A 144179-nucleotide genomic window follows, 5' to 3' on the forward strand; every position below is an offset into this window, starting at 1 on the left:
GGTGTCTGATAGGGCAAGGAGAAATCAATCAACGTATTGGATAGATTCGTTGAAGTGAAGGAGCTGGGAGAGGGAGCCAGGCTTAAGCTGCTTCATTAGATTAATTGGCCTTGGCATTTTAAATATGGAAAGATAGATGTGGGTATAATAGGGCAAGTGTGGATTATTCTTCATTCTCATTGGCTGCTCCCTCCTTTACCTGCATTTTTTGGGCAATGGGAATATATTCCAAGCAGGAGAACACCACTCTGGAATTACAGGTGCTGGTAGCTGTCATCCCAATAAACATCCTTCATGAGAAAGGTTTACCTCTGATGTTTTCTCCTTGTAGTTCCATACACTATACCTCTACTGGCAGAAACAATATGCCTCAGAACGCCAAGATGGTTCTGGCCTTTGTTCACCTTCTTCTTCCCAGCACACCCTGGTCCAAGCAAGTCCTCCCTTTCCATCTGCTATCCCAAGCCTCCTTTTAAAGAGGCATGTTTCTCCTCTGAGCACAGCCTGCCCCGTCCCTGTCACCTTGGCAACCCTCATCTGCCCAGGCCCATGGATTCCTCTTGGATGGGCCCTCATGTTAACACCTCTACCCCAGGTAAGGCCCTGGCTTGGAAAGGAAGTTTTCCACTGGACTGGAATCTTTCCTTCAACACTCTAAACATTAACTAGATTCCGACATTCATTAATTCCTTGGGTTTAGGGGGGTCTTCCCCACCAAAAAGCTTGTAACCAAAACTTCACTAGGCTATGTTTGAACAGAGGCAATTGCTGGTCCTTAGTGGTTAGAAACAATAATAAAACAGCAGAAATTTGAAACTTAGTCGTGTTCTCAGAATAACTGAGTAGATGGGTAAGGGATAATTTTGGCTACAACTATTTACCATGTAACAAGCAATCTCTCTGCCTTCTGTCTTTCTTGCCAATGATTGTTTTTACAGCCCAGATAACTAATGGCTTAATGAAACTAAGTCTCATATATGCTATCTCGCACGCCACTGCCAGTCTCAACACACTCACTAGTAATCATTTCCTCTTCCAGGGGCGGTGGGGGAGCTAAATGCAGAGGTAAATGCATTTAATTAGTAGTGATGCCATTCCACTCAAGGCAATTCAACTTCATTTGGCCATGAAGATGTTTGCAGCTGTTATTCCAAATTCGGTTCTCTAGCACAAAGGATGTCTCATAATTGTCAAGAGAGATGTTTCTGAAACTTTATCAAGCTGTGCAGTTACCTAGAGCATTTTTTAAAACCCTCTGTGGTTCAATTTGGGCGGGCCCTTTTGCATCACCAAATAAGAGGACAAAAGAAGACACAAGTCTCCATGGGTGAAGTGGAGTCCCCATGGTAGCTTCCCAGCAGGTGGGTCATATAGCTTACTGAGAGGAGGAGGAGGAGGGATGAGGGCAATAGGATAGTCAGACCACTGCCTCCTTTCTCTCCCTGTCCCTAGTAAGCAGCAGTGACCCACCTGCCAGGAATCTAGCATAGCAGCTCCACTCCATTCAGTGAGCTACTTGTAGATCTGTATATACTGGTAATTTGGATACATACATACATACATAATGTAAAGATGCACATTTAGGAAAAAAATACTACAATTTATATAGGCATGTAATGCATCTCAGCACACAGTGGAAGTTTGGGACCAGGCAACCTGTGTCTGCTGTCTGGGTGCTGTTAATTAGCAATTTGGAGGTTCTCACCCTTCTTAGCATTCTTTATATTTACAGCAGAAGTTGGCCTTCAAATAAAGAACACCTTCAAATAGAAACCATCTGTATTATATCAGCCATTCAAGTACTCTACAAAGAAGGACACACAGCCACCATAGATGAAATCTCAAGCAATCATGTGGGGCTTTTATGAAAATTCTGAAATACTTATTTGGACATCTCTGGATATTGAATCTAAGTAGCCTAAACATTGGAATGATTCCCCCAATGGTTTTGCAAAATAAATAAACATGCAAAAAAGAAAATGGAGACAATCTCAGTAACATATGTCAGAGCTTTCCAAACTTTTCATGTTGGTGACACACTTTTTAGACATGCATCATTTCATAACACAGTAATTCAATTTAATGAGCAAACCGAAGGTTTCCTCTTTCCAGCCCCTGGAAGAGCGTGGGGAGTGTTCACACGACACACCTACACACTGCAGACACACTAACATGTCACGACACACGGTTTGGAAAGCTCTGATATAAGTGGTTGAATCAAATGATTGGAATGGTATCGCTGTGACTTGTTTGCAAAGCATTTTGAGGATAAAATTGCTTGCATCCACCAAGACCTTGACTCTGCTGTTATAGCAAATGAATCTCATGGGGTGTTCAGAGCACAGTCTAGTCCTGTTGCGTTGGATGAGTTTCAGTTGGACAAGGTGCTTGGATCAGTCAGGGCAACCACTTGCACTCTAGACCCTTGTCCTTCTTGGCTGATAAAATCCAGCAGGGAGGGAACAGCTGGCTGGGCCAAGGAGGTGATCAATGCCTCTTTACAAGAGGGGGTGGTCCCTGGCTGTTTGAAAAGGGCAGTAGTAAAACCACTCCTTAAAAAAACCTTCCCTGGTAGCTCACCTCTATGGTTCTACTTCCTCAGTTTAATAAGATTTACTAAGAATTTCAATAGTAAAAGACCAGAAACATACCTTTTGGGAATACTGAACAGTGATATTCCAAAAGAAAAAACTAATTAACCAGTAACCAGGTACTGACCAAAGAGGAATGGTTATATAAATTATGTGAATATTTAGAACTGGCCAAATTGATGGATATAATAAGACTAAAGCCAATCAATACAGTCAAGAAGGAATGGAATTGCTTGAATGACTATTTAGAAAGACAATGTTCAAGTGTAAAAATTTGGCTGTGTCTAGAATGACCTCATGAATGGAAAAGGGCAAATATACATATATACACATCTATATATTAAGATGAAAATAATACTGAAATACAGATAAAATATGAAAGGTGAAAGGAAGTGTTGTGAGAGTGATGGAAGTTTATTATTATTATTATTATTATTATTATTATTATTATTATTATTATTTTGTAAAATAGTGTCTTTATTCTTTTACTGTCTACTTTTCTTTGCATTTTTTCTTCTTTTTCTTTCTTTCTGTTTTATTGGATATTATTCTTTATGTATGGTTTTGTTTTGATGTATTTACTTTGCAATATAATAAAGGTTTAATTTTTTTAAAAAAAAGATTTGTACACACCAATATATTCAAGGTATATTTGGGCCACAGAGAGTGGATAGTGAACCCCTTTGAGCAGAAGCCCCATCTGTGTTGCACACTAGGAGAGCATGACATTATCACAGTGTGGAAAGGCTACAACCAGGTCACCATTGGTTTAGCCCACCCCCCCCAGCAGGAATGGGACATAAATTCAATTTAGTCTGCATTTGAATGTGAACCCAGGTAATTCAACACTTTCTGAAACAATGCATGAGCTAAAATACAGTGGTACCTCGGGTTACATACGCTTCAGGTTACAAACTCCACTAACCCAAAACTAATGCTTCAGGTTAAGAACTTTGCTTCAGGATAAGAACTGAAATTGTGCTCTGGTGGCGCAGTGGCAGTGGGAGGTCCCATTAGCTAAAGTGGTGCTTCAGGTTAAGAACAGTTTCAGGTTAAGAACGGACCTCCGGAACGAATTAAGTACTTAACCAGAGGTACCACTATATAAGGTAGCTATTTTTCAAACTCTGTGCTTCTCCAAATCTTGCAGTAATAAGAATAAGAATAATATTTATTATTTGTACCCCACCCATCTGGCTGGATTTCCCCAGCCACTTTGGGCGACTTCCAACAAAAATCAGATACAAAAATATCACACATTAAAAACTTCCCTAAAAAGGGCTGCCTTCAGGTATTTTCTGAATGTCAGGTAGTTGTTTATCTCCTTGACCTGTGGTGGGAGGGCGTTCCACAGGGCGGGTGCCACTACCGAGGAGGCCCTCTGCCTGGTTCCCTGTAGCTTTGCTTCTTGCAGTGAGGGAACAGCCAGAAGGCCCTCGGCACTGGATCTCAGTGTCCGGGCTGAATGATGGGGGTGGAGACGCTCCTTCAGGTATACAGGACCGAGTAGTTTTCTTCAACAAGAAAATGTATACAAAAATGCATATATTAGAGGGAAGACGACATTATATAAGAAAGGAATGCTTGAAGGAAACGTGCACCCCAGGCAAGATTGCATTCAGAAATTTGTCTATTAGGTGAAGTGTGCACTAAAATGCTGGTGAACTTTCGTGGCGACTTAAAAAAAAAAAAATCACAGTATGATGCAGAAATGTGATGAACTGGAAAAAGGAAAAGCAGAGTGAACCTGAAATGCACAGATTCTCCCACTCCTACCACCCAGCAAGGGAGAACAAAGAATAAGGTTTGGAGGTTTTATTCAGCTTTGCCTAACTCCTCGGGAGACTCGTGAAAACTCCCAATGTAGATGTCTGCCTTCAGCCTCTACAGATCACCCATTATTTAGGCAGCACTTATTTCCCTGCCTACACACAGTTCTATTCTTAGGGCTTTTCGTTCCTGGGAAAGTTCACTGCCTCCCCCAGAACATACAGTGCTGTTTTAGGGGCTTTGTGAGGCTGACTGTAAAGGGAGGCAGCTTGCACACTCCTCCTGACCCACCTTTGACACCAGGCCATCAGAAAACAATCAGCTGCACAAAGCTGGGTGAGCACCTGCTGCTCCGTGACGCGGTCGCTCTGACCTCCAGAATGTCATGTTTGAGAATGGGCCTCCAGCTAAATAACATCCCTTTAGCACCGTCTCCTGTCTTCCTTTGTTCTCTGACCTGGAAATGGGTAAGAGGTGGGGAAGTTGCCGGGATACATACCACACTTTTCAGTCTTTTTTTTTTTTAAAACAGTTTTGGAAAATCCTGTTAACTCCTCATTAGTTTCTGCTCTTCAGGCAAGGCTCTTGCAGCCCAATCCTACACATGTGCCACTGAACCCACTGAACTATCAGGTAAAATCAACTGGGGAAATTCTACTCAAAGCACAGCACCCTGTTGCCCAGGTACTGTGGAATATCCTTCTCTTTCTTCAGCAGTTTGCCCTCACCCTTCCCTTCCTCAAAGAGGATTCAGGGGAGGGATGAAGGGTGGACGTGGTGGCCTGGTGAAGGTTGGAGCCTGACTTTATAAGCCTACTTGTCCCACAAGCTCTTCCTCTTCTCATTGTGCTGCAGGGTGGCTTTTGCTAGCTGCCTGGTAGAAGGGGTTGAGTAGGATTTTTTTTCACAGGGAATTCCTGTATTGACCCTTAGGAACCCTCCTTTGTCTTTGTCTATTAGTATTTGCCTGATAGAGCACAATGAAACTAAAAAAAAAAGTCCAGATGGGTGGTGTAGGAGGCTGGTGAAAGATAATGTACTGAACAGTACAGGGAGAATTTAAGTAGGAGACATGGAGGTGGAGCAGGAATGATAAACGTGAAGCAGCGGAGAGAAGTGATGGTGTCTAATGATTACAAGTAAACCAGGGACCTTGGACAGCTCCGTCTCTGATCCCAAACTGCTTATAACTCAAAGGCAATGTACTTAACATCTTCCTCTCTTCACCTTTCCCCAACAATAAAACAACAAAAATTAATCATATAGCTGCTACTCACTTCCCAGGGGTGCTGTAAAGATTAAAAATACCTCTAAATATTTTGACACATCAGGAAAACCTTCTGGTGTTAGGAGTACTGCTACGGTCAGCAGCTGCTTGCCATTTTGATGCACCATGTGGGCATCCTGGATTGGGGTACCAAAATCTACTTTAAGCATGTCTAGGAGGCACCACCCAATGGGGTTTTTAATTTCACCGCTCCACCCCACTTCCAAAAAGTAGGTCCTCATGTTCTGCTTCTAAGAAGTCCTCTCCGTTTCAAAAGCAGCTTTCTGTTTGGCCTGAGGTACTGCTACTGCTGCTGCTGCTGCTTGAGAAATACAACCCCCTTGTCCCTGTGGTTGTGGGGGCATTTGGGGCATGTCTCTTTGCCTACAGTGACAACAGCTAAATCAATGGTTGGCAATGTGGCACCTGTGGGCACAATGGCACCCATGATGTCTTCTCCACCACCCACGAAGCCTGTGAGTTCCCCATACTCACTACCCCCTTAGCCATAGGATAGTTAGATTATTTTTTTCCTTGGACAGTACATAGAGCTGGAGGAAGCTGGATGCTTTGTCCAACTTCCTCTTTCAGCTCTCTGTGCTTTTCAAGGCTCAGTTTCATTTGACTGCATCCAGCTTTTTTCAGATTCTTTGGGAAAGTGAGGTGTGTCCACATGTTCTTTCTCTCTTTCCGTATCGGGAGGCTCATCCAAGAGAGTGGAGGAGAGAAGTGACGAGCAAGGGTGGCCCACCACAGCACTCACTCAGAAATCCAAAATATGTCCATAGGTCTAAAAAGGTTAGCAACCCCTGAGTCAAATATAACTTTTTACATGGACCTAAATGGAAAACAGACAGTTCTGGCTAAGAGCCACACAAGAAATACGCACTACTCTTGCTTTCAAACTACCTATCATTTCCCCCTGAAGACCTTTTGTCCTTCCTGCTGCTCACACTGCAAAAACTGTTGCCAAGAGTGGCTGCTTTGTCATGAAAAGGAAGAAGCATGCTTTATAGGTACAATCAAGATGGCATCAGTAAACCAAAGTGACACTCAGCAAAGGCCAAGAGGGCTAAAGGGTGGATTCTTGAGGAAGATGTCCTAATATTTATAGTGCTAAACAAACCAGGTTTCAGAGCAAGCGGCAAATGTCACAAGGAGAAGATCAATATAATAGTTAATGGACACCGAAGGGCAATTAAATGGGTGTTGTTTGATAAATTATTAGCGGGGTTAAGCACACACTGAAAGCATCACGGGCCAGCCTGCTCTGCAGCTAAATGAGTTAGCCAACACAAATTGAGCCCCCAATGATTGATGTTTATGGGCTTCATTGTTTACTCAGTTGATGAGTTGTAGGGAGGAAAGACCCAAATTGGAACTTCTTCTTTTTTTAATTGGGTTATATATGTTTTGCCATCAAAGTTGGTTAGAAGAGGAGCTTCTATTGTATAGGACTCCCACTACAGGACAACTGCGGAAAGCCATTGCGACATGGAGGATCCTGCTTCTCCTGGCTAGTGCGGCACCAATGTGGAGCTGTCATAACCAGCAGAAATTGTCAAGGAGACTGCAAGAGGCTGGTCAGCAAGGAATGGGCAGAGGATAAAGCCAGAGCTGCCTGGGCAAATCAAAAGTCAACAGCACTGGAAGTACAACAGCAGAAAGGATTCCATTATGTTAGTGTTGAAGTCAACTAACCAAGAGGAGGATGTGTGGAGGTCTTGCTTACCAACCAGGGAGAATAGCATGATGTTTGCCAAGGTAGCACACCCTCTTATTGGTTGTGTAGTTTTGCAGGAACTCTGTATGTTTGGTTAAATATCTCCCTGCTACATTCAAGGAGTGAACTCTGTTCCTTTATCCTCAAATTATACACTTCTCTTCTGGGTTGCATATGGGTGCGTCCAGTGTGATTTCCCAAGGCTGGCATGCTCTGGACATCTTCCATTGTGGGGCTACGATGTCAACATCTCTCCCCAGGAGTGGCCCATGCCTCACTGAAATAACCAGTACTCTGAAGTCCTATTATATGTATAGAAAGCTCAGAGAATTTTCATGGGGTTTTCAGTTGTCTTTCAGCTGGTGAGATGTGAGGCAAGGGATAGAAAGGTACAATCCAAGCGTCACCAGAAATCTGGCTGAGAGGCCATCAGACATGGTGTAAGTGCCCCACCAGGAGGACAGCACATACACTGAGCAGATGTACTTGTGCACAGCAGGAAAAAGCTCCAGCAGGGTGGGAGGGAAACAGAGTGAGGTCAAGGCATATTTCTCAAGCATGCCCACAGAACTGGTGCAACCCACTGCCTGCTTGGGGGCTGCCACAGTTCATTCCCTTCTATGAAAGAAAAGCAGAAAAGGTTCCCTTGCTTGCCCCAATGACTTCAGTGGCAGGGCAATACATGTGGCAATTGTTCTGCAAGCACATTTGCCGCCGCCACCCTGCCGCAAATATATGCTGTGATTGCTCTGCCCATTAACTAGAAGCAATCTTATCCCTTTGGCCCTGCAAAGCAATTTACCATTAAACACCTACGTTGTGTTTTTCTAGAGCTTCTAGATATTGTCAAAGATGGATCAAAGTAACCCTAGTCCTCTTCCAGCATAAAATACTCACATTAATAGAACAAATGAGAAGCTGCAATAAAGACAAGAGCACTAGTTCTGCCCCCTTCCCCACCTTCCCTTCCACTAGCCCTCCTCCACAAGTTGGAGGGTGATTTTCTGAAGTGAAAAAGCTCCTGGCCTCATAGAGGTTCCCCAGGGCAGAAACCCAAAAATGTGCAGGTAGCCTCCAGAAATTCAGAAGAACCTCTGCATCGGACAACCACTCTCCAATTTGCAGGGGGTGGTGAGAACAGCAGCAAGCATGGTGACAGGGGACTGAGTTATCATGCTCATCCCCACTGCTCCCTCATATGTATACTTAAAACAATACATGAAGCTCCTGTCTTTACTACTGGGATAAACGACTCTTCGTGATGTGCGAAAGGCACATCGTTGCAATATGGTCCTATTGTAGGTGTGATGGAGGTGTTGGATGCCCTGGGGAATGAGATGTAACAGGGCAGGATGGTCCTGTCTTTGAGCATCTCTTGCATCCATTCATGTCCCTGCCAGCCAGCTTATACAATAAGTAATTCTGCAAATAATTTGTTTACCTGTTATTACATTTATCATACACTTGCAGTTTTATTATGCAGGCAATTAATTCATTACATTCAGTTTCCTTTTATTTACTACAGTAAATTATACAATCGGGAAAGTCACTGCATGTTGAGGGTGAGCACTCCACTGGTTGCAGTTCTATTAGTGCATAACTTATAAAAACATCGATTTACACTCCGAATTAGCTTTGAGAAAATACAACAGGCAATTGATTGCCTGGAAGAAAGTAGCAGCGCTTTGGTCTCACATTTAAGCCTGTAAAAATGTTGCAATATATTACTCAGCATACAGCCCCCATGGGAATTGAAGCCAAACGTAAGCCAATTAAATTTTTACACTCTCCCCTTTTCCTTCTAGTTTCCCCTATCATTAAAAATGACACCTCTTCTTTTCAACCCTTGACTGGCGTTGAGAATGTTGCTACAGAGGCAGAAGCTGGTTTATGGAACCAATTACGAAGGTCAGACTCACACTCTATGGTGGAGGGAAGGCTACGTAGCTTTTTTGGAGAGGGTTGCATTTGGCCTCTGGTCTCCTGTGCTGTTAAAATTCCCACTCTCTGTTTCTGAAGAATGAAGAGGCAGAAATGGATTCTCATATAGCATGTCATAGCAGAAGAGAGCTAGATATCAGGAGAGAGTAAAATCAGGGGTTTGGACTGAGGGCTGAGGGCACTTATTACAGGATAGAATCTGTGGGTAAGAGGGGATGCTCAACCTTTCTCCCATCTACCAAGTCTCCATGTCACCCATCTGTCTTTAAATTGATTAGAAGAGGAAGAAGAAGAGTTTGGATTTGATATCCCGCTTTATCACTACCTGAAGGAGTCTCAAAGTGGCTAACATTCTCCTTTCCCTTCCTCCCCCACAAAAAACACTCTGTGAGGTGAGTGGGGCTGAGAGACTTCAAAGAAGTGTGACTAGCCCAAGGTCACCCAGCAGCTGCATGTGGAGGAGCGGTGATGTGAACCCGGTTCACCAGATTATGAGTCTACCGCTCTTAACAACTACACCACACTGGCTCGAACTACTCAAACAGGCTCCAAACTGCAAGTGAGTCCAACTGGGCAGGAGGCAGTATATGGACAGGAAGGGACCTTGGTAGGACAGAAAATAGTGGTGCAATTGACTTCCGAAAAGCACACAGAGTATTGGGGGGGGGGGGTGCTCATTTAATTTCACTGCACACAGGTGGTGTAGTGACAATAAAGGTTTATAATATTATTAGAATCAGCAAATATGTGTCTCCTTGCTGCCTCTTGACCCACATCCACAAATGTAGCCATGAATTTGCAGGGGCAAAGTGCCACAGCTACTCTGTTCACAGCACTCGTTCTCACAACTCTGCTACCACTACCTACTGCAGTAGTGGCTGGTGCCCATTGGGACTGGTAGGGCAGAGAGCAGGAAAACCAGCAGCAGGTGGAGCTAGAGACAATGACAGGCAAAGTCACCTGCTGGCTTGTTGTAAATAAGGAGGCAAACAGATGGGTGGTGGCTGACAGCAGACAGAGGCTAGAGGGCCACTGCTCCATTTGCCCCAATGGACCACCATCTACTGAGGGATGGACACAAGAAACATGGGAGGAGGGACAGTGACCATAGAACACAGAGTGTTAAAGCAGTAGATATATATTTAAGATGGAAACATAACCATCAGAACAAGTACAGAACAGTAAATAAGAGTTATAATATAACCTAACCTCACTGCATCTTCTTTACAGCTATCCTAACTTTTTCACATGTGTTTTTGTTCTCTCTCATGTCATGGCCTTGTAGCCCCTTCTTCTGGCCTGCTGCTAGAATAGTTATCTGCATCCACTCCTTTATCTTCTAAATCTCAATGCAGTCAGAATGCATTCCTGCTTCTTTGCCAGCTCCCTTTGACTTGGGTGCTTTCTTGCAAGGCATGATCTAATCTACCACCTCTCTCTTCAAACCAAAATAAACAACACAACAAATATTTGACTGTACTTCTTCTGTGTCCTTTTCCTTTTGAGGTCTGTTCACCAAATTTCTGGGAGATTCAAGGCTTCACTAATTTTATTCCACTATTTCTAATTCCTACCAATTTGTATCTAGCAAGTTCAAATCCCATAAGTGAATTTCCCACAACTTTGTATTCCAACCATGCTACTAGCACATTCCAATGTTCTAGGGCCTATACAGGTAGGGATGCAGTAGGGCTACCAGCCAAAGCTGGTAGAAGACATTAAATGCAACGAAGGCCACTTGTGCCTCTGAGACCAGTGTTGGATCTATGAGTACCCCCAGACTACCAACTTGCTTCTTCTAGGGTAGCTGCTTGAACTTCAGTTTGTTGACTCTCATCCAGTCCTTTCCCATGGCCAGGCACTGTTTCAGCATATCTACAACCATCCCTGTTGGAGGTGTAAAGGAGAAGTAAAGATGCATGTCGTCAGCATACTGGTGACAATGTTCTCCAAAGCTCAGGATAACTCAGACGTTTCATGTAGATGTTGAACAGCTTGGGGATAAAGTCAAACTTTGCAGAACCCCACATTAGAGTCTGCAGAGGCCCATACAGCACCTCCCATGCACGACCTACTGGAGCCAACCATCCACGTAGGAGAGGAACCACAACAAAACAGTGTTCTTTACTCCCAACTTATAGTATCCTCCAAAGGATCACATGCTAGATGATATCAAAAGCTGCCAGGAGATCAAGGAGAATCAAAAGAGGCACACTCCCCCATCTCTCTTCGAATATTGGTTATCATACAAGGTGACCATAGAAGTGCCTAAGAACCCTGATTGAAATGGATCTAGAAAATCAGTCTCATCCAAAAAGTGCCATTCTGGCTGCTTCCCAGTTTTGGAAACCCTTTCCAAAAGTCCATTTCACACATGCAGAGAGCCATGTGATTTCCAGAGGTGACATTTTCATGTGTCTATGTTCATTATGAGGCACATATACAATGGGGAAAATATATACATGAGGCTCCCAAATGGTTATATTAATGTCAATCCTTTCTGCAGACTTCCCATGGAGCTCCAGTCATCTTTACTCATACACTCCAATAGTGTATTTTTCTGGTGTTTTTTTAATGCATTCCAATAGTATAATTGCTGTTTATTAAGATGATATTTTTCCTCCTGCAGACCAAACAGTATATCCCTTTCATTATGTGGCAAATGCTATTGAACTGCTACATAAAGAGGGCTGTAAATGCTTTTCAAGAATTCATACTGTAAAATTATTCCAAATGGTGTGCGAAATGTCATTCTAGCCAACAGACCCATCACATGCCATAAAGCAATATCCATCTGGAATATTAAGCAGTGCAACCGCCTAGGCCATTTTCACAAGTGAGGCTTAAGTCAGTTCTAATAGTTTGCAAATGTGAAGGCTACGTTGGCTAAAATGTACATTTGATTTAAAATTGGCCATCTTCCACTTTCTATCCCATATTCCCAATGTTTGCAAGTGTCACATTCCAGATACAGCAACAGTCCTAGAGACACATAGGAAAGTGACCTAAGGAAGCTGATGAAAAGTCACTTCCAGCGCAAAGAACCTTCATCTTCTGAGCTGTCTGAGTGCCATGCACAATACAGATATATGGTGTTGCAGGGTCCAGCCTTGCAGTTGGGGAAAGACAGCATAAGCTACCTATGACATTTTCTTCTATCAAGCATAATTGTAATGGAAGTCTTACCATTCCTGTTTTAATAGCGTACAGTATATACGGTATATATTTTTAAGCACTCTACAGTGTCCATGTGTGAAAGTGAAGTTGGAAGAAGATGAAGATGGAAGAGTCAGGTAGCTGCCCATCTCACCAGAAAATATCTAAATATTCACACCTCTACCACCTCACAGGGACTGCCAAGAATAAAATACAAATAGATGCCTTGATTGTAGCTTTTTGGTGTGCTGTGAGTGACCTTGGGGCAGGGAACAGGGATGTGCACTAAGTTTGTCACCATCCTCCTCTACAAGCTGGAGGGCAAACATCTAAGATGACATTGTGAAGACTCTCCACACATGCAGTCAGAAGGGCCCCTCACTGCAGAAGTTCACCAACTCATAGAGGGCAAGGGGTATGGGGACAGGGTTTCAGCCTATGCTAGGGGTCACTGAAGCCAGCACACGACATGCAATGTTGACAAACCTACTGAATGGGCTTGGAGAGAACAGTGTTGAGGGTGCCTAGAATGAGGATGTAGTAATAGAGGGATACAATCTATTTCAGAGAAATAGACCAAACAGGAAAGGAGGAGGAGTAGCATTATATGTCAGGGATGTGTATACCTGTGAAGAGATCCAGGATTTAAAACTTCAAAGCCAAACTGAGAGTATCTGGGTCAAAATTAAGGGAGAGAAAAATAACAGTGATCTCATTGTGGGAGTTTACTACAGATCCCCAAGCCAAACTGAGGACACAGATGATGCTTTCCTGGAACAGATGACCAAGTATTCAAAAGGAAGTGAGATAGTAGTAATGGGGGATTTCAACTATCCTGATATTTGTTGGATGTCAAACTCAGCCAAGAGCACAAGGTCGAACAGATTCCTCACTGGCCTTGCAGACAATTTCATTGTCCAGAAAGTGGGAGAAGCAACAAGAGGATCAGCCATTTTAGATCTGGTCTTAACCAATAGACTTGGTAAGTGGGGTAGAAGTGGCAGGATCATTAGGTGGGAGTGATCATGCTCTTCTGGAGTTTATTATACAGCGGAAAGGAGCAACCAAGCATACTAAGACTCAAATTCTAGACTTTAAGAAAGCCGACTTCAGAAAATTTAGGGAAATGCTGGGAGTGATCCCATGGTCAGTAATACTAAAAGGGAAGGGAGTTCATGAAGGATGGGAGTTTGTTAAAAGGGAGATATTAAAAGCACAACTTCAAGCAGTACCAATGAGACGAAAACATGGAAGGTGCCTAAAGAAGCCAGGGTGGCTATCTAAAGAACTTTTAACTGATTTAAGATTTAAAAGGGATATGTACAAAAAATGGAAAAAGGGGAAAGTCACCAGAGAGGAATTCAAACAAATAGCCAGCAAGTGTAGAGGCAAAGTCAGAAAAGCTAAAGCACAGAATGAACTCAGGCTTGCTAGAGAGGTTAAAAGCAATAAAAGGGGCTTTTATGGGTATGTCCATAGCAAAAGGAAGAACAATGAAACAGTGGGGTCACTTAGAGGAGAAGATGGTGAAATGCGAACAGGAGACAGAGAAAGGGCAGAACTCCTCAATGCCTTCTTTGCCTCAGTCTTCTCCAAAAAAGAAAACAATGCCCAACCTGAAGAATATGGAGCAGATGATTCAGCAGGGGAAACACAGCCCAGAATAAGTAAGGAGGTAATACAAGAATACTTGGCTAGTTTAGATGTATTCAAGTCTCCAGGGCCAGATGAACTACATCCAAGAGTATTAAAAGAACTGGCAGAGGTGATTTCAGAACCACTGACAGTAATCTTTGAGAATTCCTGGAGAACAGGCGAAGTGCCAGCAGACTGGAGTAGGGCAAATGTTGTCCCTATTTTCAAAAAGGGGAAAAGAGAAGACCCAAACAATTACCGCCCAGTCAGCCTGACATCAATACCAGGAAAGATTCTAGAGCAGATCATTAAGCAAACGGTCTGTGAGCACCTAGAAAGGAACGCTGTGATCACTAAAAGTCAGCATGGGTTTCTGAAAAATAAGTCATGTCAGACCAATCTGATCTCATTTTTTGACAGAATTACAAGCCTGGTAGATGAAAGGAACGCTGTGGATGTAGCCTATCTTGATTTCAGCAAGGCCTTTGACAAGGTGCCCCATGATATTCTCGTAAAGAAGCTGGTAAAATGCCGGCTAGACAATGCTACCATTCAGTGGATTTGTAACTGGCTGACTGACCGAACCCAAAGGGTACTCATTAATGGCTCCTCTTCATCCTGGAGAGAAGTGATTAGTGGGGTGCCGCAGGGTTCTGTCTTGGGCCCAGTCTTATTCAACATCTTCATCAATGACTTGGATGATGGGCTTGAGGGTATCCTGATCAAGTTTGCAGATGACACCAAATTAGGAGGGGTGGCTAATACCCCAGAGGACAGGATCACACTTCAAAAGGACCTTAACAGACTAGAGAAGTGGGCCAAAGCAAACAAGATGAATTTTAACAGGGAGAAATGTAAAGTACTACACTTGGGCAAAAAAAATGAAAGACACAAATACAGGATGGGTGACACCTGGCTTGAGAGCAGTACATGTGAAAAGGATCTAGGAGTCTTGGTAGACCATAAACTTGACATGAGTCAACAGTGTGATGCAGCAGCTAAAACATTCCTGTCACGAATGCTTTGATGGTGTTTCCTGCTTGGCAGGGGGTTGGACTGGATGGCCCTTGTGGTCTCTTCCAACTCTATGATTCTATGATTCTATTCTATGATTCTAGGATGCCTAGAACTTAAGTGGTCTGTGGCCAGACACCACAACAAATCTCACACAAGATTAAGGATCCAATTACCTCTCCTAGACAATGACAGTTCTCTTTTTCAAGCTCTGGGAGGAAGACCCTTCATCGCCTACAGACAGCCACCCAATCTAAAACAACTCCTCACCCACAATAATACAACAACAGGACTCAACATGGACACTGGTACCAGAGCCTGCAATAAACCCAGATGCCAACTTTGCTGCCACATAAACCCGGACAACACCATTACTGGCCCCAACAACATCAAACATACCATCTCAGGACTATTTAATTGCTCATCTTCCAACATTGTGTATGCAATCAAATGCCAACAGTTAGTAGCTGTCTTAATACAAAGGAATTTCAGAAATAGACTGGAAAGAGATGTGGCTGAATTGCAACTAATCACCAAACTTAAAACCATGGAGAAACCTGGTCTGAACAAAGACATTGGATTCTTATCTCATTATACATGACAAAGCTATCTTTAGCCATCTCACCCCTTGCCTTTCCCTGTAAGACCCTGTAAAAATTGCAGTCGTTAACAGTCGTCAACAGGTTTTCCACACCTATCAGCTGATCACCCATTCCCACCACCTTTCTGAGTAATACCCCTCCCCACTCCCTCACTATATTTAAGGGTCTGGTGACTTCTGTTTCAGTGTATCTGAAGAAGTGTGCATGCACACGAAAGCTCATACCAAGAACAAACTCAGTTGGTCTCTAAGGTGCTACTGGAAAGAATTTCCTATTTTGTTTCAACTATGGCAGACCGACACGGCTACCCACCTGTACCAAGAACAAACTTAGTTGGTCTCTAAGGTTCTACTGGAAGGAATTTTTTTTATTTTATTTTGTTAAGATTAAGGATGCAATCCTTCCATAATTGTTGAGCCTCAGAATCCAATGGGTGAGTATTGCATTTGAATGATTTCTGTCCAAAACTGGAAACCAGGAGCTGATGTGGAAACTCTGTCAGAATAATTTACTCTGGCATGCAGGGTTGTTGCCTAATTAGCAATTGGCTTTTGTGGCTGTGCCTTGAATTGCAGCTTGGTGCTGAGTCATGAGCAACATCTTGTAATCGCCTTTCTGATTATCAGACTGCTGTTAAAAGGCACAAGCACAGATTCAGCCACTTTTTTCCAATCAGTTGGCAAGACTACTGACATGTGACGGAGTTTTTGACAATCCAATACTGTATGTGATCTCTCACCTGTGTCCTCTTTTGCCCTCTTTTTTGGAAAAAGCATAAGAGACCATCACACAGGTGTCCTGGGGATCAGTTCAAGCCATCAGACTCAGCAAGGGAGAAAGAGCAGGCTCTTTTGATGGAACAGGAGACCTTCAAAAATGTTTTTCCAGTATATCTAAAAACCAGACCATGTTTAGAGGTGCCTGTGTACATCAGAAACCTCCTGCCTTTAGGCTTCCTACCTTTGAAAATATCATCTCCAGGACAATGGTGAGCTGGAACAGTGATTTGTGCTGCTGAACTCTCTGCCTGTTCATTGACATTTGAATTCATTTCATTCTGTTCAGCGCATCTCCGGCTCCTAATTCATTTACAAAATATTACTCTTGTGCCTGGACATTTTTTTAATCTGATTGACCTTTATGTGCTGATCACAAATATCCTTTTCATATTGGGTTGATATCTGAATGATGAAACATTTGCAAATGTTATTCCCTCCCCCTCCCTTCTCTGATGATTTTGGACAATAACAACGTTAGGGCTGGTTTCAGTCATAGATTTAAAAATTATAGCAGGTGCTTTCAGACAAAAGGACTAGATAATAGAATAAAGGTGATGGCCTCCTCTGTTGGAATTACTGAAGCCCCCAGGGCAGAACACAATATCAGAATCAGCTTGCAGACAACAAAGGTGTCAAAAGCTTTTGCAGAGTTCTTCTGGCTCCTAATTTATATTTTTAATTGGCAAATGTCAGTGGTACTGTATGTTCAAGGAGTACAAGCCATTTATATGTCTCTAATGAATGTAAACTGTATTAACCTAGCACTTGAGTATCCTGATTATGTTTTATGACTGCAAGAACATGCAGAGTAGCATTCTTGGTGGGTACCTTTCCACTGCAAAATACCTTTCCCCAGAGACTCACCAAAGCTAGAGCATCTTCCAGGAGTGATATCCTTGTGCAGATGAATTTTTGCTAAAATAGAATGGGAAGGAGAATTAGAATGACTAGACCCTACTCAGATTAGACCCATCAGCATTAATAGACTTGACTATAGAATGTTTATTTTAATGGGTCTACTCAGAGCAAAATTTTGTTGACAACAACCCCTTTAACATGCCAAGCCTTTGAGGCTGAATAAGCCACAAGCAAATACATTTTAAAACATTTAACATTTTTAGAACATAAAAAGAACTCTGCTGGATCAGGTCAAAGGCCATATAGCCCAGCATCCACATAGTGGTCAGATGCCTGTATGACAGCAGAATCTGCATGCAATAGCATTCTCCTCACTTGTGAATCCCCAGCAACTAGCTTCATCAACTTCATTAACATATGACACCTGTTTGGAGTCAATCTGACAAGTTTGGATTTTTTGGCATTAACTTGTGACCCTGATTTGCGTTGTCAATTACTCAATTGGGGGGAGGAGGCAAAAAACGTGGGGTTTGCAGGACAAAATGGCACAAAACTAGCACAAAACTTTGGCATCAGTTTGTGAGGGATCCAGAATTTTGGGGTCACACATTATTGAAGCTCCAGCAGCCGGTAAACAGAGGCATACTGCCTCTAACAGTGGAGGGGGAACATAGTCATCTTGTCTTATCCTCAATGTATTTGTATAAATCTATTTGAAAGCCATCCAAGTTGGTGGCCATTACTGCATCTTGTGGTAGCAAACCCTATAAATTAACAGTGTGTTGTGTAAAAAGTGCGGCTGCTAGCGCGGCACATCTTTGGTAAACGAGCGCACAAAGTTGCAAGTCCTTTAGTGAAACAGTAGGTATACATTTCGGTAATACCTAGGTATATATGTATTTAGTTTTTCTAGCTTGATCAAAATTATTTATTATTTCATAACAGGTAGATAGTTAAGAGCTTAGGCGGCTTCAGAGGCGGGCACCTGGCACCCCCCAGAATCCGGTGCCTGGGTGCCCCTCACCCCTTGCACCCCCGGGTAAAGATGGCCCTGCATTTAAGGATCTTGGGTTCTAGTATTATGAGAGAGGGAGAAAAACTTCTGGACTCATTTCATTAATTTACCAAATTTCCATAAATACATCAGCAAAAAGTCTGTTGCAACTACTATCTAGATCTTCTTGACAATGCACTTGTCATGGCCCCTATCTTCAGGTATTAAACTTCTTTTAAAAAGCTTGGACATCAGGTATTATTATTTTTTACCTTTGGTGCCACTTACACCAAGGAACTGCAGTCTCTCTTCCTGTTTCCTACTTGGAAATGTAAGATGAGAGTCAGCCCTAATCTTTTAAGAGCAGGGGCGGTGAAACTTTTTTTGCTCCACAGGCCAGATCCAACACTGAATGCAAAGTAAAATTCAGTAACAAAATTCAAAATGGAGGTAGAACAACATTAAAGGCAATTCCAAGCAACAGAAACTAGGAAATCCAATAAAAGCTTTCCAGTTGGGGGGCGGAGGGCCGGGACAGCTTAGATGAAATGATAAAAGACCTGGCCAGGGTTTCTTGGGGTTGAAAAGGTATAAAATTTAGCATCAAGCAAACATCTCTAGAGAGAGCATTCCACATGTGGGGTGCAACAACTGGAACTATCCTCTCTCTTTTCACCACCTTCCAAACTTGAGGAATTAATTGGTAAACCACTCTGGAATGACAGCTCTGTGGTGAGATTAAGTAAGGGTCTCCTAGCCACTCTGAGCACCCTTTAAAAACTACAATTTGAAGGATTCTTTGGGAGAAGCCATGACTGTTGTATAATTCTGCTTTAAATATATAGTATAGATGGGGACCTGGCTGCTGTAGGAGCTGCCCTGGGAGTTTTGCCAAAGTGAAGAGTGGCAGCATACAGATATTCTGAATATATAGATATTGTATAATGCCCTAGTTATATAATGATATCAGAGGAAGTGCAGACACAAGTGCATCAGGCACACACAACTCTGCTATGGAAGTGCTCTATCAGCATGGACAGAACAGCTGGTCCTCCTGATGTGAAGTGGGTTGTTTTTTTTTTTAACATCTTCCCAAGGCCAGGCTGAAACGCTAATCTCTTGCTCAAAAGCAGGTCACTGTTAACAGAACACCTGCAGAGAACACCACGGAAAGTATTAATTCTCACAGAGCACTTGAGTGAATGTGAACTACTTTCTCTGGTTGAAGCTTAACATAATCCCATGAGACACATTTATCTACCACCAGGCTTTTTGTCATTATCAGGACAGCACTTTTGTTTGTTTGCTTGCTTGCTTGCTCCCTTCCTTCAGTGTTCCTTTGCGATAGATGTTGCTGCTCCCATGTTCTGACATTGCTCTGCACCAACCTGCACTTTGTGGTGGAGGGTGTGAGCCAGGTTCGAGTGAGTGATATTTGTGTCAGGCTGGTGTCAACTCTTTGACTAATAGGACATTGACAGTTCACTGGTGCTGGGCTGAGCCAAACCTGGGGAGGGAGGGCCCATTCATTTCAAGAAATACTTATGGGGAATTCATAGCCAAGGACTGAGCTTTGACTCCTCTCCAGCCCACAGACATTTATATGGCCAGAGTTCTTATGCCATCATCAGAAAACTTCCCAGTCTGAAGATGCTTTCCCCCAGAAAAATAAGTTCTGGAACTATCCAGGTAACAGTGATAAATTATCCCCCCCCCCACTTATATGAGGCCAGAAATAATTCTCATGGGATCTGGGACTTATCAGCAAAATAAACCCAAATGTTGTCCTCCAAAACCCCTAATTCTGCTGTGGGGGTGTAAAAACGGGGCTTTTATTCCCAGCCAGAACTCAACAGAACTATTGTCATTGTAAGAGAACAAGCAAGGTGTTTGTGGTGAGTTCCAGTACCTCTTTTTTGAGGAAAAATAGCACTGTGTAAAAGTGTGTGTTTGAATAAACTGACTTAATTTATGTTAAGTATTTTTTTGCATTTTGATCCCTGTGTGAGGAACTAGGGATGGGAGAGAAATCCCCAGCCCCTCTTAACAAACTACAGTACCCAGAATTATTTGAGGGAAAGCATGTGTGTACACAGCCTGAAAGGTACATGGCCAAATTTTGCATCTATGCATATACATTAACATATTCAATTTTATGGCTTTGTGTCCTGAGACTTTTAAGGACCCAGCAATGCCCCTGGACTACCCATACTAGGCTGAGCAGATGAGAACAAGAGCCAAAATTTATAGCAGGCTATAGCTTTGAGCTACACACAGATATGGGAGTCCAGAAATGACTTCATTGCCTTGAAAAGCAATCTCATCATCTCTCCTCCTCTGTGCTGGACACACACACATACAATGCTATCTCTATTCATCTTCATAGAGCAGAAGTTTAATAGCAAGCTCTGATGCAGAAAAGCTCCTGTTTCCAAGATGGAAACAGATGATAAAAATGATAAATCATTTCCAAAGAGTTATGATAATGGATTATTGATTAATAGGAGAGGGCAAAGGAAACATGGAACATGATGGAGGTCATAAATCCTGTAAATTAGTTAACCCTTACAGCCTCTAAGAACTCTGTGACTGTTGTGTTCAGAGCAATGCAAGGGGGACGCAGGATTCCCAGGTATTAATCTTTGGGATCAAGAGGTGATAACGGACAGGGATCAAAATTTATGCCTGTCCTTCTTCACCTTAGCTCTTGAACTGCTTATCCTATGCACCTTTTGGAATAAACCCCATGAAAATATACTGCTTAGGCAAATTCATATTAGACACAGTATCATGTCAAAAGGTACTCCTGACAAGTTTACTGCATTTCTTTTCCCTTTAGTCCCACATTGTACTGGTACTAATCTTCATACTACATTTTCCATATTACATACTTACATCCTCTTTCTCCCAGAATTCCAGATTGGCAGCTTGCTTTTGTTTTGTTTTTACATAACAATAACTGTTGGCTTTGCATCATTGTCTTTGTGCACAAATCCTGATGAATTTGCATCGGCTTTGCCAAAAAATAAAGAATAACAGAATTATACAACAGAATACAAAGATACCTAGGCCCTGGGATTCTGGAACAGGTAGGCTTGTCTGCTGCTTAAAGAAATTCAGCTCACCCAATTAACAAAGTGTTGACGTAAAGGGTTGCAATGGCACTAATGCAGTGGAGTTTAAAGGTTTGGGAGAAACTGGTGCTTCTGGAATAAAAGGGAAAGACTGGCATACACAATGGCCAAGACATAGAGTTGGGTCCTAAGAAGTTAAGGAAGTTCATAGAAGGAAAGTTTCCCATCTCCTTTTTCCCCTGCAGTCCCCTGTAACCCCCAAAAAGGTTCTCTGGAGAGTCGGGGACCGTGCTGAACAATGGGGCACAGGGGTTTGGTAGGAGGAGAGGGGTTGGAAAACTTTCCTTCAGTGAACTTCCCTAATCTTAGGCTCTAAACTGAGGTTGGGGTGATTCCTGCTCCCCAATCTACACCCCATCTGACCTTGATCAGATGTGGGCCCAGATCCTCCAAAGAGACTGGAAGGGTGGCACAAGTTGCTGCAGTAGGGAAGAACGGATGAGAAACTTTTCTTCCAGGAACCCTCTTAACTTATTTTAGGGTCCAATCCACAGAGTATATATCTCTAAAGAGGCAAAAGCTTATTAAATATTATTTTTTATATTTAAAAAATGAGGAATACTGTTTATGGTATTGTCACGACTCATGACAGACTCTGAGATGCTGTGTAGACTCCTCATACAGATGTCAACAGCAGACTGGGCAATATATATATATATACCCTATGAAAAGCTGATTCAAAAAAACATGATTGATCCTCAGTTTTTCTCAGTCCTTCCTTGCCTTCTCACCTCCTCTGCTGTTAGAGACACACATATATATATATATATTTTTTGGCCCCTTCCTCCTCACTCCATTTCTGTTACTCCACTTTGTGACAAACCTTTGCAAAACATTTACCAAATGCAACGCTGTAGGCTGGAATTCAAAGCTACCTCCTGTTCCAATTAACTTGCGGGACGGCGTATATTAGAGTGTGTCATTGCACACACAACATTCCGTGTGGTGCCAGGCTAGCTAACAGTAGCCACTGATTCCTGCTTAGAAAAATTCTTCTGTCTTGCTGTAAACTACAGTGTATAATTTTTATAACCCTTCACCTCACATTTTATATGCTGTTGGGATTGTTTCTAGGTGTCTTAGCTTTACAAGCTTGTAACTGTTGCTCTTATTTTTGTTTTTATTCCACACATACTCATATGTCCTCAATTTGCATATTATTACAGGCACCCAAATTCTCCAAATACTGAGAAGTTCCAAAGATATGACACTTACCCAGGCTTCATTTCTTTTGGGAGGAAGTCACTGGAGGCTTATTGGCATTCTGTAACATTTATGTTCATTTACAAATCTATAGGTTGAACATAGGTGGAGGACAGCTTAAAATACCCCCAAAAGACAGACAGAGACTATGCTCTCACATCAGATATCCAGTGGGACAGTAATCACCCCAAAATGTGACATAGACAGCTGAATTTTTGGACTCTGTAAACTCTTCATCTCTGTTGTTACAGCATGGGCACTAGCCAATAAGTGCTCATGATACTTTCATAATCAGAGGCCAAACTGCCCAGCTACTTGAATAGGAGCTTCCTCTCCAGGGGAAAAAAAACTCATTTCCCCAGCAACAAAATAACATGCTTTGAAACTTTAAACCAGCATTTCCAAACCCAGTGCCATAGCTACTGGGGGGGGGGGAGGCGCTAACTGTTGGGATTACACTCCTCCCAAGCTGCAGATATGTGGGATTGTTGCATGTCACATATCTGTTTACATTCCAGCACAGATTGCAGGCGTGAGCAGAACTTCCGCTCTGTATTGCTTTTGTTTTCTGTCTCTCTCTGAGAAGACAGCAAGGAGATATGCCATGTTTTCTTTGTCCTGAAATTATGTAGAAGAAATGCGTAGTTTAGTATTGTGTCTATGCCTCAAGCCTCATCTGTTGTGCAGTTTACACTGCTGAGTAATGTGTGCTCAAGCCTGCTCAGCTTGAGTCACAGACGCATGTCGGAGGAGCAGAGGTCGATGGATCTCCGCAGCGGCAAGGCTGAGAGGGGAGATGATCCAGCTGGGGCCGAGGCAGCTGGCTTTTCATCCCTGATTCCGACACTAAACAGATTTTTGGCCCCAGGTGAAACCCCCAGAACGGTGCCATTGAGGCTCCCAGTGTGTGTGTGTGTGTGTGTGTGTGTGTGCGTATGTACACAAATGCATGTGGAGGTGCCAAACTGAGTCTTTGACCCGGGTGAAATAAAGCTTAGTTTCGCCCCTGCTCAACCTGATGCCCTCTAGAAGTTTTGGACTACAGTTACCAACAGCACCAGCAAGCATGGTCAGTGGTTAGGGATGATGGGAGTTGAAGTCCTAAATATATTGAGGGTACAAAATTGATAAGACTTCTTTAGAACAGGAGTTTCTACCAGTGGTCTGTGAGCTTCTTTCAGGTGATCTGCCGGCCTGTGAAGAACACTTTGTACAATAAAATGCAATGTAATAAATAAAAGGAGCAATAAAAACACAGTTTAAAACATGCAGCGTCTAGCACAGCATGTTATAATTGCTAGAACAAACAGAAAAATCTTTCAGTGGTTTGTCAAGACTCTCAGCAATTTTCAAGTGGTCCATGCGGAGGGGGGAAGGTTGGGAGCACTGCTTTATATAATGCGGTTTCCTCTCACCATAAGTGCTAAGGAACATGTTGCAGTTGTTTGAGTGTCACACCAGAATTGGGAAGACCAAGGTTCAATTCCCACTTAACCATGAAACTCACTGGGTGGCCTCAAGCCAACCACATACCCTCCAACATTTCTCTGATGAAAATAGGGACGTCCCATTCCATAATGATAATTTCACTATTTATACCCCACACATCTTACACACTTACACACACTGGGCAGCTTCCAACATATATAAAAACATAAATGAAAATTAAACGTTTTTTTAAAAAAAAACTTTTCCTATGCAGGATTGCCTTCAGACAGCTCGGGACTCAAATACGTAACTCCATACCCTCCCAACATTTCTCCAGTGGAAAATAGGGACATCCTAAGGAAAAGCATGACATTCCGGGATCAAATCAGAAACTGGGAGGGCTTCTCTAAATCAGGGATATCCCTGGAAAATAGGGGCACTTGGAGGGTCTGCAGTCACCATCTCTCAGTCTAACCTGCTTTACACCCTGAGTTTCTAGGAGTAAGGGTAGGATTGGTCTGCAGAAGAGAATGTGATTCAGGTAGATGTGTATTTCTTCTTTTTCCTTTAAGCTAAACTCAGCTGTCTACAAATCTCACATCTGGCAACAGTGCTTCTGAAATTACAGCTTCCCATCCTGATTCTCAGCAATGAATGTGAATGACATCTTTTGCCAGTGATTCTTATCAGTCCATTCCTACTGTAAATGTTCATCACTGGAAAGAGGGGAGGGGAAATCGCTGCTTCGTTTTTTTTGCTAGAATTAATCCCCCTGAGTGGAACCTTCCCGCTTTCTCCCCAGCACAGCTATTTTTTGCCAATATAATTTTCTAACCTGCTGACATTAGACAATGAAATCAATGCAACAATCAGTCTGGAGATGTTTGGGACTGTCTTAATCACACTTTAAAGGAGTATATTAGCATTGCAAATGCTAGATAGCGAGCATCCTCCGCCCGCCCACCCCCACCCTGCCTTCCCTTGGGTAGATAGTTCTGGCACTACACTGCCCTCTTGTGACTTCCTGGCAAAAAGATTGCAATAAAGGACCTGACAGTCAGCAAGGAGGGGTGTTAATGTTTCCTTGACCCTGTGACCTGCTGGATGTTGAGCCCAGCCCAGCTCAGAAAACAGAACAAGCTATGTAAGAACAAACAACAAAGAGAATTTTCAAGAAGAAAAGAAGCCTTCAACGAGATGTGAAGCAAGCATGAATCTGAAAAAAAGGATGGATTTGAAATTCAAAGCCTGGTCTATGGAGCCATTCTGTGTTTCTTCACCCCAGTATCCCTAGACATGGTAAGATGGTGTAGGGTAGGCTACCTCTTTGCATCTTAAAGACTGGTATCCATGCAGATTTTATTATGCTAACACCAAGCCTGCATTGTCCTCCTCCTCTGCCCCCCCGATTTGCTTATCATCCAGCCTGATTAAGAGTTCTGTAGAACCTGAAAGCTCGCTCACTATTTTGTAACATTTTGGAACACTGTGGATTTTGATATTATTTATTTATTTGTAATGGCTTCCAAAGGAGAAACAACCTTGCGTATGGGAGATCTATGATGTATTCTCCTGACATCCTTTTCTTTCGCAAAGAGCAGTCACACACACCCCATTCCCCCATGGCCAGTGGTAAGAGGGATACATAGGCATTCCCCTTCGCGCTAGGTCTGAGCTAAAGCACACATGCACACCCCATGGCTGCTTTTAGGAAAATAGATCATTTGCATGGCAAGGAGGAAAGAGTCAGCCATTGCAGTTAAGGGACAGGCAGTGACCTCTTTCACACATCACACTAACCATAAGCATAACTATTGTGTTCAGTCTGCTGTGCAGGTAGCTCAATGGTGGCGGTCAATTTTGAGACCTCTGCTCTCCCTTCTGATGGTTCTGTATCATTAAATGTTTGAAACCTGGCCATAGTAAAAGCTCTCCGAAGGGTGGGATCAGTGATGTCCGCCAGGTACCGGTAGTTGGCACAAATTTTGACTGCTTTTACTCGGGGAAACCAGTAGGAAAACCCAGAATTTTTTTTATCTTCGTGATATCTAAAGAGGCGTCTCTATCAAGGATCCATTCTCAAAATTTATCAGGGCTCCACAATTTAAGATTATTAAGCTCGGGTAGAGTATATCTGGATAGGATATCTAAGAGGTTTTGATGCCAAGTAGGGTTATATTGGAGAAATGCATAGGCTTGTTTAGCCAATAAGGTGTTCGAGGCATTTGCGAGATTGATGAAGAAATGCAAAAATCTTAAGTGGGCCCTGGCAGACACAGAAGGTAATCCTACTTCCACTCTTAGGAAAGCTGCTGGAATTCCTTGAGGAAGGCCTAGGATTCTTTTAAGATAAAAATTTTGTAAGATTTTGAGCCGTTCTAGCAGCTTCTGATTCTACCCCATATAACATCTGAGGAATCACTTTTCCAACAAAAGCTTTTAGTGCCAGGATCACCAGTTGTCCTACCCTCGTATAGAAAAAACTGAGCAAAGCACCGATGGTCCTATGTGTTAGAAGGGTTACAGCCTTGAAGTGGGCAAGCCAGCTAGATGTAGCCTGGAAAGTGACACCAAGATATTTAAAAGGACACTGTTCAATTGTATGTTCGTCTAAGGACCATCTGAAAGTGGGACGAGCTCTAGTAAAAACCACAATTTTTGTTTTGTCATAGTTTACCTTTAATGAATTGTGGGAGCAGTAAGCTGCGAGCCCCTCCAGCATGCTGTGTAGACCCCTTCGGGTGAATGCCATGATAGCCATGTCATTGGCATATAGCAATATATTGAGATGTTTGCCTTCAAGGGTCCGTTTTGAGTGTTACGCTTCTGATTTGAGTGCCGCACTTCCTTTTTGAGTGTTATGCTAAGGTCTGTCTGTTTTTGCTATTTATTTAGCGTTTTTGTTTTTGCTGCTCTTTCGTCTAGTTTTTGTGACTCTGTGGAACCCAGTTCAGCTACTGATTGATTGATTGATTGATTGATTGTGTGACTGCAGTACATCGTTTACTGCTTTCATTTTATGGATCAATGGTCTTGTTAGATAGTAAAATTCATGTTAAATTGCTGTTTTAGGGGTTGTTTTTAAAAGTCTAGAACAGATCAATCCATTTTGCATTACTTTCTATTGGAAAGTGTGCCTTGGTTTTGGAACGGACTTCCAGAATGGATTAAGTTTGAGAACCAAGGTACCACTGTATTCAGTTGCTATTCTTTTAAGTAGCCCCTGTGTGAATATAAGGAAAACAGAGTAGGTCGTATTTTATCCAATTGCTCACAAAGAAGTAAACTCCTCCTACTTTTCAGTGTTCTGCCAAATGAATGGGAAGGCACTGGGATGATTGATAAGCACCACTGATGGATGCTCTTTTGATTTTAAACATGCAAAATGTCTAAATGACTATTTGTTATTCACATAATCATACTTGTGTACTAACATCACCATTTGTGATTTCGTATCTCTTTTCTATTATTCCAAGTCCAGACCAAAGATTTGCAAATTGTTCCCGCCTCCCCTCCCTTAATCATACACATTTTGTAAATTTTGACATCATAGCAATATGCCATACTATATGAAATCACTCTCATTCTGTAGGCATTTTTAGTGTATGCCATTTAGCAGTTGATTGGGTTTTTTTAATGCAGTTAATACATTTCCCACTAAAATAGAGTGTTCTGGGGGTACATCATTTTTTCAAATAAGACAAAATAATTTGTAATAACTTTAATGGTGTAGGATAACCAATCATATCTACGATATTCTTTATAATTTTCTCCCAGTAATTTTCTGACCTCATCACAACCCCACAAAGCAGGCAATTTTTCCACACATAGATTCCAACATAGGTTTACTAAGATTAGGATGAAATAAATACCAATAGTAAAGCATTTTTGACATGCATGTGGATTTTTATGCTGCCTTTTGATGTATCTTAATATATTTTTTATATTTTGTGTCAGGTTTGTTTTTGTTGGTTGTTTTACTTATGTACACTGCATAGAGATCTTAATTATTTTACTTAAAATGTGATTAGCGACATAGGTCTGTGCTTGATTTTGAACATGCAATCTGTACTTTACAATATTTCTTATATATTTTTTTCCTTTTTGTTGGGATCTGTAAACTGCTTAGAGATTTCTGTTGACATATAAAGCTGTATATAAATTAAATAAATCTCATAAGGAGTTCTGTTATGCTTATGCATGGTGATAAAGTCACATTTGTGGGAAATACATTGCTCCACACCTCCTCCGCAATATTAATCTGTAATAATCCTTCATCTTATTTTGAGAGACTATGTTTTATCATTCGATACGAAGGTCTCATATATAAATGATATCTCTTTTTTGTATTTTTCTTCCTTGGCTACTTGGGTTGTTGTTGTTGTTTTTAAATGATACTTCCAACAGATCACTCCATTTTTGATGATTTCAACTACTTGTTCTTTTTAAACTCAGCTCCAGAAATTGAGGTCAGATAGACCTCCTCACCCTCGCTTCTGAATCCATGAAATGAGCTAGCCCAAGGGGAAGCCCCCTCAAGCACAATTTATAAGTATCCCTCTTGCCTTGGTATGCCATGGAAATCCACCCACCTGGAAATGCTCTCTGACTGCTGTTCTGCTAGGTTTTCCTCAAGGTTGGTCACACAGCCACAGCTGGGAGAAGACTGCAGACTGTCCACGGAGGTTGAGATTCACAGAAATTTCTTTGGAACCTATCTCCACTGCTCCCTGCATCTCCACCTACATTTTCATAAAACTAAATGTGAATTAATACACTTAAATAACTTTAAACATAGTGGGTGAGTTATATTTATGAATCTAAGTTCCCAGTGCTCTGCAAATATTGCCTACCTCCTTACACTGGCCTACGGGTACTGGGTGTACCCCTGACCATTAGGTCCAGTTGTGGATGACTCTGGGGTTGTGGCGCTCATCTCGCTTTACTGGCCATGGAGCCGGCGTTTGTCCACAGACAGGTTCCGGGTCATGTGGCCAGCATGACTAAGCCACTTCTGGCGAACCAGAGCAGTGCACGGAAATGCCGTTTACCTTACCACTGGAGTGGTACCTATTTATCTACTTGCACTTTGACATGCTTTCGGACTGCTAGGTTGGCAGGAGCTGGGACTGAACAATGGGAGCTCACCCCATTGCAGGGATTTGAACCACTGACCTTCTGATCGGCAAGCCCTAGGCTCAGTGGTTTAGACCACAGTGCCACCCACATCCCATACAGGTACTGGGTAGGGACCAATATATAAAAGAACCCTGCCTCCCTGGATAGAGGTGAGGAACCTGTGGCCTTCTGGATGTTACAAGGCTCCATCTCCCAACAACCTCAGCAACCATGGCCAGTGATCAGGGATGAGGGGAGTTGCAGTCCAATGACATATGGAGAGCCATGGGTTCTCCATCCATTTCCTAGGAGGTTGCAGACAATTCCCCAGCAGATGGGAACTGGAAGAGGCAACTGACTTCACTCTAGGGAGAAAGGATAAGCTGCAAATGACATCCCAACAAGCTGTAACCCACTGCTAAGTGCTTCTGATAGCTAATTATATGACACAAAGCAAGCGTAGTTGTCTACAAAACAATCTATGAGATGTACTTCCCTTTGTTCCTTTGGTGCCTGAATGGATACATTCAAGAAAATTAACAGGAACTTCAAAGAGACTTGTAAAAGCCACCAGGACAATGAAAAACAGAGCCTTGACAGCTTTCAGATGTAACCAGGAGGGAGCTGGGAGGACTTTCTTTCCACAGATGTCTGTGCCTACTTAAGCCAGGAAATGGCAAGTTGTTATTAATGATGGGGGTGATTTACCACCCTACTTGAAGGGCATCCTAGCAAATCAGCAAGATAATGGAGATTTTCCATTATCATTTTCAAGCTTTACATGCAATTCCAGGTAAGAATTTGATTCTGCTTGAATCAGATTTCTGATCCAAAATCCACGATGCTGCTGGCTAGGCAGATTTGGGTTGTTTCCTATGTTAACAAGCGTTTAGCAAGTATTATCATTTCACTGTCAATCTGAGTATCATGCTAACCCCTGCTGAGCCAAATGCTTGGGAGTTATAACTCTTTTGTGTGCTATGGACCACAAGTGGGGCTGGTGGCTCTCCAGATTTTGCTAGAATACAACTCTCATCATCTCTGACCGTTGGCCGTGCTGAGTGATGGAGCTGGAGTCCAATAGCATCTGCAGGACAACATGTTTCCCATCACTGGAAGCTATATACTATAAAAGTTTTCTCTGTTGAATACTGTTTTAACTCTCATGGCATCCCACAAAGAATTGTCACTCCCTGAAGATGCTGAGAATTCTCTGCTGCTTGCAGTGTGGCACACTCGGAGTCTTGAACCATTAAGGCTGATTAAGAACTGGCAGTGGGTGACAGGGAGGGAATGGACAGGAGGACTAGCCATGGGTGCTTCATCTGCTACCGTGCTGGGAAATCTAATGGCACACGTGTTGTTTGATTCTGGAAAGCGTAATTCACTGGGCACTTCCTGGCCTTCTCACCATTGTCAGGTACTGCTTCACCAGCGGATAGTTAAACCATGGAACTCTCTCACACAGGAGGCAGTGATGGCAACTAACTTGGAAGGCTTTAAAAGAAGATTAGACAAATCCATAGAATCATAGAGTTGGAAGGGACCCCAAGACTCATCTAGTCCAACCCCCTGCAATGCAGGAATCACAAGTAAAGCATCCCTGGCAGAGGACCATCCAACCTCTGCTTAAATGCCCCCAATGAAGGAGAGTCCACCATCTTCCACGGGAGTCCATTCTACTATTGAACAGCTCTCAATAGGCTATCAATAGTTACTAGCCACTGGAGGGAATGGCAGTTTTTCAGGATACCTGGTCCAGAGTTGTTTGGTGCCCTAAAGTAGCAGGATCTTAAAACTGGTTTGGTGGCAGCCAGTCTCGATCCCTTAGCACTGGTGTGATATGTGCCTGACAAGGAGCACCACTCAAAACCATAATCGTTATCATCATCACTGGAGCTGATTGCCCCTAAATCTGGCCCTGACTATAGCTTCATAAGAGAAGCAAGTGACGCCTGTGACCTCCCCTGCAAAGCAAAGTCTGCTTGATGAATTTGCTCAGAGGAAGCTCACCAGCCTAGTTCTTTCTCCCCCTCAAAAGGGAACTTCCACAATTGGCTTCAGCTGCCTGTGACAACGTTAACTACCTTGTCTCAGAGAGTGCAATGTGCACTCACAAATCATTACAAATAATTATTGAGGCTGATATTCCAGTCCGATATCCCATAATTAAGCATAATGATTTCATGGGGCTTTGGCTGACCAAGAACCAGGCATTTGTAGATAATGGCTTTCCTTGCCTTTTATTCAAAGTGTATTAACTTCCTTCACTGCCTGAAAGGCAGTTATTAACACAAGTGCATTTTATAATTGGGTTTGTTCTGACTTGCATGCTATTCATTAAATACTTACAGTCAAACCTGATAAGATTCCATTTCTTGGACAGAGAAGAACTATGTTCTTCGCTAATGGGCAATCTTATCCCTTTTGACATGACCTTTTATCACTGAACCACCCACCACCATTTTAACATCTAGATAACGTTTGTAATTGTTACAAAATAGATATGCCCACACCAAAAGAAGTCACCAATGAAGCAAGTGCATATAAAGGATAGGATAGGGAAAAAAGAGATAAAGATTTAAGGTAGTGCCCCGGGCCAACTTTGGCCCACTAAGAGTTCTAATTTGACTTGCCAGGCCATTCCTGGCAAACCACATCCATCTGTCCCACACCTGATGTCATACGTGGTGTCATATGTGACATTAGGTTTGGGAAAGGGGCAGGTGTGGCATGCTAGGGACCAGAGAGGGAAGGGAACAGATTGCATGAATTTTTCAGTTGCTTCCGATCTAGTAATTTATTTATTTTTTTAAGTCTATTGCAAGGGTAGCAATCGAGATGGTGCCCTGCAGGGGACATTAGCCTCAGCCAGCAGGATCTATGGTTAGGGAAAGTGCGAGTTGTACTCCAAAAATATCTAGAGGGCGCCACATTGGCCACTGGTAGTTTTATTGCCTTGTTTCTTTCTCAGAATATCTTCTCACACTCTGAGCATCTTTCCTCTGCCTTTTTTCAAATGAGCAGTCGCAGAAATATTGTCGACTTTTCAACTCAACTAAGCAGTGTGGGGAAGGAATAGTGCTGTGCCACCTTGTAGGTCATATCTAAGTAAAACGGAATTATTCGGGAAGGCCGTGTTCATTTCACAGTAATACCAGCTTTATTAGCTTTCTGAATTATTTAGCATAAGCCCCCCTTTTAAAATATTGAACCATTAAAAATGCTCATTGTTAAGTTCCTAGTGATATAAGAAACCAGCAATCCTGTGACCTCTTACACCCGTTATGTTCTTTCCAACCCTGTGTGACGTATCTTCCGAAACATAATCTTGGGCCAGGATGGTTCGGGGACTTTCTTCATCCATTTTTAAAGTTGATTTCAAAGGCCCATTTGCAGAGGGATGGCAACCAAGTTAAGTCTGTGCTGCAGCTTCTCATCACAGGATGTCTCTGAGAAATTGCACCACTTACTGACCTTTGTGCAGCGTGCCTTTGCTCTGAGCTGCAACAAGCTCAATAAAGAACTCCCTAAATATTTTATAAAGCCTTGCAATTGTTTCATTAGATCCTGTGTACAATTTGGCCGGGACATAATGTTCAAAAGGATATGCTGGTGCCTGCTGGGAAACTCCGTGGAGATTTTTATTTTATTTTTTAACTTCTTGTTTGATGCTTTGCAATTGTCTCTGGTGCATTAACGCTCAACAACAAAACAAAATCCTGTTTGCTTAAGCAGCCCATTCTAGTGCTGATCTACCCACGTTAATTGCCTGTCTTTGGAGCTGTGGGGCGGGCATGACTTGCCAATGCTTTTTCAAAGATGCTGTGCCTTCAACAGGTGCATGGCAAGCCGAAACAACTGCTGTAGATTTTCTTGAAATGGAAATGCAGTGTTGAAGAAGCTACTGAATTGATTTCTGACATCATTGAGTTGTTAAAGATGCATACCTTCTTGGGTGGGAGCAGAGGCGCTGACTTGAGCCTCAACCGATCAGTGCCAACAGTGCATGTGAAATGTGATGTCATGACCATATACACCACCTTGAGCTACTTGCCTCAGGCATCAAAATGCTCTTGGAGCAGCTTTGGGTATGAGTAAACACAGGTGACAGGCAGCGCAGTCTTGTACATGTGTACTCAGAAGGAAGTCCCAGTGCTTTCAACAGGGCTTACTCTCTGGTTAGTGCATACAGGATTGTAGCCCGAGTCTTAGATTCTTTAGGCAGACCACAGAACCAGGACAGAGTCTCATCAAGCACCTAGTGTGCTCCAACACATGGCTGTCATATTTCATACCGCCTGGGGCCACCCTTTGTACAGGCTTCCCTTTGAGAGAACGCAGGTCGATTTCGAAAGTGTGGTTTGTTATTTTGACATGAATTGAGCATTAATGAACTCTCAGATCAGCTGCACCCATAAATTTTCAGGAAATCTTTCACATCTTCCACCCAATCCATTTTTCTTTCTTAATCTCATAAATATCAGCACACAGGGCAGAGAGCATTCATAAATAAGCAAAAATCCCCCCCTGGGATCATTCTCATCATTCTCTCCTCCAACTTCTACACACCATACAATTAGCTGAGATCCAGAAGCTTGGCCTTTTACTCAAGGCTGGGAGGCAAATGAATGAATCTGTCCATTGGAACATTTTTTTTCCATAGTTGGGTATGAGGGAAAAAGCACTGCTGGTGAAGAAGGACCTCATGTACTCCATCTGCCCATGATTAAATCACTGTCCAAGTTTTTGTTTTTGTTTTGCCTTTGAGATATGCCTCTTCTAACATTGTCCTAGCATGAGGAGGAGGGACAAGCTAGAGGTGTTTTTAATTCCATTGCTATCAGGCATTTCCCCCCAGGGTTGGAGGAAGGGGAGTGTGGTGGGTGCGGACTGCCCTGGGCGACACCACTGGGGGGTGACAAAATGCCGGGCGGCACTCACCGCAGGACTTGCAGTGCACCCGAGCCACGCATCTCACCTGGGAGAGATGTGGTGGCATGGGCGCACACAGGCTCCATGCTACCCAAACGGTCCACCCGCTGCCTCCCCCCACCCAGCTGTAGGGCAGCTGAGTGGGAGGAGGCAGGCAGGCAGACTCCGGAGGCCCTGAAGTGTGCCACACCCCTATGGGTGGCTCGCCCCACCCCTGGGCGTGCTGCCCCAGGCTCCTGAGTGGCTTCTTCGGCCACTGCCCCCCCTTTACTTTCAAATGCTGGTATGTGCGTGTGTTATTTGGGAATGCAGAATGCAAGAAGAGGCTTATTCCTGCCTTCCCTAAATGCAGTGCTGATGAAGACCATTCATTTGCACTGCAATGAGTCTTAGGAAAATAAAACCCATTGGTGCCACTGTAGGGAGGCTGCCTAAGGTTAACTAGCTGGGTGGGGCACTTCATTGGGACTGTGACTAAGGACAGAAGCATTAAATTTCCCCTCTCTAGGTGCTGCAGTTCTGATGCAAATGGAAGGGGCTGTTCTCCACCAGTAATTAAAGAAGACAAAAGAAAAACCATGCTTCCCCGCTGTGCATTTAGCATAACAGTGTAGTTTGACCCTGAGATGCTACAGTTGCCCCTTGATATAGATCTGCCTCCTCCCTGTTCAAGCTGAGGATTAATCCATCCATAGCGGAGGCCTTCCATCTCCTCACAGTGTCTAATGGTGCCATTTCCAGCAGCATTACAGGGCAATTTCTGCAAATCCCAGCGAGAGAATTTGCAGGAATCGGCAAATAACATCTGTCACCACTCACTGCACAGCATCCAGCAGAATCGCAGGTATTTTTTAATATCTCTATCACTCAGGACCCCACGCTTTGCAAATAAAACAAATGAGAGCAAACCCCAGCAGCTGGAATCCCTCCTGCTGCCAGATACACTTTAAATAAAGAGATTTGGAGCCACTTGATCCTGGCTTATCTCCTCCTGAAAGAAGGGATTTAACAGCCGGCTTCCTGGCTGACATCTTCTTCTCCATTTTTCAATTGAAAGCTACTTCTCTTCACAAAAGTCTCATCACAGCAGCAGCCCCCTCCTTCCCTGCTAGGCAGTCAACAGCTGGCCCAGGGTCATCTCCAGCCCTTGTTTATTAAATGTCTACCTCCCGGGTACAAGAAAACTCAGGGCAGCTTATAACAGAGTCAGAAGGTCGGCAGTTCGAATCCCCACAACAGGGTGAGCTCCCGTTGCTTGGTCCCTGCTCCTGCCAACCTAGCAGTTTGAAAGCACGTCAAAGTGCAAGTAGATAAATAGGTACCACTCTGGTGGGAAGGTAAACGGCGTTTCCGTGCGCTGCTCTGGTTCATCAGAAGCAGCTTAGTCATGCTGGCCACATGACCTGGAAGCTGTCTGCGGACAAACGTTGGCTCCCTCAGCCAGTAAAGCGAGATGAGCGCCGCAACCCCAGAGTCGTTCATGATTAGACTTAACTGTCAGGGGACCCTTTACCTTTACCTTTTAAACTATTCCATAATATATAACATAATTCCAAGGTTGTCTGCTATGTAGTTTGGGTATGTGAAAAAGCATACAGAACTTCAGCTGAAATCACGATGTATTCATTCGTAAGATTTCTACTCCTTCCTAGGGGTTTAACCTCTGCTCAAGGTGGCTTACATAAGGTAAAAATCACAACCATAACAAAACATATTAATAAAGTACAATTAAATATAAAAAGACTAGCATGAGTGACAAATAAAAGAGAACAAACTTAGTTGGTCTCTAAGGTGCTACTGGAAGGATTTTTTTTAATTTTTTTAATTTTCTTTTGACTATGGCAGACCAACACGGCTACCTACCTGTAACTGTAGATAAAAGAGAGAGAGTTCTCAGCACAAACTTTTATCTAATGTGGCATAGCAAAAGCCTGCCAATATAGAAAAGTCTTCACTGACCAATGGAAAATGGCAAGAGAGAGAGAGTCATCTGAGCCTGAGAGGACAAGGTGTTCCATTATCTGCTTTGTGGATTTCTTCCTGCCCAGTATACAAGAAAAATGTACAGTCATAAAACTTATCTGGAAGAAATGGTGGACTTGGGTGTGAATCCCGAAGCTTGGAAAGATTCTGTGGGTCTGCAGGTCTGGGTCTGGGAAGTCAGTCAGTGTGTGGTTTCTAACGCACTATGATCCATTGTGGGTGTAGTCTCACCCACTTCTCTCGTGGGCATCCAATGAAGCTGGATTTATGACACTTGCTCCCACAGAAGGAGTGATGGCCACCAACTTGGGTGGCTTTAAAAGAGTATTAGACCAATCAGTGGAGGATAAGGTGACGAGTGGCTACTAGCCATGATGGCTTTCCTCTGCCTTTACAGCTTGATACTGGTACAATATGCTTCTGAATCCCAGTTGCTGGAAACCGCAGGAGGGGAGAGTGCTGTTGCATTCAGGTCCTGCTCTGGGGCTTCCCTTGGCATCTGATGGCCACTTTGAAAACAGGATGCTGGACTACACGCCTGATCCAGCAGGCTCTTATGTTCTTAGGTATAATATTTGCCTGTTGAGTTCAGAAAAAGGTTTGTCAATTATAGTTTCCAGCTCAGTTTCCCCCCCCCCCAAAAAAAGTAACTAACACTGGCAAGTCCATCAATAATTGAATACATGCAGCACACATGCGTGTGTGTGTGTGTGTGTGTGTGTAAGCTGCCTCCATATATCTCTAGAAACACAAGGCACTTCTAGACCATCCTTATTTTGCAGGTGAGATTTAATTGCATACCAGCAAATTTAGGTCACAGAATTAAAGTGGATTTTGCTCCCTTGAGGAGCATACCTGCTTTCAAAACAAATCACACTTTCAAAACAACTCAAAAGTCTTTGGAGTCAGAAAAGTGTCAGGGAAATGAGAAGTTGTGAGATAGCAATTGCTTGGCACAGCTTTGCTTAACCTCCCTCAGCCTGAGGGTTGGATTCAAACATGGCTGACCTTCCAACGGCCACATTCCAATGCAGGTGGGGCCAAAGGTGAAAGGCGACAGGGCTGAAGACTAATAAGAAATAAGAAATGATTTCCCCCCAGTAGAATAAATTAAAATAAAGAAAAACAATGTTCTCTAGTGAAACCATACCTTCTCCAATCCCTTCTGAACTTTTGCTTTCCCCCTCCATTTTGCCTCCCTCCATGCTGCTGTGATTAAAAGCCGGTCACTTTTTCCCACACGGCAAGCTCACCTGATTCATCGGTGATCCTCAGCACCTCCTGTGAACTTTGTGCAAACTAATCAGGATGGAAGCTCAATAAAAAGGGTTATTTGGAAGTGACCAGAATCATTAGCTGAATGATCAGCCACAGTCACTGATGCTCTGAAGGCTATGCTTCTCTGGGCGCCCCTACCAAGTGCCATGTGACAGGGAAAGGGAATTTCAGCGGTGACATCTGGTTACAGAATGCCCTTTCCTTCTCAGGCTCACCTAGGGCCCAACCTTAAACTCTTTTTGGTGCCAGGTGAAGATTTTTTTATTTTTATTTTTTGCCAGGCTTTTTAGATCTGGGCATTTTCAATTCTGAATTTTTAGTCACACTGTTTTGAACTGTTTGTACTCTTTTACTTGCGGCTCCTATTTTTATGTTGCTGTTTATTTACTGATTGTCAATTGATTTCTTTAAATTGTGTTTTGATGTTGTAAGCCACCAGAGAACATTGTTATTACCCAGATATGTAGAATGTGGATGTGTGTTTTAATCTGTTTTTAATGTTTGTCTTTAACTGGTTTTACTGATAGTATTGCTATGAGGCTTTTTTGTGTGTGGTGGGGGAGTAGGCTATATGCAGAAACCTTCCAGCAAATCAAAATGGTTAGCAAAAGGTATGCTGCCCATGCCCAGAGGCACTGGAGCATTTAGCCTTTTAATAATACTGTCACAAATTAAGGTCTACCTGAGCACTAAATGGAGAGGTGGAAAACCCTTTGCCCCCCATATGTTGCTGTCATTGCTGAGCATGAGCCATCTTGGCTACGGCTGGTGGCAGGTGAATTAACATCTGGAGGACCTCAAGTTCTGTATGCTTGTTTAAGATGCATTAAAACAAAGCAAAATATTCATATGTATTCCAGTCAAAAATCCACCATCAGTGGTTAAACACACACACACACAGAGAGAGAGAGAGAGAGAGAGAGAGAGAGAGAGAGAGAGAGAGACTTCTAAAAAGTCAGTTCCAAAAACCAGTGCCCTTTCTCTCCTGTCCACTTTTCCAGCATCTCTGGTATGTTGCTTATAGTTCTAAGATTCTCCATTCACCCTTCCCAGAATGCACTGTTGTTCTTGTTAAATAAACAGCATGCGAGTCGCTCATCCATATGCTGCCAGTGCTAATCCTAACTCTCCAAGGAATCACGCTGGATTACATTTGGGGAAGGTCAAGACCGGCATTATTCCTCTGCCTGCAGCAGGAAACACTGTCCAAGCTGCAGATCACATTTAGTGCTAGGAAACTGGAAGAGCGATAAACAGGTAAGTGTGGCAAACCTTGCCAAATATGTTTCTGCGGCATTGCTTTTGGTTTTTCAACCAACTGTAATCAACTCGGTTTCAAACCTGATTCAGCAAGAATTATCAGCAACAAAACAAAACATAATAACTAGGTGGCTAGATAATACCCTCTCCAAAGGAACGGAAACCAATATGCCCATTATTAAGGAAGAAGGAAATGTGCCTGGATTGTTTGCAGGGCATATTACATGATACATTTTAGCAGCAAGCTGGCAACAATGCTGTACTATCTCTCATTATATTCTCAGGTATCTCAATTACAACATGGTGCAAATGTAGCATTTGAAATCACATTAAGCCTGCCTGAGATTTTACACACACTTCGCCAAGAGTATACAGGCACCTTTTATACTAGTAGCAAAGTGGTCTTAGGTGGACCAAGGGGTTAGTTCTAGAGTCTCATTTTACTCTCATGGGTTCAACATTGGGGAAGGCCCACACCTGCTGGCCCTGGCCCTGCCATCACATTCCCACAAGCCCCTCTCATTGAGAGACACTGGGGTGGGTGGGAGGTCTGAAAGGAGTGGGCTACTCTATGTCCATTCTTCCTCCCAGGGGATTCAGATCATTCAGGGTTCTCCATCATAGGGAGAACCTGCCCTAGATGAATAGAGCAGAATCTCCTCTCCAAACCTTCTCCCAAAGCGTTGATGGGGCCAGCGCGGCACAGTAGTGTTATGGAGTCGGTAGGCATGGCCTCACTCTGCCCTTCATGTTGGTAATTGTGCGAGGGGATAACATTCCAATAAAAGGGCTGGCACCATTATGAAGCATGCTCAGGCAGATGCCAGGGCTCCAGTGCCCTGGGAGGACTCCCCCGCCCCTGGCTGTCCCCTTGCTTATTAAAGAAAAACAAATGAAATAATTTTGTATTTTTGAAAATAAATCAGCATTCTGGTATCAAGATTTGCCCCCAATGTCCTGGAAGTTGCATAGTTTGAAGCTACGGTTGGGTAAAAGATGTCTGCAAGCCCAAACACGACAGCCACCATACTTCTGCAAAGGCAACCTTCTCTCTGCCGCTCCTCCCTCTCCCCCCCCCCCAAAAAAACACCACAGAAATGCTCCAGAAAAGCGGTTTCTGTGGCATTGGGAGCAAGGCCAAGCTAGTGGCCAGAGGTCACTTGTTAATGGAGTGGGCAAACATGTTAATCGCACATCTTTCTTTTATCAAACATTACTTGGGAGATATGTGAGAAGCAAAGGGAAATGAACAGGGCCACCAGTCCCACATCCAGTGTGATGTATAGTAAAGTTGTTGGATCTGTAACTAACTCCTCTGTTGCCATTCTGCCTAACAGTAGGGCAGGCCCTGCTCCATCCCCATCACAGCAAACACTGGCTCAGGTGGGACTTACGTGGCACTTTCTGCCAGCCATCTTCACATGAGTGAGTTTAACATCCTTAAACCTCCTCCAAATTCCAGCACCAGCGTCAAAACCATTCATATTCCTGGGGGAAGGCATACACATCCCTTTTCTCTCCTCTGAAAGATTAGAGAAATTTCTCTCAGCTAGCAATTGAGGCAGCAGCGTTTTTCAGAGGATCTTGTGGGGTTTATTATTAGTGAATTCTGCTCAAATATTAACTAATAACTCTCTTCAGAGAGACAGTAACTTTCCCAAATGCTGCTTGAGGGCAATATTCATTTTCCCCGCAGACAAGGAGAAGATGAGCCACTATCACACCTAGGCAGACAGGCGGTAGGAAAAATCTGGCATTTCAAAGAAATGGACTCAGCATGCTATAGATATAAAAGAGATGAAAATGTCGGTTCTGTTTTGGTCCATTTGGGAGCCATGTGCATATTTTACAGGAATGGGGTTAATGACATTTAAGGTATGGCAATAATTTAGAAAATGAGCTAGAGAAGAGGCTGTATTATTTAGAAACTTCTTCTTTTTTTTACACTTGATCAGACTGTCTAATTACCCCAGGTTTCAATCTCCCCTATTTGAGACTGTGCATGATAAAGCAACAGATTCTGTACAGGTCTAGGAAATGCAGAGAATATTTACAGGAAGGATAGATATCAGGGACCCTCCAAATGCAGTTGGACTCTGGCTCCTATCAGCCCCAGCCACTATGGCCAGTGGTCTGGGCTCATGACATATGAAAGACTGCAGGTTGCCGCAGGATTTATTGATTTGCCTCTGACGGGCTATTCGTTGGAAAGTACCCAAAGGAAGGCTGCTCCTAAATAGTGCTTTAGAAACCTCACACCAGTCTACAGGCCGGAATGCATCTGCAGCCTAACCTAAGATATGATATCTAAGCTGACAAAAACTAAGGATGTGCCAATCCATTCCGGTGCTGCCCTGTGTTAGGAGGATGTAAATAGTACCTGGTGTTGTTGAGAATAACACATTCCGCCTCCAGTTTAGCAGTTTTAACATGAGGTGCTACAGGCTTTGATGCATTCATCCTCACAACCTCCCCGTCGCTTGGATGTGTTGAGGCAAATAAAGGGCTTAGCCTTTAGGACTCCTGTGGGAAGGGAATAATAAGCAGTCCATTTGCTGTGGCCTCAGCAGCTCCGCTACCTCCTCCTGCCATGCAGATGAAGACAATGAAGACATCAGAAAGGTGACACTCAGTGGTGTGAGACTTGACTCTTCATTACTGACTCATCAAGCTGTGGGATCGATTCCATTTTCCCACAGTTTATTGTAAGTTCAAAGCTTGGTTAGCTTTAGCATTTCATTTTCTAAAGGTTCCCTGCACTCCTAAGACAGACATCAAAGAGAGAGGGGTATTAGAGAGGTCAATGAAGCACTCGGAAATGGCAAGAGCACCTGTGGAAGTGGTTCGCTCTGTTCATTAAGATGTATCACCATAAGCCTTTGCTCAAAGAAGACTTGCAAAGAAAAACAGCTGAGGAAGAAAGCGCAAGGGGATAGTTTGTGAAATAACCTGAGAACTGCCGTAATCAGACATACCAGTACTTACATGGCTGTCTGCTGAGGCTTGGCCTGGAAACCAGGAGAATGCTATCAACTTCCCTGTATATCATGGGTGGGGGACTCCTTTGCAGACTGAGGACCACATTTCTATCTGGGCAACCCCCTGGTGCGCCAGAGTGAAAGCAGGCAAAGCAACAAATTAAAATTAACCTTTGCACAGGATACTAGTTTCTACAGACTGATGCACCCCTCTCTATCCTCCACCCCAGCAGCCAAGAGGCATTATTAGACAATAACACTTTCCAGCCTGTCAAAAATGCTCAAGGAGGGTATGAAGCAGGGCTGCTATGAGTGTGTGGCTGAGGAGGGGTTGTAGCCTTGGAGGAGCCCAGTGACCAGCTAGAGAGACCTAGGGGCCACATTTGGACCCCAAGCCTGAGGTTACCCACCTCTGCTTTAAACTGCAGTCCAGCAAATGATGGAACTGGAAGCTTCTCTATATTTTTATTAATTGTGTACTGCAGAAAGTGGCTTTGGCTATTAGCACAGCACTTTTCAAACTCAACATTTTTCAAACTGTAGAGCCAGTGCAATATAAATGGTTAGAGCGTGAGACTCGGACCTGGGTGACCAGGGCAGAGCCGTCTTAAGGGGATCTGCCGCCCTGGCGCGGCTATCCCTCCGGCGCCCCCGCCATGCCGCCTCTCCGCCGCCTCCCTCCCGCGCTTGCCGCCCCTTGGGAGGGGGGTGGGCGAGCGGGGGATGAGGGGCGTGGCGCTGGAGCGGCGCGGGGCTCTGTGCGCCCTTCCAGCACTTCCGGGACGGGAGGCGAGGGCGGCCGGCTCGCGCTCCCGCGCGCATCCGGATGGCGCGGCGCAGCCGGGCGGCGCAGCTGGGCAGCTTGTGCTCCATCGGGTGGGCGGCCGGCTGCGCGCAGGAGCGCGAGCCGGCCGCCCTCGCCTCCCGTCCCGGAAGCGCTGGAAGGGCGCGCAGAGCTGTGCTCCTGTGCTCTGCTGGGCAGCCAGAGGGCGTGGCGTGGCCGGCCAGCTCCCTTGCCGGGAGTCAGAGGGCGCTGCCGGCAGGCGCTGCCAGCGGGGCTGGAGGACGGAGGCGCCCTCCAGGCCATTGCGCCCTGGCGCGGCGCGCCACCAGCCCCAATGGATGAGACGGCTCTGGACCAGGGTTCAAATCTCCACTTGGCCAAGAAGTTTACTGGGTGACCACATCACAGCATAACCTATCTGACAGGGTTCCTTTGCATATAAAATTAGGGGTGCCGTACGTCCAGAATTTCCTGGACATGTCCAGGATTTAACTGGTGAAAATAGCATCTGGGGCTGGGATTTTGAGGTTGATTGCTTAAATAACTTTTGTGTTTTGAGGTGAAGGAGAACAATGTACAGCACTTTGAGCTCCTCAGAGAAACAGGTGGTGTATAAATTCAATAAATAAATGTAGCTGGGGATCATAGGCCAGAGAATGACCTGAAGAGTCCTGGAGTCATTGTGTTTCTGAAGCTAAACAGGCCTGGGCCTGACCAGAACTCACATGTTACTCTGAGCACCAACCACACATTATGTTAAATACATAGCATGAATACAGAGCCAGTGTGGTGTAGTGGTTAAGAGTGGTAGACTCGTAATCTGGGGAACCGGGTTCGCGTCTCCACTCCCCTACATGCAGCTGCTGGGTGACCTTGGGCTAGTCACACTTCTCTGAAGTCTCTCAGCCCCACTCACCTCACAGAGTGTTTGTTGTGGGGGAGGAAGGGAAAGGAGAATGTGAGCCGCTTTGAGACTCCTTCGGGTACTGAAAAGCGGGATATCAAATCCAAACTCTTCTTCTTCTTCTTCAACTTACATCTGTTTATTTTAAAACCAATACAAAATTTCTTACTCGCTTAGCCCAAAACAGCTACAACTTGCACCCCTTTCTGAAAGTGAGTAAGGAGGTGGAGCTTTCCACCACAGAGGCAATCACTGTAAAGGTCTAGATACCAGCAACTACAGTTCTAATTTCCACAGTACAGTGGTACCTCAGGTTACAGATGCTTCAGGTTACAGATGCTTCAGGTTACAGACTCTGCTAACCCAGAAATAGTACCTTGGGTTAAGAACTTTGCTTCAGGATGAGAACAGAAATTGCGTGGCGGCACCGGGAGGCCTCATTAGCTAAAGTGGTACCTCAGGTTAAGAACAATTAAGAACAGACCTCCAGAACGAATTAAGTTCTTAACCCAAGGTACCACTGTACTGGAATGTGAAGCAGCAGGTAGCAGTCTCTAGGTGTAAAAATATATGGGCGGCTTGTGGATCTCACTCTAAGTGACATTGAGAACAACCTACTATGAACTACAGTCCAATTGATGTTAAAGGAACATTGGCAAGGAGTGCTGTTGTGCTCATGTCCTGTTGGCCGGCTTTCCATGGGCATCTGGTTGGCTACTCTTAGGAGATAATCTTCTTGTGTTCTTCCAAGTCTCGCATATGTCCATTTTATACACACATAGGTGATACGTAAAAATCATATCTGCTCCTGCTGATCAATATTGCTGTGAGTGATCATGAATGGCTAAGAAGTTTCACTTTCCTTGTAATGTGTAGTTTCTGTATATCAATTTTGGTTGCTTGCTTCCTTTTTCTTTTTCATCCTGTTCCTTTAGCAGCTACATAGCTGGCAAGGAAAGGTGTTCCCCACATTTCTGTCTTCTGCCACTCTTAAAGGTAAAGAGCCCAGAGGGGAAGGGAGCAATCTTAGAGACCTTGCTGCATTTTAAATCGTTTTTCGTGTGCTGCCTGTCTGTTCAAAACCTATCACAACAGGATGCACTGAGAATGATATGGATCACTACTTCCTCATCATGCATATTATTTCAGCACCATGGGACATTGAGCCCATTCCTGCTATCAGTCACTGACTCTTGATTTCACATCTGGAACAAGCCTCATCACCGGCTAACATCTGCCTCTCTGCTCAACTTTTGTAGGTGCGTCTTCTCAGAACAAGGTCAGCTGTTCCTTGGCTGCAGAATCCCTGTCTAAATGTTCAGAGTCAGGGCACAGCTGGGGGAAATGGCACATTAGCATAGAACTCATTTTATTTCTCTGGCTCCCTGTTGTGCTCTTGTCTGCAGCCATTAAGGATGAAGCAATCTCCTTGTTGCAGAGGCCTGCCACAGGAAAAAAAAAGCTGCTGGTGGAAAGTTAGGCTCAGCATTTGACAGGTACAAGCTTCTGAAACCAGAGTTCTAGTGAAGGAAGCACTCTTTGAAATGGGAGCACTGCTTTGGATATTAGTAAGAGATGCAAAGCTGTTCACACTGCATTTCTTCATGTCCTAATTTGAGGTCCCAAAACTGCAAGGAAAAGTAGGTTTGGGGGTTCAGAAATCAGACAGGGTCGCTGGAGGAGTATATATGGCTAACCTGTCAGGAGTATATGGCTAATCTGACCTAACAACCCCAACCCGCGGGGCACCAGGGCACCAGATTTTGGAGGGCGCCACAGGCTGCTTCCCTGCTTTGGGGCAGCCCACTTCTCTCCTCTCAGCCACCCATCGGAGCACACTGCATTTGCGTCCCTTCATGTCCCCTCCCACCGGGGCAGCCTGGCTGCCTGACGAGCTCGATCAGGTGGGTGCAGGGTGCCCCTCTCTGGCCACGTCGCTGCCTGCGCACCTCCCTGCGGAGTCTGCGAGCAGAGCAGGGAAGCACCCTGTGTGATCCCGGCGCCGAGCAAGGATGGCACAGCCGGCAAGCCACCTGATCTGCTTGCTGGCCCTCCTGTGGTGCAGACTTCCCCGGATGAGGGAAGGTAAGGGGCACCGGGCGCTTAAAGGCAGGCTTTGCGGGAGGCCATCTGGGCTGCGCTCCAGGCACCTCTTACATGCAGCGCTGAGCGCGCGTCGGACCACGTGATGTAAATGAGCTGAACCAAAGGTCCCTCCCCCTTAAGAAAGGTTGACAACTCTGGGAAACGGTGTGGGGGGTGCGGAGAGATATTTGCACCACGGCACCGGATATGCTTAAAACGGCCCTGCCCAACCCCATCACACACACAAACAAAACTCACTGCAACCAACCAAATGCAACCAACCATTCCCTCCCCCCTCTCCCCTCCCAATATCACAATGCCTACGATAGCAGTATCTCACACCAAAAGTAACTGACCTGTAGAAAAGACTCTATGAACTGAGAACAGAGACACTATTTGTACCTTTGTTATCCATGAAAATCTTTCAATAAAAATAAATAATATAAATAAATAAATCAGACAGAGTGAGTGTGGGCAGGTTAGCGGGGAACCACATTATCTCACTTTCCTTTGTTCTCACAAACTCTGCTCTCAACTTTGAAACTTGCACCTGGCTTGCAGCAAGCTGATTGGGAGCTGTGATTGCCACCTTCTTCCTGACAAACCGCCTCTGCCATCAGCAGTCAGTAATTCAGCAGGTGCAGCTGCTTCTCCCTAAACATCTGTCACCTTCTTCCGGCATGGTTCCTGTGCCTTAAACAGCTCCATGCTAGGAGGAAGTCCAACTGATGAAGTTTTTCCTGTCACTGCACCCGAAGCTTCTGTTCTGTTCATCCATACATCATTTTATTTGTATGCCACCTTGCCAGCTTACAACATGAAAAATACACAAGCGCAAGCACAACAAAAGCAGACATAAACAATAAATAACACATCAATAAGTACACAATCAAATTGAAACAATTTCCACATCAATCACAATACAGTGGTACCCCGGGTTACATACGCAATCCGTTCCGGATCACAGTACGTAACGCGGGCGGGCGTATCACGAACACACGAAAAAAGCCCCGGAAGAAGTGCAATTTGAGCACTTCTGCGCATCCGCGAAGTGCGCAGAATGCTTCTGTGCATCCGGGGGTGGCGCGTGCTCCGGAAACACTTCCGGGTTGCGGGCGTTCGCAACTCGAACTTCTGCAACACGGGGTGTGCGTAACCCGGGGTACCACTGTAAGATCAAAAATAAAGATAGGGAAAAAAATTATATCAATACATGCAGCAAACCCACCCCCACAAACCCCCTAAACAATGCCCCAGTCTGTTCAGCAGCCTTAGCACCCTACCTTACAAGGGGTTGGACTGGATGGCCCTTGTGGTCTCTTCCAACTCGATGATTCTATGATTTCATGGTAGAATCTGAGGTATCTAAGGCTGATAAAAAGGAATCTCATTAACATGTGGATCATTTCTTGGATTTAACACATGGAACCGATTCCACTTTTTTCTGGCAAGGTTCGTGCCAAAATTCATCACATGCAACATTGAATAAGGATGGTGTGCTTTCCCAATTCAATTTTTAACTCTGATGCAGTAGCTAAGGGCTTGGGACTCTAGCCAGGAGGGGGTGGGAAATAGGACCACAGAATGCTTAGGCGGTATTACTAAGGGCGCTTCCACGTGGCAATTAATTGTGGACTCAGTCAAGTTGATGACTTTGACTCATCAAAATGCCATCTCATCTTATTTTCTTATTTAATCCAGATGTTTCCCCTTCAATCCAAATCTATGCTCAGTTTTGTTCGTGAAATATAGTTTTGTTTTTAATCTCATTTTTATCAAGCTTTTAGGAAATTTTATGGAATTGGTTTTATATGAACCACTTAGAGATTTTCCACATTATGTAAGCATTATAAACACTGGATAAATAAATGCACCGTTTCCATGGAAAAATCTGATAAGGAAAAAAATTAACTCTGGGGGAAATCCAGATTTAAATGTGAGGGGATGGCACAGGCCAGGGGGTTGGGGGTTAGAGTTGCATACCTGTGCAGCACAAAGTCTGTAATAAATTGCCTTCTGTCTTGGAATGGTACACACTCTCAGCACGTTACCAGGTGAGGAATATGTCGCATTCCAATCCAAAATGCGACGTGCAAAACTCTTAACATGGAAATAACCTGCACCTGCTGAACTTTGCTGATACCTTGCAGTTTTGGCATGTTTCTGTCCCGCTGCACTAAGCCTTTTTGTGCAATGACATTAAAATCCCAGTAACATTTGTTAAACAGGGCACCTGGGGAAGGTTGGCAGCTTTCCTCTTCACCTGGCTCAGTGGCACGATACCCGCCAAGCTGCACTGCTCGCCAGAAGGTGAATGGATGCGCTGAGCCAAGTGGTACTAGAGAAGGGAAATGGCTAATTGCCTGACAGGGACGAGATGAATATGAGATGCTGATCTTTAATTGCAAACAATTACATTTGCAAGAAACAAGCTCGCCCACATGCATGATGTGCAGCTTCTAATTAAACGTTAAACACATTCATTTCCCCCCTTCCCTTCTTCCGTTCCACCCCTCCCTTGATTTTCTGTAGAAAGTAATTAACTATCTTGTCTACAGGTAAACCATTAATTAATACTTTGCTCATTATGATCAAGATCAGATTGTTTTGATTTATTCGGTGCTACTTTTTTCCTTAATGCAATTACTCCCTGATTCTCGGGAAGGTACAGTGGCAGCTGATCTTTTATGCATGGGAAGCATCCACTTTGAAGTGTGCAATGTTGGAAGCAGTGTTTCAAAGGCTCATCTTTGGACTAAAAATGTGTCACTCTGCAGCACAACATTCGTATAGTAAACAGTGAGGTGATAAGGGAATAAAATGAAGTTCAGAAAATTACAAACATTCATAATTATGTAATTAACAGGGTAAATCACAAAACAGCTATTGATAACATAACTGGGTGGGTGGGTGGGTGTTTGCCAGTAGCTTTGCATGCAGAAGGTCCCAGGTTCAATCTCTGGCATCTCCAGGTAGGGCTGTCAGAGACCCCCTCCATGAAACGATGGAAAGCCTCTGCCAATGCTCTCTCTCAGTATAAAATAGTTTCCTATGCCTCCTATCTTAGAAAGTCTCCCACTCATGTACCTTTTAAGAACTGCCTGACACAGGGAGATTTGGGAAGTGAAATGGCTCAGGAGCCCAGTACCTCAGGAGCCCAATACCTCTCCAAGACCCAGCAATCATTATCCGAGGCTCTTCTTCATGAGTCTGCTCCACAAGAGGTCCAGTAGGTGGCAACACGAGAACAGGCCTTTTCTGCAGTGGCTCCCTAGGGAGACTCGCCTGGTGCCTTTGTTACATATCTTTAGGCTCCAGGCAAAAGCATTCATTTTTTATCAGGACTTTGGCTTTTAATTAGTTATAGCCTTGTTGTGTGGGTGCCATGTTTTAATCTAGTTTTTTTAAAAAATAGACTTATCTTTTGGTTTGTTTTTTTTAATGCTGGTTTTAATGTAAACATGTGTTTGTTTTTTGCTTACAATATTGTAAGGCACTTTGAGTTCCCAAGCAAAAAAAGGGACTAATACATTATTATTGTTGTTGTTGTTGTTGTTGTTGTTGTTGTTGTTGTTGTTATCACTATTACTACTACTACTATTACTACCACCACTACGAAACGATTTTGAAAAAGGCATAGGAGCTGGTCCAGTAAAAGATGACAACCATTTTTTGTCTTTCAAACTCCTAAGTGCCTATCTTAGAAATAAACTCTCTTCTGAGATTCCCACCATATTAAAGCACATTGTTTGCAACTCATTTGTGCTGCAGAGAATTGTTCAAGCACCAGCAATAATGTGGTAGTTTGCGGGAAGCACTGCAGTACGAGCTAAAGCAGAATAAACCGACTACTAAGGCGCTGTCATTGTGTCAAGAGTGTGCTGTGGAATACACCTGCAATAAAACATCAGTCTGGAGGGGCCCTGTGACCATCTGAACTTTTATTTGACCTTTAGGTTGCTGAGAGATGTAATCAGACAAATTGCCACTAGAGGCTGCCCTAAACTGCAAAATCAAGCCAGGCCTCAGGCGAAACAAAAAGAATATCCTCTGTGCAACAATTGTCAGAAATATGAGTCTTGCAGTTCCTTCCATCTCAGTTCCTAGAAGTGTGCAGTCCAGGGTCTTTGCTAATGCTGTCCAAACAATGCAAGGCATTCCAGAAATGCATTTCTAGCTATCTCTCTCTCTCTCTCTCTCTCTCTCTCTCTCTCTCTCTCTCTCTCTCTCTCTGTGTGTGTGTGTGTGTGTGTGTGTGTACATATTTCTAGTGGGAGCAAACATTTGTTCCAAGTTTTAAAAAATGTGAAATTTGCACGTCCTCTCTCACACGCAGACCTGGTCAGCACAACCTGCCTGTGTTCGTGATATGCAGATAAAGGGCCTCAAGCTTTTCTCACCTTCCACCCATCATTCCTAGGCAAAGAGGGAGGATATGGCAGCCAGATAACTGAAACCTGGATTCTTCACATATTTACTAAGAACTTTCCCTTAGTAGGTACTCTGCTTAGAGGCAGAGAAACTCCAGTTACTGATCATCCTGAAAGTTATAGTTGCCCTGCTAGTCTGAATCCATCGAAACTGGATTTTCAACTGTGGCTAATCTTAAAATGTGGGGCTGAGACACGCACTTCTAAATTAGAAGACTTCATAAACAACCATTTTCTCCCTGTTGCATGAAAGCACAAATAAGCGAAAAAGAAAAAGAAAAAACTTTTAAATTATTTGGACCACCTAACTTTGTCACTAAAAAACCCAAGGATTTTAGCATGTAATAAAATATCCTTTATAGGTAATAGGTTGCCATCCTGAGTGCCAGCCCTGTAGGGAAGGATATAAAATACTGGTTGTAGTGAGGGGGGAAAGGATCCCTCAGGCAAGATGCCCCCCATAGCCCCATCCCTTTCATGGTAATCACTCACATTCTTCAAGCCATTTAGTTTAGGATTGTTCTTCAAACATTATTCTATCATCATTTGGGGCACAGTGCACCTTGCTTCCTTGTGTTTCATTTGGCACATGCCATAGCCTATATATTATACACAAATTTGGTCAGACAACTGTTTCTCCATGTAGGTGACTGGATTATATATATATTGGATTATATATATATAGGTGACTGGATTATAGAGTTCTTCTCTAGCCATAAAGCAAAATCCTATGCATTTTCACATAGAAGTAAGTCCCTCTGAGTTCAGCAGGGTTTGCTCCCAGGTAAGTGTGCATAGGGTCGGCACCTTAAATATCTGTGATTGAAGTAAAGCCATTAAAACAGCTAAGCTAAAAACATATATTAGGAAATAAGCCCCACTGAACTCAGTGAGTGGAAGTCAACATTGTGTGATAAGCTTTGCCAGAGAGAACAACCCCCCTCTCCCCTTCCCCTGCACACTGTTCTTGGTGTTCTCCTGATTCTAGGAGACATGGGGGGGGGGAGTGAGGGGAAAGCCCCATTGCACAAGTGGAGGCCTCTGTACAGGACTTCTGCTGATGAGGCTCATTCGGTGAATCCCAACCAGTAAGACTTGCTTCTAAGTAAATATGTATCGGAGTGTGTAACACACTCCCTCAGTTAAGATGGGAGTGGTGCAACATGACTGAGTCTGAGGTGATTTAGTCTGAGGTCACTCCCTGTATATAGCAACCGAGAATTCAGGGGTTCCCTTTATGTGGTAGCATATCATATAAACCTACAGCAAAGACTCTTGATATTGGGGTTGCTGTGACAACTTATTCCCTCTTGGGCTTGCTGATCAGAAGGTTGGCAGTTCAAATCCCCGCGACAGGCTTGAGAGCAGTACATGTGAAAAGGATCTAGGAGTCTTGGTAGACCATAAACTTGACATGAGTCAACAGTGTGATGCAGCAGCTAAAAAAGCCAATGCAATTCTGGGCTGCATCAATAAGAGTATAGCATCTAGATCAAGGGAAGTAATAGTACCACTATATTCTGCTCTGGTCAGACCTCACCTGGAATACTGTGTCCAGTTCTGGGCACCACAGTTCAAGAAGGATACTGACAAGCTGGAACGTGTCCAGAGGAGGGCAACCAAAATGGTCAAAGGCCTGGAAACGATGCCTTATGAGGAACGGCTTAGGGAGCTGGGTATGTTTAGCCTGGAGAAGAGAAGGTTAAGGGGTGATCTGATAGCCATGTTCAAATATATAAAAGGATGTCATATAGAGGAGGGCGAAAGGTTGTTTTCTGCTGCTCCAGAGAAGCGGACACGGGGCAATGGATTCAAACTACAAGAAAGAAGATTCCACCTAAACATTAGGAAGAACTTCCTGACAGTGAGAGCTGTTCGGCAGTGGAATTTGCTGCCAAGGAGTGTGGTGGAGTCTCCTTCTTTGGAGGTCTTTAAGCAGAGGCTTGACAGCCATCTGTCAGGAATGCTTTGATGGTGTTTCCTGCTTGGCAGGGGGTTGGACTGGATGGCCCTTGTGGTCTCTTCCAACTCTATGATTCTATGATTCTAGGGTGAGTGCCGTTGCTCTGTCCCAGCTCCTGCCAACCTAGCTGTTCAAAAGCACACCAGTGCGAATAGATAAATAGGTACCGCTGCGGCGGGAAGGTAAACGGCGTTTTCGTGCACTCTGGTTTCCGTCACGGTGTTCTGTTGCGCCAGAAGCGGTTTAGTCATGCTGGCCACATGACCCGGAAAGCTGTCTGTGGACAAACGCCGGCTCCCTTGACCTGAAAGCGAAATGAGCACTGCAACCCCATAGTCGCCTTTGACTGGACTTAACCGTCCAGGGGTCCTTTACCTTTTTAAACTTTTTATTCCCTAAACTAGGTATCAATTAAAGCTGAGCCAAGATGGAAACAAATACTCAGAGGTATAAAGATTGACAGATTCACTATTAAAGGCACAGTACTTATTTTCTGTCAGAAATGCTGTTTCAGGTTTAACCAAGAACTTAAGAGCGGTAGACTCGTAATCTGGGGAACCGGGTTCGTGTCTCCGCTCCTCCACATGCAGCTGCTGGGTGACCTTGGGCTAGTCACACTTCTTTGAAGTCTCTCAGCCCCACTCACTTCACAGAGTGTTTGTTGTGGCGGAGGAAGGGAAAGGAGAATGTTAGCCGCTTTGAGACTCCTTCGGGTAGTGAAAAGCGGGATATGAAATCCAAACTCTTCTTCTTCTTCTTATAAGAAAATAGAACTGTTTACATTAAAACTGTTGGCTTGTAGGCTGGCTATCTGCTTTTCCTGTTCATGTAATAGCATCCCTAGCCCCTTTCTAGGTCCTTTTCCTCCATCTGAGGCAAGTTAACAGGTTCATCCTGCCTGACAAACCCATAAGCGCACTTATCTACTTCCATAGCCAGGCCCTATCTGTCGGTCTGTCACAGATTGTACTGCATGGTTCTTTTTCCAGGCCCTTGCAGGGATGAGTTATAATCCAGCGACATCTGGAAGGCCACAGCTTACCCAGCCCTGCCCTTCAGGTTTTGCTCATTCACCTCTTAACACCTCTTTCTTCCTAACTCCTTCAACTAACTAACCATTTTTGACACACAAATTTCAGGTCCAGATTTTTGTTGGAGTTTACAAAGCACCTAACAGTCTATGAGGGTGGGGGGGGGGAATGGTGATGTTTCTGCTATTGGGAATAGCAGATCCCAAATGAACTTAAGACATTTTTGCTGAGGGTGAAGAAACCCCTTTTGATATGTAGCTTGCTGAATCCACTCTCTCCTTGTTGTGTGTGTGGATGGGCAAGCAGATTTAACATTTTCTAGATTGTTATGTTTTGGGTACTTACCTGCAAGTCAGTAGCCCATTAATGAATGCGAGATGTTTTCCTCACGAAGATTTGCTCCTATTAGCAAAATGTTGTGTTGTGGGGGGGGGGGTGCGTGCACACACAGGACACCTCCACTGCAACAACACACAAAATCTGGTGCAAGATGTGGTGACAGCAGAAACAGGGGGAACCTCACCAGCTTGGCTGCTCCCTGCAATAACTGAGAAAACGCCTGAGCTTTCCAGTGCAAGGGGAATGAATGGTTTGCAATCTGCTGCTGCTACCACAAGCCTCAATGCCTGTCTGTGCCTTAAAAGTCTCAAGATGGAGACAGCCAATATTGCCAAAAGCTCATCCTTTAAGGAATCATAGAGGCCACATTCATGGGACAAAGCCTGCTGGCATTGGACCAGACCCAGAAACATCAATACACTGTGTGAAACAGCAATTGTTCTATAATGGGACTGCTCCCAGTGGCAGGGTGGAAAAATAAGAAAATCATGTATCCTTTCATATAACTCAACTATCCAGGCTGATTTAAGTAATTCCTTGCATCTCATATTCCTACTTCATTAGTAGAATATCTGCCCAACTACTCAGCTGTTCCAATGTGTGGCACAGTATACATACAGTCCAAGTGCCCCAGGAAAAAATGGGACAATTTTTTCACGAGATATCTTGGCAGCCATTTTGGGTGCTGCAATCTTGTGCCCCCCCAGTGGGTTTTTTTTCAGGGCCGCAATCTCACATGGCACCCCAAAACACACACACCCAAGGTGAGGAGACACGGGCCATGTGACCCATCCAGGAACACATCCCAGTTTGCATCGGATAAAGTTGGACGGTATGCAGCCTATGGTGTATAAAAAGTTTAAAAGATATTGACTACAATCATCAATCTACGTATGGCTCAGTTGGTGAGGTAATGGTTGTATTATTTCCCTCCACAAGCACTTGTTTTATGTAAGCAAGCCCCAGAGCCAGGGGTATAGTTTCTTCCCACCCACAAACACATCTGGGGCCAGGTGTGTTTCACTTTCAACATGTCACATCGAAGATGGATGGCACAATACTTGAGTAGGCAAAAATATAGGCATGGAAGATGTCAAGGCCTACCCTGAACCCAGTGGCAGAGAGCAGGCAGGGCTGGTGCATGTCCTGGGGGCGGGGCACGCCGCCTGCAGGGGCAGGGCACCCAGTGCGGGTGGGGGGCAGCCATGATGGCACCCCACTGGGATTGTGCTGCCAGGTGCGGTGCACTCCCCCCGCACTCCTCTTCCTCTGTCAGTGCCTGAACCTGGGGTGCAGGACCTAATCTACTGTAGTTTTCATGAGAGAAATATCCCACTTATCCAAACCAGTAATAGCATTTTAACATAGCAAGAGGGCTCTCATTAATATAGTGCAATCTGCAGGAAGAATAATGGATGATTAATTTGTTTTAGATTGATTATCTTCGCCCTTTTAGTGATGCTTGGTTGATGTATTAAGAGAGGGCTTGTTTGTTTTGTCCTTGCTCCGAACCAATTGGAGCAAGCACTCACTGCTTCTACAGCCCTCACCCACTATCCTGCTTCAGGAACAGAAAGTACAGAGTGTATGACTGCTGACTAAACTACGATCCTTGACAGGGACACTTACGGCCTAAGGGTTGCCTCTACGGGGTTCAGTAAACCTTCTGGAAAGCAGAGTACGGTAAGTTGTAAGCCCTGCAGCTCTGATGACACTTGAACTTTTCCCTTGAGCAGCAACCTTATGATTGTGTAAACTGACTACAGAAAGAGGCCGTGCTGCTCCCAGCTTTAGGAGATATATTTCCTGCTTGTGGAAATAATGGCAATTCAGTTATGTATATATAATGTAAATACAATTCAGCCATAATTATATAGTGTGTAAACAGAACACCGACAAAACAGCCCATGCTGTGTTTAAGGTTGAGAACACCATCATGACTTTTGTGCCATTGCTTTAAGACGGCACCACCAACCTGGCTGCCATGGGACCTTTGAGGGTTTCCAGGGGTGCCCTTGGGCAAGAGCCCCAGACTGATCTTTCATGTTTGTTTTCAAAGTAAGTCTCTTTGGGGTGTTGGGGGGGGTAGTACTTCTGGTAAGAGACATGTGCTCCTTCTGGAGTAGTGTGTCCACCTTTGGTCCTCGCCCTGCACTCAGCTCTCACATGTGGCTCCTAGAAGCTGTCAGTATGTGACAGCGGCCACACCCTGGAAAGCAGCTTCAACTGGCCGGCTAAAGCGGGTGAGGGTAGCCGATGGGTCGGGGAGTTTAGGGACTTCCCCTGCATGTGAAGACAGGTTCCAGTATATTGAGTTCATGAGACCAATAGTAGGTGCAATGGTCAATGAGGCAGTTTCTGCACGTGCTGTAGAGGGAAAGTGAGGGGCAGATGAGGCTCGTCAACTCGGGAAGGAAGGTAGCCCACTTGTTGTTGTTGTTCAGTCGTGTCGGACTCTTCATGACCCCATGGAGCAGAGCATGCCAGGCACGCCTACCTTTCACTGCCTCCTGCAGTTTGGCCAAACTCATGCTACAACTCAGCTGCCTTGCGGCTATACACATTTGTGAGAAAGGCTTTGGGAGTAAACCCCGAGGAAAAATCCATACCCACTGCCTTGCGGGACATTTTCTGGAGGAAAAAAAAAGGCTAAGGAATAAACCTTACACAAATCCAGAGTGTGGTCCCTAAGATGGCATTGGATGGTGTCTTGTATACCTCCCTCCATCAACTCCTTCAATCAAGCTGGTGCCTAATGTATTGCTCTGCTTTCCTTTGAATCACATCAGCAAGTCTGAGCGGTGGGTGGGTCTTGTCGTCTGGGCAGCCCAAGTCTTCCATACACACTGCCCAGGCTTGCACCCCAGAGAGGTCACTTTGGCTCTGCTAATGCACTAAAAACAATGCAGGATGCAACAGTCAAGTCACTGCTCTCTGCAGCCACAGAAGACGCTTGATTCTCCAGTGGTTTGACTTCACCCCCAGAGGCGCATGCCATTGTCTTTCCAAACAGATGGATGCATGCCAGCAAAAAAGTAAGTCATTAGCCTTCCTAGAAAGACAGTTATGGGGCAAAATGTGCAAGTACCCTCTAAGCAATTTATGTGAAATGAGAGTGGTATGCCTACCTTGTGTACTATGTTTTTTACTGACATTGAGACAGCAACAGCATTCATGTGTGTTATCTCCATAATGAGGACCAGCAAGACATAGCTGACTTCCCATGGTATACATAAGCTTGTCCGAGGTGATTGTCTCTCTAATCTTGTGTTATAGTATGGCAGACATTTTCCTGTTATTCCATTCCTGTCCAAGGCAGCCATTTTACAACCAGGACCCCCAGCACTTTCAAAGTTCAAAATTTGCCTAGTAATCCAAAAAGGTTGGTGACTTCTGTTTTAAGAGACAATCTCTGTGCCTCCCTCTATTGCATGCTCAAACTCTATTGCTGATGATATATACTTAACATTAAAAATGGATTATAGTGTTAACTAGTGCTGGATGCGGATGGCGCTGTGGTCTAAACCACAGACCCTAGGGCTTGCCGATCAGAAGGTTGGCGGTTCGAATCCCTACAATGGGGTGAGCTCCCGTTGTTTAGTCCTAGCTCCTGCGCATCTAGCAGTTCAAAAGCACATCAAAGTGCAAGTAGATAAATAGGTACCGCTCCGGCGGGAACGTAAACGGCATTTCTGTGTGCTGCTCTGGTTCTCCAGAAGTGGCTTAATCATGCTGGCCATATGACCCAGAAGCTGTCTGCGGACAAACACCGGCTCCCTCGGCCTATAGAGAGAGATGAGCGTGCAACCCCAGACTGGACTTAATGGTCAGGGGTACCTTTACATTTACCTTATTGCTGTGATATCATAGTGTCAGTTGTAGAGTTGGAAGGGACCCCAAGGGTCATCTAGTCCAACCCCCTGCAATGCAGAACATATTCTTGCATGTTCTGTTGTAGACGGGAAAAATGGGGCCTGAAAAGGTGGCATCTTGAAAGGTAATGCTTACAAAATGGATGAGAATCACTGGTCTATGGGAACTACAGGATACACACTTCAATTGACACATTTATGGATAGATACCTTTTAAGTTACTTGTCCTTCAGTGACTGTAACCTGAGTGGCCATAACTGCCAAGCCTGCTAGTCTGAACCCCTTTGTTGTACTTTTGTGGTACAAACACTGGTACACCTCCACTAGTTCCAAAGAACTGAAACCTTGAAGGCCTATTTGAGTGCTTGCTTGCACTAGTGCTAGCTTACAAGCTACAGTTAGAACAGCTATTTGCTCTATGGCTTCTTTCGGGTGTGCAAGATATGATCCTGCTCACAAGCTGTCCTTGCAACTGTGTTTTTTTAAAAAAATAAAAATAAAATGCATCATTTGGATTTCCAGAAAATCCTCCCCAAGCCAACATATAATATATTAATAATAATAATAAACACAGAACAAATTAACAATATACTGAAGGAACAGGTGCTCTAAGGCAGGAAAGCATATTAAGCTTGTTGACATGGCAGCTTAGTGACTATTTGTCCTGTGGCTTTCCTGCAGCTCCCTCTAGACCTAATTTTCCCAAGACATAGAGCTTTGGATAAGCAGCTTTCTCATCCTTCATTTTCTCTGGGGTCAGTTGGGTCTCATTCACCTAAAACCCTGCAGCGCCTTTGCAAAAAAGCAATTCGGATGCAGAAGGAGCCCCTGACTCAGCAGAGCTCAAATCTTCTGGCAAATCTAAATAAAGGGTCCCTGGACTCAAGGCGGACATGCAAGAATGCCAATCCCCTTCTCATGGCCATCACATGAATGTGCTCAGCAGAGTTCCTGTCTTGGAAGGGGATTGAAGTGCATTATGGTAATGATTAAGCTGCTTTAGCATTTCTTTTTCTTTTCTTTTCTTTTTTAAATGCCTGCCTGTATGTGTCAGGGGATTGGGGGAAGATCACAAGGACAGGCCTCTTCCATGCCAGAAAGAGGAGTGGGGGGGGGGGAAGCGATGCCATCTTCAAAGCAAATGTTTGCTGCATGAAAGAAGTACTTGCAGCAGCAGCAGCAGCAGCTGCTGCAGAACCAACAGGAAAGGCGAGCAAAAAGTTGGCGTCAAGAATCAGACGCCGGGATGGAGATAACAGGCAGTTGTGGTTACAGCCGCTCTAGTAATGGTGTGGCGTGCTACCGTGTTAAGTGAGAAGCAGTTCAAGCACATGTTACAGGGAGAGCTACAATTTCAATACACGGCAAGGCAGGCCGAGCGGTGTGTGCCTCAAGACCCAGCAAGAGGAGGAGGATGCTCCCATTGCTAAAGTGGTCAGGTTTTTAATAGAACTGTAGAGTTGGAAGGGACCAATCCCCTGCTTTGCTGCAAGAAAGCAAATTAAGACAAAAAGTGAAATTTAAAAAACACACCCCACCAAAGACAAAGATTTAGGGTGTTTCCAACACCACATTCAGCAACTGGACCCCATTAATTGGATTCTGAAGGAAAGAAGCTTCTAACAACATGAACTCACAGACTGCTCAGCCGCTTGCTTAGTCTCCATGCAAAAAAGGAAGGGGGGGAAGGGGCCCAAAATCTATTGTAAGCTACTTGCTGCAATGTGAAGATACTCCATGCATCTAAAGCTAAACCACAGGGCAAGCTGGTACAAGCCAATGGCTCGCTTCAGAGAGCAGGACAAGTTCAAATCACTGTTATGTAGGTTTATCATGAAAAGGTGCTCAAAGTCTAGGGATGCTAATAAGATTTAAAGGCAGTGTTGCTATGCCACAAGCAAGACACAGCATAAACTGCTCTACATCTTGCAGCAATTGAAAGTCAGGAGGGACCTTTGATCCCTAACAATGTTAAGAGGTCTGTGTGCATTCAGAAAATTTTATTACATAAGGAATTCAAAGTGCTGCTTTTGACTGATAAAAGTCTTAAATGGCTCAGGACAGCAATACTTCAAGGATCGCCCCTCCCTATATGAACCAATGTGGACTCTGTGAACACCATCTGAGGCCCCTCTTCAGGTGCCTCCCCTATGGTAAGTGCAGAAGGTGGCAACACAGGAACAGGCCTTTTCTGTGGTGGCTTCCCATTTGTGGAATGCTCTCCCCAGGGAGGCTCACCTGGCACCTTCATGACATATCTTTAGCCGCCAGGTGAAAAATGGTGTACAAATTCAATAATATTTTGTAAGCTTTTTATTTGCAACTAGTATGACAGTCTATGGCAGAAAATGGATCTCCGCCTGAGGTAACTTTAACCCAGGAGCAGATGTGTGGGAGAAGAGGGTTCTCTGCAGTCGCAAAAGGGTAATGCACATGAGAGTCAGTGGAAAAACATGCCCTTGCTTGTATTCAGATAAGGCTAAATAATGTGCCCAGGCTAAAGTGTGCCCTGGCCATCAGCTGAAGTTCCATGCCACTTTGTGTCGTAGCTCTATGTTTAGATAGGAAGCTATTTTAATGATGCAACATTTCTCAAATGCCTAGAAATAAAAGGCAATGGCAAGAAGATAAGTCTTTCTGCAGTAGACCAAAGTTTAGCACAGTGGAAATCATCAGACTTAACAATGTAGGCTGGTTTGAAAACTTAGCTACAAGTGTCAGAAAAAGGTCCTGTTCTGTTCTGTTCTGTAGTTATGTCAGAGATTGGGAGATATTAACTTTCTGTTCAGTCCCAGCAAAGATGTCTTTACCCGCTAGACTACACAGACCAGACCAGGATCAATCTAATTTGGAAGCAAAGATAGACAACTGGAGAAGCAGCATGCTCATTCTTAAGCCCCCAAACCAGTTTCATGCCAGCCAGGGATTTGTTTGCTTTTTCTAAGTTCCAGCCAAGCAGAGGTAATAGCTGATGTTATTTCCATCAGGGTGGAAGAAAAATAAATCATTGGTTGCCTACGGGGTCTTGACCTAGTGATGGCTGTACCAATCTTTCACTAAGATGCCATTCCCTATCCACACAAGACAGCATGCAAAACTAAGTATTGGAACAAGTCAATTTGCTTTCTTAATCTAGTTTGTTCCGATAAAAGATTGGGGGATTTGTAGATATAAAGGGAGCATGTGTGTACTTGGCTGTTTGAAAATGCTATTTAAAAATAGGTGGGCTTCTGCAACTTGGCAGCAAGACCCCATATTTTTTTCCTGACTCACCTCCCTCCCCAAAGAGCTACAGGATTCACAGGTCAGTATCTTTGTTCTCCAAATTATAAAAAGCTTGTTTGTGTTCTAATATCAGACCACTGTAAATTGTTTTATGACATCAACATGTTTGTGTTTTAATTTGTTGGAAGCCACCCAGATTGGTTTGGGTAACCCAGTCAGTTAGGCAGCATATAAATTTACTGATTCTTTCTTCCAAGTCGGTCTACAACCCCAATTCTACTGGTGCTCACTCACTCAGTATCCAGCCACCACTCCTCAGTGTGGTGCAAATTTTTATCCAAGCAGTGGTGGGAGAATAGGGAATATTTAACCCTCATACCTCTTTCCGCCTGCTGTCATTGCCTTAAACAATAAAAATAAAAATCCAGAGGGAGATCCAGTTACATATCTCCTGTGCAACATGCAGGTGTGTGTTGCTCCAAAAACACTAGGGAAAAAAGAAAATTGAAACCAGAAAATTCTCTATATTGCATAAGCCTTTCACCTAACCACCTTAAGATGGAGCATTCATGACCAACATTGAGCACTCACAGTGGATACAGACAGAACTGGCCGAAAAAACAATCCTGAAAGAAAGAAAAAAGGTATTAACTTTCTCTACAAGTAGAGCGTAAAGATCCTAGGTAACTGAGAAAGATGAGGGGGGAAAATGGACGAGGGATAGTGAAATGGCCTCAAGTTTGAGAATAGCCTAGAAATAAGTGGGCTAGGCTGGCGAAGAAAAATGTTTATGATAGCTGCCTTTGATGGAATTTGGTCGGGAGATGAACGAGAGTCATTTCACATTGCTATTAAAAGACATCCTTGACCTATGCAAGATTCACATTGGAATTCTTCCTTTTAGTAGAAACTTGCCCTAAAGGCATGAACACTTAATCCAGGATGCTCTGCTGTTCTCAGCTATCCAAGAGCAAGCTCAGCACTCTCCTCTGTCTCCCTCCCTCCCCTCGAATATTTCCTCCTTTTTGTTCTGGTGCTGCAGAATCGGGGAATGCCACAGAACAGTCCCTTGGCATCTCCACAGTGGCAACCTATATGGGAGAGGGGAATGAAAGAAAATTGCCAGAATCTGGTCCTCACAGTGATCAACCAGATGCGCAAGGAAAGCCTGCAAAAGCAGGACCTAAACACAATAGCACTCTCCCCATCTATGATAGCCAGTAACGGGTATATAGAGGCCTGCTGCCCCCAATGCTGGAGGGGCTTGCTCAGTTGGTAAAGCACGAGACTTCAAATCTCAGGGTTGTGGGTTCAAGCCATATGTTGGGCAGGTTCCTGTATTTGCAATGGTTTGGACTAGATGACCCTTGAGGTTCCTTCCAACTCTACAATTCTAGTACACAGCAATGATGACTAGTAGCCATTGATAGTCTTTGTTGTTTTGTTGTTCAGTCGTTCAGTCATGTCCGACTCTTCGTGACCCCATGGACCAGAGCACGCCAGGCACCCCTTATCCTCCACTGCCTCCCGCAGTTTGGCCAAACTCATGCCAGTCGCTTCAAGAACACTGTCCAACCATCTCATCCTCTATCGTCCCCTTCTCCTTGTGCCCTCCATCTTTCCCAACATCAGGGTCTTTTCCAGGGAGTCTTCTCTTCTCACGAGGTAGCCAAAGTATTGGAGCCTCAACTTCAGGATCTGCCCTTCCAGTGAGCACTCAGGGCTGATTTCTTTAAGGATGGATATGTTTGATCTTTTTGCAGTCCATGGGACTCTCAAGAGTCTCCTCCAGCACCATAGTCTTAGCCTTCATTAATTTGCCTAGCCTCCTTTTACATGTTTTTTGGGGGTGGGTGGGAAGATGTCACATTGTAAACGATTTAACGGAACAAGCTGCAAGTAAATCCTTTTCATTGGTTTCATTTTTGCAGTTGCAGCAGCTATAGAAGGAAGCTTGGCGATATCTCTTTCCCAACCTCCTTGCGTTGGTAAGCAGTAAAGCTATTAAACGAAATTACTGGGAGATTTCTGACCTCTGGATGCTCTGGTTTCCTTTTTAAGACAATTGCTTGAGCTATCTAGTTTACTCTGAGGCACTTATGTTTGGAGCTAAGGCAAGCTGAAAGAGCAGCAAACAAGTTGGGATTTTATTTTTTACATGACCTGGTAGAATGGAGTAGTTTCTTCTCTCGTGCATGCCTACAACCTAGAATTCTATTTTATAAAATCTATTTATCTGTCCAGTATTTGAATTTTTTAAAAACGTATTTTATTTCCCCACTTGCTTATTGCTGTTTGATTTTTGAGGTTGGATCTTCTCCCCACCTTTTTTTCTTTTGCTAAGGAGAGCAATTCTGCTTAACAATGGACTGTTATCAGCACTTCTTAGCTTTGTACCAGTTAGACTATCACTCAGTGGGAGGCTGTAACCACAGGAATGTGACAAGCAAACCTGTCGCTCAAGAATGGAGATACAAGCATTGCACATTGCTAAATACTAGCAGTACACAAAGGCCCCATATCTGTCTTACTTGTGTTACTTCTAAATCTAGAGGTTATAGAGAAGGCAAAATAAGGACTGGTCCTAATCAGAATAACTTTTCCAAATGCTATAAAGAAAACATTTCATATATCAATTTCTGTTAGTCAAACGATTTGCTTGTTTCAAAATTAGCCGTGCATACAATGTAATGGTTGATACACCAAGACAGAAAAGGTAGTTTGTTTGGCAATAGAGAGGCTGTTGGCTTTTGAATGTTACATTACTCCCTTTCTGTGTTTCAGGCTAGATCTGCAGAACTGGATTCCTGCCCAGCAACCTGGCCTACAGAAGCAAAAGAGGACAGGTGTACTCAGTTACTAACCTTCCCAGGCGCAACCTATCACAGACATCAAGATAAAGGTGTACTATTTCCACACCTTGAGCTTCTCCCTTCAGTACATTTGTTAGCTGAATCTTATCTGTTGGGATAGAGTCAATACAGAAGTGTTTGGGTTTGAAAACTCATCTGCCTATTACCAGTATATATATTTTGGGTATGTATTCATCTGCTACATATTCCCCAAGCAGGATCCCAGGTCCTAAAGGAAATCCACAAGAGGATTGCCAGTATTGAAGAACAATATTCAAAGGCTGTAGTTAACTCCACCTCTTTCCCCCTTTTTCTTCCTAATGTCTCAACAAATGAAACTGATTTGTAAAAATGTTACTTGGAAAAAATACGACATTGCACATACTTTTGTGAATCAAGAAAATCTTTAATAAAAAACGCTGTTGTTAACCTAAAGTGCCCAACCACAGAGGATGCTGCCCATTGCACATCTGCATGAGTAGCTGCTCCAGGAATGCCTCCTTCCAGTCAGGAAGCCTGCCCAGAACAGAAATTTGTGTTCATAGGGTGCAGATTCAACTGAAAGTGTAAGAATGTGTCTTTAAAAGGGGTGTGAGGAGTTATTAGGAGTTTGTGAAACTGATCCAATATGTGATTAACCAGGCAGAATTCAAGTCGGGGGGGGGGGGCGGTGCTCAAAGCTGGGAGTTTTTCAATCCCCAGTTAGGCAACATTATGGACTTCAGCTACCTCTAGCAAGTTTAAAACTGCACTGTGAAATTAAATGCATTTATTAACAAGCAGGTAGCCACAATGAAAGATTTCTATGCCGTTATATCCAAGACTCTCCCAGTGCCTTAAGTTGTGGCAGGGTGGATTTGATTTAAATCACGGTTTAAATCACGATTTAAATCACTAGTCAGTAAGGCTTGATTTAAATCACAGTTTTCTACATAAAGACTAATTCTTGCTGGTATAACTTTAATATGCAAGTAGATGAAGATTTTTAGAATAACAACTTTTCATATTAGTTTTTTTATCCCCAGTTCAATAGGTTAATCATTCATATTTGGACAACTTTTCTGTTGTACATAGGAAGGAGAAAAATAATCATTACCTTAATAATAACAATTTAAATAGATTTATTAGATCCATTTCACTCCAAACAATCAGGAAAATATTGTTTCTATTATATTCACTGAACTTCTTGAAACTTAACACTGAAGGAGTTGATTCTGTATTCATAGGTTTGTAGAACAATAGGATTAAGGTCTTTTTCTCAACTCTGTTCATGTTATAACATTTTTGCTGTGAAGAGGAGGCATGTGATCTCTGCTGAGTCAAATTCAGTTTTGAGAACTGCAAAAGTAAACCAAGCATCTGTGATAATATCTTGTAGGCAGAGAAACTGCCCAATAATCATACAAAAACCTCTGGAAGAGCATAAATGACACTGTGAATGGATTAATGGAATTTATTTACCAAAAAAATTAAACATATACAGCCTTATTCTACATAATTAAAAAACTAATATTTATTTCATGATTGAATAACCTTTGGATGGTAATATATTTTCCCCAAAAAGCATTTTATTTTAAAAATTCCAATTTAAATAAAAAAAAATCTGTTTTTTTATTTTTTTATTTTTAAAAATCCTTGATTTTTATCCACCCTGAGTTGTGGTATGATGAGTGAATCGTGTCATCAAGTGATCCAATCAGGATCCAAGCACAAGAGCACTCACCTCTCCGTGGCTTCCAGCAAGTGGTATTCACAGGCATTACTGCCTCCACCTGTGGCAGAAGGGGTGTTCCATGTCACTGAAGGTACTTGGGCTTCTAGTTTACAAAGATGGAGATAGGAGCATTGCCAAGCTACATATCTGATGCCTCTAGGGAGTACACCCCGCATTCAGAAAAGGTGACTGCCCTATCTTCAGCACCTGGAACCACTCATCTAGATGTCCTCTACATTGGCAGGATTCACCTGTTCTATATACCCTGAAGAACACAGGATCAGGCTCCGACATAGAACTTTATATGTACAATGTGCTTTACAATAATCTTTGCTGAGGCCTCTTAATAGCATGCATTGGAGAACAACAACAGGAAGTAGCTTCTGTTCTGCTCGAGGGCTTCCCATAGGCTGCTGTGCGAAAGAGGATGCCTATGGAGTGACCCAGCTGGATTCTTTATGTGCCCAAAGAGCTTCACTACAAAGTAGACATCCACCTCCACCCCTTGCTAAATTAAAATACAGTTTCATGAATGAAGAGTGGAAGCCATTCTAAATGCCAAAAGAAACAGTAGCAACACAAATTAGCTGGGGATGACAGCTTGTTCCTTACACTAAAATAGATACCGTATATACCGGCGTATAAGACGACTGGGCGTATAAGACGACCCCCAACTTTTCCAGTTAAAATATAGAGTTTGAGATATACTCGACCACAGATTTTCTACCCGGCGTATAAGACGACCCCCAACTTTTGAGATGATTTTCCTGGATTAAAAAGTAGTCTTATACGCCAGAATATACTGTAATTCATTTTATCTTTTCATTTTATTACAGGCATTTTTACCCCACTCTCCAATCATGTTCCCAGGATGGCTATAGTTGCAATGGTTTGTAGCCACTGGTGCATGCATGTGAATGCAGCAGATATCCACTCATGCACCAGGACTTCCACTTCATAATGCTACCCCCCTTCAGCTCAGTGCACGCTCCCACTAAGAATCTGTTGCAGTGTTGGAAGACACTCTGGAGCAGATTTGGGGGTATGTGCACGGCTACGGTAGAAGAAAAGGAGGAGGGAAAAACATATTGCATGAAAGTCCAGTAAACGTAATAATTGAGAACAAATACATCTCTACTGCTGTAGTCATGACTCCTTGTACTAAAAAAGAACACTGATCACACCTGAATTTTTTCATTGTTAGTTTATTGCAATGTGAACCAGTTATTATGAATTCTTGACACATGGAACTTCTGAACATATAACTTGGTTTTATGTCGCATCTCAATACAGTACAATAAAATCTGTTTATACAAAATACTCTATTGGCTTTATAAACAAACATATTCTAAAGTATGAAAATACCCTGACCTGTTCCTTTTTGTACAATTTTAGAGCAGAATGCAATTACAAAAAAAAACCCAAAACATTAAAAATCCGAAACCTAAGCGAACAAGACAACAGAAAAGAATTTCACAGTGCATTGTGTAATACTGGCAAGAGAGTTCCAGAACTTAAAAAAAAAACCCAAAAACACCAAGGTTACTTGTCAGAATCAACATATTTGGGGTGAGCAAATGAAAAATACAAAATCAATTTGTTCAGCTTTATTTGCATAAACCAAAAATGTGGGCCAGTTATTAGAAAGAAAGCAGAGTTGAGTTTCCACAAAATGGTAAGAATTCTCTCTTCAGTATGAGCTTTGACAAGGCAAGAGTATCGCAGAGAAGTAATTTACCTTCAATTAAAAAAAAAAGTAGGTTACACAGTGAAGGAGAATCAAAGGTTTAAAACTTGTTAATTAATTTCATACCCTTTAATGAAAAACACTGGCATTAGTAAGTGGAGGGAAACTAATAGAAGTGGGGTGCCTATTCTATGGCTCCCCCAGATGTTATTGGACAACAACTCCCATTATCCCTCACCATTCACCATGCTGGGAGATACTGAAGGGAGCTGGAGTCCATCAACATCTGGGGGGGGCCACTGATTAGCTACCCCCGCCAGAGCATTGTGTTATATTTAGCCTCTAAGGATGTGTATGCATGGACTTTTTGTGGGGACTGACAAATTATTGCTAAGTGTTACTAATCATAATTCATTTCACCACTCATATTAGCAAACGTTCTGGTGCTGAAAGCTTGTAGCTGCATATTTTTCTACAATCCGCCTACCTGTCAAAGGACAAACTCATGACATCACATATTACACATTACAGGGATAGTTGCTGTTATTAACTCTTCACAAAACAAGCCACACAAATGTGTGCTATTCATCCAAAAGGATCTGGAGGGTCCTCCTTGTTACAACTCGAGGTCAATCACAAGATAAAAGCTCTAAATACAAAGTCTGCAGCTGTAAGTGGAACTGTTGGAGGGAGAAACTGATGTGCCACACAGCAAACCTGCTTTTAGGTTGCACAAAGCAGTCCCTGCAGAGGAACCTTCTGTGCTTGTGGCTTATTACAAAACTGCTAAATCGAAGGCACAGGAAGTTCCTGTGCAGATGATCATCAAAATACACTACCCTAGAAGGAAAAAACCCAACAGAATTTCAATGTATCTGGCCAAAAAATTGAGAACACTAAGAACACCCATTAATACTTAAACACCAGCTGTTTGGAATGGAACACTAGTTTGCAGGAAAACAAGAAGCAACCACTGCACAAATTCACAGAATCATGGAATTGTAGAGCTGGAATTTGGTTCATATTAAGCTGGGTTCAGATTCCCAGAACATGCTGAAAAACGTATCTATTTCTTTTCCATGTCCTACAAAGACAAATGCAATACCACAATATTATGAACTTTATACATTGAGGCTAGAACAAGACATTAGAATATTTGCGTCTCCCACCAAAAACAAAGAGCATCTTCTCTTCCTCCCCAATTGTACAAAACATACAACAAGGTCATTATGCTAAGGGCTTCCTGGCCATTGCAAGCAGCAACCAATGAAACTGAGTAGTGTGGGACTAACAAGGAGCCCAATGGCACATGCAATGCATTTTGTATTACTAGACATTACCAGAAGAGACATTGCTGTTTTCAGTGTTCCCCACCTAGCTTTCTGGCCTAAGGGTGTCTAAATTTTAAACATCAAGCAAGGTGCTAATGTTCACTTCGGCGTTCACACACACAAGCATCGGGTACATTCCAAGAAAATTGTGCTTCTGTTACTTATACTCTTCTACAGGTTTTCACAAGATTGAGTGACTCACAACAGCATGTCTTAAGACTGAAATTCTATATATACACTAATCTGTGAGTGAGTCCCATTCAACTATGTGGGCTCAGTTATTGGAACTTAACTTTACAACCCACAGAGATCATTTGCCTCTATCTTCTAACTAGATGACTCACAAGATACATGCCAATATACTTGTTGTATTTTGGAATGTGGCTATGAAAAATTGTTGAAAGTAGCAGGAAAAACTACCAGCATTTGGTGGATGAATGAGATGGTGCAAGTTTATTTGAAAAAGTAAGTGTCTTGCAGGATTATTTATTAGGATTTATGACTAGCAAGAGGCTCTGCTGTCCTCCCAAGTGTGGTTTTCACTATCACTAATAAAAATGAATAAATATATACAAAGGATTCTCCCATCTTTTACCAAATAAAGCGTCTTGCAGTTGAGCAGCTACATCTCATTTCAAATTCTTTGCCCATTTGGAGTAAGTTGCCACATCAGAAAACACAAGGAACTAAGAAAAAGTAATGTCTCTGTTCAGTTTTCCACCAATCTATCCTTAGCACAGGTTAGAAAGAAGTATCTACTCAACGGTTTAGCTAGTGCTGAGAAACTGTTCTCTGAGCATTACTCTCCACAAAACGGGGTACCAGATTTCATCGCCACCCAGTCAGATCACTACTTAAAGAGGAACATGAGAATGAAAATGCATCCCTTTGGAAGTGGTGGGGTTAGTAAGCAAGCAGCTGTGCTTAGGGTGACACCCTTAATCTTTCCTATTCCAAAGCTAAGCTCAGACACTGAATGAGTCAAACGGGTATAGAAAAATGGTATAAATGAGGGTTCTCTCAATGCACAAGGCATGCACAAAGTAACCAACTCAACCACTTGCACAGATACCCGTTTCATTTTGAAATGTTTTCTCAAGGCAGACATTCTTAGTCTGATGACAACCAGTAAGTAAAGTAACGGTGATTAAAAAGTAGGCTTGACTCCATAATAAGTCAAGTGAAAGACAGTGGAAATGTCTCTTTGCATATTTTATTCAAATGGCGAGAACTCACATTTAACCAGGAAGGGACTTAAACAAAACAAAACAAAAACCAACAATAAGAAAAGTTCTCAAAAAACTGTTAGAAACACAATCAAGCTGGCATGCACCTGGAATCTAGAAACATCAGGACTGCAATAATATTGATTAAAACTCTACCAAACTTTTCATCACCTATGCTCCAAAGCTATTTGTACTTCTACCAAGTCTGGCCGTAACAAAATTTAGAAGCATGTGAAGTAGTGTTTATTTAACACCCAACCTTGAAACCTACTACATAAAAAGTAGTCAAGATATCCTTTACAGATATAGCCTAAGCAGACTACAAAATTCTAAGTGGAACAGTTTGTACAACTAAGGTAAGGCCTTTCCAGAACAGCCTAAATGTGGAAGCTCTAAGGCACATATTAGTACATTCACATTACTGTTAAAAAAAGCCAGAGTATAAAAATTTCCCTCCCTCCCCACCCAATAAAAAGATGGCACTGCCCATTGAGCTCTGCTACTGTCAAATGCTGATAAAAAGACAATTTGCAGATTTTTTAAAAAATCACCTGATTTATAAACTTCTCCCCACTGTTCACTACCAACAGTGCTCCCCGCACCCAAGCACAACATATCATATTGATAATCTTTCATCATGCCCTCCTGGATTTAAGATACCAGTCTCTCTCACATGTGGCTATCCTCCTCTTTCACACTATCTTCTGTGCTTTTCTGAGGCAAACTGGCCACATCATTGCTGGGTTCTTTTTGTTTTTCAGCCTCATCAATGTTGGTCTCTTCTTCTTTCGCTTCAGCCCTCTGCTTGTCCTCAGCCTTCTGCTCTTTTGCCAGCATCCGGTAATTGATGCCCATTCCAATAAACAGGAAGATCCCAGAGACAATCAAGATGATGCCACACGCCCAGTAGGTGTATTTGTAGTCACCATACATATCATTGAGTTTACCTAATAGGACAAGAAAAAAAAAGAGTACATTAAAAGATCATTAGCGTTTTACTTTATGGCTAGACGAGAAAGTCTCTGCCTTAATACCAAGGAGTGTGGGAACATCCTCCTCTCCCTTTTCCCCTACACAGGTAAAAAAATCCATATGTTGTAAGCTGGATCAGCTCCACCATAAGTATGTAATGCAGGGATATGGGAACTGTACCACAGGCTGATGAGATCACTTTTCTGGCATTTGCACAGTGCCAGAAGCAACATAATTCTGACTCTGGAGGAGAAGGAAATCTTTTTCGAAATATAAAGGCCCTATTCCCATCTGGACCACCTTCTGGGTACAACTTGCTTTTGGTAGGTGAGGCCAGATACAAAAATGGGGAAGGCAACAAATGCAAATGTTACCTTCGCAGCATAGGCTAGTTTCACCACACACCCCTCTATCGAGGCAACCATGAGGACACATTCCAGCCAGGCAAAAACACTCAAGGAGGGTATGGAGTAGGGCTGCAGAGGGGTACTGCCTGGGGAAGAGTTCAGCAGGCCAGATAGAGAGGTTTGGAGGGCAGCAATTGGCCCCCCAGAACTAAGCTTCCTCACCCCTGACTAACCTTCTTGCCCCCTTCTCTCTCACCAAAAGGCAAATGCATCCCCATACACAGCCCTCTGCAAGAGAAATACAGAAAAACACTCTTACCTAGGAGAGGGGGTCCCAAAAGAACAGGGCAGCATTCCACAATAGTCACCAAACCAACAGCACTGGAGAACCGTTGAGCTCCAACTAGATCCATCAGTGTTTCAAACAAGACAGAGCTGAGCCAGCCAAAGGCAAATCCGAAAAACCCAGCATAGATGCAAAAGCCAGCATAGGTGGTGGATATAGGGGCCAGAAGGTGGCACACTCCATTATAAACTACAGACACAGCAAAGAAGTACTGGATCCTGGGCCTCACCCACTTGGTGTTAGCTACCAAGCCCATGGATGGCCTGGCAACCATATCTACAAAGGCTAGAATGGAGAGCAAAAAGGCAGAAGATTCTTTAGAGAAATGCATACTCTTCCCATAATTACTGAGAAAGACTAATGGAGTAAAGAGTCCAAAAAACATGACCACGTTGCCAAACAGGTAGAGCAAGAAGCCACGATGCGTGAAGAGAGACAAATCCAAAAACTTGTTAACAGTCGCCAAAACTGTGCTTTTCTGCTTTTTAGACTTCCCAGCAATAAGGTCTGCGCTGACATCTCCTGCTCCATCTTCTTTTGCCCCTGCTTTGCCAGCCTCCTGCAACACTTCCTTAACTTCTTTCTTTGGCGGCTCCGGCTTGGGACCTATCGGTCTCATTAGAGACCCAGCAACACAACAGTTCAGCAAAAGGCCCCCGAGGATTAAGAAGCTTCCTCTCCATCCAAAAATGCTATAGAAATACTGGTTCAGGGGAGCCAGCGTAGACAAGAACACAGGACTGCCTGCCATAGCCAGTCCATTAGCCAACGGGCGCTTCTTGTAGAAGTACTTGCCAATCATGGTCAGGGCTGGGTTTAAATTAAATGCAAGTCCAAGGCCTGGGAACAGAACAAAAGTGGAATTAAGGGTATGAGAATGGCAGCTCTGCAAATCCACTGCTTTAGAGAACATATTTACTGTACTGAAGTAGGCTGAGTGAGAGAAACTGGGTCTATGTACTCTTATTTGCCGTTTTGAGCTACTAGAAAGGTGGGGTGTGATTTTCTGGCTCAGCTTCTACACTGTTGATGCATGTATGAAAAAGAGATTCAAAGGATTTAAGGTATAGGCCATTGAGGTTATTTAAAAAACAACAACAACCAAGCACACACTGGCAGTCAAGACACTAAACAGTGTAGGGATAGACTGTGAGTGAGGGGTTCTTACCTGACAAGTGCCCCATTTGTTTCCCAGGAGGGGCACCTGCAAGGTAAGAAGCAGTGCTGTGCTTTACAGTCACAATCCAAGGTTGGAAGAGGTGGTTGTTATATGCTGCCATCTTCCATGCGGAGCTTCAAAATGAGATGTCAACAAAGAAGTCTCTGTGGTGACACCTGAGGGGTAACTTCTGGGTTGAGGGCAATGCACCCTACTTCCCTTTTGGCCCAGTGCCTCTCTTCAAAACACAGTGGATTCTGGGCACCCTCTTGCTTCCTGCTGAGAGAGGTGCATACAAAGAAGAAGCCATGCAACTCTCTCCTGGACCGCTCTGTATCTTTCAGCAAGCTTATTTAATTTTGAACTATTTATATCACACCTTTCAGGGCACTTAGGGCAGGCAACAATTAAAAACGATAAATTTAAACAGTCTTAAATATTACATTATAAAAAGTGCAGAACATTAAAAATGAAAGTATTAGAACCACATAAAACCCAAAGGAGGATTGAAAAACACAACAGCTAAAAAGCCTGAGCAAATAGAAAGGTCTTCACTTGAAACAAAAGGGAAAACAAAAACTGACATAGGTTTAGCCTTTCTAAAAGCCTGTGCAATTACTTGTTATAATCCTTTCAGTTCTGTTTCATAGGCTACACTAGTTTCTTTGCATCCTTCTCAGATCCGTTCCATGGAGTAATGTTTTGCAGCTGTGCTACTCACCTCCTACAACCCCAACACAAAAGTAAAGCTCTTCCACTGTGTTACAGAAAGAGGCAGCAATCAAGCCACACCCTGAAAGGCAGCCGCCTGCCATCATGACTGGCCGGCTGCCATACTTGTTCACCAGGATACTGCTGATGGGACCTAGGAGAAAATCGAAAGGACAATAGTTATCTAGATGTGAAAAAGTTTTTTACATTTCTGTTCATTTTCTACACTGCAAAGCATGGACTTTTGAAGGCTATGGATATTATACATGAATCACCATGTTAAAGATTAGCTAGGCTGATCCATATTTGGATCGAAGAACTGCAACTGGAGCTCTGCTTGTGGAAAAGCGCATTCCCACTCCAACAGCATGAGAAGCTGTTCCTACAACTTGGGTGACTTTTGTAAATGGCTCTCTCTCTCTCTCTCTCTCTCTCTCTCTCTCTCTCTCTGTGTGTGTGTGTGTGTGTGGAAATCCCCCTTCCATTCTATGTACCTTTCAAGGAAGAAAAAGGTAATCATCATCGCCATGGCCTTACATTAAGGTGAATTAGGCAATTGCCTAGGGCGCCAAAATGGAGGGGACGCTGGCCAGGCTTGGGCGGGGGGGGGGGGGGGCAGGCTAGCAGCAGCTTCTCCACTGTAGCGGAGAGGTGCTGCTTGCCCCCTACACCACCCCCGGCTCCCGCTAAAGCAGGCTTTGGCGGAGGGCGGGGCGGGCGAGCAGCAGCTTCTCCGCTACAGCGGAGAAACTGCTGCTTGCCTCTCCACCACCTCCTGCTAAAGCAGGCTTTGGCGGGGGGCGGGCGGTGCCAGAAGGTGGTATCGCCTAGGGCGCAAGAAACCCTAGCACCAGTCCTGATCATCGCACCTCATGACCAAGGGGGCAGTGAAGGAGGTGGTTAGGTGATCCAAGGGCATCAGTAGACCACTGCACCCACAGGAGTCATGCTGATGACCCATGGGTTAGGGTTGTGTATTAAGGGCATGTCCACACAGCTGAACACTCTACTTTAGAACTGGCCACGTTAGCATTTCATAAACAACTTACAAAATGAAGAATGGGTAGCAGAATGGGCATACATAAGAACAATTTGCTACAGGCTAATACAGGTAACAGCAGGATTTTTCCTATGACAACCACACACTGCAGTGGTTGTGAGGGTAGGCAGTCTGCAGTAAACTCAGGTTTTTTTAACCAAATATGTAAATGTATGATTTAGCTCCAAGGCAACTCCTTGAGTGGTAATAAGTAGTTTGACTATTGGAATAACAGATAAATTGAACAGTTTCAACCAGATATAAAACAGTGATAACAAAAGAAAGGGTATTTTAGTATCAAATTCCAAGCTAGTCAGTAGCTGCAATCACAGCTGAAATCCTCTCTAGTCAATGTATTTTATGTATATACTATATTCTTTTAATTACTAATCAAAAGGTATGAGTCTGATAAAGCAACGTGGCAGTATTTAAAATATTTTATTATAGAAGTAACCTAAATCCAAAGCAAACAGTGATTAAGGACTGATAATAAAGCCCATTTAAATAAACCCAAATGTGCATGCCCTGAATATTAACTGATCTGGTTTCTCCATTAACAGATAACAAGGTACAGTCGTACCTCAGGTTACGTACACTCCGGGTTGTGTACTTTTCGGGTTACAAACTCCGCTAACCTGGAAGCGCAACCCGACGCGCAGAGCGTTTTTCAGTTTTTCGGGGGTTTTCAGTCTGCGCATGCGCAGAACGAATTGTTCCGGTTGTGTCCTTTTCGGGTTACGTGCTGTAACCCGGAACGGATTAAGTACATAACCCGGGGAACCACTTTACTCAGCCCCATGGTGACCCTGGATAACTAAACAGAATTTTGCTGGCCTTGCTAACAGCATCCTAGTTTTAAAAAAACAAACAAAAAAACCCCACCAACAACCCGAAGGCATTCAGAAATTCCAACAAGTTCCAGCTGGGTCACATCTTGTCCCACTTGTCCAACTGTTTAGAGAAGTACAGCAGTCTCCTTTCTGTGTGTCAGTTATTATTTTCCTAATAAATCTTTTTTTAAAAAATCACGGTAAAGTGATTAGTGCGTTTTACAGCTGTGTAGCCAAATGAGCGATTCATAAGAAATCTCAAGAATTAAATATGGGGCTCCCAAATTCCAGGCCTGAATACATATGAAGTTGCCCTGTCCAGCCAACCAAAATCCAAGGTCTCAGGCATAGGTCTATGCAGTGCTTCCCCCCCCCCCCAAGGGTGAAAGAAGCTTGTAGAGCTATAGTCTGATGTTCCTGGGGAGGGTCCCAGTGGGTTAGGATGAGCCCCATCTGCATGGAATGCAGGAAGAGAGGACGAGAGGAAGTCAACCCATAACGTTAAGAAAGGAAGATAGGTATATTTAACATTTATTGTTGTTAGTGTTTGTTCATTTTTGTGTTATTGTTTTTTGTGTCTGTATTTGTATAGTTTTGTTATAGTATGTTATAATATGTTAAAACCAATAATATTTTGGAAAAAATAAAGGATGAGCCCCATGTGGTCCCCAGGAAGTCTCAAGTCAGCTGGGATGGAGGTTGTAGGTAGTGTTGGATTCTGGGGAGGAACCAAGTAGATTGCCAAAAAAGAGCCTGTTTGCTTGCCCAATCCAAAGATTACTCTCACCTTCAGTGCTAAAGTTGTACCTGCTCTACTCTTCACAAGCTTGTTGGATCTGTTTGCTTAACCATGCATACAATCTACTGTGCCCTTTAACCAAAATCATACTGATTTTGGTAGAAAGACAATATGGGACTCTTCATATGCACAGCATATGTTCTGCCACTGCACCATGGCACTTTGCCCATCATTTTCTTTTTATATGGCAAATGCTACCTAAATAAATCACTGAAATTTTCTCCCTTGAAATTTTTCCTGTAGCAGGGGTGGGTAGATTTTGTTTCCCACAAGAAGTACATTCTATCAAGGACAATATATTGGGGGCCACATGCCAAGAATAACCAAGAATGGGTGGAGCTAGAAACAAAAGCATTATGGATTAACTAATCTGAAAGGAGACTTCTTCAATTTTCACTGTAGCTACCCTTGGATGAGAATGACCAATCCTATGGAGGTCTACTCAGAACTTAAGACCTGCTGGGTTTGACAGTATCACTCAATTAATTAGGTAAGAGGTACTAACCAAAATAACTATGTACTATTCTGGGAAACAAATAAAATTAATTCCTTCCAGACTTAAATGTGCCACACACACACACAGAGCAAATAAGTACAAAAGGTAATTTAAAACAAACCCATTTATTTTCATCAAATAAAATAGCATCCTTTCAACTTCTACTGAAACTACATAAAAGTAGCAGTTACAGGTAGGTAGCCGTGTTGGTCTGCCATAGTCAAAACAAAACAAAACAAAAATCCTTCCGGTAGCACCTTAGAGACCAACTAAGTTTTTTCTTGGTATGAGCTTTTGTGTGCATGCACACTTCTTCAGATACAGTGTATCTGAAGAAGTGTATCTGAAGAAGTGTGTATGCACACGAAAGCTCATACCAAGAACAAACTTAGTTGGTCTCTAAGGTGCTACTGGAAGGAATTTTTTATTTTATTTTGTTTTTACATAAAAGTGGGTCACTGTTAAAAGCCAGGAAAACTGAGAGGGCATACAGGAAGGAAGGAATTCTGATCAGATGGAGGAACAGGGCAGCTTTAGGATGTGTCAGAAGGAGCATAAAATTAGGTTGGAGCCACATGTGGCCCCCAGACCACAGTTCACCCACTTGTTTTATATAGGAATGACACTTTGCATGCAGCATTCTGCAGCTACTGCTTTTGTTCAGCGGTCTTTTCTTACATCATTGTAACATCCAGATGCTTCAGCAGCTGCAGAACACCTACACAAAGCACACAATAGCTTAGAGTGTCACATGGATATTAAACACTAAAAGTTCTGTGTTTGTTAAGAGGACACTACTGAATTGTACCATTTTATAAAAGGGAGAATTGGCAGAATTCAAGTCCAGTTGACAGAGTGAGCACACAGCCAAATTACATTTCACTTCATGGAGTAAAATCTCATCTATCAATGGAGCGGCTTATGTAAAGTTTTGCAGAACATGAACTTTGACATGTGGTTATATGAAACTCCTAAACAGCAGAGCTTCCACCAAGTTTTTAGTCACTACCTTGAAGAAGAGCATTGTCCTTTTCTGGGCAAATATGCAATTTTAATAAAAAAAGATTCAGTTTACTGGAAAATGGTTTAAAGGACAACAGTGCAAACAAGCATATAAACTAAGTAAGCCACACTCTTAGCAAGGTCAGCCACAAATAAGCCAACCCCCCCCCCCAAAAAAAAATAATTCACGACACTTATAGCCAAGTGAGACCAGAAAATATTGCTCTTTGGAGCCTGGATATTTTGGAAGTATACTGACAGCTAATGAAATAATTATGCCCCATCTTTAGAAACAAACATCTCATTTTCTCTTATTATCCCAAACAAAGGAAAAGCCAGTCTTCACCCGCCCACAACTTACATGCATTTAACTTGTGCGCATTCAGCTTTATGCACTTGGTAATAAATAATAATAATAATAATAATAATAATAATAATAATAATAAATAGCAGGAGGAAAGGGGACAGGCATCCAAGGGGGCAAAAGACTTAGGGAATCAGAGGCAAAACAAGAGGGATGGCAAAACTGACCCCTGCTGGGGGCGCAGATATCACCTCAGAAACCTGTGTGTGGTACTTCTCTGTGCCTTAGTTCCCTCATGTTTACACAGCCCACCTTCCCTCCCTTTACAGGGAAGTATTTGTTTAGCGCCTCTTGAGGGAAGGAGCTGCAAGGAATTCCCATTTCCTGCCCTCCTCCATTTGCTGTTTGGGCTCCACAGTTTGGCCCACCCACCCTCCTGCAGCCCTGTTTGCCCTCCCTCTAGCCAACTTATGTTCTGGCCGGGGAGCTCCAGGTTGAGCCCAGAAGACCTTGGGTGCCTCTTCCCTCTGTTTGGAAGCCCATGAAGAGAAAAGAGAAAGGGCTGGAGGAGAAATAGGGTGTTTAGAAAACGGATTATCTAAACCTTTAAAGCAACTCATCACAGACGTCTCTTTAAGTCAGTTTACGTGCTTGTAACACTGAAGCAGGGAAGTCTGCTGGTTGCCTCACCAACTGAATAAGGACAAAGCAGAGACTGTTCCCTTCCAAGGAAAAGTCTCATGCATCAGCGTCACTTGCTTTTTGAGGCAAAATGCAAAACAGAAGTCTGGCCCACCAACACTGTAGCAGCATTGAAGCCACAAATACTCAGCTCTGCTTCCAAAGGAGGAACTTATGCCATGTCATCCCAAAAGGGAAACATCAGGTTAGAAAGTGAAGAGAATTGGAATTCAGTACACATAGGGCTTTTTTGACTTGAGTAATATATGACGGATCTGTTCTGATCTGTTTACTTTAGTGGTAAACACTAAACCTATCCTCCTCGGCTTGAGTGCTCTGCCACTCCCTTACCTTCCTCCCATAAAGTTAAGGATGTAAGTTTAAGCCCTGATCCCCAATTAAGTTTCCACACTTCTCACAGCCATGCAGAAAAGGGGAAGGGGAGCCAATGGGGAAGACTAGGCTTGCTCAAATAGCACTCCCTTCATTTAGCACATGGGTAAGCAAACTAAGGTCTGGGGGCCGGATCCGGCCCAGTTGCAGACGGTCCGGGAATCAGCGTGTTTTTACATGAGTAGAATGTGTGCTTTTATTTAAAATGCATCTCTGGGTTATTTGTGGGGCATAGGAATTCGTTCATATATTTTTTTCAAAATATAGTCCGCCCCCCACCCAAGGTCTGAGGGACAGTAGACCGGCCCACTGCTGAAAAAGTTTGCTGACCCCTGATTTAGCATCTCATCCAAATGTAGCCAATAGGTTGGTTTTTATCAGTGGTTTTAGGGTTTTTTAAGTGATGTTTGCTTTAGTATCAGAAGCAAATGGAATATATATATATATATATATATATATATATATATAGAGAGAGAGAGAGAGAGAGAGAGAGAGAGAGAGAGAGATTTCTATCTGCCCTGGGAAAGTCTCTTGACTCAGCATAGCCTGTGCCCCTTTTTCCATGGCATGCATCAGTTTTGCTACAATTGCCATGGCTGAGATGCCTATTAGGCAGAAGCTTCTCCAACTACAGGACAATATCCAGGGTCTGGCAACATACTGCATCAAGGCAGCCAAAACTCAGTCTTGTAAGTTAGTAAAGGGTACAGTTTACATAACATTCTGTTTGCACTGTCTGGATTTTTGTTGGATACAGAGAAATGAGTTGGCATGGATGAGTGAGAGGAATACTGAGAATATGAGCGTTGAGAAAGAACATGAGAGTTGGGGGGGGGCAAGATACAGAGTACTATTCACTAACCAGGACTACTCCCCTGCACAAGGGGGGTGGGGTAGAAAACTTGCTTTAAAAAAGAAAACTGGACACTGCACTCCATAATAGCCTCAAGCCTTTCAGATCCTGGGTTTCAGATGCCTATGACAAAAGAATGGGATCTTTGTCCTGTAGCTTGAAAGCAGACTGGAAATAATTCAGTTCAAATAAAACTTAAATCAGATGTATCTTGTTAGCTTCTCTATTTCTATACATAGACCATTCTAAAGAAAGACCTCCAACCACAGCCACTGAAATGCTGATGAACAAAAAAAAAATTCTGGTTCAAATGCCATTTTCCCAATCAAATATGATTTGTTGAACCACCGGGGGGGCGGGAACCAGTCAGCTAATTTCAGCACTCCCTCCTCCTGCCTCCTCCCTTCATGGGCCCAGCATCATAGAATACACCTTGAGGGTTTTACACCAGTGGGTTTTTGTTTTGTTTTTGCAATCTTCATAGCAGGAAACTTGTGGTTTTAAGTGCACCTTACACATCAGGAAGTGGGGAAAATGCTTGACCTCACTGGTCACTCCCAATCAACAAATCCTACTTTGTTAGAACTAGGCATGTGAAGTTCAAACCAGGCCACCATTGCCTTAATGTTAGTATATAATTCATGTGCTTTCATGCAAGGTTTATACACCTTGCATGGTAGCACATAAATTATACACTAACATTAAGGCAATGGTGGTCTGGTTCAGATTTCTCTTGCATAAAAGTGTATCACATTCTTCATTTCTCAGATATATTTGTCAAGATCCTGCTTTATCAGGTCAAAACCTCTGAAAATAGTTAACCATGTATCACACATGTTGCACAGTGCAGATGCCAGTAAGAAACATCCATGGCTTCTAAGGAGAGATGAGCAAGCATGAACATTTATACTGAACTATTTGGAAAGTGTACTTTTTATCTTTTCCCCTGTACGTGGGCTCCCTCGGCCAGTAACGCAAGATGAGAGCCGCAACCCCAGAGTCAGACACGACTGGACCTAATGGTCAGGGGTCCCTTTACCTTCACCTAACTTAGAGCAGCCTCCTTACAAATGATGTCAGAGAGGCACACCAGAAAGACTGCCAGGTCAAAATTAAGCAAAGAAATAGTACCCCGGAAATATTTTATTTTCAACTTTGTAAAGGAGGGTGAAAAGTTAGCTTTGGAGTTGGGTTTTCTCCACCCCACCCTCAATCCCATTTTGGGTATCAGGAATTCATTCTACCACATGAGACACTAAGGGTCACATCCACACCTTTTATTTAAAGTGCTCGTATATCATTTTAACAGTCACTGCTTCCCCTCCCCCCCAAAAAAATTAATAATCCTGGGAACTGTAGTTTAAGGGACCTGAGAACTATAGTTCTGTTTGAGGGATATCCTAGCAATGCTAGACATCCTTAACCTACAGTTAATTACCGGTAGTTCCCAGGATTCTTTGAGGAAGCCATAACGGTTAAAAGTGGTATAAGACTGCTTTAAATGTACAGTGTGGGTGTAAACTAAATTAAGGTACCCACAACAAATTTATTAATGAATCTTTTGTATCTAATTAAAACAGATTAAATTAGGAGTCGCAATTCTAATTAAGCCTCCACATATGACACAGTAAAGGCATGCAGCTTTATTTTGCTTGCAAACTTACCTCCTGCATACATAACCGCCAGCATAATGGAGGAGATCCAGGACACTTTGCTGCTAGATGCTTCGAAGATTATTTCTATCTCTTTAAAGAATACCGTGATGGATTTTGGGAATGCATAGGAAAAGCCTATGGAGATAAAGGCACCAACAACTACTGCCCAGCCCCACCCTCCTTCCGGTGGCGTGTATCCCACGGGGCCTCCAATTGCTGGTGGCATCTTGATTGAAGTGGTAGCAAATTCAACTAGAAATCAAAGATCTGTGAAGAAAACAGAGTAAGATCCTTAGGGTTGCGGAAGCATTCCATATTTCCCCCCCTCTAAGTCTCTTGAAATGAGCCACATTCTACAAGCTGAAACTTCCCTCTACTCCTATACAGAAGCTTCTGAGAGGAACACTCCATCTACATGAAATCCAACATTTGAATTTAGACTCACAGGGCTGTTTTTAAACAGCTGAAGAGTATAAAAACCCACAGAAATTAACACTAGCTTTAGCTTGCATTCGGATGCAATGCTTACACATGGTTTAGTGCTGTAAGAAAAAGCCTTGCCTCCCACTGGACTCCCCTTGCCTCCTCCAGTGCAGTCCTAAAGAGTTGTTTGGAATGTCTTTATGGGAGGCTACGGCCTCCAAACCCGGGAAAACTGTGGTTATTTATGATTAATGAAAACAAAGAAAATCAGTTTCTTAACTGTGGTTTGAAGCTGGCTTCTTTTACACTGACCATTGTGATTAACCATAGCTTGTATGGGTTTGATGCTATGGCAAGCTGTGGTTAATTTAAGACAAAAAACAAAGCTGTCCAAACTCCTCTTTGTGGCCACACTGGAGGGAAAGTGTGAGATCCCAGGGGGAAACAAGTTCATTCTCATTATGTAAAACAATGTTACAGCATTAAGTTCAAATCAGCATTTATTCTTTCTGGCAATTAAGGTTTCTGAATTCCAGAACCAAATCGTATCAAAAGCTTCTTGTTTATGGGCATTTGCAATGCCAAGGCTGGATTTGAAGAGCTCAGGATTATGCCACCCTGAAACCCATGTCCATTTAAAGGCCACAGACCACTACTGGCATTTGTTTCTTCTGAAGTTATTTACCTATTATAGGAAAAACTAGTTTATAAAATTTGCAAGCTTAAGAATATAAGGTTCACTTTTTAGGATACATGGTCTAAGCGACCAGAAATAAAACAGAATAGATTAATTGTTAGTAATCTGGGATTTTCAAGTAAAATGAGTTAGTAGTAACTAGAAATCTCTGGTGAGTCTCTTTGTTCAGCATTTTCAGAAATACTCTACGATAAATTACGCTGTGAACCACCTTGAGAACTTTGCATGAAGGGCAGATACAAATTTAAACTAAAAAATATGAAAAATATAAATACAGTGGTACCTCGGGTTACATACGCTTCAGGTTACAGACTCCGCTAACCCAGAAATAATGCTTTAGGTTAAGAACTTTGCTTCAGGGTAAGAACAGAAATCGTGCTCTGGCGGCGCAGCAGCAGTGGGAGGCCCCATTAGCTAAAGTGGTGCTTCAGGTTAAGAACAGTTTCAGGTTAAGAACGGGCCTCCGGAACGAATTAAGTACGTAACCAGAGGTACCACTATACCGTTCATGCTAGATAGCTAGGTCCTGAAGTCAGAGATAGTTACACAAAACTTCGGCAATAATACAGATGAAGTACAAATTACAAGCAAGGACAAGGACCTAGAAGTTGAATAATGGTTGCAAAAGTTTCTCACACAAGACATATCAATTGCGAGTCGATGACCCACCCCTGCGTGGAGTAAATAAAACACACAGACACATGCTTTTTGGTTTATGGGAAGAATAAGGTCACAACTTTATTGGTTATGGCGTGTGAGTGGTATTGGCTTAGGCATTGGACAAGAGCGCAACACTTTTGGGTCACAGCCGCAACCAATCCCTAATGCTTTTTGTGATGTCTGCCAACCACACGTCATTTCCTTGATCGGAAAGGTGAACACCATAGTTGCTGGTGAAAGGGTTAGGAAATCATTGCATTTCAAGTCAACAGCATTAGTTCCAATGAGCATGAGGTTTATTTAGGCTACATCTTCTTAAAAGGGTCAACAATCAGCACATACTATCAGTCAGAATTATGGGAACCAAATCCCAAAGAACAGTTGAGTTCAAGAGTGTTGGAGTGCATCCTGGGGTCACTACAAACATAGTGACACACCGATTCAAATCATGCTGTCCTGCTTAACCACCATTACACTATCAAGTCAGCCTGGTTTATAAGAAACCACACCCACCTCAACAACAACAAAATTTCGCATGAATCTCACTTTTGGACTGGTGGCGTTCAGCAGAGAGAATATCCTCTGGGGCTATTCCAATATAAATAACATGTTTTGAATTTTAATATCTACATGTTCACTGTTCCTTAGTATCTCAGCAGAAAAAGCCATATTCCTAAAAGGAGTACAAGGAAGCAGTATGGGAAACTAACCCAGCACTTCATTATTTTTATCGCTTCTGTACGGCTATGACCACTTAGTAAATAAAATGGTTTTTTTTAAAAAAAAAGATAGAAGGAAATTGCACAAACCTTCTCTTCAACTCTGCCTAACACATTCTGCATCCTATTGTCACTGTGTACCTTCTCCTATAGAGCCAGTGTGGTGTAGTGGTTAAGAGCGGTAGACTCGTAATCTGGTGAACCGGGTTCGCGTCTCCGCTCCTCCACATGCAGCTGCTGGGTGACCTTGGGCTAGTCACACTTCTCTGAAGTCTCTCAGCCCCACTCACCTCACAGAGTGTTTGTTGTGGGGGAGGAAGGGAAAGGAGAATGTGAGCCGCTTTGAGACTCCTTCGGGTAGTGAAAAGCGGGATATCAAATCCAAACTACTACTATAATCCTTTTCCGATAATTTGGACTCCTATTGTTCTACATTAGTCCACTTAACATTAGTTCTAGAACCACACTTTTCCATTTGGTGCTTTGAGGGACCCTTCTTAGCTACTTTGCCAGAAGCATTCAGAATCCCTAATGGTCACTGCTCTCCATGGTAACATTGCCCAAGATTTTCTGAACCGACACCAGATACTCATCTATTGCCAAACGCTCTGCAATGTTGCTGTTGCTCACTATTTCCTGCTACGCCTTTTGGGGTCAGAGGAATCACATTACACTGGACTCCTGCTGCTCTGTATCTGTATAGAGCTGTATACAGAAAGATTTCTCCAGCTACATTTCAGAAGTGGCAGACTCTCTCAAGGTACTCCTATTCAACCGAGAACTGCTGTTGTGCTTAACATAGATCATTCCTCAAGTAACATAACTTAATACAATTTAAGTGTTTAAATCTAGGACTTTTAACATGTCCGGAGAGCACACCAATTAGCTAAAGCATTTTCGGAAAAGGGAAGAAGCCCTGCAGTATCAAATGAGTTCTCTTCATCCTTTATGTCAAAGGACTGCTTTCTAAACTAGATGGTAGATGGGTCTTAAAAGGTATCAAGACTCCAGGGGGGGGGAAGGGTCTGAAGGGGCATATCTGAAAGAAGGTGAGACCAGAAGCTGAGACTGGGAGTGGACAGGATCTTAAAGAACACATTTTCTGGTGAAGAAAGGTCCAAGAGCCCTAATACCAATCCCTTTACAGCCACTATTGAAAAGAGCCCTGAAGGTCAGTAGACAAGTCTAAATTTAGCAGTGGTAGATAACAACAGAAAGTTCTGATAGGTGCTTATGTGCTTTGTATAGGCTTCTTGAGTTCTACATTCCTGACTGTTTTGGAATGTACTGTAGCTCATGCTGCAGATTTCCCACCATCATAGTGCCATTCTTGCCACTTTGGGGTATGCTGAAGCCTTAATGAGTGCTGCAGCACACTATTTCTCAACATACAGTTACAGGTGGGTAGCCGTGTTGGTCTGCCATAGTCAAAACAAAATAAAATAAAAAATTCTTTCCAGTAGCACCTTAGAGACCAACTAAGTTTGTTCTTGGTATGAGCTTTTGTGTGCATGCACACTTCTTCAGATAACTTAGTTGGTCTCTAAGGTGCTACTGGAAAGAATTTTTTATTTTATTTTGTTTTTTCTCAACATACAGTAACCCCATAACAATATTTGGTATCATAACAGCATAAAAATTACTCCAAATATTATTAGCACTTAGGGATGAGATCCATCAGAAGCACAGCATTCTGACCCCCCCCCACCCAATTGGAGTCATTCCAGAGCAATTAATCAAAATGAGGAAGCAACAGTTATTTATTTTAACTGGGGGGGGGGGGTCGGACTAATTCTGTAGCAAACTTTGTACCTCTGGTTTTCTGGGTGGAAAGGGGGAGGCATGAGCCGAGAGAGAACCAGAAATTGGAAATATTTAACCCCAGGTTTCCAGATTTACTGAGCCTGCACAAATTAATGGGCTTGCACAAACTTCAGTCTCAAGAAAGTTGTTTGTTTGTTTGTTTTTCTATCTCCTTTCCGGGGAGATTTGGCTGAAATAGACCCCCCCCCCCACGAAGAGCTACTCTTTTTCTCCCTATACAGTACAGAGATAATTTGTGTATGGGAAAGAATGTCTTTCATGAAGTAACTCTCTTTAATAGCCACAATTCTGTCAGCCATGCCAATGCATCCATTCTCTGCTTCAGGGTGAGAGAGGAAGAGTGCAGACTCTTGGAAACTAACTAATTACTAAACAGTTTTAGCAATGTTGCAGCGAGGCAGAGATATCTTCAACAACAGAGGGAAAATGTTTGCTGACCAAAGGTAACAATTTAGGATACTTACTTCTATGTTTACAAAAGAAATAAAGAGCTACTGTCAGCTCAGCATTGCCCAACCACTTTTTGTACTTCCACTGAATCAGACACATTATTGCAAAATTGCAGTGAAGGAAAAAGCGCTTTATTAGGTGAGGTGTTGACCCACAGTTGTTAATACTTGCTTATGCCTTTATGTGCCAAAGCATTGTCTCAGTAGCACTAAAAGGCAGGGAGTACCTCTGGTTTTAAACCCTCTTTTGCTATGCAAATACTGACACACTGAATGCATTAGAAGTTTTCCTGAGCTGGTGAGAGTTTCAGTAAATTCAGCTCAAGTGACACTGTGCTAGTTTATTGCTTTTAGCCCCTAAGGCAAATCTGTTGTATACACTGTTTTGCAGGCTTATTTCCAGGAGTGTGGGGCTCATTTCCTTCCTCCATCCTAATATGAAAGAGAAAAGGCAACAGCCAGTTCAGACAGCAACTTCTACAAGCAAAAGTTTCCTCAAAGTTTAAAGCACAACTTGTAAAGTCTCCAGCTTCATTTGGAAAACACTGCTACGTGTCAGACGTGCTTGGAAGTGGAATTCAGAGATACTAGCCAAGGATAGTTATTTTAAAAGCTACATTTACAGTAAATAAGATGGTTGAGTCAAATTGATGCTGTAAATGAATAAAAAGCATTTTCCCAGACTCTATGAATAGAGACAAACCCAGACTAAACGTTGGTACAAAGAGAAGAAAATTGAATGAATTCTTATTTAGGCAAAGAGAGGTATGGGTCATTCACAAAGTTTCTACTTCATTAGGGTGTTGAAGCAAAGCAGAAATTCCCAGGATGTTGCGCAACAGGTTTTTAACTGTGCCACTTTATGAAGAAGCAAACTTTATAATTGTAGAATTACGCAGCACTTTCAAAGTACTGTAAACTCAGCAACATAATTATCTGACATAGGATAGGATTCTCTTTACAATTCTTTATGGAGGACACAGTAACAACTTTCTCATATCTAAGCCCAGGAAGGAACACTCAGCTCCACATCTTGGAAACACGCAGTTAGTTGTGTTTCCCACTCACTAACTTACAGGACAGTGCCACCACAGAATATGGTACTGTATGAAAGAAAGCTACTACCACCCATCCATTCGTTTATTTTACATTACATTAGATTTATATACCACCTTTCATCATAAGATCTCAGGGTGGTTCACAAGATAAAGTCCTACCTCACAAATGGGGAGGAGAACTATGCATGCTCCCTTGAGCTCCTTGGAGGACAGGGTGCATTATAAATGTCATCAATAGTAAGATTTCTACCATCCCAGTGAGAATCATGATCACCATATGAGCAGCTAAGTCTCATGTTCCTATGAGTTTTTCCATGAGATGGAATAATCTTGTTTATGGGAAGGAGTTAGTGTTGTCACCCAGTAATAGAAATAGTGTAGCACAAACAGATTTATTCAGAAATTGGCCCCCACTGTGCTTGGTGGGGCTTGCGGTTAGGAAAATATGCACAGGATTACAATGCTGAGTAAACACATGCAATTCTCAAGGCTGGGGATAACCAAATGCAGTCTTCTACCCTGCCAGCAGGAGCCCCTACCAGGTCATTAGACGAACAAACAATGCACTTCCTCTGTTCATTTGCAGGGTTCCAACACACACACACACACACACACACAGAGAGAGAGAGAGAGAGCAACAATTTCCCTCCCATGCACAACAATGAGAAGGAAACAAACACTACCAGATCCTGGACTAGGATAATGCTCCCCTGGTTTAGGGGGTTTATTGTGGAGGGGGGGCACTGGGAAGAAATTTGACCCAAGCCTCCCTGCTCCCCGAAGCATGCCTCCAGCACACCACCTTTTTGCCTCAGAAGGTCAGCGGTTCGAATCCCCGCGATGGGGTGAACTCCCACTGTTCGGTCCATGATCCTGCCAACCTAGCAGTTCAAAAGCACATCAAAGTGCAAGTAGATAAATAGGTAGGCTACCGCTCCGGCAAGAAGGTAAACAGTGTTTCCGTGCACTGCTCTGGTTCGCCAGAAGTGGCTTAATCATGCTGGCCACATGACCCGGAAGCTGTCTGCTGACAAACGCCGGCTCCCTCGGCCTATAGAGCGAGATGAGTGCCACAACCCCCGAGTCGTCCACGACTGGACCTAACAGTCAGCAGTACCCTAGTTACCTCTGAGTTCCATTGTCACTCTCCACCCTCAGAGAGATCCCACATGTCCTATCCCCCCCAACCCACCCTCCCAGGGACCTTGGAATTGCAGTGACCACTGATTAAAACTGCATGCATCTGCATACAAACAAAGCTGTTGGGAAATATATCCTTCGTTTCCTTATTATTCGCAGGCACCATATTAGACTAAACACCCCCTCCAATGTGAAAAAGAAAAGTGAATTCCTCATCCTAGCTGGTGCTTACTACCCACTTTCTTTAAATAGCTGTTTTCCCAGTTTTCAGCAGGAGGCTCAACGGTTTAGTGGTAGGAAGTGCTCAGATACCCACATACCACCTGTTCTTGTTTCAGGTTAGCCAGCTAACTAAAGCCAAATGATCTGAAAAACTTGCTGATGAGAGAGAGCAATGAGAAGAACAGAGTCAGAGCTTCTGCTCCCTTTTGGAAAGCAAAGGTTCATCAAAATACGAAAAAAAAAATCGATTTCCAACAAGTCCTCTTCAGGTTAGCCCACTTAATTTCAAATTATTCCAAGCTCTTCAGAACCAAAATATTAAAATAGTTGCATATTGTTTATAGATCTACTGTATATTTATCTGGTCAGAATTATTAAGTTAGGCCTAAGCACAATTTACTACTATTGTCGCTGGTTTCTGAGGACACTTGCCCATTTGAGTCCATCTACATTCTACAATCATGAATGCCAGAAACTGATCTAACAAACGTCACTACACAGATGCAAGGAAGCTAAGGAACGCCAAAACCTGGACCAGATGAACAAATGCTGACCAGCATGCATATGACACACCTGTTCGGGCAACTGTAACTTTTTTCAAGCTCCTCTGTGGTGCAGAGGGAAAGAGGTGCAAGTATTAAGTACCTCTCTGTCACCAAATGTTTTATCAAAATCCAGCCAGCATCACTTGCTCCTTCATTAAAAACTTTGCAAATTACTGCCATATTTATTAACAGCCAGTAACCACCTGATCAGCACAGGTACACAAACACACATGTAAGCAGCCTTCATCAGGGCCCAATACCATATTTAGTTGCATCATTTTCTCTAGAGAGATAGTGTTGTGTTTGCTCATGAAGCTTAGCTTTGTTTGGACGAAAGTTTCCCAAAGCTCCAGTAGGTGTTAGCTGTTCATAAGCCAGCTATTGAATATGGAGCATAACATGCCCATCTCCAGGGGCCCAGCTGTGCATGCCATTCACAGCCTTGACTTGCAGTAATGTTAGCTAGGCACTGCTCATAACATTGCTCCATAACTTGGCTGAACAAGTGGAACAGTTGAAAATTTTAAGTTTCTGACCAGGCCTATATTTTTTTTAAAAAAACAAACAAGCATATAAACTTGCAAGCATTAAACCTGGAGGAAGGTATTTCAGCAGTAATACCCAGGCCTCTGCTAAAAAAAAGGGAGAGGGTCTCCATGGATCCTCATAAACTGGGAAATTACAGAGGTCATTATAATAAGCTATGGCCAAGCAGCTTCAGGCACTCATGGATGGAATGGATTGGGCTGGACTTAAGGGCAGAAAGTGCCTTTGTCTTCCTGGTCAACAGTCTGTATCGGTAGATAGGGGAAGCCTGGACCAGTTACAAGCCAATTGTGCAGACGAAGTGCAGGTGTTCTGCAATGTTTCCGCTTCTATTTTTCCAGAAGGTTGATCCTGAATGTGGTGCTGAGAGACTACTGTTCCTTTTCATGGGAGAGCTCCAGCAAAGTTCCACAGGGATCTTTTATGAAACTAACTGTACCAGGGGACTGGGGTTATAAGTCTATTTGGTATGCTCCCTTCTTGTATTCTCATCAAAGACAGGTGAATCAGTGGCTTCCCTGAACATCTTTTTAAAGTCTAGTAGCGGACTAAATGAGGTACTCAATCCAGATTTATAACTGTTGGTGCACTGCCTAGAGTGGCAGTATATATGCTGATCCTGGTTGATGTCACAGTTGCTTAAAAAATCAGATTCACAAACCAGGAATTCCCCTAGATCCAGGTTTGCTTCTGGCATCCATAGCTGTAAGTGATTTCGTAGGTATGCTTCCTGGATACTACTTTGTTCCACTAGCTATAATTTTGTTTCCAAGCAAAATTAAAGGTGCGGGCCAACAAATTTTAGTCCAGCTATGCATCTTTATATCACACACTCAGAGAAAGAAATAGTTGGCATTGAGCAACAAGACCCTTCTGTAGGTGTCACCAGATTTTAAAGCAGTTAGTTGCTACCAGAAACAGGGCTTTTTTTCCAGTGCCTGCCCCCTCAAGAAAGGCCTCTTGAAAAAGCTTGGCCAGATTTGCTCTACTGGTCCATTCAGGAAGGTCATTAACATTTTCAGCTTTTTATATAAATGATTTGGCCACAATGTACATGATGCAAGTTGTTCCATTTGCTTTATTTCAAATTATGGCTATGAAGTCCAACCTAATTAGCTATTGTTGGGTTTGGGAGAGTCAATTTAATTGCAAGCATTAAACTAAAAGACATTGGAATCAATATTTACCAGACACTGGCAGTAGTATCAAAATAATTAAAACGCGAAAACATATCTAAAGTTTTACTGGAGCGGGTAAATAACAAACTCTGTTCTATATGACAAGCAAGGTCTTTCTCCTATCAGTTCATAAAGCAATTACCCTATACTGCCTCTGCTGCACAAAATTGGTTTACACAGTGCTTCAGAATAGGTTTAAATGCCTTTTATCTGGCTATGTGCACATTTCAAATGGAGCTGTGTCACCACCTTATCTACAGAGGAAAGCCTCTCCCCAGTTAACTAGATAGGTTTAAAAAAAAACTTTAAGACAGTTAAAGGTACAGGTAAAGGGACCCCTGACCATTAGGTCCAGTCGTGTCCGACTCTGGGGTTGCGGCGCTCATCTTGCGTTACTGGCCGAGGGAGCCGGCATACAGCTTCCGGGTCATGTGGCTAGCATGACAAAGCTGCTTCTGGCGAACCAGAGCAGCACACGGAAACGCCATTTACCTTCCCGCCGGAGCAGTACCTATTTATCTACTTGCACTTTTGATGTGCTTTCGAACTGCTAGGTGGGCAGGAGCTGGGACCCAGCAACGGGAGCTTACCCCATCACGGGGATTCAAACCGCCGACCTTCTGATCAGCAAGCCCTAGGCTCTGTGGTTTAACCCACAGCGCCACCCGCGTCCCAGTAAGGCAGTTAAAAGGGGACAAATTTCTTGCTCAACAGGAAGAAAATGTCTGAACAGAACAAAATCTCAATACGTAGTATTTATCTGAACAGGCACAAGTTGAAATAAAACTCATCACAGTCACTTTCCCCTCTTGTTTAATCTGACAAAAATAATTTGGTTCAAGTGGAGTTTTGCTCAGCCCCCTTGGCTAGAAGAAAATCTGGCTCTGCCTGGTATACGTGACTATCTGGGGCTTGTAAGGGCTCAGCACCACACAATAGACAATTGAGGGCCTCCTTGGTTATTGCAAAGCTCACAGGGTGAACTAAGGTCAGCAACAGGCAGACAGAGAACTACTGAGGGTTTTTCAACTTGTGGAAATGACACAACATTCCTTTTCACATCAGCCACAGCATATCCCATAAGCAACCTGAAAAAAGAGGTGTTCTTTGTGTGGTCAGTCTCTGAACTTGGATAAAGGAAAGGCGGAAGACTGTCACTTTTACAAAAGTTGCAGCAGTGCCTCACCTTCACAAGAACAATGCAATCTGCCAGCACTTTAGATTCACAGCAGGTAAATATGTTTTTTAGGCCATGCAATGTGACACATAATAGTGACCAAGCTTTCCGGTTTTCCTGCTGGACGTTAATCTAAGCAGGAGTGGGGAGGGGAAAGGTGGCTTGGTGTTAAAATTGGTCTATCTTAAGATGAAGTGTAGTAGCAAGAACAACCTTAATAGATTAGGCCAGTGGTTCTCAAACTTTTTAGTCCAGGCCACACTTTCAGAATAAAAATTTGCTTGTGCTACACTCAGGGTTTTTTATTGATGAGAAATACACTGGAAAAGGAAAAGAAACAACTCCTAGCAGTGCTTGATTTATAACACAGAACACAACTACTTTATAATATGACCATGGGACATCCAGAAAGTATAGAACAACACAGCTACCTAAAAACATGAATCATTCCCAAAATATAATTATACTCTTCTCCAGCACTCTGTTTGAACAGTGATTCTGCATCACAGCTAGGATTGTCCTCAGTATCACTTGACACTCTTGCTCTCATTTTGAAAAGATATTTATCTTAATAATAATAATAATAATAATAATATGATACTATACAATACTATACTAGGCTATACTACACTGAAAAGTTTAAATGTTTCTTTGATTGGCCTTGAATCTTCCCGCCACACTTGCCCATCCTCTCCTGCCACACCGTTTGAGAACCAATAAATTAGGCTTCCTGAGGTGCTATGCAAGGTTCAGGCTATAGCTAGAGAAACAAAATCCAGCAGAGACATCAAGTTCTAGAACAGAGATGGGGATCCTGTGACTTCCATATGTTTCTGGACTATACCACCCATCATGCCAGTGTACTAGCCAATAACAGCTGGAGCGCCACAAGTCCCCCATCCCTCTATGAGAGATTAATTTGCACATATTTGTGCAGTGCTGGTTGTTGTTAAAATGGCACTACTTTTAAGAGATTGCACATACTTCCTTCAAGCAGCATCTGGAACTATTTACTCCTCAGCCAATTGAAACCAAAGAATTAGATCACATTGTAAGCCAGATTCTGTTAAAATATCAAACGATTTCTTGAGAAGCAAATAAGGAGCTATTTATTTGTTAGTTGTTTTGGGCATCATCTGTACTGCCAGAACATATAAACTATAACTGGTCCCTCAAAAACTTCTACATGAAAAGAAAAACCAAACTCTTTGAATTCTCCACTTTTGTTGCTGGACAGGGTTGAGATACTTTATTTAAACAGTACTCTAAGAATTCAGAATATATTGATTCTAATTAATTAGTTTATTTTTAAAGATTACCTATATAGTATTTTATAAACTTCTTGAAATATTGTTTTAGGTTTTTTTTCCTGGGATAATAAAATTGGATGTTTATGAGGGTGACAAGGTGTTCCTCAATCTAGTACATGTAATGCACTATAAAATGTATATTTTAAGGAGGGTGAGGAACAGGTTCACAAATGCATATTTAAAATTCTCTCCCCTGGCTTAAAAACAAAAGAATGCAGAAATGGGGCGGAATGGGCTTACAGATAAACACAAAAGTGGCACAGACCAAAAGTTTCATTTAGTAGCCTTCCAAGTAAGGTAAAGGTAAAGGTACCCCTGACCGTTAGGTCCAGTCACAGACGTCTCTGGGGTTGCAGCGCTCATCTTGCTCTATAGGCCGAGGGAACCGGTGTTTGTCCGCAGACAGCTTCCGGGTCATGTGGCCAGCATGAGTAAGCCGCTTCTGGCGAAACCAGAGCAGCACACGGAAATGCTGTTTACCTTCCCGCAGCAGCGTTACCTATTTATCTACTTGCACTTTCTGATTGGCAAGCCCTAGGCTCTGTGGTTTAGGCCAGTGTTTTTCAACCACTGTTCCGCGGCACACTAGTGTGCCGCGAGATGTTGCCTGGTGTGCCGTGGGAAAAATTTGTTTATTTGATTCCTATTCAAGAGAATTACTTTATATATAGTCAATATAGGCACAGAGTTAAATTTTTTAACATTTTCTAATGGTGGTGTGCCTCGTGATTTTTTTCATGAAACAAGTGTGCCTTTGCCCAAAAAAGGTTGAAAAACACTGGTTTAGGCCACAGCGCCACTCGCGTCCCAGCCTTCCAAGCAGTTTCCTTCGAAAGTTATGCTTAAACATCCCTCTCAGGGACACCTCTAAATTCATACTTGTATGGTAAGTGTACCAATATTGAGTTGAGAACACTAACAGTTTGATGCTAGGCAGCATGAGAAACAGATGTGAAAGCTAGGAGTGGAATGGCATCTTAAACCTAGGTTATGGGCGCAAGAATGGAATGTCTAGGCACACTTTTTAATAACAAGAATACAAAGCTGAAAATTAATGAACTGCAGCTAAAATATTATGTTAATTTTTCACATGGTCTAGTCCTTCCCCTGCCCACCCCCTTAATACTCTTAAAAGGGTCTCTTCCCCAGTCTTTAGATAGTACAGTAGCTGGAAGTGGGGAGGCAGAAAAAGGTCCTCCTTGCCTTCCACTCTGCAGTTTTAATCTGAAATCTTAGGCACAATAATGCGCCCATTGCTCAGAAACTGCTTGTGCTGATGAAATTGCCTATCACAAAATGTGCCTAGAACAATGAGTTTTTCAAACACTGATGCTAGGTGATTATAGTACTAAAATGCACAGAGGTGAAAAACTCCACACAACTAAACTCACATCTAGGTGGCAAGATAAATTTGTTCTACAGCAGCATTTCAGATAGTGGGCCTTGGGCTACTTTCAGGAATGTTACTCACGGTGCCACAGCTTCCTCAGTGCCTCATTTGCCTGTTTCCCTGCTCTCCCAGGCATGCCTGCTTAGTCCTTTTTCAGAGGTACCTCTGGTTACGAACTTAATTCATTCCAGAAGTCCGTTCTTAAGCTGAAACCGTTCTTATCCTGAGGCACGCTTTCGCTAATGGGGTCTCCCGCTGCACGCGCCTCCAGTGCACAATTTCCATTTGCATCCTGGGGCAAAGTTTGCAGCCAGGAGCAGCTACTTCTGGGATAGTGGAGCTCATAACCTGAAGCGTTCGTAACCAGAGGTACCACTGTATTGGATCAGCACCTCCTTGCATGCTCTGAGAGGAAAGGGCCAGAGAAAGTGTTGAGCTTATAGATAAAAAAGTTAATATATAACAGCAAACAGTAACAACAGACAGGGAATGGTTAAGGGGATAAGAGGGGAAAGAAGTTATAAGAGAAAGAAGTGAATGTAAAATGACCAGGAAGGAAAGAAGCTGACACTTTGAGAGAGTGAGTGTTAAGGTACAAAATGAATGGGAAAGGAGAACAGAAGAAGCTTCATGCGGCGGGTGAAAATACTTTCAGAAGCATGTGAGGGTGGAAAGGGAAGAATAGAGCTTCTGGATTAGCAATTCTGCGTAAAACAGGGGTCGGCACGGCTTACGAGTCACGGGCCAGATCACTCCCGCGGACCGGTGCAGTGCAACGCCGGAAATCGCATCTGCGCATGCCCAGACGCCGGAAATCACGCCTGTGCAGAAGTGATTTCCGGCACCGCAGACATGCACGGACATGGTTTCTGGCATCTGGACCTGCCAAGAAGCGATTTCGGGAGCCGCGTGAGAGTCCCCGCGCCATGCTGTGCCGGTTTAACACAGTGCGTGGGGACTGACCAAGCAGTCCGGCCCATGGGCCTTAGGTTGCCGACCCCTGCAGTAAAATGAGGCTGCAGAACAAATGACTATGCTTTTTATGAGTTAAGTAACTCCTTGCCAGATAGAAGAGAAAAAACAGATTATCAGTAGGAAATGATGATTATGCCAAACACTTCTTCCATCTGCCACCATTGGCTGCCCCGCTGACGGTGGCTTGATGCACCCCATCCCTATCCCCCCCCCCACTCAGTCCATGCAGTGGGGGTGACTCTAATTCCCCCCCATCTGCACTCACCCCACCCACAGGATCTCTGCAGCTGCTTCTTTCCACATCCCCAAGCCTGATCTACACACACTTCACGCGTCTGATCTCTGTGTATGCTCTTCCCTCATCCCCGTGTCTGATCTCCAGTTTCAGAAATTGTGATATATTGCGATGCTTAGCTGCTGATATATCACAATGTTGGAAAACCAGATATCGCTCAGCCCTAGTCTGTTATTTTGTACTGTATACCTAAAATTGTTGCTCATTATCCTTTGCTTATTATCCATTGCTTTTTGTTCAAAAATTGCTCTGCAGAGGTAACTTACCAGAGAGTTATCAAAATTTTCAAAAGTAGAGGGTCTGTGGCTTGGCTTTTGAAAAATAGAGGGACCTCAGTAATTAGCTAATTAGGAACCACTGGCCTAGATAATAATGAGGCCAGAAGAGGAAGACTGTCACAGAGGCTAATCAAAGGAATGAGGGCAAGAGAAACCGAACTGGAAAAACGGAATAATCAGAGGAAAGATGCACACAGGTAGGAGCTGCAGGTGAGAGAGGCTGAGGTTCATGTGAAGTTTTAAAAGCATGTGATAGAGGCTACCATTGGCTACTACCCATGATGACTGTGCTCTTTCTTATTGGAGGCAATATGCTTCTGAATACCACTTGTTGGAAACTGCAGAGCAGGATAGTTCTCTCCTGTGCTCAGGCCCTGCTCGGGGGTTTCCCACAGGCATCTGGGTGACCAATGTGAGAACAGGATGCTGAACTACCAGTAGGTGGGTCTGATCCAGCAGGCTCTTCTTATATTCTGCTATATTACCAATCCAGCACCAATTTCCAATTACTGGAAATTACCAGTAAGTATGAAGTAACATTACTGTCTACCTCATTCAAGCTGAAATCAAGTTTTAAGAATTTTAGATTCTGAAAAAATATTCCAAATCAGAAAAATTAATCTCCATTGTATTAATGGGAAATCTCTCAGGCAGCAGTTTTAAAGCATACTACTTGGAAGTAAATCGAGTAAATCACTGAGATTCTGGCACACTACTCACAAATGTTCAGCCCCAACATGCCCTCCAGAGTTCACATGTTTTTATCAATACATGAATATTGTGCCCTCCCCAGTTCACCAAGCAGAAAGCCTATCTGTTAGTAGTTAAACCTCAGATCTGAAAAAGCCACTGTTTCATCAGTTTACAAAAGTGATTCCTTGCCCTGGAAGTTCACAACGATTCCCAGAACTGTCACCCTCTTTCACCTTTCTTCCCAACCGTTTTCTTCCTAATTGTTGCTCCAGTCTTTGAACTATGGACCATCTGTAGTCTGTCATGGAAATATGGACCAGCAAGGACAGTGTATTAAATCACTTATATGTGACAATGCTGAAGCTCAGCCCAAAATGAAGTATCATAGAGAAAAATAAAATTGCAACCTGTCAGCTTCAAAACTGTATTTTTCAGATACTAATCATACTAACAATTGTGACAAAAGCCCCCCCATTACTTACTTACCAACACTAAAACAACAAAGTCAGATTGAAATGTCTTGCATCTTACAATGGGACTCATTAGATTGCATGCATACCAAGTTAGAGGACATTAAAATGCACAGTCTTGCCATGTTAATTTTACCTGCTCTGAGAAGTCAGCACAAGATCAAAGTACAACAGAAAGTGTGCAAACAAATCTCATTCCTAGTGTTTTCATCTCAAACACTAGGAACTGGCTCCAGATCAAGTGCATAAGGCTATGAATGTTATAAAGATAATTTCAGATTTCCCCCCAGTATTATATTATTGTTTAGTTGGGGTCCTATCCATATGTTAATTCTCACAATGATTACTGTACATCTAGTGCACATCAGGCTGACAGTATCCAAAATGACCCAGAGAGAGACTCCTTCAATACAAGCATTAAGTCTAAATTACTCCTCATGATTGTGACTAGGAACTGATGCAGTTTTGCAAGCTATATGCTGTGGCACAGCACAGCATAGCTAGCCAAAAACAGAGACAGCCTGAATTGAACTCCCTTATCCTGCTGGTTTATAGCAGAAGCAAGCGTGTAATTAGTATGAATAGTGCAATTTGTTTTTATAACTCAGTGTGTTCAAAGTTACAGGGAATGAAATAAGAGATTCATATTTGCACTAAAGAAAAACTGACTTAGAATGAAGGTACCCATAAGCAAAATTATTTTTTCCCCATCAGTTGTGAAGCATCTCAAGACAAGAGCTCAGGACTAGAAATCATCATCAAGATGGAAGCATTCACCCTGCTTCCAAGGTTATGGTACAATTCCAAAGTACACTCAGAATTCAAATGTATTAATAAAGATAATCTCAACACAGGATTCATTTATGTTCATGTTCTCCCACAAATCTCAAGAGGAGCGTAGAACAATAAGTGGCAACCACACAGCTGGTCACAATTGAGGAAAGATGGCTGATGCCCTAGTATTTCATCCCCATGTAATGCCTGAAGAGGACTGCGATATGCTAAGATGGAATCCTGTCCCATGTAAGCAATGTTTTGTTGGCTGGGGCTGAAAAGATTTGTAGTATAGACTAGCTAGAAGGCACCAAGATGGCAAAGCCTGCCATAGGTTGTACATGGGACTGTCTATCGGGTGCAGGAGAGAGAATGAGCTCTGTGCTCTGTCACAAATGCATAGAACCTTCATATTGCGGTTCTATTTAATGAGATGTTCAATGCATCTCTTGTTTAAATTACTATAGATTTTTATTTGACCTTCCATGATTCTCATTTCTGTATTTATTAGAGATTATGAGCCAATAAATTCATATTTATGTGGATATACTGCAGTATGGCTGAACGCCCTGACAGAACGTTTATATCTTGTAGAGTGTGCTGGTCCCAAGGGTAATCAAAGAAGCGAGGTCCAGGTCCGGTCTGGCGTCCAAAGAGTCAGCAAGGAGTCAGTCTGGCAAAGCCAAGGCAGGATAAAGGGAAGGAAACCAGGCAAGGTCAGGAACAGGATCACAGGCAGAAATCTGGCCAACAGCAATGTTGCTCCTGCAACCTGGGGCGGGGTCTGACAGCCTTTTATCTCTGACGAGGCCCCCGACGGCTTACCACCCTGTCTCGCTTGAAGGCGAGCACTCCTCCTGCGAGTACTCGGGTCTCTCCTCCTCTCGGACCTGAGTCTCTGCAGCTTGGGAGACACCGGTGGGTTACTAGACCCAGGGGCCGCCTCAGCCTCTCCTGACCCAGCTGGTAGCTGAGCAGCTGTCAGTGATGACTCAGCTGATGACAAGGAGGTATTCCCCGCATCTGGAGCCAGGACAAGCTCAGGCTCCTGACTCAGCCCAGATGGTGCTTGTTGCAGGGGAACCTGTGCAGACTGGGGCTCTGCAGGATCAGGCCCCAGACTTGGTTCAGATGATGTCTGAGGCAGAGGATCCAGTGCCGACTGAGACTCCTCTGGTTCTGAGTCCGAGCCCGAGTCCCAGGCCATCACAAAAAGCCACTCAGTACAATTGTTCCCATCGGCAGCACTTGATTTAACAGGTTGGTTTTAATTAATATTGGCACATCTTAAATATTAGAAGTAAATGGAGTTAGCACAGATTAACAAAAAGCTAACCCATTCAGGCACCGGCTAGATAGATCTCCTATTCACAGAACAGCATCTCTGTAACCAGGCCTTTATTCCACACAAAAATTAGAAGTTTCTCTGCCTTATTAGGACTGACTTCTAGAACAGTGTTTTACACCAGTTCAATTTACTCTGTGATCTTTACAATTCAGTTCAGTCTATTCCGATAGCTTAAAATGGTAAAACGTAAGTACTGTAACAGTTACCAATACCTTATATAACCCAGTTGCATCATGCAAAACATGCTGTCAGTTCAGGAATTTATTTGTGCTAGGACTCACTAGACTTTCAAAATTACTCATCTAAACAAACCCTGTTCATTTAAATAAAAGACTTGAAATGCTTAGGCCTCCAGCTCCAGGAAAATTCAAAACAGTTTTGTAGATCCATTCCCCTACAACAGAGGAACACTTTTATGCAATGTTGAATAAAGTCAGTAAATTAACGGATACTAATGTATATCCTTAAATATTTTGCGTAGAAAATGATGTAAATCAGTATAAAAACAGTATGCACCCAACAGTAAAAACCTTAAAAAATTGAAAGAATAGGCATAGGGACAACCTGCTATCCTGAATGCCAAAACATGGATCAAGCAACAAATCCAACCACTGGAAATAAATAAACAAACAAACCAACAAACCAAAGGAGGTGCCTAGCCACCCAAAGCCTTGAAATCTTTTTCCTACTTTACAGTGTGTGCTCCAAGGTGCTGTGAGATTAGAAAGCAGCATGAATAATTACTTTTCCACAGGGACGGGTTTCTTGCAGTATATTCCGGTGTACAAGTTATCTTGTTTGAACTGTCTTCCTGGTCCTAGTCAAAACAGCCCTGCTTCAAATTCCTTCTGCAACACCATGTGATAGTTAAGGGGACAGAAGGGTATTGCGGTAGGGGCACTCTTTCTCTGTTATGACCCTACTCCTTTTATTTAATGTATGATGCCACTATACTGTGGTTTCTGCCACAGTTATGTGCAAGAGAACTATAGGGCTGCCAAAGTGTTATATAAACCATCACTACTGTGGGTTAGTATTCAGTTAAGTAGTTAAGATCAAAACAGCTCTGTTAAAGAAGTTAATCCACTGGCAGCTCTAGATTGCATGAGAAGCACAAGATTCATGGTTAATGCTCCATAAGGAGCAGGAAGCTTTGCTTGAACAGTTCTCACTGTACAGCAAATCAGAGTTTCATTTGAATTACATTTCAAGTTGATCTACTGTAAAATTGTGTGAGTGGGAAGAAGTGAACTTATCGATAGAATTGGCTGTTCATGTTAAGCATTGTGAAAAACACTTAACTGCTTTTAAAACAATGCCAAATTATCCAAGGAACTGTTCCTATTGAAGTTAAGGAATTTCAAAATGTCGAATGTGGCAGGATTTGGAGGGGCTTGTATTATGTCTGAATGTAATAATATGAATAAATAATGTGGTCTATAGCTCCATGATCCATCACTGAGAGCAAAAAACGAGTGGACTGTATCTCTGCTTTCATTTAAACTTCCCAAAAGGTTGTTGGGAGGTCTGCATTTGGACCATAGCATAGGGGAAGGGCTTAAACCTTTCCCCTTGCATCAAACTCCTAATGAAAAATGGCAAGAGCTATTATTTTCCTTATTACAAAAAAATTAAAAATATAGCCAAGGATTATTATTTTGTCAAGGAAATCTCATCAGTTATTAGCAAAAGTTTAAAAGGAGTAAAGATATATTAACACCTCTGAGACCATATCTAGCTTTACTCTCATTGTCCACAGTTCACCTTCTGTTGAAAGAGGGTTGATATCATCCCATGATCAGCCAGATCTAACTATTTCATGGTATCTTTCCCAGCCACTGCCCTTTCCCTCATCGTGGAAACTTTCTACACAATAATTTTGCCAAAACATGCCTATTCACAATACACCTCACTGTTTTTTACTGATCACTAGGATATGAAGGCCGGTTTAAAGTATAATTAATATGAATTTGAAGCTGTAGAGTAGGAAAGAGACACTTGTACTAGCCTTGCACAGGCTCAGACACATCCATTTCATCTCAAAGTTTCCTCTGTCTTCCATTATTATGCTATTACCATGCGTACAATTATGGAAATGCAGCATTACTTTAGGAAATGTTTTCTAAAGGAAAAAAGTTGAAGCCACCAGTCTTAAAAGGAAGAAATACATATATAAAAGATATGTGAAAAGATTAGTACAAAGGCAATGTGGGGCAAAAACTAGAACGTACGCAGGTGCCAACACACCCTTATTTGTTCAGAACTCAACCAGCAACACCAAGGAGGGCAAGGAACTCAGACTGTCAGGATGCAAAAAGCTATATGGTACTATGGGCTACAAGGGAAATGAAACAGAAATAGGGAAAGTGTTTGGTAAACTGAAATAACAAGGTTGGTGGAAAAATATAGGTGATGCTGACCAGGTATGCATGCCTAGAGCCAAGGTGGTACACTCAAGGACACACAAAACATACTACACACTCAATCTACCTTGATTGACAATTGGCTAGCTTATGATTGCAACATGATGCAACCAGAATGTATTTTAGACGAGTTATATGCAACTATGAGAAACGAAATGCCTCTTGGCACAGGCATATCCACAGCCAAGCTGTTACAACAGGACTGGAAATAGGGGCCAGAAGTTATAAAGAATGCCTGCCTAAACCAAGGCTGTTCCTTCTCCCTTCACTGGCTGGAACGCATTCGACCCCTAAAGGTTGTACCTGATATGGCAAAGTGCAAAGGAGTTATTTTGTTCCTTCTTTAACAACAGCCAGCTGCAAAACCAGAAGGTGAACAGCACTACTGTACTATATTCTACTGGGCAGTTCTTCTTAAAGCTACTGCAACATTTCTTCTGAAATGTGCAGAAATAGGTGCTTAACCACCATCAACATGGCTTAATCAAATACATGCAGAACTAGACAGACACACATGCTGAGGCAAAGATACACTGAACAGGTCACACAGCAAAACAATGAGCAATCATCCCGTTGCCTTAAACATAAAAATGAAATGGGTCTCCAGTACTGCATGTACATTACATGCCATTTGTTTTCTGTGATATTATCATAGATATCATAGATGCATCCATGTCTCTCCAGCAACTGCAGTTATGTTCCCATGACTGGCTGCTGTGTAATTAGAAGATTCTCATCATCAAATTTGTAGGAAAGCAGTTACAAGCAGAGGTGACAGAATATAATAAATTTCAAGCCACCCAATCACATATGCTAGTATAAAGTTTTAATAAAGTTTAATAAGTACTGAAGTTGTGAAGAGGCAAAAAAGTTTGGAAACACCTTTCTGTATCTGGAAATACAGTGTGCTGCATAACAACCAATACTGTACATATTTTACTTAAAATTGAAGACATTAACAGCTTGAAAATGAAAAATGCAAGAGAATCTATTATAGTCATAACCTGATCATCTTTCTCAGACAGACAGCAGGAGCAATGATTCAGTCCTATTGATAACTGTGCCTCAAGCTATGTAACCATCTGTAGTACTTTTCAAAAGATTATAGAGACCTGAACAACTCCGTAACATAGTTTCCTGCTATAGAACTGAGGATTCCATATTACAATAGGTCCATGCAACAAAACTCAGGTCATGCAAGAAATTGTTACCAAGGAAGGTGGTAAACAAATACAAGAAATAACTGAAGTATTAAATAGGTGGGTAACTTTCTTTATTAAAAATTGTAAACAGAGAAGGACACAGAATTACTGGTTCCTTATTGGGAAGGTTTAACTGCTGAGCCATGCTTGTGCCTGAAGAAAAAAACAGACAGTATGCTAGTTCAGCACAATTGCTTCTGTACCCAAGAATGCTTTAAGCTAACCTGATGTGTCAGCAGTCTTTAAGGTTCAAAATGTCACCAAAAGAAGGCACAGTAAACTAGGCAAATCACATTGTGAGAAAGTTGTCCTCCCCCAGTCCAAAGAGTGCCTATTTTGAAATGCTGATGGGCAAGGCGCTTGCTAAAGATTTGTCACCTTTTCAAAAGATACAAGAGGAGATGCATTCAAGGAACAATGATTGTTCATTTGCCACAACCAGAACTGCAAGCATCATCTCGCAAGGCAAGCTCACATCCTTGTATTCAACTGTAAGTAATCCACTGGTTCTAGACTTAAGAGTCGATTCACACATGGTTGCCATCACTTGGAGGCTGCAACATCTAGTGAAGACATCCGTGTGTGAAAGCCATCAAAGATAGAACTTTTAATTTACCACCTCACATTAAGTCCAACAAAAAGTATTTGAAGTGGAGGTAGTGCACACATTGAACTACAACCAAGTGGTGAGAAATCGAGGATTGTCAAGTATAATAGGACATTTAAAGCAATATGGTAAGCCCTCTCGAACTTCTGCTGCAAATCATTTTGAAGGGAGTTGCTAAGGCTACCCAGTGTGGGCTAGATAAGCTATCTATATTCAAAACCTGCATCTCAGCCCTGAGAGATGCACGCCTGTGCAACAGGGAAGTCAGTTATCCTCTCATCTCTCAAGACAAATGCAGGCATACAAAGCAAGCAAGCCATGCGCACAACTACTCATACCCAACTCTAACCCTTGTAAGATACATAGCAGAAACATGTTAATGTTAACGAATCCTTTTTCGCCATGCACTCCCAAACCACCACATGCTGAATTCAAACAAAGAAGCTAGCCAACCAGTCCTCTCTCCTCCCCGCCAGCCCAGCAAATCCCCAGGAATCAGGAAACAGTCGAATGCAATGGCCCCTAACCCAAGCAGTCCTCACCTAAAGATAAAGCGATAAACGATCAATAACGGGACCCCTTTCCCCATGGCCAACGTGGCAGGATGACCGGCCACCTTGGGCCTCTGACCTCCTCGCTTTAGTGCATCCCCCGACCCCCGGGGCTTAAAATCCTCCCCACAGCTCTGCTCCAGCACCACCCCAACGTCGCCACGCGCCCCTTCCACCTCGTGCCCGGCTCCCCAGGCTCGTGTCGACCGTTCTCGCGCGCCCCCCCTCCATTTCCCCGCGCTACTCCGGGGCTTGCGGGCAGACCGAAAAGCTGCCTCCCAACACGGCCGGCGACCACCCCTTTCTGCCGCGCCACGTGGAGCGCCGCTGGCTCCTGCACCAGGAGCCCCGAGAGAGGACTTTGCCTCCCGCCTCCCCAGCCTGGCAGCCGAAGCCCTCCCTACCCGTTGCACGCAGCGGGACTCACACGACGCGCTCCTGCCCCTTCCCCACGCCGCGTCTCTCTCTCTCTCTCTCGCGTCTCTCCTTCCAGACAGTCTCCCGAGCGCTACTCGCAGCCGCTCCCGCCCCCTCACGCACTATAACGGGCCGGGCGGGGAGCCTGCCTGAGGCGAGGAGGAGGAGCCGAGAGGCAAAGGGCGGGCTTTTGCGCCGGAGAGAGAGAGGCTTGACCAGCTGGCCTCCCCCACCGACCGTAAAGAAGCTGCGGCTGTCCTTATAGGAGAGAGAGAAAGAGGCGCCTTTGTGTGAGAGAGCTTGCCTGAGGGGGGAGCCTTTGTAGCTGCTCGCGAGGGGAGGCGGGGAAATATCCACATGGGGCAAATGGAAAGTGGCGTTTCTGCACGTAGAAGCTGGCGGCGTCGTTGGCAGAAAGGAGCGGGGCTGCCTCGGGTCTCGCTGTGGGCGCCAGTGGGCTCCTCAGTCTCGCTCAGTAAGGGGTCGACACAAGGGCCCCTTATTAACTGGTAGTTTTAAAAAAAGTGGTTCTGGGGCTTCAGCAGCCCACCTAAATTTAAGTTCTGTCTCCCTCCCGGGGTACTTTGTATATGCTCAGAGACTATACCCACACGCCCTGGCCACTTCATATTTTGCTGGGTAGAGCCCTGCCCTGAGGGTGTCTGAGCCTAGCACTCCGAATTGCCCTATTAATATAATTCTTCTTAATTGTATTACAGTTACTTTGATAAAATACATATTTTGTTATCTGCAAATGGCTTTAGATACCTAGTAGGTCCATAAATTACCACGTAGCATATATTCAACACAAAAAACAGCGACAATTTGTTGTTGACAAAGGGCCCCATTACCTTCAGTAGCTTAGGGCCTCGTCAAACCTAAATCCGGCCCTGCACACACCCTCCAGAAATCTGTGTTCTCTGCAATCGATGAACCTGCAGTCCTGAACTAGGGTTCCATTGAGCGCAGTGGGAGTTACCTCTTGAGCAAACATGTTTATGGTTGGTTTTAGTCACTTACATTAAGGACGTAAAATCAGATCAAAGTCCACAGTGCCAAAGCTGGGGAAACCAGGTAAAAAATATCTACGAAAGGTGGCCTGAGAACAGGAACAATCTTTCTGAGTGCTATTATTCCCTGTTTAGGGAAGCTTTTAATGTCTGATGTTTTATTGCTTTATTATTATTATTATTATAATCATCATTAATTCTATTGTGAGCCGCATAGAGTGGCTGGGAAAACCCAGCCAGATGGGCAGGGTATAAATAATAAATTATTAATATTATCTCTGAGGGAATGAAATGTTTGGAAATGATCTGTACAAGAGCTTCTTTGGGCAACAGCATCTTTATTTATTTACACATTCATACCCTGCTCTTTAGCTAAAAAGTCTCCCAGGTAAACTTACAAAAATCAGTAGTAAAAGAGCTCCTGCCCTCAGTCTCATAATCTAAAGGACATGACATGTGAGGAAAAAGGGAAGGAGAGGGAAGAAGAAGAAGAAAGCAACCCCAGGCTGGACTGGATGGCCCTTGTGGTCTCTTACAACTCTATGATTCTATGATACTGCAATGCAGTTATATAATTCTGTATTGGAGGTTATCCTCTCGCCAAGAAATTCTTCACCCACCCCAGGCAGATCTGGGAGCAAAGCAGGTCCAGGCAGAAAGAGCAGAACTGCTCCTGCCACATAGGTGCGGACACTTGACTTGATGGTGGTTGGAATCCTTACAGGAAGGAAATGGATGGAGTTGTCCTCTTCCCTCACCTATGTCAGTGTTGGTTCTCTAAATGATACAATACACAACACCATAGGGGAAAGGGTAGGAACTCATATAATATATTAACATTTCATATAACATAACATTTGTGAGAAATCGAAAACACTCCCTTTTTTCAAGCACCCATGCTCACTTAACTTATTGCAGAACTGGCAAAGCTGAGGGGGGAAATCCGAAACCAGCACAATCAAGTATTCCAAAAAGATTCGAGTAAATTTATGCAATATTTGAAAGATCATTGTAAGCAATTAACAACACTAGTAGGCTTATCTGAAGATTTGTAATGAGATTTTTTTTTTTTACCTTTCTATATTTATTTAAATTTTGAGGTATTTTGTGTTAGTCTTATTAGAATTGGAAAATATATAAAATGCTGTGATATAAAGGTTAATTTTGAAAGCCAAAAGGTGGGAGGGAAAGAAGTCAATAGGCTCTAAAGAGCCAAAGAGGTAAAGTGGACAATAATGATGTGATTATATATGTTTAAATGGGAAATTAATTTTAAAAGTTAAAAAAAAACACCTACGTGCATTTTTATAAAACATTTGCAAGCTCCATATGTCACTTAAGAGAAAACATCCAGTTAAATGAGCCATCATAGGCACTTCCCAGTACAGTGTATAAAGCCTGGAAAATCAGGTATTTGTAAACGTGATCTGCTATCAAAACTTAAGAGTAGCAAGATACTGTCACTATGTAAAGACCACTTGAAATACTAAACTTTTCCTGAGTAGTAAGCACACACACTGGCAATCAGGGTGGAATGTTGTTTGCCAGTACGTGATTTCCATGTGTGCACACACTGATCAAACAATTGTCCGTGCAATTGCCATATAGTGATTGTGCTTTCTCCTAACCAAAAGGGTTTTCTGTCTATGAAACCTAGACAATTAAACAGCTAAAGTATTATGTACCAAGAAACCAAGGGTAAAACTTATTTTTGAGATGCATTACAATTCTTGTCAAAGTGCTGTTTGCCATGAGCTTTCTTAATTTGTGATTCACCTGTCATTGTACCCTGAAATTGGCTAAGGCAGACCGATTTTGCCTTTCCCAAAGGATAAATGTTTAATATCTTGTCATTTGCTCCATATTAGAAAGAAATGGGGAACAAATTCAGTGACATTAAACAGATGTGAAACAGTTCTTCTGCCACATCAAAGGGAAAAGTCATCCTTCTACCAGGCATGATCACTCAAGGTACGCTTCATAAATGTTAAGGCACTTAATGATGCTGAGAAGTAGAAACAGAACCTTGTACATTGGACAATAACACAATTATTCTAATTCAGGGATTATAACCATTCCACTCATCCACTTTTAAAATCATATTACATATAGGCATAAAAACTGGTGGGTTGACCAAGGTTCTTTTAAACATTTGAATTTTAAATATATTACACCTCAGTACTGCATCTTGTGCAGAATTTTTAAAACATATTAATCCCATGGGCCATGGCTTTACTGCACTTTCTCCCCAGACCTGAGAGACTGTACTGTACTTGAAAGAAAAGTTACGGTAATTGCCATTAGGTGCTGGCACAACCATTAGACATCTTTGAAAACTGTTGAGGCTGCTGCATCTTTGAGAAGGGCCAAGTAACACTCATCCCCATTTCGTCTCAACATTTTGCCCATACACTTTGGCCATTTTGCTAGCTCTAGAAAAGCGGTTTCAATTGCTTGGTAATCATAAGGGTGAACTTTGGACAGACCTAAAAATGCTGAGGACTCAAGCATGATGATGCCTCCTGGCCTGTGGGAAAGGAAGCTTGAGATCACTCTCATAGTTTCTATGTGTCAACAGGTGGCCAAACACTGCCTCGGGGTTCTTTCATTCTAGAAGGCCAGCACATGCAGTCAAGTATGCTGATAGAGTCTCAGTGTGGGTCAGATACAGATTGGCCAATTTTCATCAAAAGGTTTCTTTACAAAGAAAGACTCCATTTTTATTGTATTATTATTGGGTGACATTAAACTAAGTTTTACTCAAAATAAACCTAATGGGAGGAATTCAACACTGAGTTCTTCTGACTGTTGCATCAGCACAAGTATTTCTGCTTGCCGGACAGAATTATCCCTCTTCCCCTTCTAGGCATGTGAACTGAATGGTTAGGCACCTGCTGTTCACATTTTACTGGTATTAATATACTGGTGCAGCCATAGTAAACACAATATTAAACACAAGCACGTGAATCTTCAGATGGAAAGGTGCATTGAAAAGCTTTGGATGGAAAAGTGTTGTGTAATTTTGCTAAAGTAAATAACTATAAATAACTGTTTTTTATTGCAGCTATTTATATACCACTTAATCACCGAAGTTGCCAGGCAAAGTTTCTCAGCTATTTCACACTTGTGAGAATAACATGGTGGGGTTGGGGGTTGGAGAACCATGTAAGCTGCTCTGAGTTTGTTAGAGTAAAGATGGGGTTAAAATAATGTAATTAATAAAATATAAAGCGTGTCTGAAGGAGACTAAAAACAGGGATCATGTTCCTCTGAAATTATCAGCCCTTTCCGCATGCCTAGAAAGTATTGAAGAAGTTAGTTAATAACAATTTCAATCTTTTAATGTCTCACCCCCTCATGGAAATGCTGCATCTCCTTTGTTTCAAAGCATTGACATTAAAAAGTTGTAGACTAATAATTCCTTTGTCTGGAGACAGGACTTCCTTCTTGCTTTTCGCTCAATGTCAGATAGCCAAAGGAGACAGTGAAGACATGTAGGACTTCATTACAGCTTTAATTTGGCAGCAGCATCTCTTCACTCCAAAAGTTTGCCCTCTTTCAAACTCAGGTCATTTTGTTTAGGGAGAAATATGTTTATTTGTTTTTAAATTTATAAACTTACAAATTGCCCTACTAATGCTTTTGCATCAGGAGCTAAGAAAAAAACTATACAATATTTTTCCAACCCCATCTCCATTGCAGATGGGGATTAGGGTGAGATTGAGATATTTTTTTCATAGTGTGAAGGTTGAAGGGAAGTGGTTTGAAATTGTTGTACAGACTGGATATATCTCCATATTGGCGATTGATGGGTGTAATGTAAACGCTGCATTATAATCTTCATATTTTCTATGGGAACTGTGGTTGATGTTGTTGTTCATTCGTTCAGTCGTGTCCGACTCTTCGTGACCCAATGGACCAGAGCACGCCAGGCACCCCTATCCTCCATTGCTTCCTGCAGTTTGGCTAAACTCATGCCAGTCGCTTCGAGAACACTGTCCAACCATCAACTGTGGTTGATAATGGCTTACAATCTTTGAGAATTCCTGGAGAACAGGCGAAGTGCCAGCAGACTGGAGGAGGGCAAATGTTGTCCCTATTTTCAAAAAGGGGGAAAGAGAAGACCCAAACAATTACCGCCCAGTCAGCCTGACATCAATACCAGGAAAGATTCTAGAGCAGATCATTAAGCAAACAGTCTGTGAGCACCTAGAAAGGAACGCTGTGATCACTAAAAGTCAGCATGGGTTTCTGAAAAATAAGTCATGTCAGACCAATCTGATCTCATTTTTTGACAGAATTACAAGCCTAGTAGATGAAGGGAACGCTGTGGATGTAGCCTATCTTGATTTCAGCAAGGCCTTTGACAAGGTGCCCCATGATGTTCTTGTAAAGAAGCTGGTAAAATGTGGGCTGGACAAGGCTACCATTCAGTGGATTTGTAACTGGCTGACTGACCGAACACAAAGGGTACTCATTAACGGCTCCTCTTCATCCTGGAGAGAAGTGACTAGTGGGGTGCCACAGGGTTCTGTCTTGGGCCCAGTCTTATTCAACATCTTTATCAATGACTTGGATGATGGGCTTGAGAGCATCCTGATTAAGTTTGCAGATGACACCAAATTGGGAGGTGTGGCTAATACCCCTGAGGACAGGATCACAATTCAAAATGACCTTAACAGATTAGAGAACTGGGCAAAAGCAAACAAGATGAATTTTAACAGGGATAAATGTAAAGTACTACACTTGGGCAAAAAAAATGAAAGGCACAAATACAGGATGGGTGACACCTGGCTTGAGAGCAGTACATGTGAAAAGGATCTAGGAGTCTTGGTAGACCATAAACTTGACATGAGTCAACAGTGTGATGCAGCAGCTAAAAAAGCCAACGCAATTCTGGGCTGCATCAATAGGAGTATAGCATCTAGATCAAGGGAAGTAATAGTACCACTGTATTCCGCTCTGGTCAGACCTCACCTGGAATACTGTGTCCAGTTCTGGGCACCACAGTTCAAGAAGGATACTGACAAGCTGGAACGTGTCCAGAGGAGGGCAACCAAAATGGTCAAAGGCCTGGAAACGATGCCTTATGAGGAACGGCTTAGGGAGCTGGGTATGTTTAGCCTGGAGAAGAGAAGGTTAAGGGGTGATATGATAGCCATGTTCAAATATATCAAAGGATGTCATATAGAGGAGGGTGAAAGGTTGTTTTCTGCTGCTCCAGAGAAGCGGACACGGGGCAATGGATTCAAACTACAAGAAAGAAGATTCCACCTAAACATTAGGAAGAACTTCCTGACAGTAAGAGCTGTCCGACAGTGGAATTTGCTGCCAAGGAGTGTGGTGGAGTCTCCTTCTTTGGAGGTCTTTAAGCGGAGGCTTGACAGCCATCTGTCAGGAATGCTTTGATGGTGTTTCCTGCTTGGCAGGGGGTTGGACTGGATGGCCCTTGTGGTCTCTTCCAACTCTATGATTCTATGAATTACCGGTATTTTCTAGTAAAGACTTAAAGAGCAACCACCTGCTTGATATTTTTTGGCAAGATGTGCTATAGTACACCCCAGTGCTCTAATGCACAATCATGTTATTAAGATACAATTATATCTGTATCTTATAAAACTTATCTCATTTCTCCTATCTGCAGCATGTGCCTAAATCCTCTTGAAACCATCACAGTGAGAACAAATAATGCATCCAAAGCTGGCCTATCTCACACATAAAAATACCTCAGCTTTCAATAAAGCTTAAACTAATTAAAAGCTTAAACTAATTAAAAGCCCGAAAGCATGCCAAGCTCGGGAATAGGAACGCCTGGTGGAGGGGGCTAAAGCTGATAATACTCCCTGCTTCACTTCTCGTTTCCAATTTCCCACAGATTGTCCGGGAAGGGGTCTGGGTTTTGGGCCGCCTCTGGCGCTAGCTCTCGAAAACGCTCCATCTGGAAACGAGATAAAGCATCAGCGATGTTGTTATCAAGACCAGGTATGAAACGGGCTGTGAAGGATATATTATACCGGAGGCACTCCAGCACGAACAGGCGCAGCACTCTTATTACCCTGTCGGACTTCGAAAATTGCCTGGCTATAACTCTTACCACCGCTTGATTGTCCGACCAGAAGCAGACCCTGGAGTTTTCAAGGTGGGTTCCCCAAAGGTGAATGGCCACTAGAATAGGGAAGAACTCAAGGAAGGTTAGATCGCGCGTGATACCAGCTGCATGCCACGCAGAAGGCCATGGTTGGGCACACCAATGGCCCTTGAAAAACACGCCAAAACCAAAACGACCGGAGGCATCCGAATGAACCTGTAAGTCTACACCAGGGTTGAGGGTCTTCTGCCAGAATGAAACCCCGTTATAATCTTGCAAGAATGCCAGCCACGTCCTCACGTCGTCCTTAATTTGCCTTGTCACCCTGATGTAATGGTGCGGGGCTCTCCCCCCAGCCGTGAGTCGAGCCAGGCGTGCACAGAAGGCCCGCCCAGGCGCGACTACCCTACATGCGAAGTTGAGATGACCCATGAGGGATTGGATCTGCCGAAGGGTTGCCTTTTTGACCTCCAACATTGCCTCCAGCAACGCTATTAAGGAATCAAGTTTGGACTGCGGGAGGCGCGATGTTTGCTGACGTGTATCCAGCTCAATACCCAGATAGCAAAGGATAGTGGAGGGGCCCTCCGTCTTGTCAGCAGCCAAAGGAATACCAAGGTCTGAAGCCAGACGCGTGAATGCAGCGAGAGATTGAGCGCAATCGGGAGAATCCGGGGGCCCCATAAACAAAAAGTCATCCAGGTAATGGGTCACATAAGGTGAGCCAGATACTGTTTTCATGGCCCATTCGATGAAGGTACTAAAGGTTTCGAAGGCTGCACAGGCCACTGAACAACCCATCGGCATGGCTTTGTCGAAATACCAGCCGTCCCTGAATTTAAAACCCAAAAGCCAGAAGTCCTCTGGATGGACCGGGAGCAGCCGGAAGGCTGACTCGATGTCACATTTTGCTAGCATAGCCCCGGGGCCTAAGTCCCTGATGATTCTTATGGCCACGTCTATAGAAGCATATTTTACTGAGCAGTGCTCTCGTGGTATGGCCTCATTTACCGACCCACCCTTAGGATATGACAGGTTGTGTATCATGCGATATTCACCGGGAATTTTCTTGGGCACGATGCCAAGTGGGGAAACGATAAACTTATCAAAAGGGGGGGCGGGGAATGGCCCGGCCACCCTGCCCAAGCGGCGCTCTTTCTCAATTTTGTTCGCCGCTACGAGGGGCATTTCCCTTACCGACTTTAGATTGGGAGGAGTTCTGGAGACAGGTGAATTGGAGACAGGGATGCGGAAACCGTCGCGGAACCCGGCTTCCAAGAAGTCGGCAGCGGCCCTGTTGGGGTAAGCTCGTAAAAGGGGTAACATTGCTGAAAGGCAGACCGGGGTTGGGGCAAGGGAGGAAAAAACCTCATTTCTTGGCAGTGGCCTTGTCCTGCTTGGAGCCCGATTCTCTCGCACCACCCTTGTTGTCACTGGATCCGTTCCCTGAACCCGACTTCCGAAAGCCACGAAAAAGCGGCTTCACCTTAAAACACCTGGTGCGAGAGTGAGAACCGCCGCAGCGTTCGCATACATGGTCGAAGCGGCACCTGTCCCTGTTACACGACCCATTATTAAACTCCCAGCACGTTGTGTTGGTCACCCGCCGGACTTTGTATGGTTGCTTACCTGACCTGGCTCCAGAGGCCTTCTTTTCAAAGTGAGGAGCCACAGTTTCTGACCAGATATCACTATCTTTGATATCCCAACGTGAATTAGGGTCCGCGGCTGCCCTCTCACGAAACTCTTCGTCATAAGCTAAGGCTGCCTCATCACCCGCCATTTTCCTGGCTTTTAGAATGATGGCTAGGTAGTTGATCAGATGCCAGGCCCTGTCCGGATATGCGGCTGAAACCAGCCCCGAGTAGGCTGTGTATGCAATAAGCCAATTATCAAAGGTCCTGTCAATCTCCACAGCTTTTTCTTTTTTACGGCGCGATTCTGGCTTAAACTTTGTGCTGCGATTGACAGCTGGGGAAAGCAATGCAAATATATCCACAAACTCCCCATTTAGGATGCGGTTGCGAATGTTCTTTTTAAACTTAATGCCAGGTGGCTGATCCGTACGCTTAAAATTAGAAGCACGGACCCTCCCTTTCGCATCCTGCCCATCCTCTCCCCATGGCCCGCTGGCACCAAAGGCACGGCGATGACGCCGGGTGCGACGTTCCCAAATCCAACTGGGGAGGCCCGGAGCCTTGCGTGTAGTGACCCAGTACCCTTTACAACGCTCCTCAGACTCACTGCTGGAGGAATCAGACGTACCTGAAAGACCTGAAGAGTCTGAAGTGTCCGATGTGTCCCTCTGTCGCTTACGCCCGTGCCTCCTTGATTTGCGTGATCTCTTCTTCCTGCGATGTGTTCTGCGCGAATCCGGGCTGGAGGAGCTGTCAGATGAACTAGACACTGGGGACCTATGCCTGCGCCTGCCCTCCCTGGAGCGACGGCGAGGGGACCTAGACCTATCTAAGCGCCGCTTAGCGCGGGCCAGGCGGCGCTGCAAAATGCCGCACTGACGCTCCCAATCCGGCGCCTCTACGTCGGTGGACAAGGAGTCGCTGCTCTCCGTAACCATATCCTGCGTGGGGCGGGCCTTGCGAGGTTTGACACCAGAGGTAGAAGGGCCATCAGATGGGTCGCCTTTTGCTTTCGTCTTTTTTAATACTAGCTTCATGGGGGGGACCTTCCTGCCAGAAGACAAGGCCCTTTTCTTAATCCTGTTCGCCGCTTTCATGGTATTACTCGGGGTGCCCTTCGCCTTGAGGGTGCCCTGCGCGACCTCAGCCTGAGACATGCTGCACTTAATGCAATGGGAATGCTAGAATTATTTCTATTAATCAACTTTGCAGCTAACTGCAACTCCTTTTTTTTTTTTTTTTGCTTTGTTTTGGACAGGGGTGGGTTAAATGACAGAACCACACAACCTAACTGCGCATACACACTGACTGGGAGAGAAGAAAATAACCGGTTAGCCCATACACTCATAATACGCCGACCACAATACGCAAAGCACCATCAAGAAGGGAAGAAAATGAGTCATTTTCCGGGTTCACTGCCCATCTTGGCCACCAATTGGCCCTTCCCTGAAGCATTGCCATCCATTCGGCCCGATCCCCTGGGGCTCCCGCCGCCAGCGAGGCCCAGCGGGAAGCCCCCAGCGACGGCGGCGGCAGCAGCGCATCGCGCCCGCCGCCCTTCCTTCGGCCGCCATGCGGCCCGATCCCTGGGGGCTCCCGCCGGCAGCCAGGCCCAGCGGGAAGCCCCCCAGCGGCGGCAGCGCATTGCGCCCGCCGCCCTCTCGGCCGCCATGCGGCCCGATCCCCGGGGGCTCCCGCCGGCAGCCAGGCCCAGCGGGAAGCCCCCCAGCAGCGGCAGCGGCGGCAGCGCATTACGCTCGCCGCCCTCTCCTCGGCCGCCATGCGGCCCGATCCCCGGGGGCTCCCGCCGGCAGCCAGGCCCAGCGGGAAGCCCCCCAGCAGCGGCAGCGGCTGCAGCGCATTGCGCTCGCCGCCCTCTCCTCGGCCGCCATGCGGCCCGATCCCCGGGGGCTCCCGCCGGCAGCCAGGCCCAGCGGGAAGCCCCCCAGCAGCAGCAGCGGCGGCAGCGCATTGCGCCCGCCGCCCTCTCCTCGGCCGCCATGCGGCCCGATCCCCGGGGGCTCCCGCCGGCAGCCAGGCTCAGCGGGAAGCCCCCCAGCAGCAGCAGCGGCGGCAGCGCATTGCGCCCGCCGCCCTCTCCTCGGCCGCCATGCGGCCCGATCCCCGGGGGCTCCCGCCGGCAGCCAGGCCCAGCGGGAAGCCCCCCAGCAGCGGCAGCGGCGGCAGCGCATTGCGCCCGCCGCCCTCTCCTCGGCCGCCATGCGGCCCGATCCCCGGGGGCTCCCGCCGGCAGCCAGGCCCAGCGGGAAGCCCCCCCAGCAACAGCCGCGGCGGCAGCGCATCGCGCCCGCCGCCATCCCTACGGCCGCCATGCGGCCCGATCCCGGCCTGCTCCCGGGGCCCTCCAGGCCCAGCGGGAAGCCCCAGACCCGAGCGGCGGCGACGGCAGGGCTCCGAGCCCCCCCCCCGTGCCGGCCGCATCCATTTTGGCCGGCTAGCGGCCTGCCCCCGGGCTCCCGCGGCCCTCCAGGCCCCGCGGGAGGCCCAGACACGAGCGGCGGCGACGGCAGGGCTCCGAGCCCCCCCGTGCCCGCCGCATCCATTTTGGCCGGCTAGCGGCCTGCCCCCGGGCTCCCGCGGCCCTCCAGGCCCCGCGGGAGGCCCAGCCACGAGCGGCGGCGACGGCAGGGCTCCGAGCCCCCCGTGCCGGCCGCATCCATTTTGGCCGGCTAGCGGCCTGCCCCCGGGCTCCCGCGGCCCTCCAGGCCCCGCGGGAGGCCCAGACACGAGCGGCGGCGACGGCAGGGCTCCGAGCCCCCCCGTGCCGGCCGCATCAAATATTGCCGGCTAGCGGCCTGCTCCTGTGCTCCCGCGGCCCGCCAGGAGGCCCCAGCAACCAGCGAAGGTGACTGCAGGACCCTGGGCCCTCCATGCCACCAGCATCACTTCGGCCGCCGACGCGACCTGATCCCGGGCTCCCGCCGCACCCCCAGGTCCAGCGGGAGGCCCCTTATTACAAGCAGCGGCGGCAGAAGGGCCCTGAGCCCTTGCTTGCCGCCGCCAATGAAGCGGGCCCGATCGTCCAGATCCTGGCCCTCCAACTCAACTCAAGCTTACCTACTTCCTGGAGACGCTCCTGGACCCTGGATGCACCTGGTAAGATGAACCTGCGGGAGAGAAGCGAAAAGGGGGTGAAATCTGGCGGCTCTGCCGCTTTTACCTGGCCCTTGACCCCGCCCCCCGGCCTCTGTCCTTTGTCCCATCCTGGCCGGAGGCCGGTCAAGGGCTGACCTGACCCAAGGGGAGTGGAACCTGCCCAGGTGATCCCGCCCGGTGCCGCAAACACCGCCCACCTGGGAAGGGAGGGCGGGAATTACCCTCCACAACCCTAGCAGTAATTAAATGCAGGTGCCTTGTGTCCTATTTGCATGCAGAGACATTGTGCTTTTCTGCCCAATGTTATCAAATGCAGATCCTAAACAAAACGATCCCAGGAGCACTTGTTACTCCTGGCTTTCCATCTCCACATATGAAACTATATTACTATATGATTTAATTAGACAGTTCTGGTGATACTTTGAGCTGATGTGTTTGTTTACTCACCAGATGATAAAGAATGCTATTGTAAGATGCTAATTGCAGGGTAATAAACTTCCTTGATTGTTCAGAGAACTACCAACGGAAGAAAATAATCATTACTGATTTAAAATATACAAACTTTTCGTTTGCCGTTTGTTTGATGTTTTTATACCCTGCCCTTGTAAAATCATTACGTGACAGGGTAGCAGCCTAAATACCTAAAGGGACCACACATCTAATGTTGCCTCTCCCAAGTATTTCCTTAATTAAGCCAGATTATAGTTTAGGCTTCAGGTTCTTTTTCTATTGTGTTTTCTACCTACTTATCAGCTTCACAAACATTTTCTCACTGAAGAGTAAGCCAGTCCTTGCTGAGATCTTATCAAAGAATTGCCCTTAAGTCTCTGTATTCACATACTGATGTCTCTGGTTTTTATTTATGCCACTGCCTGTCAGGTGGATGCAAAGCAGGCTTTCCCCCCACCCCTTCAGGCTGATAAGATTTAATATCTGTTGAACATTTACTTCATAATTAAAAAAAATGCCACATAGGTGAGGCAACTAAAATATAGAATGGAAAAGAAAATATCTGTGAGAAACAGCAAGTTCATCCAGCCCTAAGAAAATCTTCTCTCAGGTGGTCCTAATGTCTGTCTTTCTGAATGGAAAAAAATCAGTCAATAAAAATATTGCAAGTACTGAGCTGAAACAAACATGTTTTCTGCATATTTTTTTACCCCTTGCAAAAGGGTGCACAAAAGGATGTGTGCTTTGGCCAGTGGAAAGGGAATGTATCCCTACTGCCAAGACAATTTGACCAGTGCATAAAGGTAGAACTCAGCTGAATGGTCCAGGTTTCAAGTCAAAAGCCAGACAAAAGCTACTTTCTGTTTTAAAAGGAACCTTCCACAGAGAGTTAATCCCCACACAATCACCATCCATTCCTCATGTAATCACCGCTCTTTATCTACTCCCCTGATAAGAAAAAAAAAAATCTGAACTGATTGGAGGCAGTTTATAACTGGGTACCTCAGTCTGGAAGAAAGGACCAATTTTTAGGATGTATCACACAGTATTGTATTTAACTGATGGCAACAAGGAATTTTACACATATGCACAGAACATAGGAAGCTTCCTTATCCCAAGCCTTACCCCAAGCCAAACTACAAGTCCAACTAGCTCAGTATATCTCACACTGACAGGCAGTGTCTCTCCAGCAGTTTCAGGCAGGGGATTCAAGGACTGAACCTGAGATATTCTGAACATCAACCTGATGAATGTAAACAGCTACAGTACTTCATGGAATGCAATGCAGGCAAGTATGTGGATTGGCAAAAGAGGGACAGATCATTCTGCAGGCCTGCTTTTTACTCGTTAGATGGGCCCGCTTCATGAGTAAATAGCAAAGAATCATACATACTAAAAACAAAAAGTACAATGCTTCCAAACACAAATTTAAAACAGCAGCTAACCCTCAACTTAGATGCTGCCACCCTGCAACAGGCCAGCAAAAAAAAAAAAAATTGAGTACACATGGCAGTGGCCTGATAAATCAGTCAATTCATTAGGATAAAGGCCGAGTGTCCTGTATGAGTGGGATACTGGTGGCCACACCCACTTTTGATCACACCTTCCACTTGCATGTGGTCCTAGAGCCAAAAAGAGTTATCTCTGCTTTAGGGAATATAAAGTTGGATGCAGCTTCCTGAAGCAAGTGTCCTCAAGAGAAGATGTGTCTTTTGAATCAAATTATGGGAAGAGGTGGATAGTGTCTTGTTAAAGTCTACCCAATTAAAGCTGACTTGAATTTCTATCTCTTGAACACAGCTTTTTTCTGTTTCCCAGCTTTTAATATTCTGAATATAGGATGGGAAGTCGTATGATTGCTGCATGTATACAGCTACTAAGAATGATTTCAAATACATTGCTGTTGTTTCTTGTGAAACTAAGCAAGTCTGGTCCTGGCCAGCAATACCAGGAGTCAACTCTTAGGAGCTGAGGTCCCTTCGCTCCCCCAATAAAATATTTGAGGGGCTGCCCCCCAAAAGTTGATGGGCATTGCCGTTCAAATGGTGTATGTGTGCCTCATCTTGTGATCAATTATGTGGGGTGGGACTTATCTGCCTCCCAAATATTTTATTCAACATGACACCCCTGCCAGAATGGGAAACTAGTTGGTAATTCTTTAACAGCACTTTCTCTATGGAAAGATAGTTAATGGTAGTCGCCACCATTGTAATAATGTCTTTCTCTACATATCAATAAAACACTAAATATCTGCAGTTACAGGTAGGTAGCCGTGTTGCTCTGCCATAGTCGAAACAAATAAACAAAATTCCTTCCAGTAGCACCTTAGAGACCAACTAAGTTTGTTCTTGGTATGAGCTTTCGTGTGCATGCACACTTCTTCATCTATTGAACTCATGATTTTCAGTGATCCATTAGGGATCAGGCACTGTTTGGGCATCAAAGTATTGTAAGCTGATCATTGTAAGTTGGCCATTATAAACAGCTTCTGTTGTTTCCAACAGGCAAATTTCCCTTAAAAATCAGAGTAAGTAAATGACAATTCACCCCATATGTGCCAATGGTGCAATTACTTTTTCCACCTCCTTTCCTGATGGCTTGCAAAGGAACTGGCACCAAGACTAAGACACAGTGATCTTGCCAGCTCCATCTTTCCCCCCACAAAAATATATTGCTTGTATTCTTTTGCCTCATTTAAATGGTGGGCAGCACGTTTTGCTAGAATCTCAATGCTGGCAGAGCTGTTGTGATAATTTCCTCCATAGGGATGCTACTGACAGTGTTTCCAAGAAGAAATACATGTGGAAAACGTGTCAGAACTGAAAATCAGTGTCCATGTTACAGCTTAAAGATCCTCAGGCAGAAGCCAATTGCAGGTATATGGTACCCCACTCCCGGACCTTTCCTGGGAAGCCATGGTTTTTTATTTCTGTCACAACAGTTTCCACAAGTATTCATCCATGGGATTCATTCCAAGAGCACTCTTTTAGGGCAAAACTACATTGGAATTTGGTCTCAGTGTAAACTTTGGCACAGGAGTTTTGTGACTGGCTTATAGTACTGGCAGTTGGGCATTGTGCCACATATATAGCTATTCCAGCCAAGGGGCATTCCAACTTTGTGAGTAGCGGCCATGCATGAGAACAAGCAGAGGATTTTTAACTGGGAAAATTAGATCTAGCAGCTGGGAGCATGCATGATTGACAGCCAGTAACTACCGTAGCTAAGCAAATAACCAATTACTATGTGTGAGTAAGAATCATGGCTTCAGTTTGGGACATTTATCAATCACGAGATGCATCACTGATGGGAATCACCAAGGCATAGATTTTAAGCAGGCTATTGGGGTGTTTTGTCAAAACGTAATTCTCTTTATTCTTCCGAGAAGAGAGCCAGATTACCTGTTTATTGGGCTAGTTACAGGTGGGTAGCCGTGTTGGTCTGCCATAGTCGAAACAAAATAGAAAATTCTTTCCAGTAGCACCTTAGAGACCAACTGAGTTTGTTCTTGGTATGAGCTTTCGTGTGCATGCACACTTCTTCAGATAATGTTTATTGGGCATTCACCCTGATTTACTTTCACAAAGTTTATGCTGTGGTTGCACTGTACCACTGGCCATCAGGACTGGCTCACCCATGAGGCAAGGTGAGGCAACTGATACCAATCTTTTTTCCTTCTTGTTCCTGATGTTCTTGTTCCTTGTTCTTTCCTGGCAGGGAGGGAAGTACCATTTTGCCAAATGTATTGGGCTGGCCCTACCCAGCCTTCTTTGAACATTTGCTCTGAAATATTTGCAAGGGGGTTATGTGACAAAGAACATTAATTCTGTATTCATTATTGTGTGCTATTTATACATCTTTCCATACTTTTCAGTACTTTTCCCTGTTCCTTTCCTTACCTCAAAGGTCCTTTAGAAATGGATTTCTTGCAACTAAAGCAATAGAGTGCTTTAATCCACTATAACTGTGCAAACTTGAATTCCCCAGTATGCGCTTGAACCTTTCCTGCAAAATGCTGACAGTCTGCAGACACTCTGAAAGTCTGGTTGGAGATGATAGATGTAAAATTGCATTATAACTTACCTGTCTGTAAGCTGGTATCAGGTGAGAGTGTTGCCTCTTGTGGAAAGTTAAGTGCTGTGCGGAAGAGTCCCCACACATCCTTACTTACTGTAGTTCACTTCTTCTCAGGGAGAAAAGAACTTAGCATCTCAGTTTCTGAGGGAACTATTTCAGGCAAAGGAAATCAAACAGTAGCTGTACAAGGCGGTGTGTGGGTATTAATTGCACATATCTCAAATTGCAGTTATCTAAGGTGGGGGCTCATCTTTCTTTGACTATGCTGCGTAAACCAACTCAATCATATTTCAATTGGAATTTGAATAGTTCTTTAACAGAGCATGATAAGCCTATATAATGCAACAGTGTTGGTCTAGCACTGGGGAGACCTGGGTTCAAATCTCCAGTCAGCCATTAACTTCACTGGGTACCTTGGAGCAATCACTCTCTCTCAGCCTAACCAGGTTGTTGTGAGGAGAAACTGTCTCAGAGGTGAGCCACTATACAGCACTTCTAGAAGAAAAAGGGGAATCAAAAGCCTGCTGCATCCTTTCCTTGCTCCGCCTTCCACTGCAGTTAGGCTGCAGGGTGGGGGGCAGCCTTCTACTGTAGGCAGTAGAAAGCCTTTTTCAAGCCTAATTGTTGTACAGAGAGAACCAGTGTGGTGTAGTGGTTAAGAGTGGTAGACTTGTAATCTGGTGAACCGGGTTCGTGTCTCCACTCCTCCACATGCAGCTGCTGGGTGACCTTGGGCTAGTCACACTTCTTTGAAGTCTCTCAGCCCCACTCACCTCACAGAGTGTTTGTTGTGGGGGAGGAAGGGACTTTGAGACTCCTTCGGGTAGTGATAAAGCGGGATATCAAATCCAAACTCTTCTACTTTGTGGGGAGGATTTTCAGCTGGGGAGCAAATAGTTAATTCTTGAATCGAATTTAAAAATTACAATACAGTAGTGTGTCTCTGTTCTTTACTCTGTCCCTTCTGTTGCTGGCCTCTCTTTCCAGATATCAGTGTATTTCATATTGTTTATCTGCTACTCTTTCTAAACAGCAGTAATGCTTATCCCAAACTGGCTGCTACAGGGGCAGGGTGTGGGTGTGCTGTCCCTAAGGTTGTTGCCATTGAGCAAAGATGGGAGGCCTCAGACTCAGAGGCCAGATGGGGCCCTCCAGTCCTCTCTATCTGGACCTTGACACTCTTTTCAGTACATGCCCATTCCCAGTCTATGTTAGGGACCAGGAGTCAGATTCCTCTTCATCAGCGAATAGAGGCAAGGACTCCAAACCAAAGGGCGTGTAGTGTCAGCCTCAGAGATGCAGCTACCAGAAGAAACAACAGCTACAGCTGTGAGTAAGTTAGTTAGTACATGCAACACTACATGTTTTGATTTTCTTGCCCTTTACTATCAATGGTGAGTTTATATGCTTGGATGTGAAGATTTCAAGCAACCTTACTGGCCACAGGAGAGACATGGATTTTTGGTCAACCGACAAAAAGCCACCAAAGAGGCAGATGCACCAATCAGAATGATGTATTGATGACCAGAATTCCAGGTTCAATTTAGGTTCTGATGATCCACCTAAGAAGCAATGAGGTAGTTTAAGTAGAAGAAATTATGACAGTAGATTTACTAGTATTGTGGTAGCTAGGCAGGAGGCAAGATGAGGGCCTGAAGGTATTCTTATGCCAAAACAAAATATCCAGAATCCATTGTTTTGCTCAAATAATCATAATCAGGATTATCATTTTTCTGATACCTCCAATAAGGTAAAGGGACCCCTGACCATTAAGTCCAGTCGTGTCTGACTGGGGTTGCGGCGCTCATCTCGCGTTAATGGCCGAGGGAGCCGGTGTACAGCTTCCGGGTCATGTGGCCAGCATGACAAAGCCACTTTTGGCGAACCAGAGCAGTGCACAGAAACGCCGTTTACCTTCCCGCCGGAGCAGTACCTATTTATCTACTTGCACTTTGACATGCTTTCGAACTGCTAGGTGGGCAGGAGCTGGGACTGAGCAATGGGAGCTCACTCCATCGCGGGGATTCAAACCACCGACTTTCTGATCAGCAAGCCCTAGGCTCTGTGGTTTAACCCACAGCGCCACCCGTGTACCTCCAATACATCAGTCTTAAAGCACAGATACATCAACCAGATGGAAGGTACGGTAGATGGTGAAATAGAAAAATTCTGATGCTGTAGACTCAAAAGTAGGCAATAATATTTCACAAATCTCCCAGTCTCCTGGCTTTGAGCCCAATGCAATTATAAGCAATTATTTCTAACTGTTTTTGAAGCTCAGCATGAGATACCTTGGGCCTGCTTTTCCACCACTTACAATAGGGCACAGCAGCTTTCATTGATTTCAGCAGTAGGTATGTAATTTTCCACCCGAATCCGTAGTTATATTCATTGGCCTAAGTCAATTGTACTACTACAGGTAAACTGTAGATTGCAGAGGAATGCCACTGAGCTTGCCAGCTATCTTGTAAAGCAGAGGTTTTCAACCTTTTTGGGTCCATGGCTTCCTTCACCAACGACGTTCTTTCTGCAGCACCCCTGTGGGGCTCAGGAGCCATTATGTCACCCCTTGCCTGCAGAGCCAGCAGCCCCTCGCCCTTTTTCGAACACCCTCCCTTGTGGGGTGTTCCCTTAGCCTCCTCTCTCCTCCCCTCTCCTTGGGAGTTCACTGAGCAGCCGCAGATGCTGCCCTTGGTCTCTGAGCTGTGCCGCCTGCTCCAAAGAGAGGTGCCTCGTCACACTGTCCCACAGGAGGCAGAGAGAAGGGAGACAGAAAGCTGAAACCATTGATGGGCTGGATGTGGGCCTGTCAACTGAAGCTGAATCCTGCTAAGGCAGAGGTCTTATGTGCTCCATGTTCTGTTCTTGACTCAAAAGGTTGGGGAGACAGGCCTGTTCTGTGTAGGGTTGCAGTCCCCAAGAAGGAGCAGATCCATAGCATTGGCAAGAGAGGAGAAGGGAGGATGCTTGTTCTCCCTTAATTCCAACCACTAAGTTTACTGTCGCCAAACAGACTGAAACAAACCCAGTTGATATTTTGGTCTAAAACAGGCACATTTCTTTATTTGACTGGAGGGAGTAGGACAGCTTTTTCAAAACACAAATATAGCTGCTATCTTGTGCAAGGGGATTTCCTGAAATGAGTTAAGTGGCCCGCAGAAGCCAGGAGAAAGCTGCACTTTCTTGCTCATTTTGGGAAATCCTGACTCCCAGAGCCACTGCATGAATAAAGATGACATGTGTGGTGGGAATAGAGCCATCAGCTCAGCATCCTGCTCCAGCAGTCCCTAGAGAGACCATGAACTTGGCAGGGCTGATGTTGCATAAAAACAGCAGAAAGAGACTTGTGAGGCTTTCTGCATCTCTGGGACACTTTCTATATGCAATATGAGAACCAATTAGCAATCCATCCATCCATCCAGATGAATAGTGAACCAAGCCAGTCAGCAACTGCAGAACAGCAGAAGGAATACAGTATATTTCCAGTCTTAAACAAGTTTGTGGAAGCCACTTCTTCCCTATAGCAATCTACACAATATACAAACACTCTCTTTTTATAAGACAGGCTAATTTTTAAAATACCCTTTCAAACCAGCAAGCGTTAGTGGCAGGGAAGCAACTTCTGTGCTGTCAAAATAAGGAAATATTAAATTCCTAAGCTGGCTATTTGGGAAGGTAATTTTAGAATGTTTTGATGGATACTAATCCTGTGTGTCACTCTAGCATCAGCCGGTGTCTCCTAACCCGATCACAAGACACGCAGAAGTGTAGCCTTTGTCCTCTTCATGCTGTCAGGAACTGACAATCCAAAACTTCCAGAGGCACAATGTTGCCAGATACTGCTGGTTCTGTTTGGCAGCTCTCTGGGGCATAAGCACAGTCTTTGATCAATGTTCTTTGATCAGACATCTTAACATTAATAAATGCTTTCTCTCCTGTTGCCCACTGCTTCCGCTTCTCATATGCTATTTAGATATCCTTCAGGGATAAAGCTATGTAGAGAGCCCAAATGTGTCAGTATAATTCCTAAGGCGAGGGTGCAGAAGAGGGGTTTAACTTAACAGAACCAGATAGAGCTTCCAGGAAGCGGGTGTTAGCATGCCAGTGGCAGGTACCTTCCAAAGATATAACATCACAGAGATGGAAGGCACTTCAAAGGCCATCTAGTCTGCTCCCCTATCAATGCAGGGAATCCACTGCCAGGGTTTCAAACTGGGGTACCTCCCATCCATATTTGAAGATGCAGGCGATCCAGCCTGGGACCTTCGGTATGGCAAGCATATTTTCTACTTCTGAGCGGCAACCTTTTCCTAATACCTAGAAAACTGCCTTATACTGAGTCAGAACGTAAGTCCACCTAGTGTATTTTCTACACTTACTGTAAGTGGCTGTCCAGGGTTTCGGTCAGGCATTTCCCCTAGCCCTACCTGGATAAATCAGGGATTCAGCCTGGGACCTTCTACATGCAAAGTGTGTGCTTGACCACTGAGCTATGGCCCTTGTCTATTATTCCTTGTGTTCTGTTCTGGTTTATTGATATACCATATTTTGGCCAAAAGACACCCTAAGCAGCAGATAGAGAGGGATAATGGATACCTGGGTGCTAAAGAAGACACACACACACACAACCAAAGATGGACACAAGTTGTTCCTAAACCTGATATTTGGTAAAGGTGCAGAGGGCATTAGCAATTTAGCATCCCAAAGGTGGCTTGTCATATACCGTAGTCTTTTTTCTTTTAAAAAATGATTTTATTGAAATATTTTCATGGATAACAAAGGTACATACAGCACCTCTGTTTTCAATTCATAGAGTCCTTTCTACAGGTTGATTACATTCAGTGTGAGACATTGCTGTCATAGACATTGTAGGAGCATCTCCACCCCCATCGTTCTGCCCGGACACTGAGGTCCATTGCCGAGGGCCTTCTGGGAGTTCCCTCGCTGCGAGAAGCCAAGCTACAGGGAACCAGGCAGAGGGCCTTCTCAGTAGTGGCACCCGCCGTGTGGAACACCCTCCCACCAGATGTCAAAGAGAAAAACAACTACCAGACCTTTAGAAGACATCTTTTAATGTTTAATATATTAATGTTTAATAAAGCTTTTAATGTTTAATATATTGTTGTATTTTAACATTCTGTTGGAAGCTGCCCAGAGTGGCTGGGGAAACCCAGCCAGATGGGCGGGGTATAAATAATAGATTATTATTATTATTATTATTATTATTATTATTATTATTATTATTATTATGTTACGGGGTAGAGAATGGAGGAGTAGGGGGGAGAAAGAAGGGTGGGTAATGATCTTTCATACTTTTGCTTAGTGTATGTTTTTGTGTCAGCGTCACAAGGATAGCTTCTCTATTTGTCTATTTGTTTGCTTTTGTTGGCGATGCAAGAAGTTGGAGAGCCCAGAGCATGGTTGGTTGCATTCAGTTGATTGCAATGAGATTTCTTTGTGTGAGAGAGGGGATGGGGGTTGTTGGATCAAATTAGCCATATTGATTTGTATGCTGTTGGAAGGTTTATATTGTTGCATTGTTGGGCTGTATACTTATAGTTGTGAGCATGATGCTGAGATAACAGTCCTATGCACACTTAACTGTGGTCATGATCCATTAAACACAAAAGGGGCTGGCATCTTCAAAGCTTTAATTATCTCTTACTACCACTTTTATAAGACACCCCGCCCCTGCCATTTCCATTCTTGTGAAACAATTTATCCACACTGCTGTTTCATCTACTCACATCACACAGGTTTAATAGGGCTAATTCATGGATGATTATGACTTTCTTGCAGCTCCAGGATTTAATCCAGTAACAAATTTATTAAATGTGTATCATCATAGCTAATCTATTACTCGTCTATCAAGGTCACAAGATGAGTTCACAGCAGAGATCAGACTAAAAAGAAAATATTCATTATTGCACCACCCACCCAACCATTAGAGTTCCAACTTGTTACACAACATTTTAAATCCAGATAGGGAATCTAGATTAAACTTTCTAATCTCTGTGACATGCCAAAATTCTGTTTTTCTTCCAATATCCAGCAAATACAGATATCAAGCAAATTCCACTAACAAAAAAGTATGCCAGCATCTGTCATCAGTCAACCACATTATGAATGCTATGTTTCGGAAGGAACACTGGCTTCTGCCTCAAAACCAGCCAAAGAGAGACATTCTTCTGGCAGCGCTCTGGAGCTCCACTGGCAGGATTGTCACCAGGCAGTGGGCAACTTATTTTACAGGCCCTGCCTGATTCAAGTGCTCTCCCTCCTCCCCACTACCCATGCGAAAACAAGCAGCCAGCCCAAGGCATTTTGCTGCCTGAGACAAAGAACAAGATGGTGACACACACAAACCAAATTCCAGGTACAGAAGCTGGCCAGAAACTGGCAGCTGAATTTTCTTTCCATCCTGGGAACACCTATGAGCAACAGGTTAGTTTCTGCCACTTGAGCCTACTGCCTCACTTTGCCTAATGGTTGGGCTGGTCTCTGTAAGATGGCAGTAGAGAGAGAGGAGTCTGCTGGAATGTATGTTTCTTCCAGCAGGAAGCACTGTGCTATATAATGAGAAGAGAAGACTCCCTAGAAAAGACCCTGATGTTGGGAAAGATGGAGGGCACAAGGAGAAGGGGACGACAGAGGATGAGATGGTTGGACAGTGTTCTCGAAGCTACTAACATGAGTTTGGCCAAACTGCGAGAGGCAGTGAAGGATAGGCGTGCCTGGCGTGCTCTGGTCCATGGGGTCACGAAGAGTCGGACACGACTGAACAACAACAACTCTGTAGAGCCAACCCTGTCAGTGTCCAACTTTAATTTGTTGTTCTGGACATCAAATTAAGTATTAAACTTAAATTAATCCACTGCAACATAATAACCTGCATACAAACAGTGCAAACACATCTTAATCCACATAATACTTCGATGCTCCTTGCAAACAATTCCTAAAGCAGCTTACTGTTGCCCACACCCTGAGCACCTTTCTATTTAACAGGCTCCACACACCAAGCAGCTTTCTATTACACCATATGGTGCTAAATGGCTGATGCCCTTCAGCAGCTGTCGAGAGACAGCCACCTCTAGTTTCAACCTTAGTTTTACCGTCTGCTGTAAAGGAGAAGGAAACAAACACAACAGGAATTCAGTTCATCAGACTCTTGCAATCTGCCTGCCTGCCTTTATCTTCAACCTTGGTTTTCTAGAATCTTGCAAAGTTCCATCATTCTCCCTTCAGTTGAAGAATGCAAGTACATTAGGTACTCCATCTACGGCAGGGGTAGGCAACCTAAGGCCCGGGGGCCGGATGTGGCCCAATCGCATTCTCAATCCGGCCCGCGGACGGTCCGGAATTCAGCGTGTTTTTACATGAGTAGAATGTGTGCTTTTATATAAAATACATCTCTGGTTTATTTGTGGGGCCTGCCTGGTGTTTTTACATGAGTAGAATGTTTGCTTTTATATAAAATGCACCTCTGGGTTATTTGTGGGGCCTGCCTGGTGTTTTTACATGAGTAGAATGTGTGCTTTTATATAAAATGCACCTCTGGGTTATTTGTGGGGCCTGCCTGGTGTTTTTACATGAGTAGAATGTGTGCTTTTATATAAAATGCACCTCTGGGTTATTTGTGGGGCATAGGAATTCGTTCATTTCTCCCCAAGAAATATAGTCCAGCCCACCACATGGCCTGAGGGACGGTGGACCGGCCACAGCGAAAAAAGGTTGCTGACCCCTGATCTACGGCTTTCTTGCAGTTGCATCAGTGGGAAATCTGAGCCAGATCCAGTGGCCACCAGAACTCTATGAGGATGTTTCTTTGCCTCAAAGGAGAAAGAGAAGGTACACTGGAAAGACCCCCCCCCCACCAAGCGTGTCACCATTTCCCTCTTTACAACCCTCCATGAATTGAAGGATGAATGTTTGCAACAGGGAGCTTCCTCTACTTGTGAAAGCTCCCTGCATTGGTTCTTGATCATATACAGAGGCTCCCTGCAGAAGGCAGCCCTGTAACACCTGGGGAGTGTAAACAAGAGGTAAGTGGCACATGGAGGCAGGCAGGGTTTGGCAATGCATTCTTGGTCTCCCTAACAATTGCCTGAGAAGCAAAAGCATCCACATAGAGTTTAAATCTAGTAGGATTCTTGCTTTTGGGACTGAAATCAACTTCTCAGGCTGTGTGCCACACTGAATGGTGGAGATGAGGTGAGGAGCCCAGCCAGAATTTCAAGACATATAATATATCATAGAATCTTAGAGTTGGAAGGGTCATCTAGTCCAACCCCCTGCAACACAGGAATCTCAGCTAAAGCATCCATGACAGATGGCTATCCAACCTCTGTTTAAAAACATCCAAGGAATGAGACTCCACCACCTCTCATGGGAGTCTGTTCCACTGCTGGACAGCTCTTACAGTCAGAAAGTTTTTTCCGAATGTTTAGTTGGAATCTCCCTTCTTACAACTTGAAGCCATTGGTTCGAGTCCTACCCTCTGGAGCAGGAGAAAACAAGCATGCTTCCTACTCTATGTGACACCCCTTAAGATACTTGAATATGGATATCATCTCTCCTCTTAAGTCTCTTCTTTTCCGGGCTAAACACACCCAGCTCCTTCAAGTGATCCTCATAAGGCTTAGTTTCCAGACCCTTGATCATTTTGATTGCCCTCCTCTGCACAAGTTCCAGCTTGTCAACATCCTTCTTAAATTGTGGTGCCCAGAATTGGACACAGTATTCCAAGTGTGGTCTGACTAAGGCAGAATAGAGTGATACTATTACTTCCCTTGGTTTGGACACTAGACTTCTGTTGATGCAGCCTAGAATAGCATTAGCTTTTTGCTTCTTCTTCTTTTTGCTGTTGTGTCATACTGTTGACTCATGTTAAGCTTGTGGTCCTTTTCACATGTACTGCTAGTAAGCCAGGTGTCCCCCATCCTATATTTGTGCATCTGGTTTTTCCTGCCTAAGTGCACAACTTTACATTTGTTCCTACTGAAATTCATTTTGTTAGCTTACACTAACAGTTCTCCATCTGTTAATTCCAGTTACAGGTGGGTAGCCGTGTTGGTCTGCCATAGTCAAAACAAAATAAAATAAAATAAAATAAAAATTTTCCAGTAGCACCTTAGAGACCAACGTATCTGAAGAAGTGTGCATGCACACGAAAGCTCATACCAAGAACAAACTTAGTTGGTCTCTAAGGTGCTACTGGAAAGAATTTTTTATTTTATTTTGTTTTGTTCCATCTGTTAAGTTCATTTTGAATTCTGATTCTTTCTTCTGTGCCATTAGCTACCCCTCCCAGTTTGGTGTCATCTGCAAATTTGATGACCATCCCTCAATTCCTTCATCCAAGTCATTAAACAACACCGGGCTCAGGACAGAACCCTGCGACACCCCACTTGTCACTTTTTTCCAGGAATACGAGGAACGATTAATGAGTACTCTATGGGTTTGGTCAGTCAACCAGCTACAAATCCACCTAACAGTTACCTTGTACAATCCACATTTTACCAGCTTCCTCGTGAGAATATCATGGGGGACTTTGTCAAAAGCCTTACTGAAATCAAGATACACTACGTCCACAGCATGTGGGCTAGACAATGCTACCATTCAGTGGTTTTGTAACTGGCTGACAGACCGAACCCAAAGGGCTCCTCTTCATCCTGGAGAGAAGTGACTAGTGGGGTGCCACAGGGTTCTGTCTTGGGCCCAGTCTTATTCAACATCTTCATCAATGACTTGGATGATGGGCTTGAGGGCATCCTAATCAGGTTTGCTGATGACACCAAATTGGGAGGGGTGGCTAATACCCCAGAGGACAGGATCACACTTCAAAATGACCTTAACAGATTAGACAATTGGGCCAAAGCAAACAAGATGAATTTTAACAAGGAGAAATGTAAAGTACTACACTTGGGCAAAAAAAAAAAAAAAAAGAAAGGCACAAATACAGGATGGGTGACACCTGGCTTGAGAGCAGTACATGTGAAAAGGATCTAGGAGTCTTGGTAGACCACAAACTTGACATGAGTCAACAGTGTGATGCAGCAGCTAAAAAAGCCAATGCAATTCTGGGCTGCATCAATAGGAGTATAGCGTCTAGATCAAGGGAAGTAATAGTACCACTATATTCTGCTCTGGTCAGACCTCACCTGGAATACTGTGTCCAGTTCTGGGCACCACAGTTCAAGAAGGATACTGACAAGCTGGAACGTGTCCAGAAGAGGGCAACCAAAATGGTCAAAGGCCTGGAAACAATGCCTTATGAGGAACGGCTTAGGGAGCTGGGTATGTTTAGCCTGGAGAAGAGAAGGTTAAGGGGTGATATGATAGCCATGTTCAAATATATAAAAGGATGCCATATAGAGGAGGGTGAAAGGTTGTTTTCTGCTGCTCCAGAGAAGCGGACACGGAGCAATGGATTCAAACTACAAGAAAGAAGATTCCACCTAAACATTAGGAAGAACTTCCTGACAGTGAGAGCTGTTTGGCAGTGGAATTTGCTACCAAGGAGTGTGGTGGAGTCTCCTTCTTTGGAGGTCTTTAAGCAGAGGCTTGACAGCCATCTGTCAGGAATGCTTTGATGGTGTTTCCTGCTTGGCAGGGGGTTGGACTGGATGGCCCTTGTGGTCTCTTCCAACTCTATGATTCTATGATTTCCCTGATCCACCAAGTTTGTAATTTCATTTTTAAAAAATCAGATTGGTCTGGCATGACTTATTTTTGAGAAACCCATGCTGGGTCTTAGTAATCACAGCATTCTTTTCTAAATGCTCAAAGACCGACTGTTGAATTATCTGTTCTAGGACCTTCCCTGGTATCAATGTCAAGCTCACCAGTTGGTTGTTACCTGGGTCTTCCTTTCCCCATTTTTAAAGATGGGGACAGCATTTGCCTGACTCCAGCCTGTAGGGACCTCAGGTGTTCACCAATAATTTTCAAAGATAATAGACAAAGGCTCTGAAATTACATCTGCAAGCTCCTTTAGTACCCTTGGATGCAGCTCATCAGGCCCTGAAGATCTGAATTCATTTAAAGTAGTTAGGTGTTCCCTTACTATCTCTTTTCCTATCTTGGACCGTAGCTCCCTCCTTACATCATTTATTCTGTTATCACCAGGTTGGGCATCACTTTCCTTTTGGGTGAAGACAGAGGCAAAGTAGGTGTTGAGTAGTTCTGCCTTTTCTCTGTCACCCAATAGCATTTCTCCTTGTTCCTCACGCAGAGGACTTACCACTTGCTTGTTCTTCCTCTTTCTTCCAGTGTAGCTGAAGAAACATTTCTTATACATTCCCTTCTTGACTCTCAGCTCATCTGTAAGCTGCTTATGCAGCCACACCGTATTCCTTAGACGCCTCCCACTTTTCTTTCTTGTTGGTATTGTCTGCATTTGGGCCTAAAGTATTTCTCCTTTTAGAAACTCCCATCCTTCTTGAACTCCCTTCTCACGGAATATTTCTGACCATGGGATCAGACCCAGTAGCTCCTTCACCTTTTCAAAATATGTGATTGTGTCTTTAAGACATGATTGGCTAACCTCCTCTATCCATGGCACAGGTTTGGAGGGGATGATGATGATGTTGTTGTTGTTGTTCTTTTTGCCACCAAACTCAATGGGGTCTTGCTGAGAGGCTAGAAAAATTTGCTTGGGGGTCTGATCACGTCCCCTGGGACAAACTTTAGCCATCCCTGCTTTAAATTATCACTAATCACCATGAGAAAGCGGAAAAGTCAATTGTAAGCCACGTTATCTGCCATAAACAGCATGGCGTTTTATAGCACCACAACAATAAGAGAAAAACTAAAGAATCTTGAAGCAACCATAAAACATGAATAAGTAGCCAGAAAGCAAATACAAGTTACTTGCCAAAGAAAGGTTAAAATCATCCAGTCAGCTTTCCAAAAATGCCACATTTTGCCCTGATGATGAGCATTCATCAGACTATGGACAACAAAGAAAAAAAATCAGATCATGTCTATGCTTCAAAATGCACAGATTGCACAACAGTTTAACTGCCATGACAACAGAGAAGCCCGATTTCATCTTTGCAAACTTTAGTCAAGAAAGGTCCATGCTCAGACTTTGCTTAGGCCACAGTATATATAAGGTGTGACCATGCTCCTTGCAGTTTTTCTTGTGAAATGGAAACATCACACTTTTTTTTATCTCAGCCTTTGTTTTCCTTTGAGTTAAGTGTTCTCAAAATTCCCTTAATAGCTGGGCAACTCTGCCTATTTCCTCCTGATAGCCTAACCCTCAAGGCAGACATCCTGTATCCCAGAGGTGTGATGGAAACTCTTTAAACCCAGATAGTCCAAATTACCTCCCCCCCCCCAAAAAAAACCCCAAAACAAATGGAAGGTAGAATTGCTTAGTTTATCAGAGTTCTGAAGAGGAAATTCACCTTTCATAGAATTCACTTTGTGGGGGGGGGGAGGTAGCAGGAGACAAAGGACTGGGGGGGGGGACAACAAAGACCCCTTTGTTTGCTAAAGAAAAAAGATGGACCAGCTTGCAGTTATAAATGGCTTAAGAATTTGGAACCTTTGAAAGAATTTGAAACACCCAAAAGTCACAGTAGGTAGCAGTACCTAGTGTTTTGATGTAACTTTTTCTGTCTTCTCCATCTTTCATGCCTGCAAAATTACTTATTTCCTTAATAAATACACATACACAGAGTTTTAAAGGGCTTAAGTCTACTCTCCAACCTACCTAGCCTCACACAATCAGAATTTGGACTTTTCCCTAGAAACAGGATGGGTGGGTTCTGTGGGTGCCCATGTGTGTTGGGATCCACTCTTGATTCTTTTTGTAGCTGTTACTGTCTTTTTGTGATGGTTACTATTCAGTGGTGACAGCTGGTCAATTAGTCTTTGGATTTAATGACCAATATACCCAGTGTGTCTCCTTGATGAGTTCTTCAAGGACTGTGAACTGTAGTTTGGTGAAGGAGCTGAAAATTCTGTTAGACAGCCTCTCTCTCCCTCCCTCCCTCCCTCCCTCCCTCTCTCTCTCTCTCTCTCTCTCACACACACACACACACACACATTCAAACTACAATTATCACCACAAAGGGAATATCTATTAACCACCCACTGTAACTATGTCTCATAGCTATGCTCAGATTTCACTAAGGAGTAGTTAGGCTTGCTAGAGTTCCTAAGGAAAGTCATCAAAACTCAGCTGCTTCCCCAGATTTCAAAGAGGTTGTCATGCATCCAGGGAACCCCAGAGAACAAAAAGCTAAGACACAATCAAACCAGCTGGCATCACACTCACCAATAAATATTTATTTGGAAGATACTTTGTTTTTATTTTATTCCAAGGCTATGGCCTAGGATTTGGACCTTCTTCCTAAACTATTCTAAAGTAAAGCAAAACATTTGCTGCTGAGTTTAAAGACACCCTCGTTATAGATACTTACAGATAGTTCAATGGAACTGTCTGTATGAGTACGAAATACTGTAAGAGAGTATTATTACCCTTTCCCCATCCCCTGTCAAGGCTGCAACATTATACCCCAAGTTGAAAAGCGCAAGGTCTTGGATCTGGAATTTTTCCTGCTATTGAGGACAAAAGCTGATCCAGCATTTCTTTAGAGAGCTCTTATGCTAGTACCTCAATGAAGTCTTTTGTTCTTCTTTGATCACAGCAAAGAATTTTGAAAAGTTGCAAGTTTTGTTGAGATCTGTTTTCCACAAAGGTACTCTGTTTGTCTAGCAGAATGTAGGCGAGCAAAAGAACGGATGTTACGCGAGTGGCTAAGAATGTGTGCTGTGAATGACAACAGTCCCCAGTTCTAACCTAATCTCAGTCAGGAATTTACTTAGATGATCTGAGGTTGCCTACCTTACAGGGACGTTGTGTGGATTACACTTGAAATGAGTTAGAGCCGAATGTGATTATTGTGTGTAAACTAGAATGCAGGGCACTCTGTCAAAAGACACAGACAAAAGGACACCCAAACTCTACAGGTTCTTATCTATGCATTAAAAGTACTGACAGTTGCCCATTGCACACAGATACCAAACCTGACTGGGATGCTGAGAAATCAAACAACAGCTTGACTTCAGCTAACTGTAGCCTTAAGATGGATCATGTGCAGGATTTCACAATTAATACATTTATCAGAGAATGTCTAGTTTAGGGTGTATCTGCTCTGCAAAATAAATTCAAAACGTGTCATGGATGCTCCCCTCACAAGTGGCTGGGACAGACTAATTCCAGTCCAGTGATGTCTAAGCACCAGTGATGTCTAAGCACCAGTTTAAGCTGAGGAAAAGAGTAAGACCTAAATTAGCATATGCACATTTAATGCAAACTGGCATTCTCTTTTGTAGTTTTTTGTGATGGATAAACAGGGAAATGTATGGATTAGAAGAAACAAAAAAGTGATACGAAAATTGACTTTTGGAAATGGAATGAGTGAAATACAAATCAGTCTTGCTGTGTCCCAGCATGAGTTGGTTAGAATTAGATTGTAGATGAGAGGAGTGAGGTTGGATCTTAAGAAGAGCTTGTCATTCACAGTGGGAACTTAGTTCATTTTTTATTTGCCAGGAAATGACTGGCATCTGTGTCAGAGGCAGCAATTATGAGGCTCATGAGATGGGGAACATGTGGCCCTCCAGATGTTGCAGGACTCCAGTGTGCTGGGCCCGGGGGTAATCTGAGAAACAAGGTCGAGGTCCGGTCCAGAACCAAAGGTTAGCGAGGAGTCAGTCCGACAGAGCCAAGGCAGGACATAGGGCAGGAAACCAGGCAAGGACAGGAACAGGATCTCAGGCAATGCCTCACAGAGGTCATCCACCAAATGAGAGCCACCCGGGGAGAAGCACCTCTGCCTTTTCAGGATTCAGCCTCTGTTTATTGGTTCCCCTCCCATGTATGTTCAGAAACCCAAACCTTTGTCAGCTAAAATCCAGCTTACATTCCCCTTCTATCTATCAGAACATTCCTTTACTATTTGGTCAGCCTAGCTATAAAGCAGAAAAGCAATAAGATAAATGTGGTTAAGAAGCCAAAGAGGCTTGAGGCTAGTCTGATGCTCTTTGAATCTAACTTCTTATCCACCATGTGTTCCAAGGATATACTATCTTAAGAATTTTGTGCTGTACAGTGTTAGAAAATTAGAGCTGTTCTCAAACTTTCCATAAGAACGGACACTGCAACTTACTAATGGACCGCAGTGGTTTATTTTACTATAAAACACCACCTATCACTAATGCAAAGAATTACAGGGGTCCTTCTCAGGCTGCCTCTGGAAGGCGGATGGCTCCTCCCATAATTATTAATTCTTCACTCTCCCCAGTACGCCTTTCACCATATTTTGGACAATCAAATTTATAGTTGTTTTTAAGACAACAAGGATTTATTCTTGCTCAGAACAATAGCCCCAGAGAATCATTTCCCAATTCATCAAAACTGCCCAGAAACATTTTATCAGGTTTTCCCCTCTGGTTTCAAAAAATAATCTTTGCATATATCACATATATGCAAAGATTATTTTTTGAAACCAGAGGGAAAAACCTGATAAAATGTTTCATTAATGATTATCTACTATGAGTCAATATGATTAAGAAATTTCCTCTCCATGTACGTGCCAAATGCTGGTGGCAAGCATGCTGAGTGTTTGAAATCTCAGAATCCGGGAAGTCTGAAAAAACAAGGCCCTCTTTTCCAGTGGCTCTAGCTAGGTGCAAGCAATTTAGCTGCAGCTCCTGATCCAAAAGACCAAAGACCAAAGACCAGGACACAATAAAACCCAAATATTCCCCAAACAAAATTATAGGCACAGGGGGTCATATATTTTACTAAGATGCTTTGTTAAAATGAAGAGGATTTTCTGAGTTGTTGCCACAGCATGCTGCTGCTTACACAGGAGACTTCTTTAAAAGCATAGAGCAGGGTAAAGTCTTCACAAAACTTTCATGCTGAGTCTGTACTGCTGTTACTCTCTGACACTGTCTCTTTGAGGGACGGATCTTCCTGCATACTCTGTCTGCAGTTGAAACCCTGATTTCTTTTATTCAGGCTCCCAGCACAGGTCCAGATCCGCCAGCTTAATTCTCACCCTTCCTGCATTCCACTTCCCCATGTTTACTCTTCCACACAAACCTGGCTTGATGGTGTTCAGCATCTCATGCCCCCTCCTTTTCCATTGCCCTTTGTCTCCAACCATCCTCCCAGGACGATTTTTGCAGGAGCGGTCCATATTCTCTTCTGCTGCCATGGCAAGTCCCCTTAGGAAACTCTAGATAGCACCTCGAGCTCTAATCTGAAAAGGGGATTGTTCATCTGACCAGAACACAGATAACATATTTTCAGGGTAGCTCCAATACTCTTTCTTAATAATTTATTTATTGGATACCCTGCCCTTCCTCTGAAAGTAGAACAGAGCAGCTTACAGATACAAAATGTAAAGATCAAAAACCTACTAAAACAGATTAAAACATTATAAAAACAATTATAAATAAAAACATCTAAACACAGTTACAGTAAAATACAATCTAAAAGCAATTACTGGTAAACATACTTTCATCCAATGATCCATATTCTTCAGCCACCAAGTACATGAGTAAGCAGGAATGTTTTTAAGTTTCTGCTGATGGAGACAGGCAAACCTCACTAAGGAGAGCATTCCACAACCAGCAAACCACCACTGAAAAGATCCTGTCATTGGACAGCAACATGGGAATTTGTATCTCTCCTTCTTCTAGCCAGGCTTCAGGCTTTAAGGAAGGGACTAGCACGATAAGGAAGTGTAATCATTTTCAACGTTTTCTTTAATAACATATTTGGGGTCCAGTCTACTTTCCAATTTACACACATCTCTCTTGAATTTGTTAAAAACCCAGCTATTTCCTACATCAAGGCCAGAGATGGAAGGCTTCAACATCATTCCAACCTACTATAATGTACATCTACTTTAAGAAAATAAAACATCACTTGTCCTGTTAAGAATGCAACTTATGGGGAAGGGTATTTTCCCCCAGAGTCACCTCCTGGTCCTCAATTTAGTGTGGCAGGCAGCTTAGCTAGTAGCTTGGCAACAGGGTGACCTTATGCTCTGTTGGGTTTCAAACGTTTTATTAGCCACACTGGACTCTCTCCATCTTTCTCTGCCCTGCTTCTTATTGCTGAGCCCCTCATTAGTGCAATTAATAAGCCGCTTCTGTCAGGGCAATCAAATGCAGGGCTCTTCAGCAGCCAAAGGCTTTGGCAGATCAAGTAGGGGGGATTCCGGGTCGCACAGTGGAATTATAGGGAAGGCTTTCATCTCTCCCCACAGGCCCAAACAGGACTGGAATTGTAGGGCTGGGATTCTCTCAGGTCACGTTTATTTAATGCCATTTTTTTGGGAGAATAAATCAGTCCCGTCCCGTCCCTTTGGATAAAGTCACAGGTTCGTTGGAGAACTTGGCAGAACACCCTGATGTAATTAGTGATGGGTTGCACAAAGCCCTATGCAAGATAAAGTCTTGGACTCAGCTTCCCTTTGAGATCTCTCTCTCTCTCTCTCTCTCTCTCTCTCTCTCTCTCTCTCTCTCTCTCTCTCTCTCTCTCATACACACACACACACGCTCACATACACACTGAATGTGTGCGCAACAGGCCTGCTTTGTTGTGGTTCATACCAGGGCAGGGACTGTAAGGTGTCATCAACTCACAGTGCCACACAAGCACATGGGGGTGGGCGGAGCACTGAGCAATGGTGCACTCAGATGCTGTCCTCAGATGCCTCTAGGCCAATAACACAAATATGTCCAACTAACTAACCTACCCCTAGGGAACTATGGGCATGGTCAACATCCTACCAGATCCTGGGAGCGGTGTGGCCTGAACTCATTGAGGTTATTTGTTATCTCTTAATTCCAGTGATTCCCCAGAGGAATCCTCACAATAATACAAACTGAACACACACACAGAGGGTTTGTTCTTTTCCAGAGGCCTTGCAAACACCATTCAGAAGTTGTCTCCAAGTGTTAATCAGGTAGCCAACAAATGTTGAACTATGACTGCCACCATCCCTGACCATTGGCCATACTGGCAGGGGCGGATGGAGTTGTAGTCCAACAGCATTTGAATGACACCATGTTGGCTACTCTTGCATTAACTAAATGGAATAGGATGGAGCAGAGCTGAGCCCAGTTGGCCCTGCCTCTGTGCATTAGCTAAGGAGGTGGGGTCAGCAGGGTGCAGTGACATCAGGGGTGGGGATAGCAGACATGCCTCCCTCCCTAGCTTGGCTCAGTTTAGCATAGAGCAGAAATTACTCAAGTAGCTACAGTCAAACTGGTATTTGAAAGGTACGGTATAATAACCCAATTCCACCCAAATCAGCAAAAGTGCTGGTCTCCCCATTCAAATTGAGGACAATATCTATTTTAAATTGATCCACAAGGATCTATGTATTAAAGAACATGATGGCACAAATTGTACCTCAAAATGTTTGGTCACCACACTGGCTGCCTTAAGCAATTTGGTGAACATCAGGGAGCAATAACTTTCTCTGCCCACCCTGTAGAAAAGAGACTCAAGCAACAGTGACTGCCTTTGTGGTGTGCTGGTTACAGCATTCATTACTGTGTGATCATGCGAGAGGTGAGGGGGTCACCAACATTTTAGTTCTGTGGGCATATTTGGATTTTTGAGCAAGTGCCGTAGGAAAACCCCTCTGGTTTCTGCTCACTCCAACCCCCACAAGAGACAGAAAGAGAGAGAGAGAGTACAAGCCACGTATACAGACTTTGCTTTTCCAATGGACTATGTAAAAATCAGATCCAATTGAATTGATCATAGCCCTGAAAAGCACATTGAGCTGAAAGTGGAAGTGGGAAAGAGCTCCTTCCTTCTACTCAAGGGAGAAAAAGCTAATACCTTCACCACCTCATGCCCAAGGGGGTAGTGGAATGGGGGAGGGGGGATCTCAGAGCCTTCATGGGCACCAGGAGATAACCTCAAGGATGGCAGGGTTAAATATCTCAGACACAGAAACAAAAGGAGAGATGGAGCAAAACCAGCAGAGATTAAACTAATGTAACAGCAGCACCTTTTAATGAGGGTGAAAGAGGAAAGCGCAAAATATGGTCTGAAGCTCAACATCAAAAAAACTAAGATCATGGCCACTGGTCCCATCACCTCCTGGCAAATAGAAGGGGAAGAAATGGAGGCAGTGATGGATTTCACTTTCTTGGGTTCCATGATCACTGCAGATGGTGACAGCAGTCACGAAATTAGAAGGCGCCTGCTTCTTGGGAGAAAAGCAATGACAAACCTAGACAGCATCTTAAAAAGCAAAGACATCACCTTGCCGACAAAGGTCCGTATAGTTAAAGCTATGGTTTTCCCAGTAGTAATGTACGGAAGTGAGAGCTGGACCATCAAGAAGGCTGATCGCCGAAGAATTGATGCTTTTGAATTATGGTGCTGGAGGAGACTCTTGAGAGTCCCATGGACTGCAAGAAGATCAAACCTATCCATTCTCAAGGAAATCGGCCCTGAGTGCTCACTAGAAGGACAGATCCTGAAGTTGAGGCTCCAGTACTTTGGCCACCTCATGAGAAGAGAAGACTCCCTGGAAAAGACCCTGATGTTGCGAAAGATGGAGTGCACAAGGAGAAGGGGACGACAGAGGATGAGATGGTTGGACAGTGTTCTCGAAGCTACTAACATGAGTTTGGCCAAACTGCGGGAGGCAGTGAAGGATAGGCGTGCCTGGCGTGCTCTGGTCCATGGGGTCACGAAGAGTCGGACACGACTGAACGACTGAACAACAACAACAGCAGCATAACCAACTGGTGTGCCTCAATCACATCTAAAGCAGGTGATTGTTGTTCAGTCGTTTAGTAAAGCAGGTGGTAGGAGTGCAATTTAAAGTACCGGTATCTAATTTAAAGGGGTGCATAGATAGGAGCTGAAGCTTCCCCAGGCCATACCATCAATGCACCTATTTTTTCTCCTGAGTGGAGATGGAAAGTGGCCCACATGCCACTTTAAATTGCAATGCAGGTGATTAGGAAGATGCTCATTTAAAAACACAGCTCTCCCTTCATTGTGTGTAAGTTGGTCCCAAGTCAACTAGAAAAGAGAAGGCAACAGGGAAATGTGCCTCTCATTTGTGCTGAAAGCTCAGGGTCTCCTGTCACAAGTTATCACAAGTTATCTCCTCCCTAGGATTGATGCACAACAGACTCTTTAAGACCCCATGCTGATTTAAACAGCCTTGTGCATTTCAAAGGCTGGTATAGTTTTAACTAGATTTTTTTTTCTTATGGAAATAAAGCAATAAAGCATGTGAAGATGTCAAAGACAGGTCTTGGGATAAAGAATAAGTGGGCACAACAAGAATTGCATTTACGGTAAATACCCCCTAAGAAAACAGTCAACAATCTGTGCTGAGATCCCTAAATACAACTAAAAGAACTTCAGGAAGTACCGGTAATTTACAGTTCATTGGAGCAAGAGACTTTCCCCCCTTACTTCTGGATCCAAGTGCTTTTAAAAAAATGACAACTGAAAATATGAAGCCACAAGGCTCCATGGAAGATTGTGTTTTTATATTGTAAACTGTCCTGTGATCCTCAAATGAAGGATGGTGTAGAGTGTTGGAATATGACCTGCAAGACCAGGGTTCGAATCCCAACTCAGCAAGAAGCTCACTGGGTGGCCTTGGGCCAATCACCATCTCTTAGCCTAACCTACCTCACAGGGTTGTTGTGAGGATGAAATGGGGAGGAGAACCTTGTACACCACCTTGAGATCCTTGGAAGATAAAGGTGGTATATAAATGTAATAATTGCAGTGCCTTTTTGTTCAAAAAATGTTTAGGGGTACTCTCATTTTGACTCAAGAAAATCACTATTTTATAGTTCAGATCAGAAAAAATAAATACAGTAAATGGACAAAAGTACAAAGGTTCACAAAATGTTTAGGGGTATGCATACCCCTGCATACCACCCAGAAAAAAGCACTGAATAAATGTAATAAATAAAATAAAATAATGAAAGGTGAGCTTGAAAATATTGTATCAATGCCCTAATCAGTGTCTCAAGGCAACTGACCACAAAGTTTTAAACAGAACTTCAAATTAATTTCTTTTTAAAATAGCAACTGTATCAAGTTACACACAAACACCCATAAAAACAAAGCAGTGAGTTTATATTATACAAATACACAAGTGCACATTATCTTATGTGCACATTCCTCTCTCTCTCTCTCTCTCTCTCTCTCTCTCTCTCTCTCACTCTCTCTCTCTCTCTCTCTCTCTCACTCACACACACACAGAGAGAGAGAGAGAGAGTACCCTTTACATTAACAAAGGGTAACTAGTCTAGAAAGAGACTAGATGGAATTTACCATATTTTGAGGTTCCCTGTTCTTTGATGAATGCACAATCTTCCAACCTTACTGTTAGTATTTTTGTGAAAGAAATGTAAAGTTGTAAGCAGTGCACCTTGCAAACTGGTCTGAACTTGCTGGTGTCCAGGAGGGAAAAAGTTAAAGCCCAAAGGCCAACTAGCTAATGCAACTTGTATAATGTTTAGCATTTGGGCAATGAGGAGCAAAGTTTGATCACACTTGGGTGCAGAGGGGAAAGGAGCATCCAGCAAACGGAGACAAAGTGGAAGATGAGGCAACCCACTTCTCGTGGGGTCAGTGCTGAGTACTTTGTAATGTTGCTGTCAGATGGTCGTCATCGTCACAAACAGACTCACAGCTTTTTGCGTCCAGCTTGTGCCAAGTGTGTGTATCCTATGTTTGGCTGAACTTTGCTCTGGCTTTCAAGTTTGTAAAATAAAATGGCCTTTGAATCCTGTTGCAGCTTTAGGACATTTTTAAACCAAAAGGCCTGACCTTAGCTTAGTACGTCCCTGCTGGCTTCCACAGGGATACCCTGTGCCCCAGTTGGAGTACAGCCTGTTACTCAGAGGCCTATGCGGTTCATATATGCAAAGAAACAACATATCCTTTGACTTTCTGGCATAGAACTTCCCAAACTAGAGTTAGCTTTTTGGCATGTCCAGACAATGTACCTGTTGATCTGTTATCCTGATCTGTTTTCAGGAAGATTAGATGATGTCGGCTATTTAATGAGCATTCACTCAGATTTGTTCATGTGGAGGCTACACAACATCGCATCAAAGCGGGTGCTATCCTAAGCTTTCCACTACATTTTTCTATCACTTCCCTTATCACAAAAATCTGATTTCTGGGGAGGTGGGTTTGTTGTGCAAGAGCTCTAAATCAGCTTTAATTCTGCAGCCTAAATTTGTTAGTAGGCCATTGAATCCCATTGAATCTGAAGGCATTTTCGACTGAGTACATATCACCCTTTATTCCAGCTCCAGTGCCCTCCTACTTTTTACAGTACAGTCGTACCTTGGATCCCGAACACCTTGCGAGTCAAAGGTTTTGGTTCCCGAACGCCGCAAACCCGGAAGTTAGTGTTGCAGTTTGCAAACATTCTTTGGAACCTGAATGTCCCACGCAACTTCTGTGGCTTCCGATTGGCTGCAGGAGCTTCCTGCAGCCAATCGGAAGCCGTGTCTTGGTTTCCGAATGTTTTGGAAGTCAAACGGACTTCCGGAATGGATTCTGTTTGACTTCTGAGGTACCACTGTACAGAACAAGCTGCTTTTGGGTACTGTATATCGCAAATGTCTGTTCCAGAATACTGAAAAGAACAAAAAAAGCATGAAAAGAGAATCGGCTAGGCATGGCAATTGTGGTTAATCTTGAATCGTTTTGTAAACAGATGGAAGAGGAGATTGGGAGACATTTAATGAATAGGAAAATTAGTCAAAGCTTTAATAAGGAAAGACACTCAAAAATATGTAATCACATGATGATGAGGGATGATCCAAAGAGCCAAATGATTTTGATTTGTTGACACTGGGTTGCAGCTATAATGATTGCTTTGACTGGTGAATAGAAATCACATATGTAATCTAGAAGTGTATAAAAAATATTGTTTTGGATGTGGTTCTTTGCAGTCTCCTGTCTATTTTTGAGGCTGTCCCTATGCACATATGTATTTCAGTAAAGGCCTATATTTTCACTTGGAGCCTGCATTTTTTTTCTTTTGGGTTTTTGTGAGGGTAACCTCCAGTTTAGGAACCCTCTTTTAAATTTATCCAACATAGCATCTTCCACTGAGGGCAACAGGTTAGTTTAGGGGCTACCTGGCGGACTGTGTGGCACACATAGCTGTGATCTGGAACAGAAAGGAATAGCCAGGGCTCAGAAGTAATGGGTATGGAGGCTGCCAGAGCTGCCCTCCAATATTTGCTGCCTGAGGCAACTGCCTCACTCTGCTAATGATAAGGTCAGCCGTAGATCTCAAGATATTAAGGGGATTTAGGGAACCACATGTGCTAAAAATGTATACCTTGTTCATGAACTATCAGAATCAGTGTATATTCTGATCTGGCAGTCAACATAGTTTAATCTTGCTTCTGTTTTAGCCATTCTATTCAGGTTTTTAATACTCTATTTTTAAGTTTTAAGTTTTATTGTTGTAAATTGCCTCGCTTATATAAATGCACAAATGTTTCAAAGCTCTCTCCCCACAAATGAAACTTCATGTACATGTCATTGGAACACTCTTCTTGTAATGCAACGGATTGATGTATAGCTTGGAAAATTATTTCCTTGTTCTAAACACCTAAATTGCCTCTGCTTCCTCTTGATGCGACATGTTGTTGGAAACACACAACATAATAGAGCTGTTTTTAACCTTGT

At 43.7% G+C, this 144179-nt stretch overlaps 1 protein-coding gene and 1 long non-coding RNA gene across 4 annotated transcripts; one reads left to right on the plus strand and one right to left on the minus strand.

Annotated features, from left to right (window-relative positions):
• Positions 1 to 54713: 54713 nt before the first annotated feature.
• Positions 54714 to 66266, plus strand: LOC117048756. Of its 2 annotated transcripts, none has more exons than XR_004426880.1 (3): positions 54714 to 54866; positions 56124 to 56218; positions 63065 to 63241. It is a non-coding gene; the product is annotated as an uncharacterized LOC117048756 (long non-coding RNA). The 2 variants fall into 2 exon arrangements; XR_004426881.1 differs by lacking the exon at positions 54714 to 54866 and adding an exon at positions 65683 to 66266 and having other exon boundaries at positions 56048 to 56218; positions 63065 to 63182.
• Positions 66037 to 104115, minus strand: SLC16A1 (solute carrier family 16 member 1). Of its 2 annotated transcripts, none has more exons than XM_033152969.1 (5): positions 104036 to 104115; positions 80687 to 80944; positions 72636 to 72779; positions 70729 to 71595; positions 66037 to 70037 (listed from the first exon to the last, which is right to left on the minus strand). In XM_033152969.1, the coding sequence occupies exons 2-5, from the start codon at positions 80901 to 80903 to the stop codon at positions 69760 to 69762; spliced, it is 1506 nt and encodes a 501-aa protein (XP_033008860.1). In that variant the 5' UTR covers positions 80904 to 80944; positions 104036 to 104115; the 3' UTR covers positions 66037 to 69759. The 2 variants fall into 2 exon arrangements, with proteins under 2 accessions (XP_033008860.1, XP_033008861.1); XM_033152970.1 differs by having other exon boundaries at positions 104059 to 104109.
• Between the last annotated feature and the right edge of the window lie 40064 nt (positions 104116 to 144179).

The sequence above is a fragment of the Lacerta agilis genome, chromosome 6 (genome assembly GCF_009819535.1).
Source record: "Lacerta agilis isolate rLacAgi1 chromosome 6, rLacAgi1.pri, whole genome shotgun sequence".
In the NCBI taxonomy this organism is placed as follows: Eukaryota; Metazoa; Chordata; class Lepidosauria; order Squamata; family Lacertidae; genus Lacerta; species Lacerta agilis.

Bases quoted from the DNA above. Each gene is read 5' to 3' on its own strand.
- SLC16A1 (XM_033152969.1), bottom strand. From the start codon at position 80,903: ATGCCACCAGCAATTGGAGGCCCCGTGGGATACACGCCACCGGAAGGA. The intron at 71,596-72,635 runs GTGAGTAGCACA...TTCTGTTCCCAG, and splicing joins TTGTGTTGGGGTTGTAGGAG to GCCTTGGACTTGCATTTAAT. The intron at 70,038-70,728 runs GTAAGAGTGTTT...TTGTCCTATTAG, and splicing joins TTTGGGACCCCCTCTCCTAG to GTAAACTCAATGATATGTAT.